The sequence below is a fragment of the Lytechinus pictus genome, chromosome 6 (assembly GCF_037042905.1).
Source record: "Lytechinus pictus isolate F3 Inbred chromosome 6, Lp3.0, whole genome shotgun sequence".
Classification (NCBI taxonomy): Eukaryota; Metazoa; Echinodermata; class Echinoidea; order Temnopleuroida; family Toxopneustidae; genus Lytechinus; species Lytechinus pictus.
In genome coordinates, this window is record NC_087250.1 from 14,880,449 (window position 1) to 15,000,222 (window position 119,774).

Here is a 119,774-nt window from a genome sequence, read left to right on the forward strand (position 1 = left end):
GATTGATTGATTTGATAATAAATAAAAATAAAATAAAAAATTTGATAAGTTCTTACGTCTTCTTGGTGAAAGACTTTTCGTAACATTTTTTTTTTCGATTTTGAAATACGCTGATCATAAAATGGGGGTGAATTTAGCTTTATGAAAATAAATGGAGTCCGTGGCGAACTTAGAAATTCGTTCAAAGCATGCATTTAATGGAGTTGCGATGTAAGCGGCATATTGAAATATAAGAAGTGGTGATTTTTACAAACAATAATAGAAATGAAGACTGGTGGAATCAGGGCAATTATATAGTATTTTCACTTATAGTGTGTATTGCATGCAACCACCCTGTTGTAGAGCGATGAGAAAATTGGTATAGTAAACCACGGACCTATAGGCCAATGGGTAAATTAATGAAAGTGTCGCAAGGACACGATTTTGAATGTTTGGAATGAAATTATAAAGACTTCCTCCAAAGGTTTATTGGTTTATGGGTGGAGCCTTTTGGGGGCATCAAATTAAAGTAGTTCCTATAAATACAAGGTTTTTCTCGTTCAGTATTCTATACAGCCCCAAAAGCAGGGAAGTTGCGGGAGAAATTAATATCGCATCTTCTTAAATTCGCCCCTGGACTGATATTAAGCATAGTCTAATGATGCCTCTAAATAAAGCGGAATCATCACCATATTTCTCAGAAACACTTCCTACATCTTTCCCTGGGACTATCCCCGGATCATCTCTCTTTACGGAGTCCAGGACTGAGTTTGAAACACAGAGTTATTTTATTGAGATCCTGGATGAGAATCCAGGTTCTCAGGTAGGCCTATCGTTGGCCGAAGCCACGGGATCCAGTCTGAGAAGCACCCGAGTGGAGGATTCCCAAGCCAGTGTTTCTTGGGAGTGGTACCCGCTTGAATGGAAATGGTGGACGATCATCCAACTCCTAGCTGCGAATGTAGGAATCATCGGAAACTTCCTGGTGATCCTGGTTGTTTTCAGGAGAGGGATCAAACGGAAGTCCACCGACATCCTCATAGGAACTTTGGCCATTGCTGATTTCCTGACCTCCATATTCCTGATACCCCTGCCACCAATCAAGCAACTCCCATCGACTTGGATCGGTCAGATCTACTGCAAGATAGTCTATGTCAACATCGTCATGTGGACCTCTGTGACTATTTCTGTTTTCATCCTGTCGGCTGTGTCCATTGAACGCCTTGTTGCCATAGCCTATCCTCTACACTTCAAGACTATCTTTTCAAATCGCTTGACAGCTATCTACATCTTCGTCATCACTGCAGTAGTGATCATCATCCAGGTCGTGTGGTCTTTCACGGCCTTCGTCGATGAGGACAAGAATACATGCGTATTGCGATATTCTTCAAAGCAACTACAGGCGGACGTCGGGATCGCCTTGTTCTTCTACAAGATTGTCATACCGGGTTTTGTCATGTTTGTGTCGCAAGCTCTGACGGTAATGGTTCTGCGAGCAGAGTACAAACGGTTCGGCGACACGGGCAAAGACATCAACGTTTGTAGTCCTCAGTTCAAGCTTTTGATAGCGAAGAAAAGGGTTGTGAACATGCTCCTGATCGTCCTATTAACCTTCTTCATCTGCTGGGGTCCTAATCAGATCTTCTATCTGTTGCTCAACCTTGGTCTAGTACCCACATCTTATCTCTATGGTCCGTTGCATCGATTTCTTGTTGTTTTAGCTTTCTTCAACTCTTGTCTCAATCCGGTTATCTACACGGCCCGTTATCCACGGTTCCGTGAAGCTCTTAAAGATTTGTTCTCAAGCTCTTCTATCAAGTCACAAGTCCCAATCTTTGGGCAGAAAATGGAAACTTCTACAGTGCCTACCATTGCCAGTAATGTTGCTTGACTCCATAAAAGGGGGGATGCGGGAGCGCTATCGGGACTGTCATCTCCTATATAGACTAAAACTAAAAACTACAAGTTGCACATCTGATTACGAAAAGAACGTTCAGATTCCCTACAAGCGTTGTCTTGATAGAGTGTATACTCTTGAGTTACAAGGTACATGCATGGTAGCTTATTGGGGATGTGGAAGTGAAGAACTTTAAATGATACCAACATAGAATTAAATTTAAGAGTTATTGGACTTTCTGCCATTCAGACAAGATGTTCCATGCATGATTCGGAAACGTGGGGAATTGATAATCAATTCTGTTTGGTATGTTTCATCAAGGGGTGATCTTTGTCGGGAGTTAAATAACTAACAGCACTTTCATTTTAAGTATTCTAAAACACAGTAATGGATTGCATGGTGCATAATCGTCGCCGATTTATCCTATGACCCGTATTCTGATAGCAGGTTTAACTTAAACTCAGGTTTAGAGTTGTGGTTTAAGTATGGATAGCCAATTATTACATAAATCACTAACAGTAGAGATATCATACTTCAGCTCATTTGGCTCTCAAATCATTCATAATTGTCTAGGAAGTGTAAATATATGATTGCATTGACCATCGATGAATCGGGAAAGAGCACAGTAAACATAAGAAACATACAACTCCATAAAAATTTTGATACTTATGGCTTCCCATACTTAAACCACAACTTTAAACCTGAGTTTAAGTTAAACCCGACTTCAGAATACGGGCCTATGTCTTCAAATACGGCATAACGGCGTCGTGTCCAAATGTCACCCTTTCCCATTTTATAGAGAATCATTCTATCTGTTAAAAAAATTCCTTCAATTTCTCTTATGACTTTAAGCTGAAATCTTACTAGTAATTGCTGACAGGAAATTCAACGTCCCTGCATGCAGCAACCCCCCCCCTCGCCTTCCATTTTAAACGATGGTGTGTGATTCTTTGCTTGATTACTGGTACAATGAATGCTCTTTTTTTTTTCTCCCTGACGTCGTGTTCATCTACATTGGTGTGGTTGGTGTAAATCATCTGAGTATTGTGCTTTATAGGGTTTATGTATTATTTTTCATTGTGAAGTGAATATAGGTCACTATTCCTTATTGAAAAGTTCTTCGATCATATTGCCTTAAAATCGAAAAAGAGCACAGAGGCTTACAAAGAAATATTAATAGGATATTGTTTTGTTATTTCTAAATGAGGTTGGGTGAGTAGCATTATATTTTTTCAATAGATTCCACTGAGGAGAAACTGTCACTGTTTTTAGATGGAAAATGTTATTTTTGTCGATAATCTTGTTGTTTTTCTTATCATTTTCGTGTTGCCGTCTTAATAGGGCGATTCCATGCTAGAAAAATCAGCCTTTCTACTGGGTAGACATGTAAAAAAAATGACAATCAACAAAAATGTCGTGCCCATGGATGAATTGGAGGTGAAAATGTTGCGTGCCGTATACATTTCTGAGTCCCATACGACACGCATTAATTATCACCTTTAATTCACCCATAATCAACATACTTTTTGTTGGTTATCAGTTTTTCACATGACTACCCACTATAAATTCATTCACAAAAAATGATTTTTTTTTTTACTGCTCAAGCATTCAGCTAAGAGACTAGAAATTGTTGTCAAAATGTCCCGTACGACACGTGAAGAATCACCCTAAACATGCTAAATATAGTAGTATGCCTGCTGAGACAATAAATTAGGCCTTTACACCCCCATCTGTAACAGGGCCGTGGGCATTGGCGGCGGAAGGGACCACAAACAAATTTTGACAAGCAAAAAAAAAAAAAAAGGTTATCAACCAAACATTTTAGGGGGGACGCAGAAAAAAATATACAAGCAAAAAAAAAAAAAAAAAAAAAAAAAAAAAGGTAATCAACAAAAAAATAAGGGAGGGGGTTCGTCCCCCCGCTTCCGCCGCCTATGGCCGTGGGAACGATTTTTTGACTGGGGGTGCTGATCTCAATTCGACAAAGCGAAAGAAGAAAACAAAGTTTTACTCCAAAATGAAGATAATTTTCGTCCCGAGAAATTTGACAAGCAAGCACAAAAAACAAGGCTTCTGAAAAAAAAAGATGTTGGTCATCTTGGTTACATTTCTTAATTTTGTCATACCGTTCAGAATTCACGGGGGTGCTGCCTATGGAAAATAAACAAGCATCACCCCCAAGGAAAACTTTGGGGGGTGCTTCAGCACTCCCGCTTCACAGGGCCATGATCTGTAATAGATTTCTAATCACTCAAATCATGGACCTACCACAAGTTAAGTTAAATTTAGAAAGAAATTGATTCTTTTAATTACTACGAGCGCGAAGCGCGAGCAGAAATTTTTAATGTGCGTTCTGGCCTGGTCGAAAAGGGACCTGTTAAGGAAGTTTTGCAGTTAGCCATTAAGACGATACAAATTTCAACGATTAAATAATGCGAGCGCGAAGCGCGAGCTGAACATTTTTGATATTCCAACCTAAAAAATCAGATTTCAAACCCCCAACGGGACACTCGATTCATGTTTTGTCACTCATGAAAAATGATGGGTAGTTTTTTGTATCTTCCTACATTAATAATGCGAGCGCAAAGCGCGAGCAGAAATTTTTTGATATTCTGATCTGAAACTGGATAATTTTAGCACGTTTTTAATAAGATCAAGATGCGTATCTCAATAAACATGCGTGCACGTGTTTTAGAGTTAGACAGAATCTGGGCATTCTGAATACATTTCATTTTTCATCATGAAACTCAATAATGCGAGCGCGGATCGCGAGCTGGAAATAATATTTGAAATTCCGATATGAAATGGGTCAATTTAAGCAATATTTAAAGCACTGTGTATATAGGGGAATTGTGAAGTGGATGTGGAAAGCACTTTATAAATGGTGCGAGCGCGAGCTGATTTTTTATTATTATTTCAAACTAGGATCGAGACATTTTAGGCCTAAGGACATTTTGTCATTATATATTTCATTTCATTTCGTTTATTTCCATTTTCAACAATTACAGTTTATTTTGTACATTTTAACATATAAATAACAAAACATATTTCAAGTATTCCTGTACAAAAATTATATTCAAGATTATTACATATCAGGTTGGAAATGGAGGAGGCTGCTAAAAAGCGGAGCTTGTAGAGTGCAGCCTCCTAATAAATATTCTTGTAGTTGCATAACATATAAAAATCAAAATAACAACTAGAGCATGAACCAGTTAAATTAAAAGCAAATAGGGTAAATTAAAATAGAAAAGGAAATAAGAAAAAGAGAGATTAAAGGTCTCCAGAATCCAGCCCCAGCACTCACAGACGGACCTCGTTGATCAACAGGAAAACGAAAGAGATGTAAAAGCGTACGTGACATGATAATCATGTTTGATTAAAAAAAAAATACAAGAGTTTGAGTGATGAAGAGTTAAATTCAATGGTTATCTTGGAGAAATTTTTTGAACTTATATTTGAAAGAATTAAGGCTTGGTGATTCTTTGATGTTTTTATTAATAGTTCCCCAGAGTCTAGGGCCTTCAAAAGTAAAAATAGATTTTGCAAGGATGGTCCGGGGTAGTGGTAAATGGAATTCATCTGATTGACGTGTGGGATATTTGTGAAGAGTTTTGTTTTTGTTAAATGAAGAATTAAATATGAATGGTAACCAGTAGCGTACCGTGAACCGCAGGAGACAAAGCATTGGGGGGGCAGTGCATTGTCTGTGAACAATGCTTTGCCCCCCCAATGCTTTGTCTCCTCCGAGTCACGGTACGCTACTGATGGTAACATATTATTGTTTAACTGATACATAAATTGACCTAAGTTATATTGGTACAGTGTTTTTATTTTTAGAATGTTGTTGTTAAAAAACAACTCATCTGTGTGAGATCTCCAGGACAAGTTGAAAATAACACGCAATGCCTAATTCTTTTGTAAAAGTAATATTCTATCAAGGTAGGTTGAGTGTGTATTTCCCCAAACAATTGCTCCATAATTTAAATATGGTAAAATTAATGTTGAATAAAGCATTTTTAGGGAGGAAGTTGGAAGAAAAAATTTGACTTTGTTAATAACACCAATATTGCGTGAAATTGTACGACATATAAAGTCAATGTGTGTTTTCCAAGATAATTTGTTGTCTATTATGAGACCTTAAAATTTTGTTGTAGTAACAACTTCAATGTCTTTATTGTCCAATTTGATATTAGATGGCAATTGTTCTAAAGAATTGCTAAAAAGCATGCATTTCGTTTTTTGTACATTAATTGACAATTTGTTAGCCCTAATCCATTGTACCAATTTATCCAGTTCAGTGTTCAGTACATTTATTAAAATATCGGGGTTAGGATGATAGTATAGTACGTTTGAATCATCTGCAAAAAGGACATAAGATAATATTTCAGAGGAGTTCTGGATGTCATTTATATAGATTATGAATAAAAGAGGGCCCAGGAGGCTGCCTTGGGGAACACCCCAGTTAACATTTTGTAGAGAAGAATTTTGTTCATTTATGCTTACGAATTGTTTACGATTTACGAGGTAGTTTCTGAACCACTCCAAGGCCTTCCCACGAACTCCGTAATTTTCAAGTTTGTAGAGCAGTATTTCATGATTTATAGTGTCAAAGGCCTTGGAGAGGTCCAGAAAAACACCTATTGTATGTTCAAAGTTGTCAATAGCTTTTGTGATTTTGTCAATAAATGAGAGAGTGGCATGAGATGTACTATGTTTTTGGCGAAATCCAAATTGAAAATCAGAGATTATATTATATTTATTCAAAAATTTTAATAATCTTGTGTAGATCACCCTTTCCATAACTTTAGACAAAGTAGGTAATAAAGCTATCGGTCTATAGTTACATACATTAATCTTTTCTCCTTTTTTGTGCACTGGTATTATCTTTGATATTTTCATATTGTCAGGCACGACGCCATTACTTAAAGAAAGGTTGAATATGTATACTAATGGATCAACAATATATTCTATAACATTCTTTAATAAAATATTGCCAATACCATCGTGACCACAGCTTTTTTTTGTTTTTTAAGTTGTTCACTATATCTATTATTTCATGTCTATGTACTGGTACTAAAAATATAGAATTAGGGTTTGGTTGGTGAATGAAATCTGTAAATTTTTGTTGTGTTAATGGTATATTGTCTGCAAGACTTTTGCCAATTTGTGTAAAGTATTGATTAAATATATCAGCTATACGGAAAGAATCATGAATTTCAACATTATTGTGCTTTATTGTTTTTATGCGTGCTTTTGTGCTTTGTTTATTTATGGCAGTGTTTATTGTTTTCCATGTTTTATTGATGTCGTGTTTGAAACGAATTAATTGATTTGTGAAATATTTTCGTTTTTCACTCCGCAATAATTTAGTGAGGGTATTTTTATATGTAGTATATTTACGATGTGACTTTTCTGAGCGATTAATTTTATCGGCATAGTATAAGTTATTTTTGCGATTTATTGATCGTAATATTGATTTCGATATCCAAGGAAGTCTTGGACTCTTTTTATAATTATTACATTTACTGACCAATGGTACATGTCTATCTAAATGTGAAGTTAAAATTTTCATAAATATATTATATGCTGTATTTGTATCTTGAGAACTGAATGCCTCAGACCAATCCGCGTCTTCAAGACCATCTTTTAAGCTCTGTAAATTATTTGGTGTTAGTCGTCGGAATTTATGTTGCGGGGTATCTTTTATCTTATAAAAATGATGCCTATCTTCTATTCGTCTTCCTAAAACTTGTCGATATTTTTTTCTGAAAAAGGGACAATTTAGTTATGAATTCATAAAAATATTTATTTCATATTTATTAAACTAATAAGCCTAATGAGTGCGTGAAATTTGTTGACAGTGCATGAGGCCTGAAAAACTGGATATTTTATATTTTTGTAATCATGAACAGCATTCATGAGTTGATACATTTATAGCAAATAATGCGAGCGCAAATCGCGATCCGAAATTTTTAAATGGGGGGGGGGGGGAATTCAAGTAGTTTTGTTATAGAATATATAGGTACAGTGGGTCACGGCATTGGGGGGGGGGCACCACCACAAATTTGGTGTCACTTAGGGAGCGCGCTCAGTTGCCAAGTATGCTGACCTAATAGAGAAATTTAAAGGACATGCAATGCCATTAAACGAATAAGTATCTCACTGATTAAATAATGCGAGCGCGAAGCGCGAGCTGAAAATTTTTGATATTCAGACCTAAAAGGGACATTATAAGCAAATTTTTTTGTAATCGTGATACGTACCTCTCTCGCTAAACAAACAATGCGAGCGCGAAGAGCGAGCTAAAATTTTTGTATATATTGACCCCAAACAGGGACATTTTAAGGACTATATTTTAGATATAAATATCTCAGCATAGTCATCTAATGATAGTGGCATCCTTTGCTGATTTTGTTAGAATTACATCTAAACATATGAAGCACTTTTTGTAGTCATTGTAATCATGATCATCATACGCATCTCACTAATCAAATACTGCGAGCGCGAAGCGCGAGCTGAAAATTTATGAAATTCAGAACTGAAGAGGGGCACTCTAAGGCTTGTTTGTAGGAATTCACTAAGTCCTTACGTATTTCACTAACCAAATGATGCGAGCGCGAAGCGCGAGCTAAAAATTTTTGAAAAATTGACATTTTAAAGGACTGATTTTAGGAATTCATGAAGAGCAGACATCTCACCAATCAACTAATGCGAACGTTAGCACGGACAGGAAATGTTTTATATTAAGACCTTAAAATTGGGCAATCACTTTAAGTAGTCATGAAAAAGAAGCAAATGTCACTACATAAAACAATAATAACTCGAATGGCGAGGAAATTTATTTGGTGTATATTGATTTGGAAACGGGAGGTTTTAGTACAACAGGATTATACATCTCGTTTAAACAGTCTATGCGAGCACCAGGAACAATGAAGACATAGGCCCTGAGCAAACTGTATCATAAATTCATGAAAAAAAATGCTTCTTATGTAACATAATTATGATATGATATAACATTACAATAAACAATAATTTCTTCTTTCCCCATTACGTTTCTCTTCCTTTCTCCCTCTTTTTCTCCTTTTCCCCGTTTTTTTTTTTTTTTTTTTTTGGGGGGGGGGAGGCACGTGCCCCCCATGCCCCCTGGTAGTTACGCCACTGTATAGGTATACAGAACTCACCGATCAAAATGCGAGCGCACAGCGCTAGCTCATAGGCCTTCATTTTTGACAATCGAGACACCTGAAAAGGTATATTTTGAGAACCTTATATGAAATACACAAAGATAATAGGTAGGCCTACAACATTTTAAAGTTTCGCTTAATTTCACAAACCAGTTATATTCACATCCTTGTCGGTATGCAAATGAGGAGACTGATGACATCACTCACTCACTACTTCTTTTTGTATTTTAGTATATTAAATATGAAATATTCCATTTTCTCCGTTGTCGTGTGAAACAACGATTAATTCCTCCCTGAACATGAGCAATTAGCATTGTTTAATACTAAATGGTTCAATCAAGTTGGTCCATATTGTAAAATCTGTAAAAAATGATATATTGTATAATTCTAATAATAAAAAACAAAGGAATTAGTGAGTGAGTGACATCATCGACTGTCTCATTTGCATGTCACTGAGTTGTGCATATCACTGTTTTGTGAAAAATAAGCAAAATTTTAAAATGTCATAATTTTCTTATTTTACATCCGATTTTGATGAAATTTTCAGCATAATGCTTGTTTGATTTTTATCTATTTATTCAAATCAACATTTTTTTGGGGGGTGGACTTGTCCTTTAAGAAATGAATGCGAGCGCGAAGCGCTAGCTGAAAACTTTTTTAATGATGAAATGAAAAGGACATTTTCAATTGTTAAATTAGAATAAAAAATATTTTCAGCTTGTGCTTCTCGTTCGCATAAAAAAAACTGTGAAGTCGGGATGCGTATATAACTAAACAGTGATGCGAGCGCGAAGCGCGAGCTCAATTTTTTATATACTGACTTAAGAAGGACTCTTTTAAGGTATAATTCCTATTCTAAAAGTTTTTCCTTTTTCTCTTCGTCTTTTTTTTCTTTTTCTTTACCTTTTTTGCGCCACCATGGGGGGGGGGGGCAAAAACTTTGCCCCCTGGATCGGCCTATGTATATTGACTTGAAAAACACTAACATTTTAAGGACTTATGTACGTGTGATCGATGGAGAGGATACACACCTCACTAATCAAATATTGCGAGCGCGTAGCGCCAGCTAAATTTGATATCAACCCCTTTTCTGACCCTGAACAGGATGCCTATCTCGCCAAACAAACTTCAAACTCGAGCACATTGATTTTTGTCTATTATCGTAAAAACGGGATATTTTAAATCAGCCGCATTAATTTAACCTTTTTGGGCAGGAAATAAATTTCACTATAAACAGGCAATACGAGCAATGTTGCAAAGTTCAAGGTCAATTTGGCGCCCTCGGTTGAACATGAATTTGGCGCCATGTGAAATATCACTTTGTCGCCTTATGGTCAAACATCAAATTAGCGCTCCCCCAGTTCGAACATCAATTTGGCGCCCCTATATAGTTCGAACATTCAATCGGCGCCCCCCGATGTCGAACATAAATTTTGCGCCCCTACGTCGAATATCAATTCGGCGCAACCCCCCTACGTCGAACATCTATTTGGCCTCCCCAGTTCAAACATCAATTTGGCGCCCCATAGTTCGAATGTCATTTTGGCGCTGCCTAGTTCGAATAGCAATTTGGCGCCCCCTAGTTCGAACATCAATTTGGCGCCCCTATATAGTTCGAACATTCAATCGGCGCCCCCCGATGTCGAACATAAATTTTGCGCCCCTACGTCGAACATCAATTCGGCGCAACCCCCCTACGTCGAACATCTATTTGGCCTCCCTAGTTCGAACATCAATTTGGCGCCCCCAGTTGGAACATCAAATTGGCGCCCCTAGTTCGAACATCAATTCGGCGCCCCCCCCCTAGTTCGAGTATCAATTCGGCGCCCCTAAATGTAGGTCGATCATCAATTCGCCCCCCCCCCCGTTCGAACATCAATTCGACCCCCAGTTCGAACATCATTTTGGCATCCCTTCGAACTCAAATTGGCTTCCCTAGTTCGAATATCATTTCGCCCCCCTAGCTCAAGTATCAATTTGGCGCCCCCCTAGCTCGAACATCGATTCCCCCCCCCCCTAGTTCGAGTATCAATTTGGCGCCCCCAGTTCGAACATCATTTGAACATCCCTTCGAACATCATTTTGGCGCCCTCCTAGATCGAATATCAATTCGGCGCCCCTACATTGTTTGTTTGTTTATTTATTATCCGATTATTAAAAAAAACATGAAATATAAATTACATAAATACATAACATAAATGGCATTAATAGAAATAAACAAAATGAATTGCAAATGAATAGATAGAATAAAATAATCGAAAGGATTGCCCATTTCAGAGTTATTGACATAAATCACTCTGGTCTTCCATGGGGTCCATAAAAAAATACATTAAAATAGTTTACATTGCAATACAAGGAAAATTTGATATTGAAAAAAAAAGAAAAAAAAAGAAAAGTGCGAAAGAAAAAAAAAAATATATGTATAAAACATATAATTGAATGTATCAATTAACAACCCCCACCAACAATACATATTATCAAACCAAAACCTACTTTATCACCCCCCCCCCCCCCTCTGTGTGAGCAGCAATAGAGATGCTAACATATGTGGTTTATAAATCAACCAAGTATTCATCTATTAGTCTATTGAATTCCTTAAGTGTGCCAGATTGGCGAATTCTTATCGGTAATTCATTGTATAACACAGTTGCACGATACATAAAAGTTCGTTTGCAATTGTTGGTTCGCGGTTTAGGAAGAGCCAACAGGCCTGACGTTCTGAAGTTATATTTGTTTTCCTTAATAACAAAGTTCTCCTTCATATACCCAGGAGCCAAATCATGCATTATTTTATACATAAATGATAACACGTGTCTCTTTCTTCGCTTACATAGTTGTTCCCAGTCCAGCAGACTATGAAGTTCAGAAATAGATTTATGTTCATATGGGTTTATGCCTAAAATTATTCTAGATGCTCTGTTTTGGAGTTTTTGAAGTTGTTCTAACAAAGTCATACTGGTGGATTGCCAGACTACATCAGCATAGTCAAAATGAGGTAAAACAACAGTGTTGTATATTATATTCAAGTTTGAAGTACTCATAAAGTGTCTAAGTCTACATAAGAAATTTATCATTTTTCCTATCTTCTTACACATGTTATCTACCTGCAGATTCCATTTCAATTCTGAGTCAACAAGAACACCGAGATATTTGAAACTTTTAACCTGAGTTAAGCGAACACCATTTAAGTTTAAATCTATACAACCATTCTTAGTAAGCATTTTTTTCGAGCCTATCAACATACAAACAGTTTTGTCACAATTTATTCTTAACTTGTTTTTCTTCATCCACGATTCCAGTACTTTCAATTCCTTATTCATTGTTGTTTGTAAAACTTGTGGTTCTTCATGTGAAAAATATACCACAGAATCGTCTGCATATAAATGTACAGAACATTTGTTGAAACATTTGGGCAAATCGTTTATAAATATAAGGAACAACAGTGGACCTAATAAGGACCCTTGTGGAACACCGAATTTGAGAGGCTGTTCCTCTGACATTGCATCATTTACTGATGTGATAATTGTTCTACCTGATAAGTAACTTATAAACCAGTTGTTTCGGTCCTTACATTCACTTAATTTCTCAGAATAATACTTCTTTTTATTTTTCCTAATCTCTAATGTGACTTTATTTCTTAAGCGTCTATATTCATTCCAGTAAACATCCTGTTTTTTGTGCCTTGCCTTATTTTTCATTTTATCACGAGATTTTATAAGTTCAAATATTGAATCATTAAGCCAAGGGGAATGTTTCTTTCTCACACGCTTGGTTTTCATAGGCATGTGTTTGTTGACAACCTCTAACAGAAGCTCCTCCCATTTGTTAACTGCTATATCAATGTTATCACAACCTTCAACATCATTCCAATTTTTAGCTCTTAGATCTGCTGTGAATAAATCCATATCAATTCCATTAGATTGTCTAAATGTAACATATTTTGGACTCGATTGGACACTTTTACAAGATTTCCATGATAAATAGCTCATTGAGTGATCACTTAAACCATTATCAATTACACCATGTAGGTCCAACATCAATTTGGCGCCCCATCGTTCGAGTATCAATTTGGCCCCCCTAGTTCCAACATCAATTCTGAGCCCCCCTAGTTCGAGTATCAATTTGGCGCCCTCCTAGTTCGAACATCGATTCGGCCCCCTCCCCCCCTAGTTCGAATATCAATCTGGCGCCCCCAGTTCGAACATCATTTTAACATCCCTTCGAACATCATTTCGGCGCCCTCCTAGTTCGAATATCAATTCGCGCCCCTACATGTAGGTCCAACATCAGTTTGGCGCCCCTATTTCGAATATCATTTCGGCCCCCCCCCTAGCTCGAGTATCAATTTGGCGCCCCCTAGTTCCAACATCAATTTGGCGCCCCCTAGTTCCAACATCAATTTGGCGCCCCTCCGTCGAATATCAATTCGCCCCCCCCCCCCCCGTTCGAACATCAATTCGGCCCCCAGTTCGAACATCATTTTGACATTCATTCGAACATCATTTCGGCGCCCTTTTGGTTCGAACATCATTTTCTTTCCTCCTCTTCCTCTTTTTTTCTTCTCGTCCTTCCCCCTCTCCCTTCCCCCTCTTCCTCTCCCCTTTTCTTTTCCCCCTTTCTCTCTCTTTTTTCTTCTCTTCTTTCTTCCCTCTTCCTATTCTACTTTTTTTTCTCCTTTTCCCCTCTGTTCCCCCCCTCTTCCTCTTTTTTCTCCCCCTCCCCCTCCCTTTTCTTCTCCTTTTTTCTTCTTTTCTTTCCCCTCTTCTTTTTTCTTCTTTTCTTTCCCCTCCTTTTTTTTTCTTCTTTCCTCCCTCTCCTTTTTCTCCTTTTCTTTCCCCTCTTCCTCTTTTTTCTTCCCCCTCTCCCCCCTCCCTTTTCTTCTCTTCCTCTTTTTTCTCCTTTTCTATCCTCTTTTTCCTCTCTCTCTTTTTCTTCTCTTCCTTTCCCCTCCTCCCCTTTCTCTCTTTTTTCTCCTTTTCCTTTCCCTCTCCTTTTCCTTCTCTTTCTTTCCCCTTTTCCTCTCCCTTTTCCTTCCCTTCCTTCCCCCCCCTTCCCTAATTTTTCTTCTTTTCTTTCCCCCTTTCCTCTCTCTTTTTTCTCCTCTTCTTCCTTCCCCCTCTTCCTCTCTCTTTTCCCCTCTTCTTTTCCCCTTTCTCTCTCTTCTCTTCTTTCCTCCTTCTTCCTCTCTCTTTTTTTCTCCTTTTCCTTTCCCCCTCTCCCTCTCTCCTTTCTTCTTTTCTTTCCCCCTTTTCCTCTCTCTTTTGTCTTCCCTTCTTCCCCCTCTTCCTTTCTTCTTTTTCTTCTTTTCTTTCCCCTCTTCCCCTCTTTTTTCTCTTTCTTTCCCTCTCTTCTTTTTTTTTTGCCAAAGGGGGGGGGGGGGGGGGCAAGGCCCCCTCGGCCCCCCCATGGATCCGCGCCTGGTGGACATGATTATTCATGTTTTTTTTAGAAACCAAATGGTAAAAAGATGTTTACGAGATCGAAAAAAATACTGCTCGTATATCCCATAGGCCTATGTTTGCATATATTGAATTTATCAATTAGTTTCAGTTTCCGCTGATTTCAACAGGATAGATGATTACTTAGGAATTGATGTTGTATTAAACATAACCAATTAAAAAAATTCCCAGATGTTAAAGTCTTTATTATTATTACTTATCAAGTAAATACATGTTTTTAGAAGAATGGAAAATGTAAATATGTATACTTACAATGTGCGCTGTAAAACCTCATTTATTTCACATCTCTAAAAACATACAAGATACAATACATCGAGATCAAATCAAAACAATCAAAATGATTCCATAGTAATGTAGTAAATAATGAATATTGTGAATAGGATGTGAGGAGTAGCAAAAGGCCAAATAGGCCTATCTAGGCTACTCCCTGATTAACATTCATTACTGAAACATTTTGCAATCAACTTCTTAGATTGCAAGAAACGCGGATTTCAAAATCAACCAAATCAAAAAGCCATAGACTACTTAATAAGTGAGTTACGAATTGTTGATAATCATGTTGTCATAACATATTTTGTAAATGATCTTATACTTTGTATTCAATAAATAGGAAACTCAAGTAACTGCAGTTATAGGCTTCTTGCTAGTGCTTGCTTGATTGTTAGTTATAAGTTGATTGATTAATTGATTGATTGATTGTTTAGTTGGTTGGTTGATGGCCTGATCGAATGGTTGATCGGTTGATTGATTGATTGGTTGACTGATTGATTGGTTGGTTGGTTAATTGGTTGGTTCATTGATTGATTGGTTGGTTGGTTGGCTGGTTGGTTGGTTAATTGATTGGTTGGTTCATTGATTGATTGATTGGTTGGTTGGTTGACTGTCTGGTTGATTGATTGATTGGTTGGTGGGTGGATTGATTGATTGATTGATTTATTGGTTGGTTGATTGGTTGGTGGTTGGTTAGTTGGTTGGCTGGCTGGCTGGTTGGTTGGTTGATTGATTGATACAGGGGATGTTGTAGTACTTGGTAATTCAAAGAGTATTATAGTAGGAACAAGATTGATAGATTAATTTTTAAATGAATAGTTTTACATCTAACCTAGATTATGATCCTCGATCACGACACATGTTGCTCTATTGTCATCATCGCCGGAGATTCATTGATAACCACATACAGGAAGGATACATGGAGGAAAGAAAAAGTAGTTAAAAGCTATATCCAGGCTGCAGCCCCCATGGCACTAGCGTACGTACGGGGGGGGGGGGGCAGGGGCGATGCAAAGGACGTATCACTGCCCCCTGACGAGCTTGAAAGACATTTTTTGCCCCCCCTGACGAGCTTTTTTTTTTTTTTTTTTTGCTTGTCAATTTTTTTGCTGGTACGAATTCCTTTATTTGTGATTGAAGACCTTTTTTTTTTGCTTGTCAATTTTTTTGCTGGTACGAATTCCTTTATTTGTGATTGAAGACCTTTTTTTTTTTGCTTGTCAATTTTTTTGCTGGTACGAATTCCTTTATTTGTGATTGAAGACCTTTTTTTTTTGCTTGTCAATTTTTTTGCTGGTACGAATTCCTTTATTTGTGATTGAAGACCTTTTTTTTTTTGCTTGTCAATTTTTTTGCTGGTACGAATTCCTTTATTTGTGATTGAAGACCTTTTTTTTTTTTGCTTGTCAAATTTTTTGGCGGACGGTTTTGCCCCCCCCTGTGGAAAATCCTAGGTACGCCACTGCGAGGCAATCATTACTCCGGGGCCTCAAAGGCGGCCCATACATATTAAAAGCCATCTAGGATTTTTTTTTTAATGCAATAAAAAGGACAACTTTCCTTTATTCGAAAATCCTAATTACGTCATTTTTTTTTCGAATTGCATGGCACCCCCCCCCCCATGGACAAAGTTATGTCGCCAAGGGGTTCAATTTTTTTTCAACCTATCAATATTGATAACCCTCGAGGGGCGTTTTTTTTTCTTTGCGCTGAATAAAGCGCTCGTAATTGCTCTAAAACTTTGCAGGCCATCACTTCAAAAATATTACTTTTATTAGGAAAGGATATAATCATCGATAAGCAGTGCCGTGATGAGCAAGTGAACAACCCCCCCCCAAAAAAAAAAAATGAAGGGGTACGTTACTGGCGTGTATCGGGCAAAATTTATAAAAAGTTACGGGGGAGCAAAGCAAGCTAAAAAAAAAAAATCTGAATTTTTATTGCAAAAAAAAAATTTATTTTGACATAATATGCAGAAATTACTAAAGTATTTCATTCTTATCTCTTTCCTTTAAGGTGAAAGTTTTTTTCCCTTGATCGTGAAGAGTTTGGGGGATGGTAAGCGCTGCCATGCAAGCCCCCCGTCTGTACGCCACTATCCATAAGCCAGTGTCACGATTCATTATATAGATGAAAACCCCAAGGGTGCGCCCCCTTTGATTGCTCCCCTCCTATATATTTTGTTTTTACATTTTGTTTATAATTAATGGTGACTCTCGGTTTTTTTTTGCTCCCTTAATATTGTTTAAATTGAAATAAACTTTGAAACCGACTAAATATTGTGGGCATGATGGAATAGGCTCACCAATATAAGCGAAAAGTTCTGAGAGGGCGAGATGGCGTATCGGACAAAGTGTATTAAAAAAAAATCATGAAAATCATTTTTGTACGCCACTGATATTTAGTGTCCACATCTAATGCCTATATTGAAGATTTACTTCATAGGAGTAACCCGTGTTACTCTTTGTTTCAGGCTTTCAATTTTCGTGACATGGACCTTTGCCACAGAGACGGAGATGACAAATCGAATGATGAACAAGCTGCATGCTGGCGCCGAAATCGGTCTCGTACTTGGTCGAATTTGTTTTGGACGATTATTACGCTTCTTCGTCAACAAGATAGAGTTGGTAAGAAATATTCTACCATTTTTTTTCAATAAAGTGAGATTGTCCTTGATATTGAATGTTTTAAACGTTTGCAACTCGTCCTATTCAAAGCTATATTGTGTTTCTCGTAAGTTATGGCAAAGTTATCATCATTATTTTGTTTCTTTTCGACTGTAGACCCCCAAATTAAATGAAATCTTGACCCGAGCCCGGCCGGGTTGCATACACTGTACAGCCTACAGGCTACAGCGCAGGTTTGAAGTGAACGCAAGTGAATTGTGTCTTTGTGAGTGTTGTGTGGATGTTTTTTCGGTCGTACTCCGACTCGTTGATACACACATGAACCTGCATATAACCATAATTAAACTGCATGAACTATGTCTTTACGACTTGTCCTGTCTACTCTTATTAACCCTGGATGATTATTTATTATGGATACTATTGCCTTCATACTCATACTCAGTCATAGGGCTGATCTCCGAAAGCAGCGGAGGGAGAAAACCAGGAAGGAAGAAGGATAGTCATGATGATATTGATAGTGTTCCTGTTGCATGAAAGGGTCTTTCGTAGAACCGTTCTACGTAAGAACGAGATATCGCTCAACTGTTTCACAAAGCCGATTTGGGAGATAAAAGGAATGATCTTGGAAAGACACCTCCACTCTAGACCAAAAGCTTCGGTCTCTGTTATGTTGGTTGTTCAGCTGAACTCCGTTGGCTTCACTCACCAAATACAGAGACCGAAGTTCTAGCGCGATCTGTACAGGGGACTCAATGGCCATATGTTTATGTACTTAAGATCGGATAAAACGGGGAAGTGAATTTGCGCGACACCCGAGGTAAGTCACTGTTTTTGTTCCTTTCAACTTGATTTTTCTCAGTTTTTTGGCAATTGATGCCAAGAGGGAATATTAATTTGCATTTTGGTCGCGTGAATTTTCAAAATTTTTACTCATTAAAGACAAAAATTGAAGAGCCCCGACGGGGGGATTTTGCATTGCAAGTCCCCTAATGGTGGCTGCACGCTAGCGAGCCGTCTGTGTATGAGGAGAAATTAAAAAAAAAAAAATGTTAAAAAACTCCTCGAAACAGACGGCTGCCAGCTGTCTACCTCCACTCCAGACATGTCCTACGTATGCGACCAGGCATGATGATATTCTTTGAGTCATTGACTTTGGTCTTTGGCTTTGCACACCGCCCACCACCGTTGGCATTGAAAGAAAATGCGTATACGGCAAGCAACATACTGACATATCACCTTTAAACATTTTTGGGGGTCATTCGATTGCACTCTGATGCATTTTATCTGGGATGGCGGCAAGTTATTTTTATATGATGGGGGCTGTCATTAATTTCACGGCAAAACGGATGTCATTTTAACATCTCCGGGGTAATAATCATTATTTGATCTCCATTTATTCAAATACCGGTATATACTATATCATGATTTTATGAAAAGAAGTCATTCCAAAATAAAAGGTTCAGGTGGCGATAAAGGCTAAATATTTTTCCGATACTATCGATATCAAACATGTCAAACGATGTCGCGGACTTGGAATACTAAATTGCCTTCGTGAAACGGAAAGCGCTGATGTGTCGCCAATCTTCCTATCTCGGAAGAATGGTCCTAGGATGCTCCTACATATCGCTCATCTCGTCGTGCAACAGGCCCCTGAACTATGTCTATGCCTATGGTGCTTAAGATCTCGGCCTTTGACTGCGCTTAGGCCTACTGTACACACCGAAAATTGGCACGCACATACACAAAGCAATTTGGGTCTGACATGCACTTGCGAAATGTTGTGTCATTTCGTAAGTGCATGCATACCCGGGCGTCGCGTATTAACTTTAGGACTTAAAAAGATGCAGGAGATTTGAAGGAAAAAAAGTCACAAACCATTGCAGCGAAAGCTTTACTCATCCCAAAAATATGGCGCGAAAAGTCAAGGGTTCCTAATGGTGAAAAACTTAAACTTAAAAGGATGTGTGCGCATGGTTGAATTTGTTTGTGGTGGGGGGAATTTTTACACTCTTTTATTGTGCCAACTTTAGCAGTGCCTCACCTCTGCTGACAAAAATTAGTAAAAGAGATGGGGGGAGGGAGAGTGTACCCCGGGGGGTCACTCTCCACATGGACTGCTACCCACCCGTGTCCGACAACCTCAGAAATGCACCCTAAACGGCGTAATGACATTATGTAAATTTGCAACCCTAAACGGCGTAACCCATGAGAAAAGCCACCCTAAGTGGCGTGAACAGGGAAATCCCCTAATTTGATACCCTAAGTGGCGTAAACATCAAAAATTGATTAATGTGATACCTGTGCATGCTGCCTATAGTATAGAGCCAGGTGTAAGAGACTAGCTAGAACCATGGAGCTATTTACGGGAGTAACTCTCATCATGGACCTAATACATGTAGGTCCATGCTCTCATAAGTGCTGCGCTGGCCGCGCCGGCGTGTGGGACTGGGAGGATTGTTTTGTAAATCGCCTTTCATGGTGTTTATAGCTTAGGTCTGATCCCGGGTCTCCTCAAATTTGCCCAAATTTGCACCCCTAAATGGCGTAATTTTCATAACCAAATTAGCAACCCTAAACGGCGTGAAGAGAGAAAGAAAAGGCTACCCTTATCGGCGATTTACGAGCGAATGGTGCTGAAATGCAACCCTTTTTGCCAAAGAAGTCGACGCCGCCCGAGTGCCTGAAACGGGACCCTTTTCGACGCTTTTTCTGGACGCGGGTGCGTAGCAGGCCATGTGGAGAGTGACCCCCCCCCCCCCGGGAGTGTACTATCTAAGGCCTATGGGGAGTTTTCGTGTTTGATTTTACATCAGATCCTAAAAAAGTTTAATTTTCTTTGCAGAGATTGTGACCATGACGCAGGAAGGAGGAGGCATGCGAGGCTTGACGCATCTCGTCAGCTACACGTCAGATTCCGATGAGGAACGAGGAAAAGACGAAGAAGAGGAGGAAGAGCTGAAGAAGGAGCAGGGGGATGATGAAGTGATGGCCAGCATACCAGAAGAAGAAGAAGTGGTGGATGGAAAGGATGATACCATGGTGGAAACCATCCAGGATGAGGATGATGAGATGGAGATGGGGACACCCTTGCAGGAAAGCCCAAGTGAGTACAAGCAGAGGACATTTTGGACAGAGTTACTTTTCTTTGTTAAAGATGTTACGATTTCAAAATGAGTTTGAACAGAATCCAATAAAATGACCACCCAAGTGTTTTATGTATAAATAAGAAATATGTGCCAATTGACTCTGGAAAAAAATGGCTAATTGCCGAGAAATGAGCAACATAAGCACATAATTCCATAAAATGTCATGTATTTTTCAAGAAATATTAATACATTGCCCGACATATGCCTTTTTGTGTTAGTTACCAGAATTATCGGTTTTCAGCTAAGATTTCATGATTTCACAAAGATGAGTTGATTTCAATGTACCAGATCTAGATCTATGATAATATAGTGGTAATTAAACTGGATTTTAAAAGCTTATTCATGAATTGATTGTTTGCTACAATTATTTTCTTTTACCTTTTAAAGAGTCACAAAAATGAAGTTATCTGCAGGTACATGTTCCCATTCAAATTTGCTGAGTTTCAGTAGCAGTTGAGCTTTTAGTTTTGTTATTAAAGGACCCACTCATCTGGTACTAGTTGTGTAAAAATCACAATTCTTTGTAAGACACCTTAAGATTTAAAGAAGAATGTTAGGGAAACTCTGCTGATCTTTCCATTTTCAGGTCCATCTTCAAATGCCCCAAGCTTGGTGTCTTACGAGAGGTCAGAGACAAAGCCCAAGAAGATCAAGAAGACCGGTCTGGTGTCGTACGAGGGTGAAGAGGAGGACGGGAGGAGATCGAAGGAGGCCGGAGAAGAAGGAGAGGATCTGGACGGGTCATGGTTGGAGATGAAACTCTCTCCTGGGGATGACCTGGAAGACAGGGTTAAAGTTGACAAGGTCAAGGTGATTATTATGATATAATTTTATGGTAATTATTTATCTCCTGGGAAGTTTCGGGGCAGTGATGAATCTGTTACGGCTGGTACTAGTAGTAGTAGTAGTACCATTACTTGGAACATTTTGCTGGTTATATCCCCTGTAGTGTCCCGCAATTAAAAGAATCCCCTGCTAAATAATGGACTATTCCGAACCCTGACGAAACAGCTTTGACATTTCATTGGTCAATTTACTAGGTGACCGTTAAATATTTCATTGAGCTCATATTCATTAGGAAGACGTGCCTCATGAATATATAATTCAGCTCAGATGTCAAGAGGCCCAATTCGCTTTGCGAATTAGCTATCCCTCACTTCGCTCGGGAAGCAGTCGCCAGGGTCTCAACAAGATGCTAATGAAGCAGATGCAGACCGATATGCTCTTTTACCCTTATTTTGTTTTTCAGCTTGTCGACAGTTCTTATCTGAGTGCCTCGATGTCACTGCCAGAATCGGCCTTATCACAAAACATCCGTCGACTGAGTGCAGATGAAGTCACGTTACCGCCTGAACCACCCGGCAGGTGCTCTAGACATCTTCAGGTGAGTGATGAGGATGGTGGAAGTGGTGGTGATGGTGATGGCGGCAGGACTGGATGGTGGTGATGATAATGGTGGTGGTGGTGATGATGATGGTGGTGGTGGTTATGATGATGATGATGATGGTTGTGCTGGTGGTGGTGATGATGATGATGGTGGTGGTGGTGGTGTTGGTTATTGTTGTGAATTGGTTTTAACAGTGCTCTTGTTAAAAAAAAATGAATATATGTGCCAATCAAAAATTATATACGTGGTGATGATAATAGTGGTTATGATGACGATGATGATGGTGGTGGTGGTGATGGTGATGAGATGGTGATGATGGTGGTGGTGGTTATGATGATGAAGGTTGTGCTGATGATGGTGATGATGGTGGTGGTGATGATGGTGATGGTGGTGATGGTTATTGTTGTGAATTGGTTTTTAACAGTACTCTTGTTAAAAAAATATGTGCCAATCAAAAATGATATTGGTGGTGATGATAATGGTGGATATGATGATAGTGATGATGATGATGACTCTGATAAGGATGGTGGTGATGACGATGGTGGTACTGGTGGTGATGATGATGGTGGTTGTTATGGTGATGATTGTGATAATGATAATTATGGTGGTGGGGATGAGGGAAAGACTCATGCATCAAATGTCGTGACTAATTTGATCAATATGCTTTCAAATGTCAGCAGTTTTCTTCTCTATCTTCATATTTCATAAAGCTGTGTGCGCTATGAACGCCTAGCTTAGCCGGGTAATATAGGAGCGCCTTGAGCACCTAACAAGGTGGATATGTGCGTAATATAAATACCCTATATTATTATTATTTTACAGGAGAAAATCAACTCGTATTACAAGAAAAGCCTGAATCTGAACCAGATCATCCAAAGAAGAAAAGACTTCAGAAATCCAAGGTGAGTGATAATTTAGAAAATAGGATGGAGAGAGAGAGGGAGAGGAGAATATGCTTTTGATTTTTGAAAAATTAATGTAATGTAACAGAGACAAAAACAAAAGAATGAGACAGAAAACCAGCTTTACTAGTCTTACATTACATGCCATGCTTGTATCTTACGTTGTTTCAGACGTTTCATATGAAGTCTAAATAGACAAAAGCTCATTTACAAAACAAAGAACATTTCCTGCATCATCCTCATCTTTTGTTTTAATTACATACTTTTTTTTTTTTTAAATGTTATAAGCTACTGGAGATCCTTGCATCTGATTGGCTAAGAGGTAAATTAGTCTCTGAAAATTGCCAACAAAACTCTTTAGGTAATGTTTCCCTGGCATCTGGTTCATTGGCCTAGATTAGGGCCCCATCTTACAAAGATGTCCGATTGATGCGATTGATGTATATGGATATCTATCAATGTCATAATTTTCTCCTCATGATATTTGTACAATGTCCTTTGTAAACGATAAAAGCAAACTGAATTTTCAACAAAACTATGAATTTACTAATTAACATCAAATCTATAAAATATGGTGAAAAACTTGCTTTTTTTTTTTTTTATAGATGATGACGTTGCTGGCTTTCCATAGTTGATCACAATTTTTTGTAAGACTGGCCATTTCATAAAGGCTTGTTATAATAACAAATGCGCAATCCTCTATAACAAGTTCATTATCAGCCAATCAAATTGGATGATTTCAGTAGCTTTTAACTGATCTTTCAAACTTGTTACTAAAATAAGTTTTATGAAACAGGCCCCCTGTTTTAACATCATTCCTTTGTTTCATTGTTTCACTGCAGTATATATGAAAAGCTGATTGACTTTCTAGGTATAGATGAACTAGGTACCAACTACCCAAAGGATATGTACGACCCTTACTGTTGGAAAGAAAGCTCGTACTACGATGCTTTAGGTAAGTCGAGGCAACCTGCCCGTCCATAATACATGCATGCAAGCTGTGCCTTTTCAGAGATGCCAACCCTCCGATTTCATTGTAAGTCTCCTGATAATTTGGTCTCCTGACTTACTACCATTAACTTTACTCCTGCTGAAAATTGAAAAAAAGAAAGATAGGGAGGAAGAAAGAGAGAGGGGGAGAAAAAAAAATCTAAAAGTTTCTTCTCACCTGTGATTTATATGAAATGTGCTCTGTGGAACAGGGCTTATATTAACTTCTCATTTATAATCATTGTTACTGTCATGTATGTTTTTCTTATTCTAGCCAAAGCGCAAAGAGAAGAGATACAGAAGAAGAAAGAGAAAGACAAGAAAGAAAAGACAAAGGTGGAGTTTGTCACGGGGATGGTGAGGAAAACACAGATCCAGGCACCGCTGGTCACCAGCACCACCGGTGTAGCGGTACCATCAACATCAACAAGCAACCCGGGCACTGGCCATGGTAGGTTGAGATTTGATGCTGTCTTATTGTATTGATGTGGAAATTGTGTGGTTGATTTTGTCAATAGTTGGTGATGACTACCACAGAAGTACCATACCATCCATGTTGGCCACCAACCCAGGTACCACCCATGGTATGCACAGGTTCGATGCTGTCGCTCTCATGGTGGTGTTGTAATAATGAGGTGATAATTATATCAATAGTTGGGAATGACTACCACGGAAGTACCATCCATGTTGGCCACCAACCCAGGTACCACCCATGGTATGCGGAGGTTTGATGCTGTCGCTCTCATGGTGGTGTTGTGATAATGAGGTGATAATAATTGATTATGTCAATAGATGGTGATGACTACCACAGAAGTACCATACCATCCATGTTGGCCACCAACCCAGGTACCAACCGTGTTGTGCGGAGGTTCGATGCTATCGCTCTCATGGTGGTGGTGTTGTAATAAGGAGTAGTTAATAATTGATTACGTCAAAAGTTGGGGATGACTACCACGGAAGTAGCATACCATCCATGTTGGCCACCAGCCCAGGTACCATTCATGGTTACTTAGGTTCAATGTTTTGTCTAATGGTAGTGTGGTAATAATGAGGTGATAATAATTGATTGAGTTAATAATTGGTGATGATTACCACACCACAGAAATAACATACCATTCATGTTGGCCACCAACCGAGGTACCGCCCATGGTATGCTCAGGTTTGATGCTTTCTCTATCATGGTGGTATTGTAAATTGATATTGCCAATAGTTGGTGACAAGTACCGCAGGAGTACCATACCACCCATGTCGGCCATCAACCAAAGGACACGTACCGGCCATGGTAGGTTGTCGGTGCCATCTTGTGGTAGCATTGTAATAATTGGGGGATTGAGATTGATTTTGTCAGTGGTAAGGTACAAGTATGGTGGTGTAGTAAAAACAGGGCGAGTGTGGTTGATCTTATCAATTTTTTCTTTGATCACTGATCAGAGGCCAATAACACAAAGCTTAGCAATCATTGTAGAACACTTTTCTACTGTTGATTGCATTGACTACATGTACAATTAATCATGAAAATCATTGTACGATTAATCACTAAACTTTGTGTTCGGGACCCAGTACCATTGAACTATTTTGACACTTTTCCTTTGTGGTTTGTTTCAGAAGAAGAGAAAAAGAGAAAGAGCAAGTGGGATAACCCTGGGCAATCTCTTCCTGCGCCGGTACCTCTGATGCAACGACCCGTCGTCTACGTTGTCACCACCACCATAACCACCTCAACGGCCGTCTCGACAACCACATCAGCGTCAGGATCAAAGACAACGGTCATCTCATCAATAGGGGCAATAAAGAAACAGAAAGTGGAGAAATAGTAATAACTATTTCACGGATGACTTGAATATATTCATCATGTGGGGATTTAGCAGATACTATCTGATGGATGACTAGAAACAGATGGTGAAATAGCAAAGACTATCGCATGGATGGCTAGATCCAGGTGGTGAAATAGCAAAGACTATCATATGGATGACTAGAAAGTAACAGTTGATGGTGAAACAGCAAAGACTATCACATGAGTGACAAGAAATATTTATCGTGTAGGGATTTTTAGCAAAGAATGTTTCATGGCGTGAGAGAAGCGGAAGGTTGAGAAATGACCATGAATATTTTCTCGGTTGAAAGAAAGAGGTGTTAAAATATCAAAAACTATCTCACAAATGATTGGAAAGGGTTCATCAAGTGGGGGTTTAGCAAAGAAAAAGTTCTTGGGGGACAGAAACATAAGGCTGCGGAATAGCAAAGATTATCTCATGGATGACAAGGAATAATAATCTTGTAGGGATTTAGCAAAGAATAATTCCCTGGGTGAAAGAAAATAGGTGGAGAAATGGCAAAGATTATCTCATGGAGGATCACAACTTTCCCTCATATTGATATCGTAGTGACTATTTCATGGGCGAGATAGAGAGGTGGCGAAATAGCTAAAAATATCTCATTTAAAACTGGACGCTCTTCCTCCTTTTATTGAAAAACTGTGTCATGGTGGTCTAGGCATTGTGGGAGATAGGGATGGAATGGAATTAATCTATCAGTGAATCATGTGTGAGATGAGAGATGAAGAAGGCAAGGGTAATATCTCCTTGTCAGTGTGACAGAAAAACTTGGTGCTATTGCTAATGGTTCAGAAGGACACCAAGAAGAACCGTCAAGATGACAGATATGTTTCTTAAGTAGAAATTGGAAAACAATTTTTGTTTATATATACATGTATCTAGATAGAGAGAGATGTGTCACCGAATGACTTTGTTGGGTGAATTGCCATTGTTCTAGACTGGCTTTGCCTATTTAAAGTTTGGCTCATGCTCCGGGCTGGAGATATTTATATCTAAATTAATAGAGTAAAATTCAGAGCAAAATGCTGAGAATTTCATCGAAATCGGATAACAAATAACAAAGTTATTGAATTTTAAAGATTTGCAATATTACGGTGAAACAGTTCTAGGCATGTCTTCATGAATATTCATTATGTGGGCTGATGATGTCACATCCCCACTTTCCTATTTCTTATTTCTTATGTTATTATATGAAATCATAAATGTTTCATTTTGTTCATGAATGTGTAAATGAGGTGTCTCCTCTATGATGAAATAAGTTTCAGCAATAATGCACTTAATCAGTTGTCCATTCAGTTTTAGTTTTTGGTAGAAATATTTTGAATAAACCCAATTTCATATACTGGTACTATAATGAAATACAAAAGAACAAGTGGGGATATGAAATCGTCAGCCCATCTTATGAATATTCATGACGACATGCCTAGAACTCTTTCACCGGGATAATGCAAATCTTTAAATTAAATTGCTTCGTTATCCGATTTTGATGAAATTTTCAGCATTTTGCTCTTTTTGAATTGTACTCTATTGAGATATAGTATCTTCAGCCCGGAGCATCCCTTTAAAGCTATTTAGTGGTTAGATGAACTGTTTATGAACAAAATTTTAATTTCATGCAATTCTCACTTCATGCAAAGTTATACTTGTAGATGAAGTAGACATTAGACTGTCCGGCATAAGACTCGTTACATAAAAGTTACTGTTCAGTAACTTTGCCATCCCATGGTAACTACCATGGTAACGCTGATCAACAGCCAATCAAAATCAAGGATTCCATGCAAGTTGCCATTGCATGGCAAAGAAACCATAATGGTAGCTTTTATGCAACGGGGCCCTGGTCTAAAATACTGGGTCCTGCTTCATAAAGACTTGTTATAATAACAATTTCTATAACACATTTACTATCAGCCAATCAGCGTGAAGGATTTCAGTAGCTTTTAACTATTACTGCAAATTTGTTATTTCATTAGGTTTTATGAAACAGGACTCCAGATCATCTTTTCCAAAAAATATAGTGGTGTGAGATGAAAGGTGGGTATTCGTTTCAAATTAAGAACTATTGTGTTGAAATTGGACAAAATCTCTTTTTAAATTCCCTTTGGAAGGATGTTGCAAAGTTTAAAGCCTATGAGACTATTTTCTAATTCATAAATGCTCCTGTTCGGGATTGCAAGGCTGGTCAATAAAACTATCCTTCACAATACTCTCTATTCTACACCCAGTTTTCACAAAAGGGTTACTTATTAGAAGTCATCCATGAAAGCACGATTACCAATTCCTATAAAGTCCATAGCTAACGGGCCACTGTATTATAATGAAGGTTTGTACATTTGTGTAAATATTCAACATAATAAAATTAACGACATTTTTCACATAGAATTTTGAATTGTGCATTATACTTGATGTTGTCATGATGGTTTGAATAGTACAACCATAGGACAATGACATAAAATATGTATGTCCACCCCCCTCCCCTGTATGTGGGACCTGCATGAAAATAAAGTAACTATGCTCTCAAATTATGATAACAATAAGAATGAAAAATGAACAAAAAAATAATATTGATAATAGTAATAATACGGTAATGATAATAATAATGATCACAATATATGTCCCATGGAACTTGGATACTATTATCATTTATCATTACTTGAGCAGTTCATAGATTAAAGTAAGAATGGAGAAATAAGGGGGTCCAGTACAGAAAGGTTGATTATTTAATGGAATTGTCCTAAAGGAAATCCAAAGATATTGGGTGATTTCATGTACAGTGTTGATGTGGTGTTCGTGTCTTAACACCTTCACCAGGCACACCACCATACTTGAATGAAGCTGGTGTTAGGATTGACCTTGGAAGTATGTTGGGATCTGGGCCCCGTCTTACAGAGAGTTGCGATTGATCCGATCGATCGCAACTATGGAAAGCCATCAACAACTATTGTGCATGTTTATTCAAAATATTTCAATTAGGCCTATGTATATTCATGTATTTTTGTTTTCTTGAAAATTTGTTGCTTCTCTTTGTTTACAAAAGACATTGTGCAAATTTCCTGTAGAAAAAATTATGACACTGATGGATTTCCATAGAGTTACGATTGATTGGATCAATCGTAACCCTTTGTAAGACAGGGCCCAGGTGTTTAACGCCATCTGCTGATGAACTGAGCGTTACAGCTGGTGTTGATGTGATGGGGCCTGGGATATTGTGATTTCAAGTTCAATGTTGGCGATTTCTAGCTCACAAATAAAGAATCATCATCATCATCATCAATCATCATCACCACCACCACCACCATCATCTCCATCACTACTATCATCAGCACCATCATCACCACCATCCGCATCATCACCACCATCATTATTACCATCATCAATATCATTTCCATCTCCAGAAACCTTTGACACAAAGCCTAGTGATTGAGATTTACAATTGTCTTGATAAATACTAGCAATCAATCATAACGATTATCAGATCAATTGCTAGACTCTTTGTGCTGCGGCTCATTTCAATATCACACAAAAAACCAATAGCATGAAACAGAAAGGGAATTATGAAAAAATGTATTTATTTATCACATCCATTTGATAATTAGTTTGGCCATCTTTTTAATATCACCAGAATTTCTAGAATGAAATGAAGACCAGTAGGTCTTTTTTGAAAAAAATTATTTGGAATTATGAGTCTTCTTTTAGAAGTTTCAAAATCCTATTTCTAGGGGAAAAATCCTAGTTACTGTCACATTCTCCTTATAAATCCTACTAAATAGGATAAAATCCTACCAATTGGCAGCTCCGGGGTTGTTTCACAAAGATTTAAGTATGACTAAAGTCGCACTTAAATGCCGATGCGTACATGATACGCAACGCGCGATCTTATCGATAGATACGCAGTAGTGTGCGTTCTCATGACACGATCTGACCAATGCGGTCAAGCTTTTCATACCATACTCAACTTTGTATTTAAGTGCGACTCTAAGCCATACTTAAAGATAAATGCCAGTTGTGGTGACGATTTCAAAATGAGTTCGCACAGAATCCAATGAAATTACCACCAAAGTGTCTGTTTGTATAAATAAAAAACATGTGCCAAAGGATTCTGGAAGAAATTGTGTAATTGCTGAGAAATTAGCAAATAAGCACGGGATTCGGGTCAAGCGTCGGGCCGACATTCAAAGCAATAATAATACACTGTCCCACGTGCGCTTATCTGTGTTGGTGATCTTCAGTGTGAACATTTTTCAGCGTAGATTTCAAGATTTCACAAAGTTCAGTTTATGTAACTGTACCAGATCTAGATCCTCGATGATATAGTGACAATTAAGCCTGGTTTTACTGACTTTCTCGGGAAATCAGTGTTTACTGCAACTACTTTCATTTATCTTTAAATCTTTGTGAAACACCCCCCAGGTGTTATATAAATCTTCTTATAGTCAGCTTCCTCAAAAGTTGAATAGATATCTCTGGTCCTAGAAGAGTTCTCTTGGAGAATAAACCAACCTTTGAGTGAGCTTTCTCGGGGTATTTAGTGATGCTTTGATCTATTAAAGAGAATGGTGGATACCTACATACAAAGGTAATTGCCAATTCGTCTATTGCCAACTTGTCCACTGATCACATGATCTACCTTCATTTAGTCTAATATTATTCCATGCATTAACATTTCGTCTGTCAACCTTATGGTCCAATAATCACTTCGTCTCATGACAGTTCATCTCTTAACTAGTTGATCTTGTACTCGTTTTCTTTTCATTCATTTCACCCAATTTACACTTAGTCAAGTTACACCAAATGACATATGGACTAAATGGGTATTGGACCAACTGGTTATTAGACGAAATGGTGAGTGGAAGAAATGGCAATTAGACCATGTGGATAGTGTACCAACTGTTGGTAGACCAAATGATAGTAGACAAGTTGGTAATTGGATGAATTGGCACAATTGAGTCTGAAGACTTGCCTTGACTTGGACTATATTATTCAACGAATTGAAGGTTGACTTGTTAAAGCAGCTTTTGAAAATGGTAGTGACTGTTCGCCATCATTCACTTACATGATAGAGGTTCCCATAAGCAGCCATGCTTGAGGACAACAACAATAATAATAATGATTATTACGCTCATATAGCGCTTGATACAAAGCGCTGCATTCTATTACCCCGGCTTGAGCACGGCTACCCTGATCGGATGCTCGAGCAAGGAATTCCTTCCTGCTGGGTACCCACTTACTACACCGGGGTGGAGAGTGGCAAATGTAGATAAACGCCTTGCTAAAAGGGCGCGAGTGTTGCCATGGGATTTGAACCCCGGACCTTGTGGTTCAAAATTCAGATTATCCACTGAGCAACAACACATCTGCATCCAATTGTTATGTCCTCCAACATGGCAACTTGTGATGTCATGTAGGAACACTATTGCAACGTTCTGTACATCCACTTTGCTATTGCTATAGAGTTGATTCCACTGTCTCCACTTAAACTGAATTGGTATTTCCGTCATTACTGTCCTTGTCATGATCGTCGTCCTCCTCCTCATCACCACCACCTTCATCAATTTCAATGAATGATCCTAAATAGTCCACTTTGCTCTTGCTATGAAGTCGATTCCACTGCCTCCATTTCAACTGAATTGGTATTTCCCTCATCACCATTCTCCCCCTGATCATCATCATCACCACCTTCATCAAGCAAAGTCCTTTTAGGGGCATCACCATTGTCTGCAGCGCCCTCTAGAGGACGTTTCTTGTTGAGTTTCCTGGCTCTCTTCCTGTGGCCCTTCTTTGACTGGTTATACTCTATCCGCTGCTGTTTCCTCTGGCGGTAGTCTGGCATGTTGTCATAGGGCACCTTGTGAAGACCTCGTAAGACACTCTGAACGTTGCAAGAACCTGTGCATGTAGGAGTCGGAGAAGTTAACAAAAGTTGGTCCATTCTATAAACAGAGTAGGAGTTCATCAAGCAAGCAGGACAAAGGGTAAAACCCAGACAGCTTAGATAATTTCTTATCAATGAAACTTGTGGGCAATGGCTTAAAAACATAGAGAGCTCATTGACAGTGCAGAATATTTGTAAACTGGAAGTTCTGAGTGCCTTGGGTCTCAATCCCAATCACTACCTCTTTTTCCCCTTTTCCCTATCTCCCTCCTTTCTTCCTTTTCCCCTTTAACTTTCACTCTCTCTCCTTCCCTCTACTCCATCATCCTCTCATCCTTGATATTAACCCTTATTAAACTGGGGGGGGGGGGGTTAATTTGACCCCCCCTCGACAAATTTTGTCACTTCGCCTTCGCGCCAATTTTTTTTTACCGCACAGCTCGCTGACTTTTTACTTTCAAGTCTTGCGCATCTTTTGAGACCAAATTTGCGATGCCCGGGTACGTGGTTCCGAAATTACGCAACACTTTGTAAGTGCATGTCGGACCCGAAATTGCTCAAAAACGTGATACCGTGTACAAAGTCAATGCAAATTGTGTTTTTCAACCAAATTTCATAAATGTATGATTATTTTCACTTTTGTTGGTTTTAATGGATTTATTTTATGCTATTTATGATAGCAAAAGGTCCCTGACAAAGTTCATTGGAAAAAACAATAAAAAACAGAGGTTTGAAAAAACAAAGAAATACATAAGAATTTAAAAAACAATAAAATACATAAGAAATTAATCATATTTTTGCAATTTTTTTATAGATATTTGTTGGAAATGTAATAATTGATACTCCCACCATAAATTAGCATTCTTCTAGCTATATAAATTGAGTTAAAGGCAAAAACATACACAAAAACCCAAATTTAGGGCAAATTTCATACGCTTATTTCCATAATTAATTAATAACAAGTGGAATGCCTCTGGCCGTCTCACCTGCATCACGCGATTCAATATAGCAGCAGTGCTGATTTTGAAAACTACTATAACTCGCACAAGATGTTCAGTGATACTTGGTTACTCTTATTTCCATGTTTTATGAACTAGACCAATACACTTATAGAGATATGATGGCAATTCAACAAATACCCCCAACGTGGCCAAAGTTCTTTGACCTTACATGACCTTTGACCTTGATCATGTGACCTGAAACTCGCACAGGATGTTCAGTGATACTTGATTACTATTATGTCCAAGTTTTATGAACTAGACCAACACACTTTCAAATTTATGGCTGTAATTCAACAAATACCCCAATTTGGCCAAAGTTCATTGACCCTAAATGACCTTTGACCTTGATCATGTGACCTGAAACTTGCACAGGATGTTCAGTAATACTTGATTACTATTATGTCCAAGTTTCATGAATCAGATCCATAAACTTTCAAAGTTATGATGGTAATTCAACAGATACCCCCAATTCGGCCAAAGTTCATTGACCCTAAATGACCTTTGACCTTGGTCATGTGATGTGAAACTCATGCAGGATGTTCAGTGATACTTGATTAACCTTATGTATAAGTTTCATGAACTAGGTCCATATATTTTCTAAGTTATGATGACATTTCAAAAACTTAACCTTAGGTTAAGATTTTGATGTTGATTCCCCCAACATGGTCTAAGTTCATTGACCCTAAATGACCTTTGACCTTGGTCATGTGACATGAAACTCAGGCAGGATGTTCAGTAATACTTGATTAACCTTATGGCCAAGTTTCATGAACTAGGTCCATATACTTTCTAAGTTATGCTGTCATTTCAAAAACTTAACCTCAGGTTAAGATTTGGTGTTGACGCCGCCGTCGCCGCCGCCGCCGCCGTCGGAAAAGCGGCGCCTATAGTCTCACTCTGCTATGCAGGTGAGACAAAAACTATAAACAATTAATATTTTGAAAAATTTTCTATACAGTCTTGTAGTTTACATCCGGCTCTATGCGTGTGCAAATTTTCGCGGCGATCGCGCAATCAGTGGCCAAGATCTGAGGGGGGGGGGGGGTCAAATTGACCCCCCCCAGTATATACTGGTCCGAAATAGCCCAGTTAAGATAGGGTTAATGTTGACTTCTCTCTGGTGTAGGTACTTACATTTTAAGAATTCCCAATCGTTCTTCGCCTTTTGAGCAAGAAGTGCTGCACTGTCCTCTTTTGAAACATTTTCTGAAACCTAAAGATCACAAGACATCAGTTAGCTAACAACAGCATCTGTCGTATCATTGTTTTCTCATCTCTTTTTGGTATGATGTACTACGATTTCCAACTACAATACCATACAAAATGAAAATACATGGGGGGGGGGGTGATTACGTACAATGTAATGGGGCTACAATTTTGTGACACTCAGGTACCAAACAAAAAGGATTAATGAACAATCGAATGAATGAATAAATACAATTTGTATTTTGAAATAATTAAATAGATCAACCAATTAAACAACTAATTCATGAATGAACAAAACTAAACCTACCTGTAGAACACCATCTTTATTTGGTTCTATCACACATACAAGGAGGGGTTCCTCAGGGTTAGGTACTAGGACCAGTAGTCTTCCATTTGGGTCAAAGGCTAATGACCATGGAGGATGCTTGCATTGGAGCCTTGTGACTTCTTGGAAGGTCCAATGTCCATCTTTCTCTGCTGTGACATGGTAAACCGGAACGGTGGAATGACTGAAAAGTGAAAAGTAATAATATTGATGATTATTACCTATACAAGGCATTCTAAAGATAAATAAAAGTCATATTTTGCTCGCTACTTTCAATCCCAGACCAACGAGGTAAATGTTTCCAATGTTGCCCTCCCCAAGCTTTGCCCATAGGAATCTTGTACAAAACAGAGGGCAATGTTGGCCATATTTCTGCTAATGCACTTGCGCAGTAGGAGCCGGTTTTGACTCGGGCCAATATGATTCAGTTGCGGGCGACATATTTGATGTTCCCCTCAAGGCCAGTCAATATTATGTAAATATATCACATTGTGTGCTATTTTCAAATTCACTAAGGTATATATGTAATACAGAGAAAACTGTCTACTGATGCCTTTTCAGGCAATCCTCATGTTAGTGGGTATTTAAATTTTTATTTCAAATTATGCCTTATTAGAAACGCAATTATTATGTCTAATTTGGAGTTTTTTTTATGATATCAATGAAAATGAAAGCCAAATAATATTTATTCCATAATATGACTTCAAAAGAAAGTAATGACAAATTGTTTAATTTCCTTTCAGAATATACCAAATAACAGAAACTGAGTGTAAAACCAAACCCTTCATTAACCCTTTCATTTTTCATCTTCATTTTGAGATTTGCCATTACATAGAATAGAGAGCCACATAGGAAATGAATGGTATAAGAATAGTGTACTAACTCTAATAATGTCACCGCAACAAGATTGTGCTTTTTGAAGCAAGATATGCACGTCACGGTAACCTTGTTTTTAGCTCCACGCTCTTCTGATGAAGGTCTGGCCCAATCAAAAGAAGTCCTACATAGTTCTTTTCCTTTCTTGTAGTCCCACAGCATCATAGTTGAGTCCTGTTTAGAGTAAAGTGAACATACACACTTCAAGATAAAGTGGTTTAAAGGGAACAGACACATTTAAAGATACATGAGAGTAGTTGCAGTATACACTGATTTTACAAGGAAATCTGTAAAACCAAGATATATTGTCACTATATCATTGTGGATCTGGTAGTTACATAAACTGAACTTTGTGAAATTATGGAATCTAAACTGAAAAACAACCACACTGTAGATCGCCAACACAGCTAAGTCAAAAAAAAATCGATGGATAAAGGGCAAGGGTAAACAAGTGGAATGCCTCTGGCCGTCTCACCTGCATCACGCGATTCAATATAGCAGCAGTGCTGATTTTGAAAACTACTATAACTCGCACAAGATGTTCAGTGATACTTGGTTATTCTTATTTCCACGTTTTATGAACTAGACCAATACACTTATAGAGATATGATGGCAATTCAACAAATACCCCCAACGTGGCCAAAGTTCTTTGACCTTACATGACCTTTGACCTTGATCATGTGACCTGAAACTCGCACAGGATGTTCAGTGATACTTGATTACTATTATGTCCAAGTTTTATGAACTAGACCAACACACTTTCAAATTTATGGCTGTAATTCAACAAATACCCCAATTTGGCCAAAGTTCATTGACCCTAAATGACCTTTGACCTTGATCATGTGACCTGAAACTTGCACAGGATGTTCAGTAATACTTGATTACTATTATGTCCAAGTTTCATGAATCAGATCCATAAACTTTCAAAGTTATGATGGTAATTCAACAGATACCCCCAATTCGGCCAAAGTTCATTGACCCTAAATGACCTTTGACCTTGGTCATGTGACGTGAAACTCATGCAGGATGTTCAGTGATACTTGATTAACCTTATGTATAAGTTTCATGAACTAGGTCCATATATTTTCTAAGTTATGATGACATTTCAAAAACTTAACCTTAGGTTAAGATTTTGATGTTGATTCCCCCAACATGGTCTAAGTTCATTGACCCTAAATGACCTTTGACCTTGGTCATGTGACATGAAACTCAGGCAGGATGTTCAGTAATACTTGATTAACCTTATGGCCAAGTTTCATGAACTAGGTCCATATACTTTCTAAGTAATGCTGTCATTTCAAAAACTTAACCTCAGGTTAAGATTTGGTGTTGACGCCGCCGCCGCCGCCGCCGTCGCCACCGCCGTCGCCGTCGGAAAAGCGGCGCCTATAGTCTCACTCTGCTATGCAGGTGAGACAAAAAATTAAAATCCATATTTTACTGTTCAAAACAGAAATCAGAACGAAAAATCCTCCGGAAATCAATTTTGCCAAATTGATCGTGGGCCCAGCAGCCACTGCGCAGCGCCAGATTGATGTTGCTCTATCCCTCAACTCTTTGAACGCCAAACAGGTTAGCAGCAACTCCCATGTTTTAACGTCTTTTGGTCTGATGCGGCCAGGGATTGAACCCCCGACCTCCCGGTTGAAAGACGGACGCTCTACCACGTAAATACACCTTTATAGGATAGGAGCTATTACTAGGTGAGGTGAATGGGTACCCGATAGGAAGATATTCCTTGAATGCTTGAGCACCCTATCAAGGTAGCCGGGCTAAAGCCAGGGTAATAATAACATAATCATGCTAAGCAGGGCCCGCTGAAAGAACAGTTTTCGGAACTGAAGTCGCTACCCTGGGTAAAATATGACGTTATTATTATAATCATTACTTATCAAGAGTTTACTCACCCCTGCACAGGAAATCAGTAGGTCTGATGACAGAATATATAGTCTGCTGAGGAATCTAAAAAGAAGGATAAAAACAATAACCAAATCAACAACCCTCAAAGTGAATACTGGCAATGTGTGTGATTTAAAAAAACTTGCCCATATGTTGAGTGGCATTCACAAAATTGAAGGTGGTTTAATGAAATTACAACATGGAAATTTCATTTTTTTTTTGAGAAGGTACGTTTTATTTAGCACACACATTTAGAACAATCTAAAAATTCCTGATACAGAATGAGGGTGTTGGTAAAACGCGCTAGATATGGATTAATGCAGGTTTAGGCAAATTAATTTCACTAACCCTGCGTTAGTTCATGGCAGAAAAAATGGGCGCGTTGCATAAAAGTTACTATTGTGGTGACTTTGCCACCCAATGGTAACTACCATGGTAACGATGATCAACAGCCAATCAGAATCAAAGATTCCATGCAAGTTACCATTGGATGACAAAGTTACCATAATGGTAACTTTTATGCAGCGGGACCCATGACAACCAAGCATCAATCTAGCATTCCACTCCATTTTAAACATTTGATTTACAAAATACTCATCATCTGTTTTGTACACTTTGAATTTGTTTTAATAATATTGGATGATTTTTTTAATCTTTGTAGGTTTGCATGGTGGAGTTTATAACGTGGAGAAGGTTTATGGTTCACCATGTGTAATGTGAAGGGAAGGAAATACAGGCAGAAAGATTGAAATTGAAAGACGAGATAGGATGAAAAGAGGAAATTAGAAGTATTCTTTTCTTGAAAGTGAGTGAAGTCCTGAAAAGGACTGTAAACCAGATGAGATGAGCTGAATATGGCTTGAGTAGTGATGGTTTGAGTAGTAGCAGGATGAAGTGAAGAGAGGTTACTCGACGTTTCGGGCAGGGACTGTCCGTCTTCAGGAGAACCATCGCTACTCAAGCCATATTCAGCTCATCTCATCTGGTTTATCCTCTTTTCATCCTATCTCGTCTTTCAATTTCAATCTTTCTGCCTGTATTTCTTTCCCTTCTTCATATTACACATGGTGAACCGTAAACCTTCTCAATGGCATATTTTTTTTGTATGATATGGGAAATAAATAAACAAAATTACTAAAATGGCAGCCCGGATGCAGGGTTCACATTCACTAAACTCAGGTTTAATTTATTTCAAACTCTGGTCTAAAGGTGTACTATGGAAAGCCAATTGTGGCACAAATCTCTAAAAGTACAAATTCAATTTATTGGGGCCATTCTTGGTCATGTATGTGACCGAAATTATGACAAATCTTGACTTTAATTAGTTATAAATCTAAAAAGGTTTAGAGATTTAGGTGATATAACATTAAAATGTTTAGTCAGCTATTATTTGGAAATATTTTTGCAGTCTCCAGCATAAAGGTTCAAGGTCAGAGGTCAAAAGAAGTGGGTCACGTGTGTGACTTCACACATACGCATGATTTTGAAAGTTTAATTCAATTTGGAAATTCCTGTGAACTTTACAATGAAAATAAACTTTAAAAATCATAATTCGTTATGAATCTCTATAATTTTTATATTTATAACTAATTAAAGTCAAGATTTATCATAATTTCGGTCACACACATGACCAAGAATGGCCTATTAGCTCTTCTGTCAATTAGATCATCCATAACTCTGTAGACCAATTATGAGGACCCCTCGGTAGACCAGCAGCACCGTGATTGATGCTGCTGAGTAGGGCCATCCTCCCGTTTTCATTTGTCAATTTCACATGTGGGCTAAATTGTGGGCTATTCCATAAATATTCAACCTTTTTGTTCGTCCGACCCCCCACATTTCTCAATTCTTACTTCACTTCATGATCTTACTCCTTTGAGAGCATTACAGACTGTCATAAGAACCAGAAATCAGAGACAGAAAATTTCACGAAGGTCCCACATACATGGGGTCGGACGTACATATTTTATGGAATAGCCCATGTATCATTTCATTTGTATTGTTATTTGTTTTTAACAGAAATAAATTCAATTCAAAATTCAATAGTTAATTTACAGGATTGATAGACACTCACTCTGTGTGCCCTAAACAGTAATTGTGTATGTTGTACGCATTGGGAAGATGACTAACTCTTATCTTCTCATCTCTCTCAGCCGTCAAGATGAAGTTATCATCATGGGAGATTACCTGAATAATAAAAGAAATAAAAAAATGTTAGGAGATAGTGCTGGCAGTAGCGGATCCAGGATTTTCTAAGAGGGAGGGGGCACATTTTTCTGAAGAAAAGTTTTACAAGCACAAAAAAAAAAGGGTTCTTACCCAAAATTAAGGATATTTCCTCCATGCAAAAAATATTGATAAGCAAAAAAAAAAAAAAAGTCTTCATTTTCAAAAGGAGGGCACACTTGTTTTAACGGCATTTTTGCAGTATAAATTCAAATTGTACCTCTCAAAGGGGGGGGGGGGGGGAGGGCACGGACCGGCTTTATCCGCCAGTGAGTGCTGGTCGATAATTGAATTCAATCCTAGTCGATAATCGCCAGCAGAATACCGCCGAGTCTGAAAATTCATTAAATATGTTCACTACGAGACGTGAGAGCTGAGAGCAGGGAAGGGGGAAATGAAAGTAAGGATTTCATCAGTGTTTGTCCATGAAAAGAGGCCATTTGGGTACCAGCTTACAAAGCTTGAGTTGGTATAAAGCGACACAAAGCAGCATTTGCAGTCAATAATTAGTGATTAACTTTACAGAATCAACAAAATTTCAGTCAAAGTGTTACTGCGATATATCAACATAATCATACAGTATTTTTTTTCAATATCGCATAATTTCAATATTGTCAAAATATCACCCAGCACTACTACTAGAGCCATGAATATAAGAGCACTGAGCAGGATTAAATTTTTTTTGCTTGAATTTATTGCCTCTTAACATTTTGAATCCTGGTACATGGGCATAGCCATGTTGTTCGGTGTGTCTACAACTTTAATTTACTCCACTGCAGAACTGCCGCGGCATTCTTAAAGGCCACTGCACACCTTACGACTGCTAACGATCCGATTTTGGAACAAATCGCATTTTGCTCATTTTTTGAAAATGTGAATGAAAATATCATTTTATTTGAGGTTCAAATTAACTGAAAGATTACTAATATAGCAATTTTGAAAGACTGCAAGCCTTTATTTTGGATTTAAGGTCAAATTAATTTCAAATCTTAGCAAACGGAACGACTGCTATGACGTCATTACGACTAGATATTAAATTTGCTTTTATTCTCATAAAATAAGGATGATAGCATTGTCACAGATTTGAACATAGGTATTCGTACGATGATTTCAAACATTACATAGTAAGATATTCCATGTTGCAATATTAGCATCAAATTCTACTGCGTTTTATTCCAAAATCAGATCATAGAGTTTAGACTAATGATAAGGTGTGCGGTCGCCTTAACAGTTGCAAACTCAACGAAATGGCTACTCTGATGCACAGGGATTTTACCATCAGAAATATAGCATCATATGAAAGTAACAAAATATAGATCTTAATAAAGTGGTTGATATTCTTAGTCTTTGGTGACACTACATTTTTATTATTTTAGCGGTCGACCGGTTTGGTAAAAATTGCACTGATGATCACCCGCATCGGTCAGCCCCCGGTAGACTGACCACTTCAACTCAGCCCTAACTTTGGGCCTTTGGGAAAAGCACAGTTTAAATAATAATAATAATTATAATAACTTGTTTATCTTATATATATGTTTTGTATAAAATCATCAAAGAACGCATATATTTATATTTAGAAACAACACCAAAGAACATATATGTTAGAAAACAGAAAACTGAGGATTTGATCTCACCACATCCAACAGCATAGATACATGGCCAAGGATCAAGACCGACTCCTTGTTCTCATCGCTAATCTCAAATCGATACACATCACCTGCCTTGTCTGCAACATAGAGGGCGGTCTCACTATTATCAAATGTCACTGCCATGCAACGTTTTACCACCATCCTGTATGGAAAATTGGAAAAGATTACAATCTCTTTAAAAATTCTTGAAGTCGATCAAAATATCATATCTGTGTGTTGTTTTTTTTCTATATGAAATCTACATGCATTCCAAAACATGGAATTGCCTGTAGATTTCTAATATCTAATCATTAAATTTGTAAGATAAATGGTCAAAGCTTTTATTTACAGCAAACTAAAAAATTGCCAAGACATGGCGCTAGATACAATACAATATAAAATTTGGATTTTAAATGGCAGAAAACAAGATTCAATGGCTACGCCACCTTTTTATGATTGACATGTTAGATGATTTTCAAGCATAATTCACATTATCAACCATTTAACAAAGCTATAGCCGGGGATTAATCCATAGGGCAATTCCAGACCTGCCAACCTCTGGAAATGAAAAATTGTATTCTGTGATTTAAAAAAATGTATTCCCCCCAAAAAATGCGTGGCGCGCACGCTCATCGCGGCGCTCAAGCTAAAATGCTCACTGCTCTTGCAGATGAAAAAAAACAACATTGAAACATTTGTACCAGTATATCTCACCCTCGTTTTAACAAAATGATTGAAAAAAAAACAAGTTACCTGAAATTACATTGATCCAATAACTATATTTGTGTTATATTTTTATTTTTTCTAAAAATCATATTTTAAAAAGTAAACAAGTGGAATGCCTCTGGCCGTCTCACCTGCATCACGCGATTCAATATAGCAGCAGTGCTGATTTTGAAAACTACTATAACTCGCACAAGATGTTCAGTGATACTTGGTTACTCTTATTTCCACGTTTTATGAACTAGACCAATACACTTATAGAGATATGATGGCAATTCAACAAATACCCCCAACGTGGCCAATGTTCTTTGACCTTACATGACCTTTGACCTTGATCATGTGACCTGAAACTCGCACAGGATGTTCAGTGATACTTGATTACTATTATGTCCAAGTTTTATGAACTAGACCAACACACTTTCAAATTTATGGCTGTAATTCAACAAATACCCCAATTTGGCCAAAGTTCATTGACCCTAAATGACCTTTGACCTTGATCATGTGACCTGAAACTTGCACAGGATGTTCAGTAATACTTGATTACTATTATGTCCAAGTTTCATGAATCAGATCCATAAACTTTCAAAGTTATGATGGTAATTCAACAGATACCCCCAATTCGGCCAAAGTTCATTGACCCTAAATGACCTTTGACCTTGGTCATGTGACGTGAAACTCATGCAGGATGTTCAGTGATACTTGATTAACCTTATGTATAAGTTTCATGAACTAGGTCCATATATTTTCTAAGTTATGATGACATTTCAAAAACTTAACCTTAGGTTAAGATTTTGATGTTGATTCCCCCAACATGGTCTAAGTTCATTGACCCTAAATGACCTTTGACCTTGGTCATGTGACATGAAACTCAGGCAGGATGTTCAGTAATACTTGATTAACCTTATGGCCAAGTTTCATGAACTAGGTCCATATACTTTCTAAGTTATGCTGTCATTTCAAAAACTTAACCTCAGGTTAAGATTTGGTGTTGACGCCGCCGTCGCCGCCGCCGTCGCCGCCGCCGTCGCCGTCGGAAAAGCGGCGCCTATAGTCTCACTCTGCTATGCAGGTGAGACAAAAACTTACTGTCGTATTTTGGTTGCAAAAACGTACTAAATATGCCAAAAACATACTGGTTGGCAGCTCTGCAATTCCATAGAATATGTACGTCTGACCCTACGTATGTGAGACTTTTGTGAAATTTTCTTTCACTGATTTCTGGTTCTTTTGACAGTCTGTAATGCTCTCAAATGATCATGACTTGGTCAGATCATGAAGTGATGTAAAACTTGAGAAAAATGGGGATCGGACATACAAAAAGGTTGATCACTTTACGGAATTGCCCCCATACTGACCTTGTCCATACTCTATTCCAGCTAGGAGTTGTGGTCCACAGTGTCAATTCCTTCTCGTCTGTGCATGCTGCAAAGTACATCCCGCTCCCAGAGAAGGCTGCAGCTAGAACACGCCCAGTCGGAACATGGGGGTCTCTGTCAGGGAGAAATTTACTTGTCATAAATAGGGCCTATCTTTTCTACTTTTTACTTGGGCCAAATAAACTCAGATTGACATACCACAGGGAATAATTTTGCTTTACAAATTTGAATAGCATTATTGGTCATAAGGGAAAAGCTCTCAACTAAGTAATGTATATGTCAAGATATGCTATACAAAAGACTTTAAGCATAGCAGTCTTTCAAAAATGTGGAGCAAATTGCGATGCGATACCAGGAAAACTATTCCCTGTACCATATTCCTTTGTGCCTTCTTTTTGAGAAACACTAAAAAATATTTTTAGGGGTATATGTCATGCATCACGTATACCCAAGTGAGGACTTTTTTTGCTTGTCAAATTTTTCATGTTAAAAAATACCCCCCCCCCTTGGGAAATCCTGGATCCGCTCCTGAGTTAGGATCATGATAAGTGCAATATTGACCCTAACAAATGGAATTTTTATGGTATTCCATAAAAATAATACTTGTGCGTTGTACTGTTCAATACGGTACCATATTGAACAGCAAGGTAGTAGAAGTCTGTGGGATATTCATCAGATTTCAGTCTTATTTTCAATAAAAATACGCTCTCATATTGCAGAGGTAAATGATGCAGACCAACCGACATAGAGGGCATTGTTGCTTTAACCCTAACTAGGTCGGGCTTTTTTTACTGTTCTGTGGCCGGGGGGGGGTTGATTCAACCCCCCCCCCCCCCGAGATCTCGGCCGCCGATCGCGGTAGTGTGCGATGTAATCTACAAATCTGTAAGGTAAAATTTTCCAAAATAATGAGATTTTATTTTATATGAATTAATTATGCTAATTTATGCATAAATCATACTTTTTGCTCTAATTCACTAAATAAAGCTCCTAGAATGCTAATTTTTGGTAAAAATATTCTTTGTAGCATTCTTAACAATGGCAATTGAAAAAAACTTCGGTTTGGAAATCAATTTCTTATGTATTTTATTGTTTTATGAATTTCTTATGTATTTCTTTGTTTTTCTTTGTTTTTTTCACCAGATTTATTGCACAACCTTTTTGAAGCATAATTATGCTAAAATCAATTGATTTCAGCTGTTTGAAGTGAAAATAATCATATCTTTATGAATAAGACGAGAAAACTCAATTTGCATTGACTTTGTACACAAAATCATGTTTTGGAACAATTTTTGGTCTGACATGCACTTACAAAATGTTGCATAAATTTTGGAACCGCGTACCCAGGCATCGTAAATTTGGTCTCAAAAGATGCGCGAGACTTAAAAGTATAAACTCTGCGAGTGGCGCGGTCAAAAAATTTCGCGCGGCGGAATGATCGCAGAAAATGTTGAGGGGAGGGTTGATTCAACCCCCCCCCCGGCCATTTTAGGGTTAAGGAAGGTCCACTTTGCTCAGCTTTTGGGACCATTTTCTCTCACTAGCAAATTGGTTTATTCAATGACAGAATTTAATCCTGTTTACTGAAGACTAAACAAATTTAAGACAATAATTCAGTGATGGTTTATTTTTAAAACGTGGTCCAATATTCCAATGTTTGTATATTTTTGTACTTCTATTGTTTGAATCTAGTATTGTCATAATCTGTTAGTTAACCTCTCTTTTGCTATCACTCCTTGAGTGTATTGTGTCGGTTCATGCTTTCATTGGCATGCGTACCAAGTTGTGCGCGTACTTCAATAGTATGCGCGTATCGAGTGGACCTTCCTAATAAAAGTAATAGCAACACTGCTGTGTGTTGCTGCCCTCTACGTTCGTTGATGTAGACCAAGATACGCCATGTTTTTGATGCATTGCTAAAACACTCTACATGTACTATACTTTTTATTAATCCCATGAGCAACTGACAGAGGGGGGGGGGGGCAATTCCATGAAATAATAAATCTTTTCATACATTAGAGTGAACCCCAATCTCTTTCCATTCTTTATTTCAATTCATGGGCTGCTCAACTATAATGAAACAATAATAATAATAATATCAATAAAATAATACTTATAATACTATCAACAAAAAAATTAGAATAATAATACAAACAATAATAACAACAATAATAATAATGATAATAATATCAATAATATAATAATTACAATACTATCAACAAAAAAATGAAAATAATAATACAAACAATAATAACAATAATAATAATAATATCAATAATATAATAATTATAATACTATCAACAACAAAATAAAAATAATAATAAAAACAATAACAATAATAATAATAATATCAATAAAATAATAATTATAATACTATCAACAAAAAATAAAAATAATAATACAAACAATAACAATAATAATGATAATAACATCAATAAAATGATAATGATAATAATAACACAAACATTAATAACAATATTAATAATGATAATAATACGACAGATACCTGGGCGGTCACTTTATTGATTTCTATACAAACTCATTTTGCAATCGATACAATGCATGACATTCATCTTTAAATTGGCAACTAAGACAATTAATAAATCTTGCTTACATTATTCCTCCAAGTGGTTTGTCCTCGGGTTTCTTCTGTTCTTTCTGCTTTTCATTTCCTTTGTCCTCTGACTCCTTGGCTTTCGCCTTCAAATTAAACACAACCTCCTCGCTTGGATCGCTAACAAAGACAAACACAAGGTAAGTTATGATAATAAAACTAATAATATGCAACATTTATATAATAATAATATTCCGCATTTATATAGCGCTTAATACATCGGAACGACGTCTCTAAGCGCTTTACAGACATATTATTACCCCGGTCATCGGATCCTTGCATGCCCGCATACAATGTATGCACCGTCTCCACTCCCTGGGGAGCATTCCAACAAGAGTTCCAAGACTCAATTGCTAGGCATACTACATATAGGCTTTCACATCCTACCGGGTACCCATTTAACACCTGGGTGGAGAGTGGCAAATTGTGGATTAACGCCTTGCCAAAGGACGCTAGGCCATAGTGGGATTCGAACACACGACCCTCTGATTACAAGGCGAGAGTCAGAACCGCTACACCAAGACGCTTCCACATAGCACATAATACAAATGTTTCTAAGTGCTGCATACTATTACCCCGGCTTCAGCACGGCTACCCTGATCGGGCGCATTGAGCATTCAAGGAATTCCCTCCTACTGAGTATTCATTTACTACACCTGGGTCGAGAGTGGCAAATGTAGATAAACGCCTTTCCAAAGGACGCTAGTGCTGTGGTGGGATTTGAACCCCAGACCTTGTGGTTCAAAGTCATGATAATGAGATTGAATCCAATTGTGGAGGAAAATGTCTCTTTCATCCATTAGGCTTTGACAATACAGATACTCTTTGACCCTGTTGACGTGTAATGCAATACATAGTACAATTGATGCACATCGGCCTTTACCATCTAACAACCCCTTTTCATATGTACACCTCAGAAATTAACTGCAATAGGCTGCAAAATCGCTGTATGATCCTTTTGATCATTTGAATATAACAATATTATAATAATAACGCAGTTCTTGTATAGCGCATATCACATTATGTCATAATGTCCCTATGCGCTTCCTTCCAAAGGACTTGGATATTATTACCCTGGCTTTAGCCCCGCAGCCTTTTACAGCGCGGTGGCATTTCAAGGAATAAATTCCTGCCAGGTACCCATTCACCTCACCTGGGTTGAGTGCAGCACAATGTGGATGAATTTCTTGCTGAAGGAAATTACACCATGGCTGGGATACAAACCCACGACCCTCTGTTTCAAAGTCAGATGACTAATCCACTGAGCCAAAACGCTCCACAATGTAATATTGTAATTTAATGTAATAATAAAAAACGTTATCATTTTGTTTCAATATCTTCCTTGGCGACGATGAATTGACATGTTGAATCAAAAGTCAATCCTATTTCACATTCTTGGCGCATAATAAAAAGACCAAATAAACAGTGGGGAAAAAACATCCTCAGCCCACTCAAAGAATCATGATTTACACTGCTAAATTATTTCAACAACATTACCATACGCCATTAAGGCCGGATTACACCGGAATCGAATCCATCCGAATACACATATTTGGGTGGTTTTCGGGAGTATTCTGTTCTCCCTCCGCGAAAATTCAGGAAGGATTCAGGAACATTCGAATCCACCAAAACCATCCAAATTAGGCTAGATTCGGCTAGAATCGGTCCGAATTTGTTCGGGAGAATTTGATTTTGGTGTAACCCTGGCTTTAGTGAAAATAACAAAATATTTTTCCCATTAAATGATTTTCACATCTTACCTGTAGGAGATCACCTTTACTTTAGAACCACTTGTAATAGCAACATGTTGATCGCTACAGACAATAGAAGCCATTCCTCTTGATCTTTGTAGTTATGTGTCCAGCTTTGGCAAAGACCTAAAGAAAACAAAATACACACACACAAAAAAAATCAAACATCAGGTATGAAACCAGTCTGAAAGTTTAGTAAAGCTTCAATAATGAGCAATGAGTATCAGGAAAATAGAAAAATACTTATCACGAAAGAATCTTATCCCTAAATTACCTAGGCTATTTCAGACCAGGACATACGGTGTGGTCAATTTTACCTCCCCTTCAGATCTTGGTCCGGATTGCAGCAAAAATTTGTACGTGCGCAGAGCCAGGTGTAAACTACGAGACTAGATTACTAAGTATATGAAGTTATGTTCCAAAAGGAGCTAAATCCACTTTGGTATTTTTCTGTAAATCAAGTTTTTTTTAAAATTAACTGCTTTCCCGTAGCCACTGCTGTTTAATTTTGATATGAATCATAGTACTATCATCTTATATTAATTTAATCATGATTTAAAAAATCTGGCATTCATCATTGATTTTTAAAGAATTTTTGAAATTTTAGTTTTCATGGATTTAGCTCCTTTTAGAACAAAACCGTAGTAAAATGTCAATTTTTGCCAAATTAAACATGTTCGAAACGCATAAATATGGCTAGCAGAATACATTTCACATCTTTTCTGATGCTTATTCACTGACAATTACAAAAAAAAAGAAGATATTTTGTCATCTTTTTTAAGGACGGCAACTTTTTCTATATTTAATTCCAAAAGCTAAATCCAAAAATATTTATAAAAATTGTAAAATTTTTTTGTTTTCAGCAAAATTTGCACCGATGGTGTAAACTTGTATCCACAACATTTACCTAAAGAAATTAAATGCATAACTTAATGTAAAATAGGAAAAATAACCAATTTTAACCCTTTGCGTGCGGGCCCGCGAAACCGGATACCTCTCCCTGCGGCGGAGCTGTTTTTGTACATTGCTGGTATTTGGATCTGTGGCGGTGTTTTCCTAATCTATTGCTAATTGCGCCAAACTGAAGTATTTTCAGGATTTTTAGTAAATGTAAAGATGAAAGATCAGACATTTTTCTTTATAGAATTAACGGTCTCGCTTCTCAAATCAACAGAATAGTTAAGGAATTTACGAGGAAAAAGTCGTGTTATTTTGTAAAATCTTCGCTTTTTCCCAAGTCAATAGGCACTGTGTACAAAAATGCGTAAGGGCAATCAGCACGCGCGGACAAGTCGGGTTCGATCGATACCGCTTTGTTGTCTGCTCTTTTTTCATTGCTCATGAATGGTCTCTTTACCCCCTTGCAGATCTTTGCAAAGTGTATAATTACGACGATAATCCGATAATTTACTAGGTCATCCTGACGAAATACACTAATCTTTCTTTTATTCAGGGCGTTGGCTATTAGTCCCCTGCTCTTTTTTATAAGGAATTTGTTTGAGCGTCCGCCATGACTTTCTTTTGTTCATTTTTAAAAGAGCAGAGGATAAACGATGTTCTTAATTCCTTTATTTTCTGTTTGTTTCCTTTGAAATAGAAGACAAAAATAAGAGCAATATCGGATGAGAGAACGAGAGAAAGCGGGGGGGGGGGGGGGGGGGGGTCAAAAGTTTTCCAGGGGCCCGTTTTATATAAAATTTGTTTACAAGTTTTCAATAACACTTGAAAGCTATATCATTCTATTTGACTGGCGGATGGTAAATTTGTTTAAATTATTGCGCATTTTTTAATATAACATGTGCATGTATAATGTATTTATAAAACGGTACCAATTAGGGATTTCCTCGTTTTCCCTTTCTCTGGTTTCTAACCTGTAACTGAATGTATACCGCTTTCATTCCCTTATATCTATCGTCTTTCTATATCCCCTCCCTTCTACACCTTTTTTCTCTGAGTTCTTCTCATTTGAATTATATCTGTATCGTCTTCTTTCTTCCCGATTTGGATTACGAGGTATATACCCGCCCCCATCCCCCTCAATCCTTTCTTTCTGATTTTTTTCTTCTCAGTACCTGTCATTTTACATTACATCTAACATCCCCCCCCCCCTCTCTTCATCGGTAACGGTAACCTTCTAAAATTACTATTGTAAGTGTCATTTCACAAAAAATTCTATATCATCTTCCATTTTCTATATTGAAAACGTGGGTAGATATCTTTCACAAAAGACAATATGATGATGATCATCATCATCATCGTATAAAAATGCACGACTAAACTATTTTTTTTGTGAACCTGGGGCTTAGGGTTATGGCAAGACAGAGGCCTTAATCTTTCACTAAAAGTAATTTTCTTTTTTAGATTTTTTTTATAAATTATATGTTTCATTTAATTCGATTTCCCCCGCAGATATTATAGTAATAAAATAATTTTGTTCCTGAAGTTTGCGCATCGGTATTCGATTTGTAATATAATGAAATTATTTCAAAGAGTTAAACGAATAAAAGTGACTAAAATTGTAAGTCTGAAATCATACCTCCCAACTCTCTTCTTGTCACTTTCTACGTTTCTTTATCTTATTATTCCCTCAAAAAGAGCAAAGCAATTACTGAAAGTAAAAGAAAGTATTTTTTCTTGAATAAATTATAGCATCCGCAATCATAAGTGTTGTTTTTTATTTGTTCTTTCGTTTTGTTCTATTGTCTCCTTGATTTCAGAACCGATAATAAATAACCGTCCTCACCTCTTTCAGCAAACATGTACAAAAAATCCGAAGTCTATATAACTTTCTGATTTTTTTTTTCGGCCGGTCCACTCCCTCCCACATTCAGTCACGGAAACACTTTTTTTTCCTCTATGAATCTTTTCTACCACGCTATTCGCCAGTTTAAAAAATGAGAAAGAAATCGGCAAAAAGTACGAAAATCAATAAAATTTGGGTCGGTATCAACCTTTTTTTTTGGGGGGGGGGGGGGTGTAGGTTGCACATGAATAAAAGTTTGTAGGATTGAGAGGATTCTATTGGGTGACACGCCATACAAACGTGTTTTCTTTATAGGGGGTGCCTTAGCGTAATGTATCATCCTGTATTATTCTATTTCCTCCATTTCGCGCGAGGAAACTTAGTTCATTATTGGTTTTATCATTTGAAGTAATTATTTTTCCGTCAACTTTTCAATGCAGAAGTTTTCATCTGGGTGAGATAAGGAAATAAGATGAAGAGGTTCTAAAACCTAACCTATTATAAATTTATTCTGTAAAATTACATGAATTAACAAATTGTATTTTTTTTTGCCGCTTCATCCCCGTCCCACAGCTCAACACTTGCACCATAAAAAAACATTGCAGTCCCTGTATAACATCTTTTTCCAAACATTTTGGTTTAGATGCTAACCATGGTAAGCGCCCAAAATGCGATTTTTTTTTTGGTCGTAACGGGGGAAAAAAGGGGCCAGGACGGTCTTTATTCTTATTTTTTCTACAGCGTTACTCGCAATTAAAAACAGAAAATCGGAGAGAGGAGACAAACAAGAAATATTAGAGTGTAGGTCAGAACATTTTTCTTCGGGTGGGGGGGGGGGGGGCAAACAAGAACAATGATAAAAAGTCATCAGTTTGGCAAGGGTCTTAGGACCGAGTTGCAACAAACAAACATTGTGGGATTTTTTTTAAAGTAATCTAACCAAAAAATAAAGTCATGTTGTAATTCGTTTAAGTAGATATTCATGGAATTTTAGCAAAAGCGCACTTGTCTGTTCCCCCTTTTATCTCTGTATCTCATTCTCTCTCGTCCTCCCTGACATTTGAACATATTTTTTCGATAATTATTAAATAATTATTCGTTCATCCTTATATGCATCATCACCCAGGGGAAGCGCCTTTTTGCAATATGAATCACTGACGGATGTCATAAGCACCTGTGTTGTCGGTAATGAGACATTTTTTTTGATACGGTATGTTGGTCGAAAAAAGATTCATAAAAGCTTTTTGTATTGCTAAGTACGAAAAGCGTTCAATGGGTCATCCTGCCGATAAACACTAATCTTCCTTTTGTTCGGGGCGTTGGCCATCTGTATCCTGCTCTTTTCGGAAGGAATTTGTTTGAGTGGCCGCCCAGACATTCTTTTGTTCGGGTAGTGCCGATATCATGAACTACATGGACGTTCCCCCTTTGAAAAGAGCAGAAGATGAATGGTGTGCTAAACTGCTTTCTTTTCTCCTTTTTTCAGAATAGTAGACAAAAATAATGAGAAGAAGAGGGATGATGGGGAGGGAAAAAGTTCAAAAAGTGCACTGAGATCAGCTCAAAGTACTAAGACATTACAAGCTTTTTGCTTTTCTGAAAATGCAATCGATCGATGAAACCAAGGAGATATCATTCTATCTAGAATGATATCTTCTTGATTAAACAAATAAGACGAAAATGGTGAATAAACGCGTAGCTTATTACGTGACGATCTTGCAGAAAAGATGTTAGCGTATGTATCTATCAGAACAACGATATGGATCAAATCACGTGATCAGAACAAATCACGTGATCAGGCCTTATGCGCGCGCGTACGTGCTCGTCACAAAATTTATCCTCCCCGTCCGACTCCAACGAAAAAATCGGGTAAAGTTGAAATGATTTCCTATTTTCGGGATTTTTCCCCACGTAGCTGTATATTTTTTTCAATCTGTTATCGAAATAGGTTTATGAAGGAAATAGTGTCAGAGGTTTTAGTACATAACAATTACGAAAAAGCTGAAAAACTTCATTGAATTAAACCAAACATTTCTCGGCTTCTGTAGAAGCCCGTCGTAGCTAAGTGAACGACTCGCTGGGCTTCTGTGGAAGCCCGTCGCACTCAAAGGGTTAAATAACCGTATAGTGGATTTATAGCTCCTTTTGGAATAAAACTGTTTTGGATTCAACTCCTTTTGGAACAAAACTCAAATTTGCAATTAATCTTTACTAACCTTTCTAATTTTTGCTTTTCAAATGCGATGTTGCATTTGATCCCAACATGATATAAGATATATATATTTGTATCAAAAATCAATTTTGGTCGAAAGTGGATTTAGGCTTTTTAGCTCCTTTTGGAATCAAGCTCTTCATATAGCAAAATTTTCAAAAAATGTATTGTTTATAGTTTTTCAAAATTAAATTAAGTGTATGAAATTTGCCCTATTTTTTTTGTGTGTAAGGTTTTGCATTTAACTCACTTTTTTATAGCTAGTAGGTCAAATGACATTACGTACGAGCCCATGCAATGGCTTAATTATATTGTATTTATTTCAAAATATCTTTCGACCATTATATTATTCTTTATATAACAAATATATATTTAATACAGCATAATAAAGAAAAAAAAATGAAGGAAAGAAAGAAGAAAAATAAGAAAAGGAGGGAGAGAGGGAAATATAAAGAAGGAATGAAACAAAAAGTTAAAAAAAAATTAAGAAAATTGAAAAGGACACATAAATGGAAAGAAAGACTAAAAAAGGAGAGCGAAGCATTTATTTTTTCTTAATTATATCATATTTATTTCAAAATATCTTTCAACCATAATATAATTCTACATATAACATAAATATTTAAATACAACATAATGAAAAAAGAAAATGAAGGAAAGAAAAAAATAAGAGGGAGATAAAGAAAAAAATAAGAGGGAGATAAAGAAAGAGGGAAGGAAACAAAAAGTAAAGAATTTTTAAGATTGAAATGAAAATATGAAATGGACAAATATTATGGAAAGACAAAAAAAGAAAGAAAGAAACAATGGAAGGAAAATAAAAAAGAAAGAACAAAGAAACAAGAAAGGAAATATCAGGAAACACAAGTGTTTAATTTGACATTGCGGCTCTTGAATTAAAATTTATGCAATTTTGATCGAACATTCTTCGAAGCATGGCAAGGGCAGTTGCCTACATAGACTTTACATATATATGAAACGCATTACGGCAGCAATTTTCATAAAGCGACTGACGTGCATCTAGCGTGCATCAGGCTGTCTTTCGCCGCACTACTACTAAAAAAGTGATTTTCAAGGGCTCGTGCGGAATATCGGTGCATTTTTTATCTGCAAAAATGGAAATTTATTCTTCAAATTACAATTTACAGCTTTCCTGGATGGTTTTACAACATCTAACCTTGGTTAGTGGTTTAAGTAAGATGAATTCGTATCTATGGTAGATACAAAAATATTCCTTTTCTGTTAATTAAAAAAATAGAAAAATGATCAGTGCTAAAAAAACAATCATGTAAATTTAAAAATTGTATTTTATTGTTGTAGGCCTAGGCCCTAACTGTTAATTGTAAATTTTTAGTTTTTTACCAACAAATTTTTGCTCAATTTTTGCCCAAATTTTACTCTCCATTGGTCACCCGAGTATGGGCAAAAACGGAGTGAAAATTATTTTGCTATAATGGGCATTTGTGCTGGCTACTAAGTCCAAAATCCCGATTTTTGTGACTACTGCATTACTATCCAACTTTAATAACGTGGGATTGAGCGGGTGGGACAAGTGCTAAGGATTATCTCTCACGAGACACGAGTCACTCACGCCGGTGTCTGTTAATCTCAGCATTAGAAACTACAGGCAGCAGACAGCCTATCGTTACAGCTGTAATTAAAAAAATGTAATAGCATACTTATGATTCGATGAGTTATAAAATTAAAACACTAAATTACACCATTTCAAGCGGCGATTTCCATAAAATACAAAAAAAATTCCTGGATTCTTACCCCTCCACTCCACACGTCAGTGCTAGTATAGTGTCGCCGAAAAGGCAAAACGAAAAAGAAAGGTTTCTTCATCCCGATCCCCGTCTTATCTCGCATCATCACCCCCCCCCCCCGCATCGTCGTTCAGTGTCATCATCATCACCATCATCATCATCACTATCATCATCATCATCAATATCACTATCATCATCATCATCAGCATTCACCTCTCACTCTTTATCCCTTTTTAATCTCTCATTTCCCTACTCATCATCATTCACCTAGCTCTCACTCTTTATCCCCTTTTTAATCTCTCATTTCCCTTCTCTTATTTCTTTCTCTTTCTGTGAAAGAGTTCCTTTTGCGGCAGTCAACCCTAACCCTTGTATACAACATTTGAAGTTGAACCCATATTCAATGTGGGTTGCTGCCGCAAAAGGAACTCTTCCCCCTTCATTTCCCCCCCCCCCCCATCTTCTCTCTCTCTCCCTTTCAGATCAGGGAATTTAGTCATAGCACAATAAATCTTACAAAACAAATTTACTTAGGACACAGCATGCCCAAATTATATTAAAAAATAATATTCACCATGCGTGAAGCCCGACTGATTCATTCTCCGCCAAGATGGTTATCTGGGAGGCGTTTCATTAAAGTTGTCCTTGGTTTTGATTGGCCGAGAGGCACTGGCCTCTTACCGTTGCTTTGGTAAATGTCTGAGACAGTCAAATTGTCAGTGCTGACAATTTTCATGAAACTGTCCTCTGGTTTGACAGATTGATTATTCAAAGGGAGACATTTCATAAAAATTTGGGAAAAGGACAACTTTGCGCTCATATGAATATGAATAGCCAGTCCCCATATTGCTGGGCTTTGTTGTGCCACGTACGTACCCATGTCTGAACGAAAGGGGTATTACTATAATTCAGGCTTAAAATCACACGTAAATCAAGGTCATGAAGCCATTGCATTGCATTGTGAATTTTGTGCAATATTTCGTGAAAATAGTTAAAGGACAAGTCCATCCCAACAGAAAATTGATTTGAATATAAAGAGAAAAATCCAACAAGAATAACACTGAAAATTTCATCAAAATCGGATGTAAATTAAGAAAGTTATGACATTTTAACCCTAAAATGGCCGGGGGGGGGTTGAATCAACCCCCCCCTCTACATTTTCTGCGATCATTTCGCCGCGCGAAATTTTTTGACCGCGCCACTCGCAGAGTTTATACTTTTAAGTCTCGCGCATCTTTTGAGACAAAATTTACGACGCCCGGGTACGCGGTTCCGAAATTACGCAACATTTTGTAAGTGCATGTCAGACCAAAAATTGTTCCAAAACGTGATTTTGTGTACAAAGTCAATGCAAATTGAGTTTTCTCATCTTATTCATAAAGATATGATTATGTTTACTTTAAACAGCTGAAAGCAATTGATTTTAGCATAATTATGCTTCAAAAAGGTTGTGCAATAAATCTGGTGAAAAAAACAAAGAAAAACAAAAGGTTGAAAAACAAAGAAATACATAAGAAATTCATAAAACAATAAAATACATAAGAAATTGATTTCCAAACCGAAGTTTTTTTCAATTGCCATTGTTAAGAATGCTACAAAGAATATTTTTACCAAAAATTAGCATTCTAGGAGCTTTATTTAGTGAATTAGAGCAAAAAGTATGATTTATGCATTAATTAGCATAATTAATTCATATAAAATAAAATCTCATTATTTTGGAAAATTTTACCATACAGCCTTGTAGATTACATCGCACACTACCAGCGTGCAAATTTTTGCGGCGCTCGACGGCCGAGATCTCAGGGGGGGGTTGAATCAACCCCCCCCCAGCCACAGAACAGCAAAAAAAGCCCGGCCTAGTTAGGGTTAAAGTTTCGCTTAATTTCACAAAACAGATATATGCACATCCTGGTTGGTATGCAAATTAGGAGACTGATGACGTCATCCACTCACTATTTCTTTTGTATTTTATTATATAAAATATGAAATATTCTGATTTTCTCCTCATTGTCAAGTGAAACAGTGATTAATTCCTCCCTGAACATGTGGAATAAGCATTGTTTAATACTATATGATTCAGTCAAGTTGGTCCCTATGGTCAAATCTGTAAAAAAATGAAATATTGTATAATTCAAACAATAAAAAACAAAAGAAATAGTGAGTGATGGACATCATCGACTGAGTCATTTGCATCGTGCATATCACTGTTTTGTGAAAAATAAGCGAAACTTTAAAATGCCATAACTTTCTTATTTTACATCCGATTTTGATGAAATTTTCAGTGTTATGCTAGTTTGATTTTTCTCTATTTATTCAAATCAGCATTTTGCTGGGGTGGACTTGACCTTTAATGCATGTGTATTAGGTAAGCTGATGACCTGTATAAGATCCTCTTGATTTGTTTATATCTTTGAAACACATATTACTTGAGTCTGTTCATAAAAAATACCTCACACAGACCATCTTCTCATCTCACTTTGATGGTTCTTATACACGGTTTATTTTCAATTTTTCCAATTACCAACTCGTCTACTATCATTTGGTCTACCGTCATTTCGTCCACTCACCATTTTGTCTAATAACCAGTTGGTCCAATAGCCATTTAGTCCATATACCATTTCGTCTAATTGGACTAAGTGTTAATTGGGCGAAATGATTGAAAATAAAATGTATATTAGACAAACTGATGATTAGACGAATGGTTATATATTGGACCAAATGGTTGTTAGATGAAATGTTGATGGACGTAATGGCACTAGACTAAATGAAGGTAGACCATATGGTGAGTGGACGAGATGGAATTAGACGAATCAGCAATTTACCCTTATACACAGGTTCAATGTAATGAACAAATGAAAACAAATGCTGTTGATAAGAAAAGTGGTTTATTTACAAATGCAATGTAAAGAATGTTGAGATGCTATTTTACATTGCCTCTGGTGCAGAAAAAAACCATACAAGTCAGATGTGTCAGATTTAGATAACATCAACAAAAACGAAACAAAAAAATATAAAAATAATAAAAAATGTTCATGCCAAAAGAAATTGATCCACCATTCCCCCCCACCCGGGGTTCCCTTTTAGCTTTCATTATACATCGGAGGAATTGAAATGTTGAAAATGTATATTTAAAGATATTCCTTTCACTTTATTTCACTCCAAGTGATATTTTATGCCAAATATTTTCTTTGTTGAATGAGAAGATCAAACTTATTTAGTTCCTTACATAAGTGACATTTGGAGATATATTTTTTTCATGCAATGACCCCCTCAAAAAAAAAATTACCCTACATTGAAAAAAAGAAAAAATCATTTTTGTTTTAACATGACTGAAAGAATCAAGAAAAGGAGTTAGTACACCTGAAAATGACATTTTTTCTTTTTGCAAGGTCTCATACATTGTACAAAAAATTGCTTATGCTAGTATCAATAGCTTCAAGTCCAAACTGTTAAATCAAATACCTTTGGCAAAGCATCAGATATTACATGGATAGTTGATTTTTCTAATGGCGCTATACCAGAAAGTTGAATAAGATTCTTTTGCAACTGAGGCATCAGACATATAATCGATAGCAGATTATTTTATTTTCATCACTATCAGAATTTTGCATTAGAATATTTCTGCAAGGCATACATTATATGGATAGTTGATTATTCAAGCACCAATAACCCTTTATCAGAAATGTTACACAAGATTATCACTTAATATATCCCAATAAACAAATAATTTTGTTGTTTCGGTGCAAGAACATCCTTACACTGTAACACCACACTTTGACGAATTGCAAATAGCAGCACGCATAAGCGCAAGGGCGTTTCTGCATCGATGCACAAAAATGTTTTGCCGAAGGCATTCTTGCACCGACGCATTGCAAAAAACGCCTTTCGCAGCACGCACAAGGGCATTTGTGCACCGATGCACACATTTTTTTTGCTAAGGGCATTCTTGCACCAACACGATTTTGATGTTGATTTCTATACAAACCATGTGATACCTACACTGAGCCGTGATTGGTGGCTGCGATCCTAACAGATGACCAATCAGAGAGCAGGTTTAGGGGAGCTGTTGAGAGATACGTGCCATGAGCAGGAGTGTGCAATGCATCATGGGACACGCAAGGAAAAGCAGGTCAGCTTGATCAAGGTCACAGATCATGTGACAAGAACACATATCAGGTGACTTGTGAATATCATGTGACCCAATTATGAATGAATGTCTAAAATATTGTCATAACCATGAATTCATTTGCACCAAGTATAAAAGATGTATCACATTATAAATCCTTGAATATGACATATCATGCATCTCTATAGGATGCTATCACACTACATTAGTTTTAAAGATGAAATCTATTTCTGGTTATAAATTTGATTAACCTTTTATGTCTTTGATATTAAATATAAATAAAGGGCTCTGGACCTTCAGTTTTATTTGTGAATGAAAATTTCATCACTTTTGTAGCACTTAATTATTCAATGGGGCTAAAGTAAGTTAATTGTTATTCCAAACAGTTTATAAAAAAAAGCATTCAACTTGACCTTTTAATATCACTGTTCCCACTGATAATATTTGTAGCTAAATCCTATGGCTGCTGGTCTGCGTGAAGCCGGAAAACTGTGCGAGTGTGAACACTCCACATCCAACAAGATAAACATTAGGCATCCAGTGGTTAATTTATAGAGCTTGCAGGAGCCAATGAGGATCATTGGTGCATGTGCACTGGGTTCAAACCACTGACCGGTAACCAATCAGAATTGATGTTTTATGATAACCAGGATATGTCCAATAGATGTAACATTTGGGATACAGAAATCAATGGCAGAACAAGCAAAAGCCAATCATGATCATCGGTCCATCATGGGCACCATGCTCAAACCACTGACCAGTAACCAATGAGAATTGTTTCATGTTTGAGATTGATTGCTAATCTTTTGTGTTACAGGCATTGGTCTCACTAGATCACTATCTATTGTAGAACATGGGCAAGCGTTCTGTCAGGAATTTTCAATCAAGGGTCATAGTAATCCTGATCTAGTTTACAGTCAGGAAATATTTTAATACATTTCGTAAATTCAAAGCAAACAAACATTGAATCTCGGACATAACTGGTCACTAATCTCTCCACAGGGGAGTGCAACATTTTGAGTACAATCCATGAACGAAAACCTAGAGGAACTATTTTTTGGCGAATGCAATTTTTAGAGTGTTTGTCGGCGTGATTTTAAATCCTTGGAGGGCATCCTTTGCTGTTCCCGACTGTTGTTCGTTAGCGAATTCCACAAAGGCGATGTCGTGTCTCCCTGGGACGAGACGGACTTCCTTGTATCCATTGAATCTGTAAAAAAAGAAAGACAAAATGTAGGGTGGTAAAAAAGGACAGCACACTATGTCATATGGCTGTTTTAATTGAATTGATTAATTGTCATGCACATAACAAAAGTTGCAAAAAAATCATCTTCTGGCTCACATTTCATAATACAAACAATCACATACAAAGAATGTAAATTAAAGAACATAACACTACACATTTTATATTTCTGCTGAGGGCCGTTGGCCCCAAGAGTGAAACTAAATTAAACATTTATTAAGTTAGACATGATGTTTTTACACTGACTGGTTACCCGTTTTGATTAGCTACGTAAAACTGAAATCCGATCATCACAGAATCAAAATGGTCACTTTTATAGGACAACTCCACCCCACAGTGGAGACACAACATATGATCATTTTCACAAATACCGGTAAGTCTTTTTTCTACAGAAGTGCCCACTCAGGGTTCCCAGCTTTTCAAGAAAACAAAATTCCCTGATTTTTCCCTGACTGGAAAAAATTAAAATAATTTTTCCTAATGCGCTGGGAACCCTGACACTAATGTTACAATTACACAGACAAAAATGACTCCAGACTGACAAAAGCTATGTTATTTAACCAATAAGACCCCCCCCCCTCCCCCCACAGGAAGAAGATTTCACTTCAATAGGGTGGGGCATTAGGAGAACATGCCCCTACCCATCTACATCTCTATATGGCACCACCTAGATAATTATGTCAAACATTTCACTTTCTTGCTGACGACACAATACACGATCACTTTCACAAACAAGTCGTTTTTGTACAGAAACGGTCACACAGACGGAAATGACTCAAGGCTGACATAAGCTATTAAAGATAAATTCCAGTTTTGGTAACGATCTCAAAATGACTTTTTACAGAATCTAATAAAATGACCACCCAAGTGTCTGTTTGTATGAATAAAAAATATGTGCCAAAGCATTCTGGAAGAAATTGTGTAATTGCTGAGAAATAAGCAAAATAAGCGCGGATTCTGTCACTTCCGTCGGGTCTTTATTTCAGCAATAACAATACACTGTCCCACGTGTGCCTATCTGTGTTGGCGATCTTCAGTGTGAACATTTTCAGCGTAGATTTCAAGATTTCACAAAGTTCAGTTTATGTAACTGTACCAGATCTAGATCCTCGATGATATACTGACATTTAAGCCTGGTTTTACAGACTTTCTCATGAAATCGGTGTTTACTGCAACTACTCGCATTTCTCTTTGAATTATAACAAAATACAGACTACCAGTCAGTTTGGAGTCTGTTTCGTTGGTGAGACTGCAGCATTAGATAGTGATGTTTTTTTTACTTACTGCTTGAATAAAACCTCCAACATGAGCTCATTGGTTTCTTCCGGTAAATTCGTAAGGAAGAGGATGTTATTAGGCTCATCAGGAACAACTGTGAAATAAAACAAGAATACATGTTATAAAATGGTGTTGTGGAACCAGGGAATAATCTGAATAAGCTTTACTAATTTTGTTATTATTTTTCCTATTTACAATGCCTATACTTTGAAAAATATTTTATCATCATGAGAATCAGCATCTGCTTTACTTTATTTTTTATTATTAAAGGAGAATGAAACCCTTGAAACCAGCTGAATCCATATAAAAGAGAAAAATCAAAGAAACATATTGTTGAAAGTTTGAGGAAGATTTAATGAAAAATAAGAAAGTTATGAGCATTTGAATATTGAGATCACTAATGCCATGTAGATCCTCCCATTGGCAATGCGACCAAGATCTGTGATGTCACACACGTACAACTCCCTCATTACTTTAGTACTTATTTCACTTATATTCTCACTTTTATAGAGTCTATCACAAGGTGAGGTGTTCTCTTTATGAGAGGACAAGTACAGAGGTTTCACAACATTATATCATTGATGAATCGTTTGTCATATGATTAGAATGAGCAAAAAGAGATGTTTTGGGGTATATATTCAGTGTCCAAAACTGGACAACTCTCCCCTTTTGGACACTGAAAATGTACCCCAAAACATCTCTTTTTGCTCATTCTAATCATATGACAAACGATTCATCAATGATATAATGTTGTGAAACCTCTGTACTTGTCCTCTCATAAAGAGAACACCTCACCTTGTGATAGACTCTATAAAAGTGAGAATATAAGTGAAATAAGTACTAAAGTAATGAGGGAGTTGTACGTACGTGTGTGACATCACAGATCTTGGTCGCATTGCCAATGGGAGGATCTACATGGCATTAGTGATCTCAATTTTCAAATGCTCATAACTTTCTTATTATTCATTCAATCTTCCTCAAACTTTCAACAATATGTTTCTTTGATTTTTCTCTTTGATATGGATTCAGCTGGTTTCAAGGGTTTCATTCTCCTTTAATTTTCCTCAAGTCACTATTCATATAAAATACTTGTCCTTACTTGTTTTGTTGTCTCAAACACGCTATTTACATTACATGTTGTAATTGACTTTTCGTACCAAAAGTCAATTGAAAGTGTTGATCTCTGTTGGGATAAAAATCAATGAATGATTTGAATTGAGACTAACCTGGTGCCGGTGCAGGTGGGGCTTGTATCGGCGGTTGCCCCAGCATGGGCATGTCACCCAGCAGGGGTGGAGGCTGGTTGACTGGGGGAGCTCCAGGCATGGGGATCTGTGACGGAGGGGGGATGATGACGTCTGCGTGTCTGTTCTGCCTGTTCTTCCTTCCCTTCACTGGCTCTGTTATGGAAATCAATACACGGTTGTGAAAAAAAAACATTGAAGGAGAATGAAACTCTTGGAGCAAGTTAGCTTTTGTGAAAGCAGAAAAATCAAAGAATAAGATCAACAAAAGTTTGAGTAAAATAGGACTAGCAATAGAAGAGTTATGAGCATTTGAATGTCGAGATCACTAATGCTATGGAGATCCTCCCATTGGCAATGCGACCAAGATCTATGATGTCACAGATGAACAACTCTCCCCTTTTGGACACTGAAAATATACCCCAAAACATCTCTTTTTGCTCATTCTAATCATATGACAAAATGATTCATCAATGATATAATGTTGTGAAACCTCTGTACTTGTCCTCTCATAAAGAGAACACCTCACCTTGTGATAGACTCTATAAAAGTGAGAATATAAGTGAAATAAGTACTAAAGTAATGAGGGAGTTGTACGTGTGTGACATCACAGATCTTGGTCGCATTGCCAATGGGAGGATCTACATGGCATTAGTGATCTCGACATTCAAATGCTCATAACTTTCTTATTATTCATTCAATCTTCCTCAAACTTTCAACAATATGTTTCTTTGATTTTTCTCTTTGATATGGATTCAGCTGGTTTCAAGGGTTTCATTCTCCTTTAACAAAACGGCATTGTATTATAAATTCAAAATTGTAAAAACATTTTCTACTTTTTAAAACTGAATTTTGAAACATTTATAAACAAACCTTTTTTGTGTGATCTTCCTTTCTTTTATTGACTCTTATTTGGTATCAATACAAGGTTGTTCTAATATTATGCAATCATACAATGAAATGCAAAAATCTTGATAATTAGTTTTCTCTATAATATTTGTTTAGCGAAGCCAACGAAAGGCTATGATTCTTGGGTAGCATCAAGAATTAATTAAAGATAATTAAAGATATAAGGGCACTTACCGGGCAAAAAATAATTTTTCTAAATTTTTTGGGGGGGCTATTTTTCACAACTTAATGCCTAATCCTGCCACATTGGATAAGCTTTAATACTGCAATGAATGGAGATTTTCCATGGCTCTTTTTGAGCATTTTAGGGGCAACATCGCCCCGAGCCTCAGAGTAGTTTTTTCTTCCCGAGCACTTACCCTCAGCTTTCTTCTTTTCTATCCTCTTTTCTCTTGGGACATAAGTTCCCTGGATCTTGGCGATTGCATCCGACTTCGTCTTGGAGTATTGTATCCTCTGTAATAAAAAAATAACAAAATGGATCAGTCTTTTCATTCTAGAAAATATGCATGGATGCTGGTGTAAGTGGACATGATGATAGATGTGATATAATATAATAATAATATTCCTCATTTATATAGCGCTTAATACATCAGAACGACGTCTCTAAGCGCTTTACAGACATATTATTACCCCGGTCATCGGATCCTTGCATGCCCGCATACAATGTATGCACCTTCTCCACTCCCTGGGGAGCATTCCAACAAGAGTTCCAAGACTCAATTGCTAGGCATACTACATATAGGCTTTCACATCCTACCGGGTACCCATTTAACACCTGGGTGGAGAGTGGCAAAGTGTGGATTAACGCCTTGCCAAAGGACGCTAGGCCATGGTGGGATTCGAACACACGACCCTCTGATTACAAGGCGAGAGTCAGAACCGCTACACCACGACGCTTCCATCATCAAGAAATTTACCCACATTGTGCTGCACTCAACCCAGCTGAGATGAATAGGTACCTGACTACCTGGTAGGAAAAAAATCCTCAAATGTGTGAGTGCCTGTAGGCAGCACGGCCAAAGCCAGAGTAACAATAACATTTTGGAATCCACAGTTGAGTATATACTGTACATTGTGCAATACAATGAATTATTATGATTATTTTCAACAAACAACTTTTAATCAATGCTCGTATCCACTCTGCACAGAGCTTGAGGCAGCAATCATCACATAGAGAGTATTATTTGGACCAATCTCCAAAAAGTACTAAACTTTATGTAACAAGGGCTTATATAGTCAATTCAAATTCTGTGAAAAAAACTTGACATTGTATTTCAAAATTGTTGAGGGTCATTCAAATAAGTTGAATAATAAATTTAGTGTTCCAACGGTCCCCTTGACACAAAAGTTAGTGATTGACCATGGGGCTGAGTTAGTTCTACGATTGGTTGCATTCATTACAGAGTATGATCAACCATATAAATCATTTCTATAATCAATTATAAGCTTTTTGTTAATAGGGACCTTAGCCTTTGTCTTGGGGTGCTTTGAAAGAAAATATTGACAGTCAATTGCAAATTTATATTGCAATTTTACATTTGATTGATCAAATTTAGCAGTAGGAAAATCAGATTAGAATCCTTGTAAGATGTTGGATAAGCACATCAGGGCATAAAAGTTACTATTACAGTAACTTTGCCATCCAATAATAACTACCATGGTAACTCTGATCACCAACCAAACAAATCAAAATTAAGGATTCTAGACAAGTTACCATTGGATGGCAAAGAACACTTATGCAACGGGGTCCAGAGCCCCGTAACACAGAGATTAGTGGCTAATTTGAAAGATCAATATTGATCCTTGTCAGTCTACTGAGCAAAATGCACATGCAACAATGATCTTGATAGGTCATTTCATTTAATAGCTATTAATCGCTAACCGTTGTGTTACAATCAATAGCAAATTTGCAATTAATTGCAAGACATGTTCGAATGTTGGACCCCACAGTAGATTTGCGATTGATTGTAAAATTCCTTGTATGTAAGGCCCCCCAAATCTTACCATGGGTTTATCGTAGAAAGGAAAGCCCTGCATGGACCGCAGTGCGCTGGTAGCCGACATGATGTCTTTGAAGATTACAAAAGCTTGACCTCGCATCTTGAGGGTCTTCAACGCTACGATGTCCAAGATCTGACCAAACTGGGAGAAGATGGCATACAGCGACTTCTTGAGTTCTGTGATGGTGAGAATGGAGACATATCGATGGCAATAGGTAAATTCAGATCACATAGTTCGTGCTGTATTATAAACTGCCAAACAGGGTTTTAGCTTGAGTTCATCTACTAGCAAGTCTTTCTTAGTAGGGATGTCAACCTGAAAATTCATATCTAATTCAGATGTTGAAGATGGCCAGTGAAAACAAAAGGCCTTTGCAATTGATTTAAAATAACACTAAGAATATGGTCAAATTCTGACCAGTGGTTGCCGAGATACAGCAATTCAAATTTCCAGAAAAGGGCAATTTTCTGGCGCCAATGCAGTTTCTCACCGGCCGATACCACTACCAGTATACCTCACCACCAATATATGTCATGACAAGTCTCTCACTCTTAAAATCTAAGTCACATTACGAGGCGAGGTCAACATAATATACCCATCATTTTTCCACATATTGCGATCGGGAATGGCTGTATTTCGGCTTCGAGTTCCGTGTCGACGTCATCGTTCGAATTCTCAGTCAGACATAGCTTCACTTGGATTCACCATGCGCCATAATGTTGATACGGGCTGAGGTTAGCGACCAAATCATTCAAACGAACTACCGCTGGCATGGGAATCTTTTTTAGTTTTGGTCGCTAATTTTCAGTCCATATCAACATTACGGAGAGCTAGAGCGGCGAAGCAATGTCTGATTCTGAGCCTTTCGAACAATCAATTTTGTCGAGATCAGTCAAAATACAGCCGTTACTAGTCGTTACCAATCGCGATATTTTGAAAAGCGGCGGGTTTCATGCCATGGCATGGGTACGTATACTGACACTACTGAACTCAAAATGCGACTTAGCTGAAAAACTTGCTATGATGAGTATGACTATGACTGAGTGAACCATTTTACTGGTGGTGAGCATGGTGAGGTATGCTGGTATTCAGCCAGGGAAACTGTGTATAACTATGAGATATGAGCGCCGATTTTCTGCCTAACGCTAAGAGTAAGACTAAGAATAAGATTAAAGATTAAAGGACACATTCGAAGAATCAGAAGTATTTTATAATGACTTTATATGGTCATCATTGTAAAGGGGAAGTATTAATAATCAGATATATAACTTCACTTTTCAAAATAGTGATCAGAGTTTGCAGAAATCAGCTCTCAAAAATGATTTATTTTCATGCCATATTTCTGCCTTCCACCGGTCCTCTTGCGAGCTCCAGCTGAGTGACGTCACACAATGAGCAGAGCAGCTGAGCTGACAGCAGCCCATTGGAGACGATCTTTCCAATCATCGTTTGTTGCTCTTAGAATTGTTTATTGCTCTTAATATTGGTCTTGTTATATAGATAAAAGTTTGAATTTACTGAACAGTGAAAAAAAGTGTACATTTAACGTATTTTGGTAACCGATATTTAGCTTAGAATTTTTTTTTTTTCAAGAAATATATGTGAATAAACAAAGCATATTTTCACGTAGAAATCACACTTGCGTCACATTAATATTATAATCAATATAAAGCATAGACATTCTTCTTTATGACTGAACAAAAATTATGAAATTTCATTAAGTAGCAAAGTCAGGAACCACAAAAAAAACATGGCAATATCCATCGCGAAATGACTGAAATTGCAGTTGAATTGCCGAAGCATTATTAGGCAACAGCGGCGAGCAGACTTTATTTCATACATCTTAAAAATGCCTTTACGGTAAGGCAATGGTCTGTGGCCAAATGCGTTGGCCAATGTTTTGTCATGTGCGAGGACCCTGGTTCGAAACTCGTATTTTTTTCTGGACATTTTTTTTTATTCCTTCCCCGTCCCTACCCATCTTTTTTTCTCTTTTTATTTTCTTGTGAAATTCTATTCAGACCTGTATTTATCAAATCTTGCTTCTTAATTGCTGCTTTTGATTTTCAAGTTCTTGATTAGATCATTTCTACTCTTATTTGGGATGGGAGGGGTAGAGTTAAAAGTCAAGTCCACATCAACTAAAAATTATTTGAATAGAGTAATTTCCCTTGTTGTTTTTACTAAAAACAGTCATATACACAAAACAATGATATGCAAATTAGAGTTGTCACCCACATCACATTCATTTCTATTTTTTGTGGCATTTTGTTTTTTATTCTTTGCAGATTTGAATCAAAGTTTTTACGAAATTTCCTGCAATATCTTGTTATTTTTCTTTAAATTCAAATGAATTTTTGATTGCATGGACTTCTCCTTTACTCTTAATGTAGGGAATGCATAGCAAAAAATTTTCAGAACCAAAATTGTCTTAATAGAATATGCAAATCAGTAATTGGACACATGTTCACTTTTCTTTCATCCAGGCCACTTCCTCACATCCACCAGGCTTTCAGTCTTATAACAAAAATGATGAACCATCACACAACAGCACACAACATTCACAGTGCTTCACAATAAATATTTCACTTCTGTTCATACATGCAATAAATATTGTGGAAAACAAATAAAAGGCGTACCCATATTCAAATACTGTTTAAAAGGACAAATATATTATACCTTTCGAGAAAAATCAGCACGTTAAATATCTGATAACAAAACATAATTATGGGGCACTGCAAGAAACTTATGTTCAATTGCAAATCAAGCGTAAGTCTTAAATTCAAATTCAAGCGTAATAAGGTCGAGTTGCAATCGCAATTCAACTACATGTTTAATCAAAGGACTTACCCTTGATTTGGGACGTGTGATTGAGACATTTCTCGCAAAATGCCCTAGTAACATTAAAATTGTTCTTTCGTTTTAAATTGTGTGTTATTATTTTTGACAAGCTGTATTCCTGTCCAAGTCAAATTTCTTAGTTCTCTCCAAAACTGTGCTCAAAATTGTTTCCAAGATTGATAAAGAAAATTTTTCTTTTGTATCATTATCATTCCACAACTTGCAAACCGTAGGTCCTGGAAAGAGTGAAGAAAAAAATGGCTATATCCATATCATAGTAAAAGGACATGATGGAATCTCCCAGATTGAGGTAGCAAGCAGAGACCAGAAGTCACCAGAGTCAGCAAGTGTGCAGATCTGTGTGTAGAAGAGAGAAAAAAAGAAATAGTTTAAATAATCAAATCAAAGTATGAATTCAATTATCGTGATGATTGATGACGTGCGGTGGCATGTAATTCCCGGTCAACAACAAATGATAGTAGGTTTAGACACCTGAAAAGTTCCACTCAGAACACTGATGCTCTACCTCAAGTGATGTTTGTGTAAGCCCCACTCCACTTCACTACCGTACATGTACGCCACACCTACCCAGGTAGGTGTGTAGCGTAGTGTAGGCTGTAGCAGTAGTGAAGTGGAGACTACACGAACATCATTTGAGGTACGGTGCTCTATGAGTCTCTGTGTCATTACAAAGATTGCATTTATCTTCATTGTTGAAGGCATTACGCATGCATATATGCAGCAACACTCTAATCAGAAAGAAACACCAGACTCTAATTATGGCCCACCCAAGGGTTCATTACATGCCGCCGCGCAAAGAAAATTCAAGCCATAGAAGTCGTGTGTTGTGGACCCAAGAAGTGAGATCCCAGCACGCGCGACCCACTAGTTAGAAATCCACTGCCAAAAACGCGGTTCGTGGTGCGAGGTTAGTATACTAATACTAACCTCGCAATACGTGTGAGTGATTTTGGCCAGGAATCAGGGTAATCACTGCTGAAAATTTGTCTGGCTTCATGACATCGGCATCATGGTGATATATTTCTGTGTATAATAAAAACTTAAACATTCCTCTGAAACAACAGATTTTCAGCCATGGTCCATACCAGTGATCCTAAATAATTTAATCGCCTGCCCGAGTCCTGACCAGTTTTAGAAATCTGAAGAAAAAATCTGCTGGAATTGTGCAAAAACATTATTTCTATAAAAAAAACTTTTTAATTTTAATAGTATACGCCAAAATGCATGATTCTAAACTTATATCAGATCTGTATCTGTCATCTGACCTGAATGCATCGTCAGAACAAGTACAGTTTCCAAACATGCTTACCTTGACTTTTGACTGGATCAAACAGCGTAACCTGCAGTGCAACATGCATCGGGAGCAAGTGAATGGGACCGTGCAGCTTGGAGTTTTTCAATAGTTTAAGTTAGTAGAGCAACACAACGTAGACTGTCGAGTGGACAAAATCGATCTTTCCAGTTCACAATTCAATAAAAACCGGGCAAAATAACACAGTTCTGGTTCCCTTAATAGTCTGAAGTTGTCGAAAACAGAATTCGGATATCACAATACATGAAGAAAACGGTAAATTCGAAGAAAAATAGAGACCAGGAAGGTGAATCAGCTATCACTCAGTGTACTGCTGGCAGAGCGGCTGAGTGAGTCGATCATCATGTGACGTCATTATTCTCGACTGTATTTCATCGCGTTAGTGTGTGTCTGGGGGCGGATGGGGGGCTGAGAAGGGTCTCTAATAATTTCATTTCTTGCATTTCCACGACATCAATAAGACTTTTTAGTGACATATTTGTGTATAAAAAGACAAGACCTTTCCATTCATATATAATTTGTCTATAATCATCACTTTCGTGAATTTTCTTTGGATGTATACTTTAAGAATTTTTATAAAATAGCTGTATTATTTCAAGCATCGCGATTGGTCAATACGCGTCACATGACATCCAACTTTTTTTGTGCACTGCACGGTAGTGCAAAAGGTGTGCAACGAAAATTGACATTGCACGCTCGAGCAAACCAGTGCGGTAAAGTCCTACAAAACTGTACTGTAACTTTTTAAAAAATTGTTTCTGTGTTGCTATTTTATAAAACAAATAATGCACTTGCTCTGTCGTGCGTAAAAGTAAATGCAGAGAAAGCTCGGTTTCTTCAGATGGAGCACACTGGGCACTCGCCGCAAGCGGCTCGTGCACAGTGCGACTCCTATCTAAAGAAACCTCGCGTGCTCTGCATTTCCACTAACGCACTCGGCTGCATGCATTATTTGTATACTAACGTCAACGAGCATGACTTTTTTAACTTACCATCTTTCTTTATCTTTTCATTAAGGTTGTTGATGTAAATTGTGTGATTTGGAGCAGCCATCTCGACTTGGATTCTCACTTTTTCAGTTGCTGTAGGTTAGAATCTGACTGAAGAAAAATTAAGAGTTGAGACGAGTCAGAAAAAAATTACCCGAAATCTCGCCCAGTCAAAATTACACGAAATAGTATATCTGGGACCACGTAATAAATACGATTATTTTCAAATACTCAAAATACAAAAACATATATTACTTTGGGATCGAAACATCCAGGTATGATAGCAATAAATATAATTCAATTGAAAGAATATACAAATCAAGATGGATGAATGATTAAAAAGTATGATTTTGAACGATTCTCAAGTGACAACACATACCCTCTCACAACACATAAACGCCAACAGTGTAATTAAATAAAATAAGCGGAAATATTTATCCTAATTTTATTGCCAATTTGATTACTAAAATGATTGCTAGTACATAACCGAAAGTTGGCGCGGGGGTCTAATGTTTTATTTTCCGGTGAGGAGGGGGGGGGGGGCGAAAAATATTTAGAATGTTATAAAGTAATTTTCTTTGCAAATAAACTGAAAATCTTACACAGCCCTAAAAGCGAGCGGGCAAAACGTTCTAGGCTGATAAAGTGTGCATTTTATTTTTATTTTATTTATTTATCATCCAGTAATCACTATTTCTTTTGTATTTTATTATATGAAATACTGAATATTTGAATTTTCACTTCATTGTCAAGTGAATCAAAGATTAATTCCTCCCTGAACATGTGGAATTAACATTATTTTGATACTATATGGGCCCGTATAGTGGGTCAGTCAAGTTGGCCCTTCCCTGATAGCAGAAACTGGTAAAAATGACGTTATATTTACGTCATTTTTACGACGAGTCTCACGTCATATTGACGTCGTAACATGACGTCTTAATCACGGGATCTTGCACCCGCGAATAACGTCATTATGACGTCGTATATTGACGTCATTATGACGTCTCCAAGAGTGACTACGACGTCTTAATGACGTCTTTGCAACGTTTTTACAACGTTTTCCTGACCAGTATCAAGGGTCAGATTGACGTCGTGTATTGACGTGATTATGACGTCTTCGAGAGTCAACCACGACGTCTTAATGACATCCGTGCAACGTGTTCCTGACCGGTTTTAGACGTCATATTGATGTAATTATGACGTCTTTAAAAGTCATCTACGACGTCTTAATGACAATTTTGCAACGTATTCCTGACCAGTTTCAGACGTCATAGTGATGTAATTATGACGTCTTTATAAGTCATCTACGACGTCTGAATGACGACTTTGCAACATATTGCTGACTAGTAATAGACGTCATATTGACGTCGCATATAGAAATGAATATGACGTCTTTTGGAGTCAACTATGATATCTGAACGTATTCTGACGTGATAATGACCTTAACATTAAATTCTACATGCAATGTACATACACACATCACTTCAAAGACCTTGTCATTGAGGATTATCTATATTTGGTGAATACTGAGGTGGTCTGAAAATGTCTAGCATTCCCAGTAACAATATAATGATCCTCCATGCCAGGGCCTTGCATAACTTGTCTCAGTCTCAAGAACATGACCCCCCCCCCCCCCCCCCGAAAAAGAATATATACAAAAATGGAAAACGAAATCAAATACATGTACGCATTTCAATTACGAAATCGTGGCAAATATTCTATTAATAAATAAAAGTTGCATAACATGATATTACCAGCAAAAAAAAGGAAAACCAAAAAGTTGAAAACTCTAAATAGATTTTTTAAAAACCCCACTTTTCTATGAAAATGCAGTATTAGGGTCAAAGGAATGAAATTACAATGTTTGTTATACCAATACATACAATTGAAAATGTATAAATACACATTAATACATAACAGAGGCATAATGATTTCCAAGAATAAAGCTTTTTCGTTGAAATTGTAATTAAATATACCTTCAACTTTAGACAACTATGTAATGTATTTTTTAAAAAATACCTGAGTTGGAATAATTTCATGATTTATGGAAGCTCGCATTTGGGTGAAAGAATCATACATGTACATTAATTCTTATGAAAAGTTTGGGTTGTATTACACTATCACTTAGGGGTAAAAGAGAGTAGTTGCAGCAAACAATTAATTCTTCGGAAAGTCTTTTAAATTATGGTTAATTGTCAAAATATTGTACATAATCTAGATCTGGGCCCCGTCTTACAAAGAGTTACGATTGATCTGATCAATCATAACTCTAAGGAAACCCATCAGTGTCATAATTTTTTTTCTACGAAAAATTTGCACAATGTCCTTTGTATGCAAAGAGAAGCGCAGCAAATTTTTGAGAAAACAATGAATGCATGAACATACATCATAGCTAGAAAATATTTTGAACAAACATGCTTAATAGATGTTAACGTTGCTGACCGTCCATATTTGCGATTGATCGGATCAATCATAACTCTTTGTAAGACGGGGCCCTGGTAAATTAATGTAAACTTGTATCTTTGTAAAATCATGAATTTTGAACTTAAAGAGAAGTTCCAGTAGTTGCAGTAAACACTGATTTCATGAGAAAGTCTGTAAAACAAGGCTTAATTGGCAGTATATCATCGAGGATCTAGATCTGGTACAGTTACATAAACTGAACTTTGTGAAATCCTGAAATCTACGCTGAAAAATGTTCACACTGAAGATCACCAACACAGATAGGCACACGTGGGACAGTGTATTATTATTGCTGGAATAAAGACCCGACGGAAGTGACCGAATCCGCGCTTATTTTGCTTATTTCTCAGCAATTACACAATTTCTTCCAGAATCCTTTGGCACATATTTTTTATTCATACAAACAAACACTTGGGTGGTCATTATATTAGATTCTGTAAAAAGTCATTTTGAGATCGTTACCAAAACTGGAATTTATCTTTAAAATCAATAATTCTGATGATCACTAACACAGAAAAGCATATGAGGGACTGGACAGTGTATTATGATTGATTCGAAAAATACTCGACATTTGATAGAATTACATGCTTATTTTGCTCATTTCTCAGCAATTACACATTTTCTTCCCGAGCTATTTGGCACACATCTTTTATATATACACTTTGCTGGTAATTCTGTTGGATTCTGTTCGAACTCATTTTAAGATAGTTACTACTAGAGGTGGGCTATTAACTTAAGGCAACTATGTAATGTAGGAAAAAATATACTGTATTTTAAAAAAATACCTGAGTTGCAAGGTTTTCATGATTTATGGAAGCTTGCATTTGGGTGAAAGAATCATACATTAATAAGTCTGATGAAAATAGTTTGTGGAACTGTTGTATTACACTATCACTTAGAAGGAAAAGACAGTAGTTGCAGCAAACAATTATTTCTTGAGAAAATCTATAAAATCAAAGTTAATTGTCAATATATTGTACATAATCTACATCTGGTACATTAATGTAAACTTGTATCTTTGTAAAATCATGAATTTTTAAACTTAAAATCGATAATTCTGATGATCGCTATAAACACAGAAAAGCATATGTGGGACAGTGTATTATAATCGATTCGAAAAATACCTGACATTTGATAGAATTACATGCTTATTTTGCTCATTTCTCAGCAATTACGCATTTTCATTTTCTTCCCTACATGTAGCTACGTTGGCTTTTTATGTGAGCTGAGAGATTTCATACCAGATTTCCTATGCTTGATAAAGTTCTTATGATAGTCTGTGTATCAGCATAGCATGTGTTCAGTGTTTTGAACCCACTGGAAATTGTGCATCATATCTTTATGTATGGAAGTCATTTTGCGTCTGCGGTCTCCATGGTTTTTTCAGGATCTATGTGTTGACTAGACCAGTCCCATATTGATATTTTCATGCTGTGTCACTTTGGAAGGCCGTCTCTAATTGGTTGACTGGTGAGTTGGCAGATGCACAGCCCATCCCACTTTTCAATTATATCATTACGTAATCTCTAACATCATGTCTAAGATATCCACCAGATCAAGAGGCCGCTTGCACTCGGCTAACGCATGTACACAATCCTCTGATTCATCATTAACTGGATCTAAACAAAGCCCAGCATACCTAAATCATATTGATACAGTCGTTCAAAGAGCGGCGGCCGTGGCAATGGAACGCGAGAGACAAAAACTCAATGATGACATGGATAAGCACGAAAATAAATTGCGTGAAATTCTTGATGAAAAACTCACTAGTCCACACGTTCTTGAAATATCTATCGATACTAAATTGAAGCAACTCCGTGATTTAAAAAAATCTGTTTCTGATAACATGACTAACACCATAATGCTTTGTCAAATAGGCTTGACCACATCGAGCAGTACTCCTGTCGCAATAATATCCGTATCCGTATGAGATTGTTCGAAATGCAGCAAAGCAGATTGGTATCGATCTTACTCCATGCGACATTGATCGATCCCATCACCTTCGCCGACCAACTAGCAGTCATGATGTTCAACCCCAAGGATCATACCCCAGCGTGGCCCTGTAATGCCAACTTAGCAGCTCCACCAATCAATGTGAAATTCACTTCATACAAGCCGAAACGAACGATGATGAAAAATAGAGCAGGCAGGCAAGGCAGTTCAGGTGGGATGAAAATTTAATGGCAGGACACCTTCCATTTCAATTTACAGCATCTGCAAAAATAACAGAAGAGGAGAAACATAAAAACCTTTTCTACATAAACTATTTATTAATCTTCATTAAAAACTAGATGGTTTCAATATTAATTTCCAATTTATTTCAAATGATTTAAAAATGATGTGGGGTTTGTTACAGATTTTATACTTCAAATATTAACATGTACAGTCAAGTCGGGGGGGTGGGCATGATGCCCTCACGACCTTTAACCATCTCTGTATAAGGAAGGAAAATTTTAGAATCAATTTATTTGACACATAAAACTTTTTTTTTTTTATTATTACAATTTTAATTCAAGCCTTTTTATGTGTTTTAAATGGTTATGGGGTAACCAGGACTGTCAGGACTGAGAATTTGAACTTCAAGGCCGAAATACAGCCATTCCCTATGCCTGATTTGGCTTAAATTAAGGTCAACTGGTCAAGGATCAATTAAATATATATTTTGCAAAAAAAATCTGACAAATTTTGAGGTGGAATTAGTTTTCTTGCATCGCGAGATCGACCAATGCTAAATTTTATTAGCGCCAATTTACCATCTAAACTTTTCATTGAAATTAGAACATCCAAACCGATCCACTATGTCAGCCTGGAATCTAGTACCAGTACTAGCACAATCAATCAGCTATGCATGTGCACCAATTCTGTATTTCTTGCATACGTACGTCACTCGAGTTAAAATTCATGTCATTGCGTTATATAGCGTGGGAACTGGAAGTGATCCTTCAAAATTTTTACCTTCCTACGATTAACATTTTTTAAGCCTTTGTATGCATTTAGAGTACAAAAGCTTACAAATTGGACAAATTAGCATTTTCTAGGGAAATCCATCTTAGTGTACAAAGTTCTACAGGCAACAGAGACTTGTCTAGGCTCCGTGAATGAAAATACAATGAAAAAATGATAAAAATATCACAGAGTCCTCGAAGTACAGTCAGGACCATTGACAGATTATAAGGTGCCCCAAGTTTGCGCACACCCAAATCTGCGTGATTCTGATAATAGAGATTCCCAATGAACCCAAATAAAAAATAAGCTTTACATCTGAAATAGCCTTCTTACTTACCTACTGCCCGATGCCTCCTAGCATGTAGGGCAGCAACGAAGGATCTCCACTCCTGGCATCTGACGATTCTGGGCCTTCTTCTGGAAACTCCCCCAGGCCAGGTCATATTCACTGACTTCATCTCCTCCTCAACTCCTCATGTGTGACACCGAGACAGGTGGTTTTTGTGTCTCCCTCTCTTTCTCCTGAAATGTCAAACAGAACTTTTCATTAAAAATCTTACTCAAAATGGTGCTTTTGGTAGAAAAATAATGAATATAGGGCATTTCATATGACGGCCTTAACCCTTATTAAACTGGGGGGGGGGGGGGGGGGGGGGCGCTCACTGACTTTTTACTTTCAAGTCTCGCGCAAATTTTGAGACCAAATTTGTGATGCCCAGGTACGTGGTTACGACATTACGCAACATTATGTAAGTGCATGTCAGACCCAAAATTGCTCATAAACATGATTTCATGTACAATTCCAATGCAAATTGTGCATTTAGCCAAAATTCATAAATTTATCATTATTTCTACTTTTACTGATTAAACTTAATTAGTTTTGCCTTGTTTATGATTATAATTAAGTCTGGAACGATTTCCATCGAAAATACGATTAAAAACAAAAAGTAAAAAACAAAGAAATAAAAAAAACAAAATACATAAGAAATCGGTCTTGGTACCAGAATTTCTTTTATTCACAATTGTTAGGAATGCTTTAAAGAATATTTTCACCCAAAAAATAGCATTCTAGGAGCTTTATTTAGTGAATCAGAGCAAAAAGTATGATTTCATGAATGAGCATAATTCATATAAAATAAAAATATATGAATTCAGATTCAGTGAAATTTACCAATGCAACTACGTAGATTACGTCATTCTCTACCATCATGCAAATTTTCGTTGTGATCGCGCAATTCGCGGCTGAGATCTTATAGGGGGGCAATAATGCCCCCCCCCCCCCGGGAATGACAAGAATCAAAATACCCCGGGAGATTTAGGGTTAATTGTCAGTATATCATCGTGGATCTACATGTATTGTAGATCTGGTAGTGGTACAGTTACATTAACTGAACTTTGTGAAATCTTGAAATCTACGCTGAAAAATGTTCACACTGAAGATCACCAACACAGGTAAAAGCATGTGGGACAGTGTATTATTATTGCTCTGAATGTCGGCCCGACGCTTGACCCGAATCCTGTGCTTTCTTTGCTGTCATTGATTTCTCAGCAATTACACAATTTCTTCCACCAGAATCCTTGGCTTTGGCACATATATTATTTATAAATATAGACAGACACTTTGGTGGTCATTTCATTGGATTCTGTACGAACTCATTTTGAATTTGATATCGGACGTTACCACAACTGGCATAATTTACCAATTAAAGTGTGCAGACTTGGGCGACCCCCAATGCCCATGACCCCACCAACTCAGCCTGTCCTATAGTACAGTACAGTATGCCTAGCCAGGCGGTTTCTTGAGAGTAAAAATCATTTACTAACGTAGGCTTACTTTCATTGAGAGTAAGCCTACGTTAGTCGTTAGTAAATGATTTTCACTCTTAAGTCTTAAGAAGCCGCCTGGCTAAGTACCGGTATGCCGGCGCTCGGCGCAGCCACCCCGGCCGGGCCGGGCAGTGTCAGTGCACGAAATCTAAAGCCAAAGGCAAGCAAGCTACGCCTACGGTACGTAGCTGCAAGCCGCGCTCCGAAAAGAAAATCTTAGAAAATGGTAATCTAACTTACTGTTTGGTCTACTGCGAATGCCTTCGAAGTCGTTGTCCAAATCTGACCCGTGTTCTTAAAGTAGTAGAACTATTATTAACGGCCATCTTCGTCGCACTAAATTCTCGATCCAAAATACTGCAACATTAACGGCGAAAAACGGGCGCATACCTTTTTCAAATGATTGCCGCTTGCCAGTTGCGCTGCATGCAGTGCAGCGCGCATGCGCAGGCCCGACGCCCGGCGAATTAATTCTGCGGATCATGACTTTTTTAAAGGGGGTGAGCCCGGGGGTGGGGGGGGGGGGGGGTGAGTTTTAAAATAGATATAAACTTCTTTGATATTATTTTAAGCTTCCTCTTGTTTGGTTTGGTTGGCAACCAGTTAAGAAATTATTATTTTTGCCACTGCTTTTGAAGCTTAATTTTTTTCTTTGAAGAATGATATACTTTACCTAAAAAAAAAAATTCTGTACTATTTTTTTAGTTTTACTTTTCCTTTTCTAAGTAGAAATAGCCTTGCTAACATGGCAAGGTTGAAAAAATGGCAAAATAGTATGTGGCTTTGAAATTAAACTTGTAAATTTCCTCGTCGTTGATTGGTATAAATAAATGATGTCATAATCACGTCATAATGTGGTCATATGAAAACGCTAATTTCTTTCCCAGGACCAAAATCCAATTGAAACCAGTTGGATTTCCAACTGGTTTCAATTGGTTTCAATTGGTTTTAACTGGTTTCAATTGGTCTTAACTGGAATTTAATAATTTCCAGTTGAAACCAATTGAAACCAGTTGGGCAACTGGAAATCCTAACTAGAACCAGTTGGGTAACTGGAAATGACTTCCAATTGGAAATGATTTCTAACTGGAACCAGTTGAGTAACTGGAAATCCCAACTGGAACCAGTTGGGCAACTGGAAATCCTAACTGGAACCAGTTGGGTAACTGGAAATGACTTCCAATTGGAAATGATTTCTAACTGGAACCAGTTGAGTAACTGGAAATCCCAACTGGAACCAGTTGGGCAACTGGGAATCCTAACTGGAACCAGTTGGGTAACTGGAAATGACTTCCAATTGGAAATGATTTTTAACTGGAACCAGTTGAGTAACTGGAAATCCCAACTGGAACCAGTTGGGCAACTGGAAATCCTAACTGGAACCAGTTGGGTAACTGGAAATGACTTCCAATTGGAAATGATTTCTAACTGGAACCAGTTGAGTAACTGGAAATCCCAACTGGAACCAGTTGGGCAACTGGAAATCCTAACTGGAACCAGTTGGGTAACTGGAAATGACTTCCAATTGGAAATGATTTCTAACTGGAACCAGTTGAGTAACTGGAAATCCCAACTGGAACCAGTTGGGCAACTGGAAATCCTAACTGGAACCAGTTGGGTAACTGGAAATGACTTCCACTTGGAAATGATTTCTAACTGGAACCAGTTGAGTAACTGGAAATCCAAACTGGAACCAGTTGGGCAACTGGAAATCCTAACTGGAACCAGTTGGGTAACTGGAAATGATTTCCAATTGGTTTCCAATTGGAAATTTTCCAGTTACCCAACTGGATCCAATTGAAACCAGTTAATTTGCATATTATCTGCCAGTGTGCACAGATTAATGTTTTATGAGATTCATCATCATTAACAATGTATCTATTTTTCTCTTTTCAATTACAAGTACCACACTTTTTAAAGATAAGTATTTAGAATACTTTGCAGTGAAAACCATGTTCATAAATGTTATAGATTATAATTAAAACAGATTAAAGGATAATTAGTACACCACTAACTGTTACCAAATTACATGAAATGAAAATACATATATTTGAAGATCTTCCATATAAATATATGTACATATGAAAGTCTGTATTTTATCAATGCCCTTTACATTGGTATCAATAGACATATAACATTGCTTCTGTGTTGGCATGAGCAATAGTTAGTGCAAATGCTAATTAATTTGTAACTAATTAAGTTAATTCCAACTGGAAGTTCCAATTGGATCCAGTTGGAAACCAATTGGTTTCAACTGGTTCCAGTTGAAACCAGTTGCCTCCAATTGGTTTCAACTGGAACCAATTGAAACCAGTTGCCTCCAATTGGATTCAACTGGTTTTAATAGGGAAATTGGAACAACTGGAACCAATTGACACAAATTGCCAACTGGTTCCAGTTGCTCAATTGGTTTTAACTGGAACCAATTGGCAACTGGTTTTCAATTGGAACCAATTGGTTTTAACTGGAACCAATTGGCAACTGGTTTTCGATTGGAACCAGTTGTTCCAATTTCCCTATTGAAACCAGTTGGCCAACTGGTTTCAATTGGTTTTACTCTAATTGGTTTTAACTGGATTTTGGTCCTGGGTTGTCGTTGTTTGGTAAATAAATGATGTCATAATCACGTCATAATGTGGTCATATAAAAATGCTAATTTATTTGTCGCAGATGGGTCAATAAATGACGTCGTAATCACGTCATAACCTGGTCATATAAGAAAGCAAATTTACTTGTCGTAAATTGGTCAGTAAATGACGTCGTAATCACGTCATAATTTGGTCCAATAAAAAAACAAATTTACTTGTCGTAAATTGGTCAGTAAATGACGTCGTAATCACGTCATAGTCTGGTCAAATAAAAATGCAAAAGAAAGTTGCCATTCTAAGTCGTCAAAATGACGTCGTAAGAACGTCATAAATACGACGACATGACGAGTATTACCACTTTACGATCAGTTAATGACGTCATTACGACCGTGTCTGCTATCAGGGTTGTTGTCAAATCTGTAAAATTGAAAAATTGTATAATTCAGTCAATATAAAACAAAAGAAGTAGTGAGTGAGTGACATCATCGACTCTCTCATTTTCATGTCACTATATAAGTTGTGCATATATAACTGTTTTATGAAAAATGAGCGAAACTTAAAAATGCCATAACTTAATTTTGTTTTACATCCGATTTTGATCAAATTTTCAGCAAGTATGCTATAATTTGATTATATTCCAATTAACATTTTTCTGGGGTGGACTTTACCTTTAAAGGACGGCCATCCCAACAAAAAAGTTGATTCGAATAAAAAGATAAAAATCCAACTAGCATAACTCTGAAAATTTAATCAAAATCTGATATAAAATAAGACTCGTCATGACATTTTAAAATTTTGCTTAATTTTACAAAACAGTTATCCTGGTCGGTATGATCGATATGCAAATGAGGAGACTGTGACGTCAAGCATCCACTCACTATAATGAAATATTCTATTTTTCTCCTCATTGTCAAGTGAAACAACGAATTCTTCCCTATAACCCGTGGTTTATATGGTTCAGTCAAGTTAATTGGTCTTAATTATTGTCAAATATGTAAAAAATAAAATATTGTATAATTCACACAACAAAAATAAAACAAAAGAAATAGAAAGTGAAGGACATCATCGATCTGCCTCATTTGCATATGTCACTGAATTGTGCATATACATCACTATTTTGTGAAAAATAAGCGAAACTTTAAAATTTCTTATTTTACCGATTTTGAGGAAATTTTCAGCGTTATGCTATAGTTGGATTTTTCTCTATTTTTTTAAAATGTTATATCACGATTCACTTTTCTCCCCGGACTCCTTTAAGGTCAAGTCCACCCCAGAAAAATGTTGATTTCAATAAATACAGAAAAATCAAAGTACTAGTATAGCATATAATAGAAAATTTCATCCAAATCGGATGTAAAATACTAAGTTATATGACATTTCAAAGTTTCGCTTATTTTTCACAAAACATTGATATGCACAAAACAGTGACATGCAAATGAGATTGTCGATGATGTCCCTCACTCACTATTTCTTTTGTTTTTTATTGTTTGAATTATACAATATTTCATATATAAAGGACCAACTTAAATGAACCATAATGTTATTCCACATGTTCAGGGAAGAATTACCATTGTTTCGCTTGACAATGAGGAGAAAATTAGAACATTTCACATTTCAAAGAAATAGTGAGTGGATGACGCGGGATGACGTCATCAGCAAAACATTAAAATTTTATTTTACATCCGATTTTGATGAAATTTTTAGTGTTATGCTTGTTGGATTTTTCTCTTTTTATTCAAATCAATTTTTTGTTGGGGTGGACTTGTCCTATAAATAATGCAGGATTTACTGATGGTTTACTGCCGAGATAATCCATGGCTCAAACTTAGATACATTTTTTTCACAACTTTAATTTGAGATAATTATTTTGATTTAATTTCATCAAAATAATATATGCAAATGCACCAGGTAATGACTGTTCCATTTTCTCTCCGAATCAGTATTTATTCATTTCTGTATCAAATATTTTATTCCCCTGTTTATTTATTTATTTATTTTTTTTAAATAAATATCTTTATTTTATTTTGATAAATGATCAGCACTCAAATTGGCCACATGCGATACCTTATTCGTACGTATACACAAGTTGCTAAGTTTTTCTCATTCATCTTTTGCTGTATCACGTTGAAAAGGATGGCCACCACAAATCTTGAAGATAAGTCAATTTGGGAGGATGGAGAGGTAAATTGATTTTTAAATATGCTGTAATGTTACCCATTATATTTGCGTATGAATTTCTGTTGTTTTGGTGCAGGAATCTTTTGTCAAAGAAAACGAATTTGCCTCTTTCAGACAGTCTCTATGACTATGGCTCTGCTCTGCTCTGCACAGCTAGCCACAGGCTGCCACGCACAGGGCATTTTCTCCGGCGCGGCCGGCCTGGCCTGGCAAGCCGCGCTGCTCCGCTGCCTCCGCTCCGCGCCGTACATATTACTAGATCAATCAGAGACAGAGTTGGGAGGAGCTCCCGCAAGTCCGGCGAATACGGTAGAATGCTTGCTTCGGCGGTGACGGATCTCCTTCGCCAAGCTACGAGAGCCCAAGCTATATCATTATCAATTTCATTTTTAAACCAGAATTCATTTAATAAATGAGAAAAATATGATAAAAGGAGAAAACTTGCCGTGATTTAAATATGTCTCCATCTTGTTCTCTTTTTTTTTCTTTGTTTTTCGCAGTAGGGCCTACAACAGTTACAAGACGATTATCTAAAGTACTATATTAAAAACTAAATTGGTCCTGCACTGTACTATAATATAGGTATGTGACAAAAAAAATGAAAATCATCAAATATGAATAAATTTGGTATCACTTGAATTATAGGGTGGACAAATTGAAATCCTAAAATTTTTATTTGAACGTCTTCACATTTTTATTTACAATGACATGAAAGAGAAAACAAAATCAAAGCAAACATACCAACTCCCAGTTCCAAAGGTTTCCAAAAAGTGAAGATATTAAGTGTCAAACTATGGCCTTTGTGAGACCAGAAAGGGACAGAGATAACCGATTCAGCCCCCTAACTTCCCTGAAGCTAGTTGTCACGTAAAATGGTCGATGAATAGCTAGTTTCGAACGACCTCCTTAAATTAATATTCAATTTTAAATTTGCCGCTGCAGCCCGGCTCGTAGTCTGTGGTAGCTTGTGCACGAGACGTTATTTACGAAAAATGCATTCTAAAAAGTAAAACTCTCCCCATAAATAGAAATTTACGATTTACTTTAAAAATAAACGATGATTCATATTTCATACCTATAAAATGATGATCATTTGACATATCCGACTTCTAGATCATGTTTTTGGTGGAAGTTATTTCCATCTTTTCTTCTCCGTCAGAACTCCGAACGTAGCCACGGACATGCCACGGCCAGCGCACCCGGTACTGATGCACTGCCTATACGGTACTAGACGACCGGCCTTAGCCACAGTCATGACATGCCGTTGCCAATTTTAGGATATTATTTTTAGTAATTATAAATATTTTTTTCCCCCTTTTTTAAACGTAACAGCCATTAAAAATAAATGAATCTAGTTTACTTTTATTTTTTACATAATATTTATAATACTGATTAGCCTCATTACACCTCATTTTTATTTCATCAGCAACATGTCCTGAAACTTGCTTCCAATTCCCACTGTACAATTTTTTTTAGTACTCACCTAGTAAAACTTAAAAACTTGGCACGTGCCGATAACTTCTTCCAATCCAGGTCCTTGGCCATTGATTAAATGTATTATCACGTCGAAATTTTGAAAAAAAATGAAAAAATGAACTTCTTGAAACGAATCATGCAAATAATTAATGTTATGTATTCTGGAAAATGTACTGATCAAACTAATATAATAAATAGAACTTGTGATGAGTGCTCCTTTTACCGGAAAATTATAAAAAACTGAACAAATTTGCGCTCTTCTATCTAAGTTGCGGAGATCCATGATGAGAAATGCCAGACGAGTTGGGTCTTGTTTTCATCGTTAAAGTTTGAAAGTTCATTTATTAATGGGGGTGACTTGAACACATCGGTAAAAGTATCAGTAGAAACAAACATAATTTACCTCTATATCATAAACATTAATTTTACCTCTAAATCATAAACATCCATAACAATATAGCACTGTATCAAACATATCAATTATTTCAGTTTTATGGTTAGAATACTCTTTTATGTTTGAGTGGAATTTCCCCATTTACAAGTTCAAGTTACTCTGTGCCCTTTGGTTCACGGTCATGAAACCCGTTCTTATTTTCATTTCATTCATCAAATCAAATACGATACGGTGCAGTGCAACACGTGCAACAATGCCTGCTGTGGCGTATTGCAAAGATATCAATGTCTTTATGACATTAAAGGCATATTCTTTTGTTTATCATATCAAATGCAGCAGTTTTTGTCTCCACGAAGATATATATTTATTCTTTTACTCCAACGAGGAAGCTGCCCAGGTGGAATGGTGGAGCTGGTGCAAGTTCATCACAGAAGATACGCCCAGATTTGCATACCTCTAGGTAACAATTTACACCCCCCCCCCAAAAAAAAAAAAAAATAGAAAATAAAATATAAAAAATGAGTCAAGCAGAGTAAAAGCAACAGTGGAAAATCTTTGATAAAGGCAAGTAGAAAAAGTAATAAAAACAGGTCTAAACAAATAACAATTATATCTATTTTTTTAGAGCTAAATTATAAAAATAACTTTTTAGTTTAAATAACAGTTTCATTGTATTATCAGCAATTTAATCCCAGATATTCCCCCCCCCTATATCTCTCACGCTCTCTCATCCTCTCTGAATTTTATTTCTTCAAATAGAATGTTGAAGCCCATCGATCAAGCTTTGAATTTCTGCGTCAATCAGGGGAATTCCCTGGGTCTCTTGACAGGCTTGGGGTCGAACATGTGCCATTTGATCTCTCGCATGCGGTCTTTCCATTCAAGTTGTGGAAAATTCCATTCATAAATAATTTAGACTAATATCCAGTCTTTTATTTTTTTCATTCGATTGATTTTCCTCACTTTACATGGCAGCGACTGTATTTCTCTTAATATTTAAAAAAAAAGGACTGTTTTTTAGACTAGACGTAAAAGTCAAGCGTCGCGCCACGCTACCGATTCATCAATATTCATGAGGAATCGTAACCACGTGATCGAAAAGATCGTCGGAAACGTGAATATTCAACAGCACTGGATGACGTCATTTTTAGTTTTTTGCTTGGGAATCCAAAACCCTGATAGGTATTGGCATGAAACCAACAGGAATAACACTAGAATACGATTTTCTAACGACCATATAATGTGCAGCTCAAAAAATGCACGGGATCATATTTTTTTTTAGTTTTTTCATCATTATTTCTGGATTGAGGGGGCGGGGCCTATGTACTTTTGACGTCAGAATCTCTATCAAAAGTTCTTTCGCTGAAGTTAGCCCACATTTTTCATAGACTTACCAGTTGCCAATCCCAAGCAATTTAATGATCAAAATGTGGAAAAACACGGTCACTTCCGCATTGGTCTCGCCGTGCGTTTAGAGAGAAAACTCGGGAGGAATTGGGTACAAAATCCACTGAAATCTTCGGCATCGGCCAGTTTTTAGATAACGAACGATAATAGTAGGGACAAGTATAGTATTTGTGAGTATGAGTGTTGTTTTTATCTTGAAGATGTTAAGATTTATATTTTTAAAAGATTTTTTATTGTATTTATCGTGTTTTCATTTTGCATCAACATTGGCAAAGATACTTTGACATTGGGACCATTTGCGAGCTGCGGCTTCCTCGCAGGCAGTGTCGCGGGTTCCAGGATGCTCGTTGTCCTCCCTACTTGAAAGCTCTTAAAAAGACCTTTAAAATGATACCAAGAACTTTGATTTTCATCAAGAAATTATAAAGTTATTCCAGTTTAAGTCGCACATATTCATCCAAATTTGTGGTCATTGTCTTAATGTAAAGTCAATGGAGTACAGAACCGATTTTTGTGACCATTTTGTGACCATTTTGAACCCAAGTCTTCAACAGGCTCTAACTTCTTTGTTTTTTAGCCCTATGAAGTAATTTAGGTATCAATGGAAAGGTGAGAGAAGGCTCATTTGATGTGTATCAATTCATCTTGTAATTTTTCTTATTATATGTAAAATAATTTCTTCTAATTAATTCTAATTAATTATGCAAATAACAGAAAATCACAATTACTGGCCTCTTTTTTTTTGCCAAATGAAGGTGATTATGATAGATAATTCATATAATTTAGTTGGCATCAAAACAGCATCATGTAGATAATTTCCTAATGAATTTGTCTAAAGTATTGTTTTTGTAATTTCTAATGTATTTCTTTGTTTTTCTGATATAAATTACAAGCTCTTTTTCAACTTAGTATTGTAATTTTGTATATAAAAAAATTCTTTTGTACTTTGTATGACCAAATAAAAATATGTGTGCTTTTTTCTGATGTATTTGATTGTTTCACCAATTTCTTATGTATTCTATTGTTTCAACAATTTGTTATAATATGTAGCTTTTGATTTGAGAGACAATGGACATGTGATTACATTTTTTTAGAAGGAATGAGCAGCTGAGTGTAAAATATGTATGTAGAATTGTATGCAATTTATTTCAAGTATCAAGAAGGACGAAAATGAAGTTTTAATATATTCTATCAGTATCAGTTGTCAATTTCTTAGATTTGTATACATACATTGTATTACAAAGGCCCTGTTTGAGCTCTCTTTTTAAAGAAAAATAAATAAATTCAAATTATTAGTCAAAGCCAAAAGAAAAGGAAAAGAGTGGTCTATTTCTTTCAAAACAAAACAAAAAACAACCAGGAAAAATATATAACAAAGCTTTAAACAACAACAAAACAGACATCAAAGCTCCAAACAAGCACTAAAAACAAGAGAAACAAAAGTGACACAAAAACTTGTACCAATCCCATCCCCATTTTCCAATTCAAAACACAACCCCCACCTGCACCCCTAAAAAAAGAAAAGTGAATAAAAAATAAATAGTACAATTAATAATAAAGAAAACATAAATACAGGAGTTAGACCCATCTGGAAATGAAATATCCTTTCCTCTGAGTTTTCATGTATTTTCTCATAAGAGTGAAAAAATTACAAAAATAAAAAATAAACAACATCTAGTTCGTGCATTTTAATAAAAAAGTCAACATTTATGATATTCCCCTTTCAAAAGCAAATCCAGTCTCAAAATAATGAAACATGATTGAAAAGTTTCAAAATATTTTTTTTTTCTACAAAAGAAAAAAAAGAAACACTATAGATTTTGCATTTTAATTTAATAAGTCAACATTAATATTCCACTTCCAAAAGAATCCAGTTTCCAAATGATAAAACATGATTGAACAATCAAAGTAAAACATGTTCATGTTGACTCTATAACCTTAGGAGGAAAGTTTTTGTGACAAAATGTATATATTTAAATCAATATCAGAATAACCATCTATGGTATAATGACAGACATTTTCAGAAAAAGGCACAATATTATCAAGTGAAAAATTTAGATCCAGTTCAATCCAGCATGAACGACTCACTATCGACCACTCCTGTCACCAAGCCCTCCGCATCGGTTACCGGTAGCTCGACTGCCGAAAGACCGTCGGGAGCCCACCGCATCGGGCAGCTCGACTGCCGAGAGACCGGCTGTGACAAGGGTAGCTCGCGTCTCTTATATCTGGACTGCTCCACGATAGAATCTTTTTATTTGACTTTTTTTTTCAATTTGAATATATCTATAACAATAAGGATACATAATTGGATCGTAGTTCTACTTACCATAAAAAAAATTCGATCATTTGTGCATCCAAAAATTTGATGAACTTTCAAGCTCCGATATCCCCACTTCACAGGCGAGTATCCACATTGAAACTTTATATGTACAGAAAGAGCAAGTTTTCAACTGTCTGTATCAAGGCACGAGATTGCATCAACTATGTGCGCATGCGCATGAAACCCCATTTTCGATGAGCCGCCCAGACAGAGGTGATGCCACTTGCAGCAAAACCCGCGCGAAAACCGTGCAGCCAAAACCAGCGCTCGCGATGCGCCTGTATTCGCACATACCTATACATCCATAGGCCTATATAGAAAAAAAGAAAGAAAAGAAATATACAGGAAGAAGTGAGAAAGAAAATATTACAGATGCAATGATGTAGGTCATCTTTTGTAGGTTGGAAAAGAAAGGCCAAGGTTGCAATAAAATGAAATATAATTATAAAAAAAACAGAAAAAGAAAAGAATGAGAGAGAGGAGCCTGAACTAAGTAGAAGAAAGACATGAAAGAACTAAGATAGAAGAAAAGTGAAAAAAAAACTGGAAAGAAAAGGAAAAGCTTATCGAAAAGAAAAGGAAACAAATTCATGACAAAGTTGTCATTTTCTTACACTTTTTTTAAAATCTACACACAAAGATAATAATTCTGGCCAAACTTGATGCATCATGAACTTCCTTGTCACTTTGCAGCAGATATAGTTGGGCATCTCTTCTCAGTCAAAAACATGTTAGGTGGTTTGTCTCATGAAAATAATACCAGTGTCCTGTAACACAAACGCTAGCAATCATCATATGGGCAATTCCATGGAAAATGTTCACTTTAGAGAAATAAAATGAAGTTTCAGATCTCACTTAAGCAGTCATAGTTTCTTAAAAAGTAATCTATAAAGTTTCAATTTCCTATAGAAAAATCGCAATATTGACAAAATTTTGTAGTTTTTTCCATCATCAAAAAAATAGAATGGTAAATTGCAAAATCTAAAAATTGTGGCTATTTTTAAACAATTCATCTTTCCTGTCTCTACTAAAAGCAAATAAGGTCACAGAGGTCTCTTTTAACTTATGAATAGTTGATTAATGTTTACATCAACAGAAAATCATCAATTTTAGAGAAATCGATCTTCAGATTTGTGTGATTTCTTTATCATTATCAGTGTCATGTCCGTTACGTTTTTCACTTAAAGTTTTCACAGCTTTCAGGAAATTTGTCTGAAGGTACTGCAGATTCAGATTCTATGTTAGAATTAAACCCCCTACCATGTGTAGCAATCATTTTCCCTTACCACTTCTCATTTTCATAAAAATGGCGTAACTGACATGACAGGTTGCGTAACGGACATGACGCCTTATATATGACAAAAGGCAGCATTCACAAAAACAAAATATTAGGCTCAGTGTCACAGACTGAGGTCAGTCTCAATTGCTTGAGGATAGCTGGATGTAATAACTCCTAGAATCTGCATGTCATTCAAGCTATTTTTAGTAGTTGGTAAATGATGAAAGTTCAGCTCTTGTTCTGGTATATTTTTCTGAGAATTAACGGTATGCCACATAATATTAGGATAAGATGCAGCTAGATCTGGCAACATACTCAGATCACAATCTGCATCATTTGTGTTTGAACAATACAATTGATTATCTAATATGCTTTTCACACTGCACTTTTTGTCCTAAATTGTTGGGGCTAAGGGGGGGGGGGGGGTCTTAGCCCCACCAATTTCCCGGGGTTAAGCTTAGCCCACTTCGTTTTCACACTACGTTTTAGCAAAGTGGGCTAGCACGGTAAATAGTACGGTACTATCTGGCCCTGCAAAAAAGCAGGGTTAGCCGGCTTATTGTGGTGCTAGCACCACAATTGCGGTGCTAAGAGATGCAATGTGAAACGAAACAGGGCTAAGCAAAAGCGGGGCTAAGCATTAGCCAATCACAGAAGTCGAAATTGCACGTTAATCGCGCTCTGTATGGTAAAATCATCAATATTTATGAGCTGTGTGATTGCCCGGGGTTAAGGCGTAACCCCGGCTAAGCAATAGTACGGGGTTAAGAAAGACAGTGTGAATCGAAAAAAAGATAGTATGGGGTTAAGGATAGTCTGGGGTTAAGGAAATGCAGTGTGAAAAGCATATACTAGGTGTTTGCTGACAGTTTGGAGCATGATAAAATTCCAACTTGTGAATTCATGAGATCATTGATGATATTGCTTCAAAGTATCTGACTTTCACCAACCTCAAATTCTTCAGTGATGGCACGGGCTCACATTTAAAAACAAGTTTGTATTCAGATATCTGTGTTACATGATGCAGCTCTATGAATCCATGAATCTACAGTGGCACTTCTTTGCAATATCACAAAGCAAAGGGGCCGTGGAAGGAATGTGGTGCAATCAATAAATTATGTCATCATAGTATTTTGGTCAACCATAATCACGATTTGAATGATGTATCTTCATTTGTACACAAGCAGTGCAGACAATGCAACAAAATTAGATACAGCCAGTTGCCACATTTGTTAGCAAGCAAGATCGTAAGATTTAGAACATCCAAGATTTGATGAAAGGATGATTATACTCAGGATGATATTTATTTTGAATGAAAAAATATCTCAGAAGCAATTTACAAACATTCCGATTACTTTCAACTCATACATAATCGATAATGAAAGACTGGTTTCCAGGTACTGCTATTAAATTTTAAAATACTTTTTTATATCATTTTTTTTAATCTTAAAAGTGACATTAATACTAGTACATTCTTTATCACAAAATACATTTCATAATATATGTTCATCTTGGATTTATACAGGTCTGGTACATATTGTTTTCTTCTCACAAAAATGAGATTTGGTCTTCTCAGTGTGCCGTAGTGGTACTATGTAAGCATTGTATTCTATATAAAATTATCATGTAGGCTATAGCTATTAAATTAATAATACCTGCCAATAATATCTACATGTTTTTCATAAGAATGTTAGTAAAGGTACTTTGCTGTTACATAATTACATTCATTATTCATATTTCTTTCATTTTGATATTAAGAAATGCTGATGAAGTTCATCGTAAGGGTGTCATGTCCGTTACGCTAGTGTATATTGTCAAAGAGTAAGCCATGAATAAAAAATAATCTTTACTATCAACTTTTTCTCTTTTAATTAGGTGTGGCTGATGGTAGTAACTGGAAAATACTCATTAACTGTTGTTAACTGGTGTTAAAGACATTTTTCTAAAAATTTTTTGGTTTTATAAATATTGTACGAAAAGCCCCTCACTCAAATTGCAAAATAATAGGAGATATTACAGATTACCAGTTATGATGTGTGTCTCTAACCTCTAGCCTTAACATGTAAACAATAAGACTTGTACCATATCTTGTAATAACATAATTATATCCGCTTACAAAAAGTGGACGAAACTGTCATGTCCGTTACGCTTCATGTGTCATGTCCGTTACGCTACATTTTGAGCTATGAATACAGAATGCACTGCAAAACTGTTGTTAAACACCATTTTATGAACAGAGCATGATCTTAAGGTTAAATTAACACCAACATCAGGTGCATACGTTCTAAGAATTCACAGGAATATCGATGAGCCATAGGAGGTAAAAATGCTTCGTCCATTTCGTGTCATGTCCGTTACGCTCACAAAGAGTGCGATTTCTCCACAACTGTTCAACGAAACGATTTGAAATTTCATGTGTATGTAACTGATACTTAAATGTGTCTGATCTGCTCAGTAACAATTATCAAAAGACTGCTAATTCTACTGTATAAAGCTTTGAATTACAAAAATTTGTCTGAACGTCATGTCCGTTATGCTGGAATTGACCATATCTAACATTTCTTTTACAATTGATTGCATTGACTACAATGTACAATCACTCGTCAAAATCAAGCTTGCATCCTTTGGCAAGGTGTTTATCTACATTTGCCACTCTTCACCCAGGTGTGGTAAATGGGTACCAGGTACATGTAGGAAGGAATTCCTTGAATGCTTAAGCACCCAAGCAGGGTTGCAGTGGTAAAGCCGGGGTATTAGTATGCAGTGGTTTGAAACATTGTATTGAATAAATGTTGCATATCATTATTAATATTTGTGTGTAGTTTTCTTTAATTTTGGCTCACATGAGTACAGACACTACAGAGATAAGACTGGACACTTCAGTACATTAAAGGAGAATGAAACCCTTGAAACCATCTGAATCCATATAAAAGAGAAAAATCAAAGAAACATATTGTTGAAAGTTTGAGGAAGATTGAATGAATAATAAGAAAGTTATGAGCATTTGAATATTGAGATCACTAATGCCATGTAGATCCTCCCATTGGCAATGCGACCAAGATCTGTGATGTCACACACGTACAACTCCCTCATTACTTTAGTACTTATTTCACTTATATTCTCACTTTTATAGAGTCTATCACAAGGTGAGGTGTTCTCTTTATGAGAGGACAAGTACAGAGGTTTCACAACATTATATCATTGATGAATCGTTTGTCATATGATTAGAATGAGCAAAAAGAGATGTTTTGGGGTATATTTTCAGTGTCCAAAACTGGACAACTCTCCCCTTTTGGACACTGAAAATGTACCCCAAAACATCTCTTTTTGCTCATTCTAATCATATGACAAACGATTCATCATTGATATAATGTTGCGAAACCTCTGTACTTGTCCTCTCATAAAGAGAACACCTCACCTTGTGATAGACTCTATAAAAGTGAGAATATAAGTGAAATAAGTACTAAAGTAATGAGGGAGTTGTACGTGTGTGACATCACAGATCTTGGTTGCATTGCCAATGGGAGGATCTACATGGCATTAGTGATCTCAATTTTCAAATGCTCATAACTTTCTTATTATTCATTCAATCTTCCTCAAACTTTCAACAATATGTTTCTTTGATTTTTCTCTTTGATATGGATTCAGCTGGTTTCAAGGGTTTCATTTTCCTTTAAACTTGCATACATGTACGTCAGTAGTAACTTTTAAGAGTTAGAACATTTCTCATTAATATGCTAATGTGTTTTCTGTGTCCCTTAAAAATGCAAGTGGTAAAATTGAGTAATTTCTTTCCCCTAGGACTCCGTGGGTGAGGAGGTGTTACGAATGTCAACAGATGAAATCATAGGAAGGACAAGACTGTTAGACAATGAAGTCAAGGTGAGTGATGGAGGTTGTTTGAAAGAAATTTACTCTTCTATGGAAAATACATTATATGAAGCAGAAGGGGAGGAGAGGAGAAGAACAAGAAGGAGCAGGATAGGGAGAAGGAGAAAAGGAAGATGGGAAGAAGTAGAAAAAGAAAGAAAAGAAAAGGAAGTGGGAGGAGAGGAGTGGGAGAAGGAGAAGAAGGAGAAAGAGACGAAGGAGATGGAGAAGGAGAAGGAGAAAGGGAAGAAGAAGAAGGAGGAGGAGAAGGGGAAGAAGAAGAAGGAGAAAAAGATGAAGGAGAAAGGGAAGAAGAAGAAGCATCAGAAGAAGGTGGAGGAGAAGAAGGAGAAGGGGAAGAAGAAGAAGAAAATGGAGGAGGAGTAGACAAAAAAGGGAGGAGGAGGAAGAAGAAGAAAATGATGAGTAGGATTAAGAGAGAAAAGGATGATGCAGAGAAAGAGTATAATTAACTTTGTATAGTGTGTTTGCCTTGTATTATTTTATTGTTTTGTTTGTTAAGCTTTATTTTTGTTAATATTGCCTTTTATTACAATAAATCTGATCTGTTTTTAATAAGTTGTAAATATTGTAATTTTACCTTGATTATGATTTTTGATTTAATAAAACATACAAATATAAAAAGGAGTATAATTATCATGTGATAAAGACAAACATTCTTGACATTTTGTTCTTTTCATATTCAATTTGTCATTTCCATCCATGCAGATAATGAAGAGTGAAATCATGAGGATACAGCATGAACATCAAGCACAAAAAGACAAGATCAAAGAAAATGAAGAGAAGATTAAAGTCAACAAGACCCTGCCATATTTAGTTTCCAATGTTATTGAGGTAAGTCTGATAGGACTCCATATTAGCCTTCCTTTTCTTGTTTGTGATGAAGTTTATTGATTTGTAAGTTTTTTTTTTTAGTAGGGTGGCTCCATCAGTAATTGGCATACTTTTTTCCTGGGAGGCCCTACAACAAAAATACAAACATAACAGACATAATTATGAAAAGTGTACAATGTGAAATTATGACGAACAAACTGTAAGGAAGAGAACAACACAAAGGGCCGGTTTATAAATTAAGGCTATTATAATGCCAAAATAAAAGACTAAATGGGGATTCTGATCAGGCAGTTCTTAAAACATTACATGTAGGTGAATTATTCCAAATGAGTGCACCAGCAATAGAAAAACTTGTCTTCATTTCCGTTCGAACTTTGGGCAAAATCAAACCTGTGCTTTGTGCACTACGAGTACGAATACTATGTACAGTTTCAGAGTTTTCAAAAGATATTTAACAAATAGTCTGAATTTTGACTAAGGAAAACAGAAAATATCATTTTACATTTAAAATAATTCCATCGATCTTCGATGGGAATCCATTTTAGTGTGCTTAAATTAATTCGGGTAGGAGTTCTTAGATTGTCTTTCAGGATTACTCTGGCCATTTTTTTTTGTGTTGTTTAATCATGACATCTTTTGTATTTAAAGTTGATCAACTTCATATTGAAATTAATACTTGAAAGTCTGCATATATGCAGGTGAACAACAAGACTTAGCCATATTTATTTTCCAATGTTGTAGAGATAAGTTGTGGACGACCCACCTTTCTTGTTTATGATAAAGTTGATTGACCTTGTTTTGAAATTAATACAGTAAAATTTGCAAAAATCAGGCGTGGTTCCAGAGTGAGACTTTTTTTGTGCAAAATTTGTCCGAAAACTTTTTTAAGCAAGAAAAATTCTGTCTTCCGAAAAATTTGACAAAGAAAGAAAAGTAGTATTCGCTTGCTGCTTGTTGGTAAACTTGTCAAATGTAACGATTGTTCGAGTTTTACTCCCAGGCCTACCGATAATCACTCACATGTGAGATGAGAATTATCACTTGGCATAAATTAATTATAACATTATGAATAGTTTTAACATGACCCTGTCTTGTCGATGACTTTTAATCAGCTCCTTGATGTCCAACCAGACGAGGATGAAGAGACGGAGGGAGCGAATGTTGATCTGGACTCACAACGGAAAGGAAAATGTGCTGTAATCAAGACGTCAACAAGACAAGTAAGATTATGGGAGAGTGAAGGGGTGGGAAGGGGGTGGGGTGAGGGAGGAGATAGAGAAAGAGGAAACTTATGGGATTGACAGAACAAATGTTGATCTGGACTCACAACGGAAAGGAAAATGTGATCAAGACATCAACAAGACAAGTAGGACACCATTCTCACTACCTTCCTAAAATTAGTTTACTGGAAACTAGTTTAGTGGAAACTAGTTCAACGTGTAATGAGAACGGTCGAAGCTATCTTCCAAACCGGTTCATAAAACCACCTCACGGTGTAGTTTTCAAGATCGCTTTGCCTTGTTCAACTGGTTTTGGTGTAAGTGAGGACACAACCGTTCTTCGGGAAGCGATATTCGCACATTTTGAGCGTGCTACTCCACACGACACTCGACAGGTGTAGAATGCCTACGCTGCGGTTTCGTATTTCGCGCGAAACGTGTCACCCCACTGAGAGCGTTTCCATAGCAACAATATCGCTTTACGTGAAGTGATTTTGTAAACCACTTTCGTGTGATCAAATGGGAACGCTAGCAAAGGGGTCTTCCAAACTGGTTTCCTGAACCAGTTTCCAGTAAACTAGTTTTAGAAAGCGTAATGAGAACAGTGTCTAATATCATGGGGGTGAAGGGATGGGAAGGGAAGGGTGGGGAGTGAAGGGGGAGATAAAGAAAGAGGAAAATTATGGGATTGACAGAAAAAATGCTGAAGTAGATTCACAGAGGAGAGGAAAATGTGCTGTGATCACGAGGTGCTGTGATCACGAGGTCAACAAGACAATTAAGAATATGGCGAGTGAATGGGTGGAGGATTGGGGGGGGGGGGGTTAAAAGAGGGGAAAGAGTGAACAGGGTAAGGGGAAGATGGAGGTGGGGAGTAGAGAGGGAAGGGGAGAAAGATGATTGGTGACAGAGTGAATGTTGATCTCGGCCCCATAACACAAACGTTAGCGATCAATCGCTCATTTGAAAGAACAATTCTGATTGGTTCCTAGTCAGTGCACTGAGCAAATGTGCATGCAACGATGATCTGGATTGGCCATTCCATTTAGCAATTAATCGCCAACTCCCTTGTGTAACTTGACCCTGGACTCAACGAGAAATTTGAGGAAATGAAGTTGAAGGCCGAGAAGATTGAAAAGGAGAACAGAGAACTGAGGGAGCAGAACATCTGTCTTCAGAAGAGGTTCAGTGAGTTGACCTTCCAGCTTAACGATCTTGACCAGTACCACAGGAGAGTCAACTTGGAGGTGGCAGGTGTACCAGAACGACCGGGAGAGGTTCCTGAAAGGATCATACTCAATATTGCAAAACACATCAGCCCAGAGCTTGCAGCATCCGACTTCGATGTGGTTCATCGGCTGGGTTCCAAGCGCCAAGCTGATAACAGAGCCCGTCCAATCATCGTGCGATTCACCACAAGACGTGCTCGGAACATCATGTATGATGGAAGAAGAAAGCTGAAGACCCTCAGCACAAAAGATCTTGGATACAACAGCGATGGCAAAATCTACCTCAATGAAAACTTGATCGCTTCCACTAAGGAGCTAATGAAAGATCTCAACAAGGCCCGCCGAGATGCCGGATACAAGTTCTTGTGGACCCAGAATGGCCGAATCTATGTAAGGAAGGATGAGAAGTGTCAACCCATCATCATTCATTCCAGAGAGGACTTTTCCAAACTGTAGTAGGACTATCCTTTATCCATTCCATGTTATTCGATTTTCCAGTATTCTTTTCATTTATTATGAAATTCTCGTCCCAAAATTTTTCGCATTGTTCAATATCTGTGTTATTTTCCGTGGTGTATTTTGCATTCCTTCACTGCCCTTTCAATAATGTTTCAATACCAGACATTTTATGGAGGTCATTTTACTTATTTTTGTGTGCAAATATTCTTCATCGCCCGTTAATAATTGTATTAGATAATCTTTATTTTGTTAACTATTACAACTGTAGTATTTTCCGAACTCGAATTTTGGGTCATGATGGTATCAAATCTAAAAAATGCTTTATATGCTTAGCTTACAAAGATTTTGTTTTAAAATGGCAATATATTATATTTCATAATGGTGGATAATATGCGTGATTTCCCCTTTTATCATCTGAATAATGATGATTTCTTATTACTAAATCATCAAGATAAAAGCAATGTTATCTCAAATCATTATACTCCATTTCAGCATTTGATAGATTTTCTACTGATATTCTTACAAATAATTTTGATGAACTTCAAGTTGAATTCGATATTCATGATAAAGCATACAATCTTTCCTCTTCTCCATATTATACAGAAAATTCATTCAAAGACTATGCTAAATTGATTGGAGAAGATGATGTTTTTATTTTGCATTTGAATATAAGAAGCGCTAACCAAAACTTCGAGAAATGACGATTATTATTAGAAAATACACAGTTTGCCAATCCCCCAATTATTGCTCTTACTGAAACTTGGTTCACGGAAACCCCAAATTCCTTATGCACCCTCCCGAATTATGATATTGTTATAAACAATAGGAAAAATAAAATTGGAGGTGGACTAGCATTATATATTCCGTCTTCATTTGATTATGCAATTAGACATGAATTTGAATATATGAATGAAATCATCGAATCCTTATTTGTAGAAGTAAAAATTCAAAAAGATAAGAAAACTCTAATAGGTGTCATCTACAGACCTCCTCAAACTTCTTGTATAGAAGATTTTTTACTTGCTACTAATGAACTTTTGCAAAACGGAGAATTGATAAATAACAATTGTATCATCACTGGTGATTTCAATATTAATCTCTTGACCAGTAATCACTCTTTAACAAATGATTTCCTTGAATTAATGTTATCTTCTACTTTTTTGCCTATTATTTCTAGACCAACCCGTATTACTGATCATTCTGCTACGCTTATAGATAATATATTCTGTAACTCTCATCCTCTTCCGAAAGCTGGCATTGTAACGACAGACATATCCGATCATTTTCTTATTTTTACCCATATCCAAACAATGCAATCACTCGCAAAAATGGAAAAGAAATATAGGATCTGTCGCAACTTTAGTGATAAAAATATTGAACGCCTTCAAGAAGATTTAAGCTCTGTTGATTGGTCTGACGTTTATAACTCGAATGTGAATGTCGATGACTCATTTGACATATTTTTGAAATCTTTCAATGACTGCTTAGATTCTTGTGTTCCTTTAAAGAAATGTCGAAATTACGATTATAAACGTGTTCCAAAGCTCCCATGGGTTTCAAAATTGATATTAAGGTCTATAAATCGGAAAAATAATCTGTATGTTTCTTATATATCAAATCCAAATGATATTTCAAGGAATAGATACACGTCTTATAAAAATACCTTAACAACTACTCTCCGAATAGCAAAAAAGAGGTTTTATTCAGAAAAATTAAATTCATATAAAAACGACCTTAAAAATACATGGAAAACAATAAATGGGGCCCTAAACAAAATTAACAAATCTAGTGCTGTTCATAAATTATGTGTAGATGGAAATATGGTTGAAGATACTCATTCTATAGCAAATGAATTTAATACATATTTCTCTCAAATTGGACCAAAGTTAGCTGGAAATATTATGCCTGTAGAAAATTCGTTTAAGGACTTTTTGGATAAACAAAATGAAAGTTCAATATTTCTTACTCCAGTTCATAGAGAAGAATTACTTGAGATTGTATTTAATTTGAAAGCAGAAAAGACTCCCGGTTATGATGGCATTACAAATAGAGTTGTGAAAAACATTATACATTCTCTTGCTGATCCTCTGCTTCATATATTTAATTTATCGTTGCAGCTTGGCCAGGTCCCAAAGAAGATGAAAATAGCTAAAGTTATACCCATTTTCAAGAAGGGAGACCAATTAATTACTAGTAATTACCGCCCAATATCTTTGTTAACTTCGTTCTCAAAAATTCTTGAAAGGATAATTTATAAAAGGACAGTTGCTTTCCTTAAGAAATATAGTATTATATGTGATAATCAATTCGGTTTTAGAGAAAAACATAATACAACTCATGCTATATTGACATTAATAAATAAAATATCTACTTCTTTTGACGATTCTGATCACACCGTAGGGTTATTTCTCGACTTCTCAAAAGCGTTTGATACAATAGATCATGAAATACTATTATGTAAGCTATCAAATTACGGTATCAGAGGGACAGCTTTACAATGGTTTAGGAGTTATCTTACTGATAGAATTCAGTTTGTTACAGTAAATGAATCAGAATCTCCAACAAGGCCAGTTTCCTGTGGAATTCCACAAGGTAGTATTCTTGGCCCTTTGCTATTTGTACTTTATGTTAATGATATGAAAAATTCATCTCATGTTCTCTCATTTATTCTCTTTGCTGATGATTCCAATATTTTCTTTACACATCATGATCCACATGTACTTGTGAGCACGATGAATGCAGAATTTAAAAAAGTAACAAACTGGATTAAAGCCAACAAACTGTCATTGAATCTGCAAAAAACTAATTATATGCTTTTTAGTCATTCATTGAAACATCTACCGCATCAAATACTTTTAGATAATACTGAAATCAAAGAAGTGCAAACAACAAAATTCTTAGGTCTTACTATTGATCACAAGCTTACGTGGAATGCTCATATCAACAATATTTGCAAAACTGTGGCAAGAAATATTGGAGTCATCAATAAGCTTAAAAACACTCTTCCAGCACAGGCGCTATCCATGTTGTATTGTGCATTAATTCTACCATATCTTAATTATGGAATTCTGGCATGGGGTAATGCCTCTCAAACGAGACTCAATAAAGTCTTGCTACTTCAGAAAAAAGTACTGAGAATAATATGCAATGTGTCCTTTAGAGCTCATACAGATGAATTGTTTCGTCATAAACGTATCCTTAAAGTCAATGACCTGTACCGCTTGCAACTATTCCAATTCATGTATCAGCTAGATAGAAATAGTGTACCTAATGTCCTACAAAAGAAATTTATGAAAAACAATACTTTACATTCATATAATACGAGACATTCAAATGACTATCACTTACCCAAAAGTAGAACAGTATTTTCTAGCAAAACTGTATTTTTCACAGGACCAAAACTCTGGAATTCTCTGGACAGAGTAATAAAAGAGGCAGCTAATCTAAACCGATTTAAATTACTCATCAAAAAATTTATTCTGAATTCTTATTGATTCAATCAAATATTTTGTGAACCTCATACTTACCCACGGTAGTATTGATTATTTTAAAGTCAATATTTAATTTTGTATATAGTGTAAATACATTTGTGTTACAGTGTTTATATATAATTTTATAGAATTTTGCTGATTATTTTACTCTACTTATATCATATTACCCTTGTATAAAATTTTGATAGGGGGTCTACATTTTACAAGCTTTGCTTTTTAGTAGGCCCCTCCACTTTTTTTCATTTCATTGCTACGTTTCAATCCTGTGTGTTATGCATTTTTTTCAGTGTTAAAATGATTTATTATAAATGTACTTTGATGATTGTGGAATATGAATATATCAATAAATAAATAAATAAAATAAAAAAGATGAAAAGAAAGTATGCTGTGATTAAGACGTCAACTAGACAAGTAAAGGGGTTGAGGGGGAGGGGGAGTAGAAAGAGGGTAGTGAAGTCATAGTGACAAATGTCATTGGCACTTTGATACTCAGTGTCACCAAGTGGTCACCAGGTAGCATAGTGACAATTATGTTGATATTTTCTTCTAAAAACAGAAATCTTGGGTATTTAGCTACCTGACTTGACAAGTAAATGTGCATATTGTATCAAGTTTTGGTCAATTTAATTCACATGATTAGAATTTTAGGACCAAATCAAATGTAAATATCATGATGCTACAGTCGTTGCTACTTGGAGACAGTGTTGATGTTCTATCGGTATACACTGTTTTGCTCAGTAACAAATTAGTCAAAATTGCACAAGATTTCCAGTGAAATGTATGGTCTTATGAAATTGTAAAGCATACAAACAATCATTGTGTAGTATAATTTGAGTAATACTAAAATGTCAAAATTTATGCCCCGACTTTATGGAAAGACTCACATAGATTTCTGTCTGCTGTTGTTTGATTTCAAAGCACTGGCATATCCAGGGGGGTGCACATCCGGCCCATTCCCCCCCCCCCTTTTGAGAGGCCTGCATAATAAAAATTTCTAATGTAAATTTGCCGTTCTAACACAAGTGTGCCTCCCTTTTTTTTTGCTTGTCAAATTTTCCTCGGGAAAATGCGCCCCCCCCCCCCCTTTGTAAAATCCTGGATCTGCTCCTGTTTCAAAGTATAACATTCTGCCAATCATTTCTGTTACAGACTTATTTTCTACCAGTAATTGGTCTGGTAGATGCAGAGAAGCTTCATCCTGGTGACCTGGTCGGGGTCAACAAAGATTCCTATCTCATCTTAGAGACCCTCCCACAAGAGTAAGTATTTCTTTTATGAACAGGGGAGTCTTTCATGGCACAATAGTGATTTTTCTACTGACTATTTGGCATAAGCTAAAATACTTGCTTCTGATTGGCTCACAGCTAAACTATTATTGGCAGTTCACTGATTATTTGTTTTATTTTATGATCAGATTTGATTCTCGAGTGAAAGCCATGGAGGTTGATCAGAGACCAAAGATTGATTTGTTATAAGGTACTAAAATACTTGCATCTGATTGGCTCACAGCTAAACTATCAGTAATTCACTGATTATTTGTTTTATTTTTCATGATCAGATTCGATTCTCGAGTGAAAGCAATGGAGGTTGATGAGAGACCAACTGAACAGTACAGTGATATTGGAGGATTGGATAAACAAATTCAAGAGGTGAGTTGACCAATGTTTTCTTCTTTATCTTCTTATTCTCCTCCTCATCCTCCTTCTTCGTCTTCTTCTTCTTCTTCATATCCTTCTCCTCCTCCTCCTCCTCCTCCATCTTTGTCTTTCAGGACCCTGTAGTATTTAGCTTAGTGATTAATTGTGGAGATGATTATAACGATTGAAATGTGTATGATTGTGTATGATCATTCATAACAATTAGCCCCAATTTGCATCTCCCTTGAATGAAATATATTTTCTGCTCTATTTTTCACTGTACAGTTTCATGATACAGGTATATCAATGTAATCATTGTATAAATCTGTCAGCCACCCTTCCTTCTTATATTTCTTCATTTTTTCAGCAACAAAGATCTACATACTCCATTCGTTCTTCAGCTGCTCCTTCCCATGTCATTCCAAAATCCAGAAAACAGGCTGGCATCAATTCTTTTTAATCTCTTGCCCCTCCCCGACCTTGAGAACAAACTACCTCCATCTCTCCGAAACATCTCTTCTCTTGACCTCTTCAAAAAACATCTTAAAACACACTTATATAACCATAAACCTTAACTTGTCATATGCCATTAACAACTCTTTGAATCCTCTGGAAAAAGTTCTATATAAATCCAATAATTATTATTACTATTATTATTATATTTGCAGTTAATAGAGGCTGTCGTCCTACCTATGACACACAAAGAGAGGTTTGTTAACATAGGAATCCAGCCTCCCAAAGGCGTGTTACTCTACGGTCCACCAGGCACCGGAAAGACACTGCTAGCCAGGGCGTGTGCAGCTCAAACAAAGGTATATTATTTTCTTTGTATTCATTATTGGATTTAATGACCACAATTTACTTTAGCAAGATATTATTACGCTGCACTCAACCCAGGTGGGGTCAACTGGGATCTGGCAGGAATTGATTCCTTGAAATGCAATGCTTGTGACAACTGCTCTGCTAAAGCCAGAGTTATTAGATGCATTAACTGTCGAGCAATTAAAGACTCCTGATAAAGTAAATGTTAAGTGATATAAAGCAAGTAGTATTATTGACATTTTTATGACTAATATAAATGATGCTTATTGTTATTGTTATCAGTTGATATGATTTTTTTTTCATTCAGTCTACGTTCCTAAAGTTAGCCGGCCCTCAGCTTGTTCAGATGTTCATCGGAGACGGGGCTAAGCTCGTCAGGGATGCATTCGCACTCGCCAAGGAGAAGCTTCCAGCGATCATCTTCATCGATGAGTTGGATGCAATCGGTACCAAGAGGTTTGATAGTGAGAAGGCCGGAGACAGGGAAGTTCAACGAACTATGCTGGAACTTTTGAATCAGCTAGATGGATTTAGTTCATCAGAAGAAATCAAGGTATGCCTCTTTTTTTCTATCGAATAAAAAATCTCAGCTCCGTAGTATGCATAATATTGTACCTGCATACTTGTCTGACAATTACTTCAAGCATGTTTTTGGTAAGTTCCCTCAAATGTTTCCTTCACTATTAAAATTCATTTCTATGTTATATGAATGTATATGCCCTAAAATCGCTATGACGTGGATGAATAAAACAAAACAAAAAAAAACGAAAAGGTGGTTTACAGGATATATATTGTTTTAATTGAAAATTTATTTTGCCCAATTGAAATGAAATATCTTCATGTGTTATGTTTATGAAACTTATTTCAAGTTATGGAATAGGATTAAATGTCAGGATATAATCTTTCTTTGTAGCTTTGAAATATCGAATGTTTAAGTGTTCAAAGTGCTTTTTTTAGAATAAAAATGAACACAGAAAGAGGGTGTTTGAATTTTAACAGTTGAAGAAAGCTCCAATGAGGACTACACTTTTGTATGAATGGAATTTTTCATGATATTTGAGTTATAACGCACATTATTTACCCTTTAAGCTTTCACTGGTATTTGAAGAATAATTCCAATATCTGTTGACTTTTCAGCTGAAATAAACAAATGTTTGTTTTGTTTTTACTTTTATTGATTGACTTATCAATGCAGTTTATGGATTCATCCCAATAGCTTCTTGCAATAAAGGAAGACTGGGATAAACTGGTATGCTTTGAACCAAAAGTTTAATTAGGATCCACTCTGTCATCTTTTACTCTTATGTGTCTTTTTGAAGGTCATTGCTGCGACGAATCGAGTGGACATTCTTGACCCTGCTCTATTAAGGTCAGGACGATTGGACAGAAAGATTGAATTCCCGACACCAAACGAAGAGGCTAGAGCTCGTATCATGCAGATCCATTCCAGAAAAATGAATGTTGGGTGAGTGCATACCTATCAAGTGTTCGCATTTAATACGCAAGGTACTCCAGGAAAATAATATCTAAATAAATAGCGTAAAATTTATCAAGTGTTCCTGGTTAAAGTGGTACTCCAGGCTGAAAATAATATCTAAATAAGTAGAGTATAATTCACTGAGCAAAATGCTAAAAAATTTCATCCAAATCTGAGAACAACCAACAAAGTTATTGAATTTTAAAGTTTAGCAATATTTTGTGAAAACAGTTATATGCACATCGTCATGAATATTCATTAGGTGGGCTGATGATGTCATGTCCTCATTTTGCTTTTTCCTATATTATTACCTGAAATCAAAATTATTTCATATTTTCTTACATGTTTATGATATGTCCTCCTTGTAAGCAGTTGCCAATCCATTTTTTTTACTCTTGGAGGACAAAATTTGAATAAATATGATATCACATTTTTAGATACAAAAGAACAATTGGGGATTATGACACCATCAATTTGCTCATGGAATATTCGTGAAGACATGCATAGAACTGTGTCATCGAAATAATGCAAAATTTTATATTGTAATAACTTTGTTATTCCTTGTCTGATTTTGATCAAATTTTCGATGTTTTGTTTGCCTGATTTTTCTCTATCTGTTTGATCATATTATTTTCAGCCTGAAGTATCCCTTAAATAGGAATATTACTATTATTGGGAAAAGAAAGGTGCCATTTAAACTGTATAATCCTAGTTCCGTGAACAAAAATTCTGTATTATTGAATTAGAAAATGTAAGAATTTATTCCTATTTCGGAGTAATTTGTGTATATTCCTTGGCTGTCAGTGTTGGCAGATATGTTCAGAGCAGAATAATATTCAGGGCTCTGTTACACAAAGGATAGTGATTGATCGCTAATTTGAAAGAACAATTCTGATTGGTTCCATATCACTCTGTTGAGCAAAATGCGCATGCAACAATGGTCTTGATATGCCATTTCATTTAGCGATTAATCGCTAACCTTTGTGTTATTGGACCCAGGTAGGGGCTTAGCAATAATGTTTAAACCCCATTCAAACAACTGTTAAAAGCATAAACATTTTCCAATTTTTACAACAGTTTGACCTTATGGAGAGAGAGAGTGTTTAAAAAAATTCCCCAAAAGTTGCTGAAATTTCAAATTTCACATCTCTACATCCATGATATGACCATCTATTCTCCATATTTCCTTGAAATGATTTTTATTTATTGGGGAACTATAAAGAAAATGAAGAATATGCCTTCTTTATTAACTCTGAAAGATTGTTTTCAGTTAAAGTTACTCTCTGTCTACCTACACGAAAGTCTATATTTGGGACCACAATATGTATTAATATGTTTGAACAGACTATGAATTCATCTGTTAACCACTTTGATGATTTTCTGTGACCTTATATTATTACTTTTCATAATATTTGGAATCCATGAAAGTATAATACATGTATGTTATTATAAAATTGATTTGTTTTTTATCCAGGGCTGATGTTAACTTTGAGGAATTAGCCCGTTGTACAGATGATTTCAATGGAGCTCAATGCAAAGCTGTGTGTGTTGAAGCAGTAAGTAATATTATGATGCAATTTGTGCGTTTCATAGTACACTTGCTGTTGTGAGAATGTGACCCCGGGGAAAAAGCTTGGGAAAGAAAACATACCCTAAATATGTTTGACCCTGCAATTGACCATTGACCAGTCTTTCAAAACCACCCTTTTTCTTGAAAATCTGTGTTTTTGATACCCTTAACGAGTGCATGCGTGGCCCGCATCCAAAACTGAAAAAAACACCCCTTTAAACGCGTTTTTGGTCACGCATGTGTAAAGCAATATATTTGACTGCCCCCCCCCCCCTGGGACTTATTCAACACTTAAATCATCTTTCCTGTGAACTTGGTGTCCAATACTACATGTTCCTTTCATGTCTCCTAGGTATATTTTTTTTCGTTATAATTTTCCAATAGGAAAAGAATGCATAGGGACATGCAATCTGCTATGTGTGATGCGCTAGAAAAGAACCAAGTATTATTATTATTACTAGGATTTGGCTTTAAGAAAATATTTTTTTATCTTTGTTTTCAGGGTATGATCGCTTTGCGTCGTGGAGCCACTGAACTCATGCACGAAGACTACATGGATGGTATCCTGGAAGTACAATCCAAAAAGAAAGCAAATCTCAACTATTATGCTTAATTAATTTAGTTTTATAGCTATTATATATAGTCCCAATTGGTTCCATTTGTGTTAACAATGATACCGTCTGCGGACTAGATTTCCCAGCATTAATCACAATACTATGGGCCACATATCTTCTGGGGGGTGTTTCACAAAGATTTAAGTATGACTTAAAGTCAAACTTAAATGCCTAGTTGCCTGCGATATAAAAGGCATGAATGCATCGGTCAGATGCCAAGAGGACGCGCACTACTGTGCATTGATCAATAAGATTGCGCTCTGCATATCATGTTCGCGTCAGAATTTGATTTGCGATTCTTAATACTTGACTCTTTGTGAACCCCCCCCCCCCCCCCCCCCCCGCTTAAGCTTCCTTGCAATATACCTTTGCACAGCGAACCTGCCAGCTGTCCATGTTTTATACAGACGGTCCTATTTGGGAAAAGAGAAAGCCCCTTTGACCATTGTGTCCCTGTTTTTGAAAAGTTTGTTTGCAAAAATGAATAGAACACTCTGCAATGTCCCTATTTTCAGCCCTTGTATGCCCGATTTGTCCCACTTTCATGGGCTTCAGGGTTAGCAGTTAATGCAATCTGTGAGTATGGGAATTTCAGTTTAAAAAAAAAATTGTCCTTCATGAATGGGTATTTGAGCGATTCCATGACATTTGCTCCGCTCTCAATTCCACACACTAATCGAATGACCAACTTCTCCATATTGGCATGAGAAGAACAGCAAATGAACCCATTTTTTCGTCTTTGATATTGCTCAGGTTTTGAATATCTGACCTGTCGATCTGTGCGATATTATCAATCAATACTGTGAGAGGGAATTTCAGTATAATGGCGTTTCTTCATGATTGGGTACTTGTGCAGATAGCTCACCATATTGGCACAAGAATAACACTTGGCAGATTCTCAAACTAAACTCATTTTTTGTCTTTATATTGCCAACTTTTTGAAATATAACCTGTCATATTGTTTGAAAACTCTGGGAATATTATCTAGGAGCCTTCCTTCATAAATGGGTATTTATGCAAATAAATTGCCCTTTTTTGCACAAGAACAGCACTTGGTAGACGCTCAATTTAAATCGATTTCATCTTTGATATTGCCAAGGTTTTGACATTTGACCCGTCAATTTGTATGATATTATCAATCAATACTCTGTGTGAATTCAGTATAAGCGCCTTTCTTTCATAAGAAGGAATTTGTGCAAATAAATCTCCCTTTTGCACAAACACAACACTTGGCAGACTCTCAAGTTAAACACATTTGTAATCTTTGATATTGCTCAGGTTTTTACATTTGATTTGTGTGATAATATTATCAATTGATACTGTTGAGTAAGGGAATTTCAGTCAGAGAGCCCTCTTTCATGAATGGGTATTTATGTGGATAGCTCACTCAATTGGTATGTGAAAAACACTGGTAAACCCTAAAATTAATCCCATTTCTTCATAGGGGGTAAATGTGAAAATTACAAGTAGATAGATGGCCAGCTCAAGGATGTTCAACACTCAGATCACCCCGGCCCACTCGGGTATTTTGACAGTTTAGGTATCGACAAGGTTTTCACATTTGACCCCATCCAATTTGGTGGATTCACAATACGGTGCGCCATCTATTGTTTGCTGCGGACAGGCCGAAATTTGCAATGCCTTATGGGGAAAAAGTCGACATCTGATGTGCACGTGCATGCAAAATGCTGCACTGGCCATGGCGGTTCGACTGGTTTGCATGAAATTACGCTGTATACCAGGGACCAGGAGGTTGGAGAGAAATTTGTAAAAATAAAGAAGAAAATATTGATTTGCGAAATATAGACCATTTTCGGTGAATTCTTCCTCCGCTTTTGCCATTATGGTTTTCATTTTTGAAGCATCACAGTCACGTAGCACTATGCGCTGCCTGCCCCTTCACGTGATGTTGACCCAAAGTTAGAAATTGGGCGTGTCCGCTGCAACTGATAAATGGCACACCGTATTGTAAATCCACCGAATGGTTTGATATTGACTATAGAATGATTGGCTCATCCCCTTCGTTAATCAGGGGGATGTTTCACCAAACCGTTTGTTAGTTATATTTGACATTATATGATTGACTAGAACGTGTTCCTGTGCAAAGTGAAATACCCAATATATTCTTGTGATAGATTGGATGCCTCAAATTTGCCCTGGTGTTTTCTTTTTCCATCATCCAAGGTACATGTTCCTCTATTTGTGAAGAAAGCCAATGATTAGTGACCAACTTCTTATTTTTTATTGATTTTTTGTTGGAAGGGGGGGGGGGGGTGGGTCACCGACACCCGACTTAGAAATAAGGTCTTTATTCAAGGGTCCTTAGGAATGCTTTGTAAAAAAAAATGAATGTACATGTAGAAATGTGATTTATGATATTGTTTTGGTAATGTTTATCTTGGTGTAACCAGGATAATAAAATAAGTTTAAACTGTTAAAACACCGGAGCAGTCTCTGTACTTTCATGATTTCTATTCTATATATGTATGCGAGTTTGATTTGTGAGGTGGAGTGTATCTGTGGACATGCATTTACAGTGAAATTGTGAGAGGAAGAGAGAGGGGAAAGGCAGAGGGATAAAGAGAGAGAGGTAGAGGGAAGAGGGGGGGGGGGGTCAAAGGTTACATTTTTCGTTGAGTATACATGATGGATGTGAAGCAATCAAGTCGCACTATATACAGTGCATCCCAGAAAAAAGGAAAGCGGGATTCCCGGCAAATGAATTTTGATATTTCATCTGAATATTCATATCATTTTTATAACTAATTTAGGACAAACACTTCATGCATTAATGAGTAAGACGAGTTCGAAATTTAATGTCAATACCAGGTTGCGCAGAAAAATTGGACAAGATTGTTTCATGATACGACCGTGCATATTCGACGATTGGCTCATTAGCATTTCTTTTGAATTCTTAGTTAAGCATTTCTCACTGATCCCTGAAATGAGAGTGGAATCAGATTCACACGTAAGTTTCTGCGCATATTGTTTCTGATACACCTCAATATTTATTGTTTGTAACATGCCATGCGTGAATGACTTGCTAAGCTGTTGAGAGATGAGATTCCACTCTTGCCATGAGTATACAATTTATAATAAAAACATTTAATAATTGTGAAATCTATCTCTGAAAACTGGTTTCCTTTTTGGTGGGACGCCCTGTATATATTTATATTGCAATCTGATTTTTATCTGGAAAATTTGAAATTTATTTTGGCCTGATCTGAAGACTGCAAAAATTGTCCAAGTTTAAATATGGACGAGATGTTTTGCAATGGTTCAAGAAAATGTTCATGTGTATTATATTGTCTACAACCCTCACAAACATCTTGTCCTGCATTAAACTCGGCTGATTTTTATTTGGAACATAACAAATTTGCAGATAATCTGAATTTTTATTATTTCTGTTTTGAAATATGAAATAGCAAATATAAAGCCCTGGATAATGAAATAATACAATTAGCATATTTTTCAAATCACTTCACAGAGTTTCCTACAACACAACAGTTCTTTTAAAAATGCAAGTCAAGTCATAATGCACAGCCAAGAGGTTTTTGTCAAAATTTGGTGGACCAGGACAGCAGATCGATAAAAAATTGTTAATATGTCATTTGTCCAGGATGACACTCTGTTTTGATTCACCGATGATCGACAAAGGCTGTTTAGTCATTGAAGGGCCTTGACAAAAGATTCTCTGCGTTATAGAAAGCGTCTGCATAGCGATTGTAAAAATGCCCTAATAATGTCTCCAAAAAGTATCCGAAAAAATTGCATCTCTGATCTTGTGGCGACACAGCATTTGCCCTTGCGACAATTGCTCCGGTCTCAAGATCTCAGAAAAACATAGGATTAGAGTTAGGATTGTAAGAGTTTTCGGTTCAGAATAATGTAAAGATTGAATTAGGGTTTATTTAGTTTTGGAGGTTAGGTTTAGTTTAATGTGCAGATTTCCATCAGAGCAATTGTCGCAGGAGCAAATGTCATGGAATCGATCTTGTATCTTATATTGCGATTGGGCGGAATTAGCCTCTCCCCAACAATCAATATTTTAGGTGCCCATTCTTATTTCCAGTAACAAAGAGATATTGTTTTTCATCACTCCTTATCAGTTCCAATAATTTGATCGTACAAAAGTTTATAGAGTGATTTTTTACTGTGAGAAAATTGCATCACTTTTTGACTCCAAGAATTGGGCCACAAATTCAGACCATCATTTATGTTGCGTATTGTTAAAAGTAAAGTTCACCACAAGAAAAAGTTTATTTGAATGGCTTGTCATAAATTGCATCTTTTGAGATAACTATAAGTAAAAACGAGGATGAATTGGCCTAAAATTTTGTTGGAGTAGAGAAAGGGAGAAACTTTAATGTTTTTAAAAGAAAAATGCCCGTTTTGCTATTTGGTTACCTAATCATTGCAATATGTATGTAATGAACAGTGAAATTGTGTGATCATTCAAGTGGGCCTAAAATACAAGACTACACTCCACAGAATGTTGCATTATGGGTAATGGTTCTTGCCAGATACTAGTAAATGAGGACTTGAGGTGGAGCTATTAAGGCTGATGCCTGATGGGTCAAGTCCACCCCAGAAAATTGTCGATTTTAATCAAGAGAGAAAAAATAAACAAGCATAATGCTGAAAATTTCATCACAATCGAAGGAAAAATATGAAAGTTATGGCTTTTTAAAGTTTCGCTTATTTTTCACAACTCAGTGATATGCAAATGGGAGAGTCGATGATGTCCCTCACTATTTCTTTTGTTTTTTATTGTTTGAATCATATAATATTTCAATTTTTACAGATTTGACCATAAGGATCAACTTGACTGAACCAGAAAATGATAAAACAATGAATGATATTTCCACATGTTCAGGGAGGAAGAATACTTTGTTTTACAGGAGAATGAGGAAAAAATTAGAATATTTCATTTTTCATGTAATAAATTACAAGAGATAGTGAGCGAGTGACGTCATCACTCCACACATTTGCGTACCGATCAGGATGTGCCTATAACTGTCAAATTTTCAGCGTTATGCTTGTTGGATTTTGCTCCTTTTATTCACATCAACTTTTTGGGGGTGGACTTATCCATTAACATCTGCTTCAGAAGAAATTTTCAGAATTAAAGCTGGTTTGATTTTTATCTTTTCATTATATTAAATCAATTTTTCTTGTGCAATCTTGACTTTACAAATATAGGCCATTACAAAACCAAACTCAATGAGATAACCGCACTCTTACGAAACAAATAAAACAAACACTTCATGTACTTTGTGTATGTGGCTCTTCCTTTGTTGGGTTTATTGTGTGTTTCGTTCAAAGCATGAAAAGAAACAGTTGTTGCAACATCAGTATACCTCTGCCAACCAGAATATTCCAAGTTACTTTCAATCCATCGAGATGTCCTGTGATTATGTTTCGGGTACAAGTAGTTGATTATTCAAATTGATATCCCATAATAGTCTATGTATGTGAAATGTCCTCGAGGTCACATGATCATTCGTTCTCCTCGCTGCGGAGCCTGGCGTTGCCGTTGGTAACCTTGATAGCGAGCTGTTGGGCTCGCTCCACGATGGACTTGCGCTTGCGAGAGGAGACACCGTGGGCGATCTCGGCGGCAAATTTCCTGTTGCTCATCATCAGAACTTCAAGTTCCTGATTAAGAGAAAACAAAGAGTTATTGTTAAATAATAATAATAATAATAATAATACATGAGATTTATATAGCGCACTTTCCATCTTGATTAGATGCTCAAGGCGCTTCAGAGCCGAACAACAAAAACTATTTACATATAATACATGTCTGAACAATAAGTCAATGTCTATCAAAAGACACTCTTATACAGGTATGTTTTCAGGTTGCATTTGAAGGTGGTCACTGAAGTCTGGGTTTTCAAACTGTTTGGGAGAGAATTCCACAAGCTAGGCCCTGCATGAGCAAAGGCCCGCTCCCCGCATGATTTCTTAGCAACTGGAATTTGTAAGAGATTAGATGATGAGGATCATAAATTTCTTGAGGGTTAAAGAATGACACTTGTATTTTATGGGGGGGGGGGGGGAGGAAGGAAGGTGAATTACTGATGTCCAAGAATAAAAGGCACTATGCCAGGTTCACTTTGAATGTCTCATATCATAATAAAGTCAGCATCTTCACCACTCTTGCAGAGTGGATATGAGCATTTCAAGTCAGACGGGCGTTGGCTTTCATGGAGAATTGATAATTATTTGCTGACCCCTTTTAATACAATACTAAAGAGAATTTGAAATGCCTGTAACAGAGACATCTTTGGAAAAAAGCAATCGTGGTGTACTAGCAAGAAATTCGGCCAAGCCTACTTAGCTTCGGCCAACTGGCAGGTCAGGCCTTTAATAAATTACAATATCATCACTGCGCACAGAGAATAAAGTCAAAATATAATGTGTAATGTACATTCATTACACATTCTTGTACATTCTTCCAAGACCGCGGTGGGATTCGAACACACGACCCTCTGTTCAAAAGGCGAGAGCCAGAACCACTACACCACGGCTGTCCAACATTGATCTTCATCTAAAACCAATCAATGGATATCATGTTCATCCAATCAAAGAAATCAATAGTATGATTAATTGCTCAGCATAGTGTGACGACCCCAGAAGGAGGTACATACATACCTTAACATTGTGGACGAGGAACTTGCGGAAGCCAGAGGGGAGCATATGGCGTGTCTTCTTGGCGCTTCCATAACCGACGTTGGGCATACGAAGCTGACCCTTGAATCGCCTCCTCACACGGTTATCAATACCCTTTGGACGACGCCAGCTTGGCTGTAGAGGAAGCACAGATAGGTTTGTGATAAATAATTAAAATATTTCCAAACAAATTGGTAACTTGAGGGAGGGGTGAGAAAAAGTAGTCTGGGGATTAGATCTTTGATCAACAAGTAGGTATTCATATATCAAAAGACTAGTGTTTGGAATTTGCTGTTTTAATATGAGGGCCTTCAGTACACAAGACATTGCAGGCGGTTCCATGACAATTGCTCCGCTCTAAATTCAACACACTAATTCAGAGATGCCAACCTGATCAAGAACATTTCAGTATTTCAAAGGCTGAAAATCAGTATTTTCACAGAAATACCATAAGACAGCACATAAACATAAACTTTAGAAATCATTATTTTGCATGAAATCACCAGTATTCTTTTTAATTTTTCAGTAATAATTACTGAAAACCAGTACTACTTGGCAGCTCTGCAGTAATCGAATGACCAACTTTAACCCTGGTTTAACACTATACCCTACCCTAACCTAACCCTAAACCTAACATAAAACCCTATTGCAAACCTAACCCTACATTGTCGCAGGAAATAGTGTTGCGTCACCTTGCAGGCCGTGTATTCAGACCACATTACTTGAGTGAAGGATTTGCACAGCAGATGGGGAGGGAGAGAGAATGGTGTTAGTTCTAGGAGTGTTCATGATGTTTCAAGAAAAATTCAAAAATATATAAAGTTTTTTCCCCCCACAATCATCTCAAAGTTAAATCTGTATCTCATTTTCACAAGTAGACCTGATTACCTTTGCTTTAACTTAACAATTTTAATGATGTTAATCTTTAATTTGATTGGCTGTTGACCCCTGTTTAATACTATGGCAGTTAACAAACATGGATCATAAAAATGGTTTCTTGATGCAGGCACCTGAACATGTATGGAATATGTAGTCAGATCTTAAATCCAGTAACTCATTGCCTGGGTCAGTGGAAGTTATAATCTGACTGGGTTTTCTCTAGCACCGACTACAAGCCCAGGGAGTACAAAGAACTCCTTGGGTCTGCTCAATTTGGTGCACAGTCCTTGAAGAGTAATGAACAGTGCCAGCCGCACAGAAACATTGTTAGCCTAACAGAGCGCTAAGTCCAGTCACATCTTAAGAATTGTGAAGTCAAAACATTTATTTCAATGTGTAAGTAATGCATTGTAGTAACACTAGGCATCACTGCCACATTAACGGTTGTAACTGGACCTCTGTTGGTGCATTGTTAGCGCTAACAACGTTTCTGTGCGGTCAGTACAGGATTAAAAACACAAACAAACAGAAATGAAATATGTCAAAAGAAACGTTGCCCCCAAATCTCCAAAATAGCTCCTCAAAATTGGAAAAGAATGATCATCAATTGGTCAGTACAGGATTAAAAAAAAAAAAAAAAAAACGAAATGAAATATGTCAAAGGAACGTTGCCCCCAAATCCCCAAAGAAGCTCCTCAAAATTGGAAAAGAATGATCATCAATTGTTAGTTTCAATGCAAAGTGTAATTTGGCATGATCAGAAAAAAGAAATTGGCCCCAATCCAGAGAATATTTATTAGATTCTTTCCCTGCTCATGAATATTTCCAATGTATACAACATCATTTTATTATCAATATATAATACTAGTTAATTCTTTTTTATTGGGGGATGTGGATGGAGGAAACAATCTCATATTATGAATAATTGCTATAAATTATTCCTTTATTTCTTTGCTTTTTTTTGGGGGGGGGAGGGGTACAGGGAGGATCTGAATATAAGATAGGTAAGAGGCAATCTCATTATATATTTCCTTTTAAAGTTTTAGCAATTTATTTATTTTTATTTTTTTGGGGGGAGTGCAAGAAGGTTCTGGATAAAAGAGGCAACCTCAGTATGACTTTCTTTTATTCATTCATTCATTTGTTGGGGTAGGGATGAGCTGGACAAAGGAGGCAATCACACTATATTCATTTCTTTCACTCACTCAATAAATAAAAGTGATTTATTTATTAATTTATTTATTATTATCATTAACTTTATTGGGGGCTTGGATGGGGGCAGTAGGGAGGATCAGGATAGGAGAGGCAATTTCAGTATATGATTTTTTTTCTTCATATTTTGTCAGGGAGGGGGCTAGAGAAGATGGATAAAAAAAACTGCTATGAAAGGGTGAAAACAATGAACTCTTACATGGACTCTCAGGTAGCGATCGCACTGATGACGCTTGAAATGCTTCAGCTTCTTCTTGACGATGGTCGGCTTGATAAGGGGCCTCACTGATGGAGCCATGCTGATTCTTGTCGCTTATTCACCGTCTGCATGGAGGAAAGATTGAAATTTTCATTGAACTTAATCTTTGATTTGTTCAGATTATACCAGGGAAAAAAATTCATACACTGTACAGGGCTCGGGGAGATTTTAGCCCCTGAAATGCTCAAAAGAGCACTCTACAATAAAAAAACACAAAGAGCCCTGGAAAATTACAATTCACTGCAATGCTTCATGTACATATTCAGCCAGTAGGTTGGGAAAAGTAGCCCTTTAAAAATAAATATTTGTATATATTTGCCTGGTTTATACACTTCTATGGATCTTTAAAATGAAACCCTGGACTTTCCTGTGGTGCTATTAATGCATGTTCATGTAATATTTTGACTTGTGTGTTTTGTGGTGATACATGTAGGTTGTGTTGGCTTGCAATAATTCGGTAGAGCAATGGCAAACTTATCACAGGTTCATTTCGATGCAAATGCAACATGTATACAAAATGCTGTCAGATCTTAAATCTTGCACAGCAGACTGGGGTAGGGGGGGGGGGGGGGAGAGAATGGTGTAAGGTTAGTTCTAGGAGGGCTTCATTATTTTTCAAGAAAAAAAAAAAAAAGTTTTTCGCAATCATCTCAAAGTAATAAACAAGTAGACATGATTAGCTTTGCTTTTACTCAACAATTTTACTGATGTTAATATTTATTTTGATTGGCTGTTGAATCCTGTTACTATGGCAGTTAACAAGAATGGATCATAAAAATGTTTTCTTGATACAGGCACCTGAACATGTATGGAATATGTAGTCAGATCTTAAATCCAGTAACTCATTGCCTGGGTCAGTGGTAGTTATAATCTGACTGGGTTTTCTCTCGCACCGACTACAAGCCCAGGGAGTACAAAGAACTCCTCGGGTCTGCTCAATTTGGTGCACAATCCTTGTAGTGAAATAATACAATTAAAATTGGAAACATATAAGGACATTTTATAGTGGAGGTAAAATGCAATGCACATATTGTTAACTTTGCCCTAAAAGATAGACCACCCCAAAAAGGGGGAAAAAGACCCCCCCCTAGAAAGAATGAGAGCGTAAAATTTTTCAGTGGGTTTGATACTGTCATTACTGTGTCATGATGCAAGTAGTATGAAAGCACCCTGTTAAGAAAAAATATTTTATCATAGGCTTTTGATTGACATTAAAAGCTTAGAATAAACAAGTAAGGGATTTCCAGCCATTCTATGATCAGCTTGATGGTCCCTGAGCTTTGGAAATATGCACGAGCGACTCACTAGTTAGAAATCCACTGCCAGTGAGTGGGTTAGGCCTATAATCAGTAGAGGCGCTGGTCAGAAAATTGGGATCATCCCAGTTTACAGGGACTGTCTCAGTTTTCAAAGATTTTTCCACACAAGAAATCAATGAAAGTTCATTCACCTGTCAAGTGCCGACATCAGAGTGCACGAGTCAATGTAAACATATCAGGTTTAACAAGATTATTGGAAGACGGCAAGTCGTGAAAAGACGATGAACTGAGGGGAATTGAGGTCACTGAATCTATTTTCAGCAATATTAATCCCTGTAATTGCCGTCTATGTCCCGCAGGGTAGGCAAAAAAAAAAGCCGTCTCCATAAACAAGGACAATCTCAGGTTATCAAGACATGATTGATTTGTCCTGGTTTAAAGGGATGGTCCGGGGTGAAAATATGTATAGCTTAATAAATAGAGTAGAATTCACTGAGCAAAACGCAGAAAATTTCATCAAAATCGGATAAAAAATTACAAAGTTATTGAATTTTAAAGTTTAGCAATATTTTGTGAAAAGAGTAGTCATGAATATTCATTAGGTGGACTGATGATGTCACATCTCCACTTGTTCTTTTGTATTTTTATTATATGAAATTAGGTTTATTCAAATTTTTTCCTCCAAGAACTAGAAAAATTGGATTGACGACTGAATAGTGCTTTAGATATTGCTGCAACTTATTTCATTATAAGGGAGACATATTATTGACACAAGTATGAAATAATGAAAAAATAATGATTTTATGTAATAACGTAAGAAACAGAAAGTGGAGATGTGACATCATCAGCCCACCTAATGAATATTCATGACGACTGTTTTTACGAAATATTGCTAAACTATAAACCTCAATTACTTTAATTATTTGTTATCCGATTTCGATGAAATTTTCGGCATTTTGCTCAGTGAATTCTACTCTATCATTTTTCTATGTATTGAAATATTTTCAGCCCGGACCATCCCTTTAAGAGGATATCCTTGTTTTCTGGGAAAATCCCATTTGTTGGACCAGCGGCAGTGCCTCTACTACTTTTACTAGTACTACCATGACTACTGTTTCAAATATCATAACTTTATTTTTGATCTAGTCTAGGCCTACATCCGATTTTGATGAAATTTTCAGCATTAGGGCCTATGCCAGTTTGATTTTCCTCTAGATCTATTCATTCATATCAACATTTTTCTGGGGGTGGGCTTGAACTTTCCATTAGAATTCTTTCGACTGCGTTCCCCTTCCACTTGCTAGTCACAATCACACAGCTCCGCACTCCAGACCGTCTCCGTCATCATTCGCATCGATCACGCAGCTCTCTCTCTCAATTCTCATGTCACTCTGCCTTTCGATCTTTAGTTTTATTGGCATTAAAAGATTTATGCGCATGCGTGAGGAGTTCGGACGTCTCTTTTGCTTTCTCTGATTTTTCAAAATTAAATTTATTGAAAATTCCTTTTGGTCATCGCAAAAGTCGTCTTTTTGCCTTGCATATATATCTCCAACTTGTTGGAGTGCAGCTAGGAAGGTTTTTTGAGTTTATGCTTGACAAGAAAAGCAGGAATTTACCAGCTAAAAAACGAGTGTGGTTAGCACATCAGGTCAAGACCCCCGGGGCATATCAAGGTCAGCGTTTCTCTTTCCCGAAGCCGGGCCGTGCCGGGTGATCGTGGCAGTAGTACCAAGGTCAAGCTAAGGTCATTGGATTTGGAAAGAATGGATGTACTTCACAAAACTTTTTCCAAGCTATCTCCATTTAGCAAAGATAAAAATGAAGACATAAAAAATAATGAAAATTATTCAGAGGATGAAGAAGTAGAAATGAAGAAAAATAGCCAACCGTATCCTGGCCAGAATGAAAATGCCCCGGATGTAGAGAACCAAGGCACAGCCGGAGCTTCGCCGCCCGCACCCAACGACCGTACCGGAGTACGTAGGCAGCAGGGCGAGAAGGGAAAAGTACGAGCAGCTGCAGGAACAAGGAAAGTAAACGAAGGGGCCAAAGGAAGAGGACCTGATAAAGCCTCCAAGCCAAAAGCCATGCGTTCTGTATCCTTTACAGAATTAAACAAGGCTGCTCAAGAAAACAAGAAAGGTCAGGAGAAATTGAATAAACTCAAACCTACATCAAAGAAATCATCAGGAAAGAAAGGTGAAGGTGCAAGCACAAGTAAGGATACATATGACTGTGAGTACTGCCATGAGGAAGGTGTTACACATATGATTGAATGTGAGGCATGTGAGAGATGGTCATGCATGACCTGCCATTATATGACACTTGACATGTACCATTTCTTCACAAATGAATCAAATAGAGCACATTGGTTCTGTGTCGATTGCGAAAAGGAAGCAATTGACGCAGCAAAGTTAAAGGTGAAAAATAAAAAGACAACAACAAACTTATGTAGTAACGTTGAAAAAGAATTGGGTGAAGCTGTTGGGAAAATCTTACAAAATGCTCAACAGACAATGAAAGAAATGGTTGATGATGGTCTAAAACAGGTGAAAAAATCCTATGCAGAAGCATGCGAGCAAGGGCTAACCAATGCTGGTTCAGGTCAAGCAAGGCAAAGAGTAACTATACTCCAGAAGTCAGAACTAGAAACTGATAAAAGATCTACAAGATATGACAAAAACAGTGAAAATATTGGCCATGTTGACACAAATAGTGGCATTGAGAGTGTTGTAAGCATGATCACGATGGAAGAACTAGTTGACAGAGAGCGAAGGAAAAATAATATTGTATTCTACAATGTACCAGAATCAAAACAAGTTCAGATCCAAGATAGGGTAGCTGAAGACAAGAAACTCATTACAGACCTTGTCACAAATAGCCTCAAAGTTAAAGATGTCATCATTAATAAGGCTATCCGTCTTGGAGGTCAAAGGCAAGTTAAGGATAAAGCAAGAGTTCTGCTTGTACACTTGGAGAACGAGAGCATGAAGAGGGACATTCTAGCAGCATCAAGGAACTTGCGTGAGAATGAAAGATGGAGAAACACGTACATTGCTCCTGACATGACGAAGCAGCAGCGTGAAGAGAGCTGGAAGCTACGCCAAGAGCTGAGGGCAAGGAGGGATCAAGGCGAACATAACCTGATGATACGACATGGTAAGATAGTATCACGATGGAGAAAGAAGGACTTTACAAAAGATGATAGAGCAAAACCAGCCCATCAAGAAGAAAATCTCAGGGAAAATGTGAGTAATACATCTCCTCCAACATCTAGCGATGAAGTTAGTGATAGTGATATTGAGATAGATGGCACATTTGGAGCAGTTGGTGGGGCTCCTAAAACAGTATGACTCGAGGGAGCTACTGGAGAACAAGTGAATAATGGCATACAACTCAACCGAAACAATTTGAAAGTGCTATACACGAATTCTGACTCGTTACTAAACAAAATGGAAAATCTACTCATTATGATTGGGGTGCAAAAACCAGATTTGATTATGA

The 119,774-nt window shown here is 36.8% G+C and overlaps 6 protein-coding genes and 1 long non-coding RNA gene across 11 annotated transcripts; 3 read left to right on the forward strand and 4 right to left on the reverse strand.

Moving 5' to 3' along the window:
* Positions 1-640: 640 nt before the first annotated feature.
* On the forward strand, positions 641-1,870 carry LOC129263301 (galanin receptor 2a-like). The gene has a single exon (XM_054901213.2). The coding sequence runs from the start codon at positions 641-643 to the stop codon at positions 1,868-1,870; it is 1,230 nt and encodes a 409-aa protein (XP_054757188.2).
* A 15,228-nt stretch (positions 1,871-17,098) lies between these two features.
* Positions 17,099-28,055, forward strand: LOC129263764 (SAP30-binding protein-like). 4 transcript variants are annotated; one of them, XM_064101021.1, is made up of 8 exons: positions 17,099-17,416; positions 20,259-20,519; positions 21,149-21,372; positions 21,812-21,946; positions 22,772-22,851; positions 23,694-23,806; positions 24,116-24,292; positions 25,450-28,055. In XM_064101021.1, the coding sequence occupies exons 1-8, from the start codon at positions 17,281-17,283 to the stop codon at positions 25,653-25,655; spliced, it is 1,332 nt and encodes a 443-aa protein (XP_063957091.1). In that variant the 5' UTR covers positions 17,099-17,280; the 3' UTR covers positions 25,656-28,055. The 4 variants fall into 4 exon arrangements, with proteins under 4 accessions (XP_063957091.1, XP_063957090.1, XP_063957092.1 ...); XM_064101020.1 differs by having other exon boundaries at positions 17,266-17,416; positions 25,447-28,055; XM_064101022.1 differs by having other exon boundaries at positions 17,408-17,522; positions 25,447-28,055.
* Positions 28,056-28,372: 317 nt separating this feature from the next.
* Positions 28,373-53,933, reverse strand: LOC129263756 (tRNA (guanine-N(7)-)-methyltransferase non-catalytic subunit wdr4-like). The gene is made up of 11 exons (XM_064101019.1): positions 53,899-53,933; positions 47,180-47,296; positions 45,420-45,539; positions 42,785-42,919; positions 40,713-40,869; positions 38,927-39,039; positions 36,861-36,915; positions 34,961-35,127; positions 34,060-34,261; positions 33,681-33,759; positions 28,373-31,559 (listed from the first exon to the last, which is right to left on the reverse strand). The coding sequence occupies exons 2-11, from the start codon at positions 47,251-47,253 to the stop codon at positions 31,264-31,266; spliced, it is 1,398 nt and encodes a 465-aa protein (XP_063957089.1). The 5' UTR covers positions 47,254-47,296; positions 53,899-53,933; the 3' UTR covers positions 28,373-31,263.
* Positions 53,934-56,757: 2,824 nt separating this feature from the next.
* On the reverse strand, positions 56,758-70,291 carry LOC129263757 (U1 small nuclear ribonucleoprotein A-like). Of its 2 annotated transcripts, none has more exons than XM_064101024.1 (7): positions 70,238-70,291; positions 69,862-69,969; positions 64,699-64,871; positions 63,051-63,147; positions 61,765-61,938; positions 60,545-60,632; positions 56,758-59,227 (listed from the first exon to the last, which is right to left on the reverse strand). In XM_064101024.1, exons 2-7 carry the CDS (start codon positions 69,920-69,922, stop codon positions 59,068-59,070), a joined length of 753 nt encoding a protein of 250 aa, XP_063957094.1. In that variant the 5' UTR covers positions 69,923-69,969; positions 70,238-70,291; the 3' UTR covers positions 56,758-59,067. The 2 variants fall into 2 exon arrangements, with proteins under 2 accessions (XP_063957094.1, XP_063957095.1); XM_064101025.1 differs by lacking the exon at positions 70,238-70,291 and adding an exon at positions 70,114-70,225.
* A 1,205-nt stretch (positions 70,292-71,496) lies between these two features.
* Positions 71,497-77,488, reverse strand: LOC135154419 (uncharacterized). The gene is made up of 3 exons (XR_010293813.1): positions 77,335-77,488; positions 75,605-75,789; positions 71,497-74,535 (listed from the first exon to the last, which is right to left on the reverse strand). It is a non-coding gene; the product is annotated as an uncharacterized LOC135154419 (long non-coding RNA).
* A 15,046-nt stretch (positions 77,489-92,534) lies between these two features.
* On the forward strand, positions 92,535-108,423 carry LOC129263762 (26S proteasome regulatory subunit 6A). The gene is made up of 10 exons (XM_064101026.1): positions 92,535-92,621; positions 93,339-93,464; positions 94,577-94,684; positions 101,013-101,122; positions 101,422-101,512; positions 102,169-102,312; positions 102,630-102,875; positions 103,642-103,787; positions 105,274-105,355; positions 105,872-108,423. The coding sequence occupies exons 1-10, from the start codon at positions 92,568-92,570 to the stop codon at positions 105,980-105,982; spliced, it is 1,218 nt and encodes a 405-aa protein (XP_063957096.1). The 5' UTR covers positions 92,535-92,567; the 3' UTR covers positions 105,983-108,423.
* A 2,833-nt stretch (positions 108,424-111,256) lies between these two features.
* On the reverse strand, positions 111,257-115,082 carry LOC129263758 (large ribosomal subunit protein eL32-like). Its single transcript, XM_064101027.1, has 3 exons — positions 114,949-115,082; positions 112,641-112,793; positions 111,257-111,641 (listed from the first exon to the last, which is right to left on the reverse strand). The coding sequence occupies exons 1-3, from the start codon at positions 115,045-115,047 to the stop codon at positions 111,483-111,485; spliced, it is 411 nt and encodes a 136-aa protein (XP_063957097.1). The 5' UTR covers positions 115,048-115,082; the 3' UTR covers positions 111,257-111,482.
* Positions 115,083-119,774: the final 4,692 nt, after the last annotated feature.

Bases quoted from the DNA above. Each gene is read 5' to 3' on its own strand.
- LOC129263301 (XM_054901213.2), top strand. From the start codon at position 641: ATGCCTCTAAATAAAGCGGAATCATCACCATATTTCTCAGAAACACTT.
- LOC129263764 (XM_064101020.1), top strand. From the start codon at position 17,281: ATGGACCTTTGCCACAGAGACGGAGATGACAAATCGAATGATGAACAA. The intron at 20,520-21,148 runs GTGAGTACAAGC...TTCCATTTTCAG, and splicing joins ACCCTTGCAGGAAAGCCCAA to GTCCATCTTCAAATGCCCCA. The intron at 23,807-24,115 runs GTAAGTCGAGGC...TTCTTATTCTAG, and splicing joins CTCGTACTACGATGCTTTAG to CCAAAGCGCAAAGAGAAGAG.
- LOC129263756 (XM_064101019.1), bottom strand. From the start codon at position 47,253: ATGGCTTCTATTGTCTGTAGCGATCAACATGTTGCTATTACAAGTGGT. The intron at 36,916-38,926 runs GTGAGTGTCTAT...CCTTCTTTTTAG, and splicing joins TACTGTTTAGGGCACACAGA to ATTCCTCAGCAGACTATATA. The intron at 33,760-34,059 runs GTAGGTTTAGTT...TGTGATCTTTAG, and splicing joins ATAAAGATGGTGTTCTACAG to GTTTCAGAAAATGTTTCAAA.
- LOC129263757 (XM_064101024.1), bottom strand. From the start codon at position 69,922: ATGGCTGCTCCAAATCACACAATTTACATCAACAACCTTAATGAAAAG. The intron at 61,939-63,050 runs GTAAGTGCTCGG...TTTCCATAACAG, and splicing joins AGAAAAGAAGAAAGCTGAGG to AGCCAGTGAAGGGAAGGAAG. The intron at 59,228-60,544 runs GTAAGTAAAAAA...CTTTTTTTACAG, and splicing joins TTGGAGGTTTTATTCAAGCA to ATTCAATGGATACAAGGAAG.
- LOC129263762 (XM_064101026.1), top strand. From the start codon at position 92,568: ATGTCAACAGATGAAATCATAGGAAGGACAAGACTGTTAGACAATGAA. The intron at 92,622-93,338 runs GTGAGTGATGGA...CCATCCATGCAG, and splicing joins TGTTAGACAATGAAGTCAAG to ATAATGAAGAGTGAAATCAT. The intron at 102,876-103,641 runs GTATGCCTCTTT...GTCTTTTTGAAG, and splicing joins GTTCATCAGAAGAAATCAAG to GTCATTGCTGCGACGAATCG.
- LOC129263758 (XM_064101027.1), bottom strand. From the start codon at position 115,047: ATGGCTCCATCAGTGAGGCCCCTTATCAAGCCGACCATCGTCAAGAAG. The intron at 112,794-114,948 runs GTAAGAGTTCAT...CTTCCTCTACAG, and splicing joins ATCGCTACCTGAGAGTCCAT to CCAAGCTGGCGTCGTCCAAA. The intron at 111,642-112,640 runs GTATGTATGTAC...TCTCTTAATCAG, and splicing joins TCCTCGTCCACAATGTTAAG to GAACTTGAAGTTCTGATGAT.